We start from the raw sequence: 144,179 nt of genomic DNA, 5'->3' as shown, positions 1-144,179 counted from the left end.
AACGTGGAAATATCTACACCGCTATCTGTATAAAGATGGAAATATCTACACCGCTATCTGCATAAGGATGGAAATATCTACACCGCGATCTGCATAAACTTGGAAATATCTACACCGCTATCTGTAGAAACATGGAAATATCTACAGAGCTATCTCTGTAAACATAGAAATATCTACACCGCCATCTGTATAAACATGGAAATACCCACAAGTCTTCTGTATAAACATGGAAATATCTACACAACCATCTGTATAAACATGGAAATATCTACAATGCCATCTGTAGAAAGATGGAAATATGTACACTGCAATCTGTGTAAACATGGAAATACCTACACCAATATCTGTAAAAACATGGAAATATCTACACCGCTATCTGTATAAAGATGGAAATATCTACACCGCGATCTGCATAAGCATGGAAATATCTACACCACGATCTGCATAAACATGGAAATATCTACACCGCTATCTGCAGAAACATGGAAATATCTACACAGCTATCTCTATAAACATGGAAATATCTACACCGCCATCTGTATAAACATGGAAATACCTACAAGTCATCTGTATAAACATGGAAATATCTACACCGCGATCTGTATAAACATGGAAATAACTACATCGCTATCTGTAGAAACATGGAAATATCTACACAGCTATCTCTATAAACATGGAAATATCTACACCGCCATCTGTATAAACATGGAAATACCTACAAGTCATCTGTATAAACATGGAAATATCTACACAGCCATCTGTATAAACATGGAAATATCTACACAGCCATCTGTATATACATGGAAATATCTACACCGCTCTCTGTATAAACATGGAAATTACTACACCGCTATTTGTATAAACAAGGAAATATCTACACCGTGATCTGTATAAACATGGAAATATCTACACTGCTATTTGTATAAACAAGGAAATATCTACACCGCTATCTGTATAAACATGGAAATAACTACACCGCTATTTGCATAAACAAGTAAATATCTACACCGTGATCTGTATAAACATGGAAATATCTACAACGCCATCTCTATAAACATGGAAATATCTACACCACTCTCTGTATAAACATGGAAATATCCACACCGCTATCTCTATAAACATGGAAATAACTACACCGCGATCAGTATAAACGTGGAAATATCTACACCGCTATCTCTATAAACATGGAAATATCTCCACTGCTATCTCTATAAACATCGAAATATCTACACCGCCATCTGTATAAACATGGAAATACTTACAAAGTTATCTGTATAAACATGGAAATATCTACACCACCATCTGTATAAACATGGAAATATCTACACAGCCATGTGTACATACATGGAAATATCTACACCGCTCTCTATATAAACATAGAAATAACTACACCGCTATCTGTATATACATGGAAATATCTACACCGCCATCTACATATCCATAGAAATATCTGCGCCGCCATCTGTATAAACATGGAAATATCTACACGGTCATCTGTGTATAGATGGAAATATCAACACCGCCATCTGTACAAACATGGAAATATCTGCACCGCTATCTGTATAAACATGGAAATATCTACACCGTGGTCTGTATAAACATGGAAATATCTACACCACTATCTGTATAAACATAGAAATATATACACCGCTATCTCTATAAATATGGAAATATCTACACCGTGATCTGTATAAACATGGAAATACTGACACCGATATCTGTATAAACATGGAAATATCTACAACGCCATCTCTATAAACACGGAAATATCTACACCGCCATCTGTATAAACCTGGAAATATCAACACCGCTATCTGTATAAACCTGGAAATATCTACACCGCTATCTGTATAAATATGGTAATATCTACTCCACCATCTATATAAACATGGAAATATCTACACCGCCATCTGTATAAACATGGAAATATCTACAATGCCATCTGTAGAAAGATGGAAATATCTACACTGCAATCTGTGTAAACATGGAAATACCTACACCAATCTCTGTAAAAACGTGGAAATATCTACACCGCTATCTGTATAAAGATGGAAATATCTACACCGCTATCTGCATAAGGATGGAAATATCTACACCGCGATCTGCATAAACTTGGAAATATCTACACCGCTATCTGTAGAAACATGGAAATATCTACAGAGCTATCTCTGTAAACATAGAAATATCTACACCGCCATCTGTATAAACATGGAAATACCCACAAGTCTTCTGTATAAACATGGAAATATCTACACAACCATCTGTATAAACATGGAAATATCTACAATGCCATCTGTAGAAAGATGGAAATATGTACACTGCAATCTGTGTAAACATGGAAATACCTACACCAATATCTGTAAAAACATGGAAATATCTACACCGCTATCTGTATAAAGATGGAAATATCTACACCGCGATCTGCATAAGCATGGAAATATCTACACCACGATCTGCATAAACATGGAAATATCTACACCGCTATCTGCAGAAACATGGAAATATCTACACCGTGATCTGCATAAACATGGAAATATCTACACCGCGATCTGTATAAACATGGAAATAACTACATCGCTATCTGTAGAAACATGGAAATATCTACACAGCTATCTCTATAAACATGGAAATATCTACACCGCCATCTGTATAAACATGGAAATACCTACAAGTCATCTGTATAAACATGGAAATATCTACACAGCCATCTGTATAAACATGGAAATATCTACACAGCCATCTGTATATACATGGAAATATCTACACCGCTCTCTGTATAAACATGGAAATTACTACACCGCTATTTGTATAAACAAGGAAATATCTACACCGTGATCTGTATAAACATGGAAATATCTACACTGCTATTTGTATAAACAAGGAAATATCTACACCGCTATCTGTATAAACATGGAAATAACTACACCGCTATTTGCATAAACAAGTAAATATCTACACCGTGATCTGTATAAACATGGAAATATCTACAACGCCATCTCTATAAACATGGAAATATCTACACCACTCTCTGTATAAACATGGAAATATCCACACCGCTATCTCTATAAACATGGAAATAACTACACCGCGATCAGTATAAACGTGGAAATATCTACACCGCTATCTCTATAAACATGGAAATATCTCCACTGCTATCTCTATAAACATCGAAATATCTACACCGCCATCTGTATAAACATGGAAATACTTACAAAGTTATCTGTATAAACATGGAAATATCTACACCACCATCTGTATAAACATGGAAATATCTACACAGCCATGTGTACATACATGGAAATATCTACACCGCTCTCTATATAAACATAGAAATAACTACACCGCTATCTGTATATACATGGAAATATCTACACCGCCATCTACATATCCATAGAAATATCTGTGCCGCCATCTGTATAAACATGGAAATATCTACACGGTCATCTGTGTATAGATGGAAATATCAACACCGCCATCTGTACAAACATGGAAATATCTGCACCGCTATCTGTATAAACATGGAAATATCTACACCGTGGTCTGTATAAACATGGAAATATCTACACCACTATCTGTATAAACATAGAAATATATACACCGCTATCTCTATAAATATGGAAATATCTACACCGTGATCTGTATAAACATGGAAATACTGACACCGATATCTGTATAAACATGGAAATATCTACAACGCCATCTCTATAAACACGGAAATATCTACACCGCCATCTGTATAAACCTGGAAATATCAACACCGCTATCTGTATAAACCTGGAAATATCTACACCGCTATCTGTATAAATATGGTAATATCTACTCCACCATCTATATAAACATGGAAATATCTACACCGCCATCTGTATAAACATGGAAATATCTACAATGCCATCTGTAGAAAGATGGAAATATCTACACTGCAATCTGTGTAAACATGGAAATACCTACACCAATCTCTGTAAAAACGTGGAAATATCTACACCGCTATCTGTATAAAGATGGAAATATCTACACCGCTATCTGCATAAGGATGGAAATATCTACACCGCGATCTGCATAAACTTGGAAATATCTACACCGCTATCTGTAGAAACATGGAAATATCTACAGAGCTATCTCTGTAAACATAGAAATATCTACACCGCCATCTGTATAAACATGGAAATACCCACAAGTCTTCTGTATAAACATGGAAATATCTACACAACCATCTGTATAAACATGGAAATATCTACAATGCCATCTGTAGAAAGATGGAAATATGTACACTGCAATCTGTGTAAACATGGAAATACCTACACCAATATCTGTAAAAACATGGAAATATCTACACCGCTATCTGTATAAAGATGGAAATATCTACACCGCGATCTGCATAAGCATGGAAATATCTACACCACGATCTGCATAAACATGGAAATATCTACACCGCTATCTGCAGAAACATGGAAATATCTACACCGTGATCTGCATAAACATGGAAATATCTACACCGCGATCTGTATAAACATGGAAATAACTACATCGCTATCTGTAGAAACATGGAAATATCTACACAGCTATCTCTATAAACATGGAAATATCTACACCGCCATCTGTATAAACATGGAAATACCTACAAGTCATCTGTATAAACATGGAAATATCTACACAGCCATCTGTATAAACATGGAAATATCTACACAGCCATCTGTATATACATGGAAATATCTACACCGCTCTCTGTATAAACATGGAAATTACTACACCGCTATTTGTATAAACAAGGAAATATCTACACCGTGATCTGTATAAACATGGAAATATCTACACTGCTATTTGTATAAACAAGGAAATATCTACACCGCTATCTGTATAAACATGGAAATAACTACACCGCTATTTGCATAAACAAGTAAATATCTACACCGTGATCTGTATAAACATGGAAATATCTACAACGCCATCTCTATAAACATGGAAATATCTACACCACTCTCTGTATAAACATGGAAATATCCACACCGCTATCTCTATAAACATGGAAATAACTACACCGCGATCAGTATAAACGTGGAAATATCTACACCGCTATCTCTATAAACATGGAAATATCTCCACTGCTATCTCTATAAACATCGAAATATCTACACCGCCACCTGTATAAACATGGAAATACTTACAAAGTTATCTGTATAAACATGGAAATATCTACACCACCATCTGTATAAACATGGAAATATCTACACAGCCATGTGTACATACATGGAAATATCTACACCGCTCTCTATATAAACATAGAAATAACTACACCGCTATCTGTATATACATGGAAATATCTACACCGCCATCTACATATCCATAGAAATATCTGCGCCGCCATCTGTATAAACATGGAAATATCTACACGGTCATCTGTGTATAGATGGAAATATCAACACCGCCATCTGTACAAACATGGAAATATCTGCACCGCTATCTGTATAAACATGGAAATATCTACACCGTGGTCTGTATAAACATGGAAATATTTACACCGCTATCTGTATAAACATGGTAATATCTAGACCACCATCTAAATAAACATGGAAATATCTACACCGCCATCTGTATAAACATGGAAATATCTACAATGCCATCTGTAGAAAGATGGAAATATCTACACCGCAATCTGTGTAAACATGGAAATGCCTAAACCAATATCTGTAAAAACATGGAAATATCTACACCGCTATCTGTATAAAGATGGAAATATCTACACCGCGATCTGCATAAGCATGGAAATATCTACACCGCGATCTGCATAAACATGGAAATATCTACACCGCGATCTGTATAAACATGGAAATAACTACACCGCTATTTGCATAAACAAGGAAATATCTACAGCGTGATCTGTATTAACATGGAAATATCTACAACGCCATCTCTATAAACATGGAAATATCTACACCACTATCTGTATAAACATGGAAATATCCACACCGCTATCTCTATAAACATGGAAATAACTACACCGCGATCAGTATAAACGTGGAAATATCTACACCGCTATCTCTATAAACATGGAAATATCTCCACTGCTATCTCTATAAACATCGAGATATCTACACCGCCACCTGTATAAACATGGAAATACTTACAAAGTTATCTGTATAAACATGGAAATATCTACACCGCCATCTGTATAAACATGGAAATATCTACACAGCCATGTGTACATACATGGAAATATCTACACCGCTCTCTATATAAACATGGAAATAACTACACCGCCATCTGTATAAACATGGAAATATCTACACGGTCATCTGTGTATAGATGGAAATATCAACACCGCCATCTGTACAAATATGGAAATATCTGCACCGCTATCTGTATAAAGATGGAAATATCTACACGGTGGTCTGTATAAACATGGAAATATATACACCGCTATCTCTATAAACATGGAAATATCTACACCGTGATCTGTACAAACATGGAAATATTTACACCGATATCTGTATAAACATGGAAATAACTACACCGCCATCTCTAAAAACATGGAAATACCTACACCGCCATCTGTATAAACATGGAAATATCTACACCGCTATCTGTATAAACATGGTAATATCTACACCACCATCTAAATAAACATGGAAATATCTACACCGCTATCTGTAGAAACATGGAAATATCTACACAGCTATCTCTATAAACATGGAAATATCTACACCGCCATCTGTATAAACATGGAAATACCTACAAGTCATCTGTATAAACATGGAAATATCTACACAGCCATCTGTATAAACATGGAAATATCTACACAGCCATCTGTATATACATGGAAATATCTACACCGCTATCTGTATAAAAATGGAAATAACTACACCGCTATTTGTATAAACAAGGAAATATCTACACCGTGATCTGTATAAACATGGAAATATCTACACTGCTATTTGTATAAACAAGGAAATATCTACACCGCTATCTGTATAAACATGGAAATAACTACACCGCTATTTGCACAAACAAGGAAATATCTACACCGTGATCTGTATAAACATGGAAATATCTACAACGCCATCTCTATAAACATGGAAATATCTACACCACTATCTGTATAAACATGGAAATATCCACACCGCTTTCTCTATAAACATGGAAATAACTACACCGCGATCAGTATAAACGTGGAAATATCTACACCGCTATCTCTATAAACATGGAAATATCTCCACTGCTATCTCTATAAACATCGAAATATCTCCACCGCCATCTGTATAAACATGGAAATACTTACAAAGTTATCAGTATAAACATGGAAATATCTACACCGCCATCTGTATAAACATGGAAATATCTACAATGCCATCTGTAGAAAGATGGAAATATCTGCAACGCAATCTGTGTAAACATGGAAATATCTACACCAATGTCTGTAAAAACATGGAAATATCTACACCGCCATCTGTATAAACATGGAGATATCTACACCGCCATCTGTATAAACATGGAAATATCTACACCGCTATCTGTATAAACCTGGAAATATCTGCACCGCTATCAGTCTAAACACGGTAATATCTACACCACCGTCTATATAAACATGGAAATATCTACACCGCCATCTGTATAAACATGGAAATATCTACAGTGCCATCTGTAGAAAGATGGAAATATGTACACTGCAATCTGTGTAAACATGGAAATAACTACACCAATATCTGTAAAAACATGGAAATATCTACACCGCTATCTGTATAAAGATGGAAATATCTACACCGCGATCTGCATAAGCATGGAAATATCTACACCACGATCTGCATAAACATGGAAATATCTACACCGCTATCTGCAGAAACATGGAAATATCTACACCGTGATCTGCATAAACATGGAAATATCTACACCGCGATCTGTATAAACATGGAAATAACTACATCGCTATCTGTAGAAACATGGAAATATCTACACAGCTATCTCTATAAACATGGAAATATCTACACCGCCATCTGTATAAACATGGAAATACCTACAAGTCATCTGTATAAACATGGAAATATCTACACAGCCATCTGTATAAACATGGAAATATCTACACAGCCATCTGTATATACATGGAAATATCTACACCGCTCTCTGTATAAACATGGAAATTACTACACCGCTATTTGTATAAACAAGGAAATATCTACACCGTGATCTGTATAAACATGGAAATATCTACACTGCTATTTGTATAAACAAGGAAATATCTACACCGCTATCTGTATAAACATGGAAATAACTACACCGCTATTTGCATAAACAAGTAAATATCTACACCGTGATCTGTATAAACATGGAAATATCTACAACGCCATCTCTATAAACATGGAAATATCTACACCACTCTCTGTATAAACATGGAAATATCCACACCGCTATCTCTATAAACATGGAAATAACTACACCGCGATCAGTATAAACGTGGAAATATCTACACCGCTATCTCTATAAACATGGAAATATCTCCACTGCTATCTCTATAAACATCGAAATATCTACACCGCCACCTGTATAAACATGGAAATACTTACAAAGTTATCTGTATAAACATGGAAATATCTACACCACCATCTGTATAAACATGGAAATATCTACACACCCATGTGTACATACATGGAAATATCTACACCGCTCTCTATATAAACATAGAAATAACTACACCGCTATCTGTATATACATGGAAATATCTACACCGCCATCTACATATCCATAGAAATATCTGCGCCGCCATCTGTATAAACATGGAAATATCTACACGGTCATCTGTGTATAGATGGAAATATCAACACCGCCATCTGTACAAACATGGAAATATCTGCACCGCTATCTGTATAAACATGGAAATATCTACACCGTGGTCTGTATAAACATGGAAATATCTACACCACTATCTGTATAAACATAGAAATATATACACCGCTATCTCTATAAATATGGAAATATCTACACCGTGATCTGTATAAACATGGAAATACTGACACCGATATCTGTATAAACATGGAAATATCTACAACGCCATCTCTATAAACACGGAAATATCTACACCGCCATCTGTATAAACCTGGAAATATCAACACCGCTATCTGTATAAACCTGGAAATATCTACACCGCTATCTGTATAAATATGGTAATATCTACTCCACCATCTATATAAACATGGAAATATCTACACCGCCATCTGTATAAACATGGAAATATCTACAATGCCATCTGTAGAAAGATGGAAATATCTACACTGCAATCTGTGTAAACATGGAAATACCTACACCAATCTCTGTAAAAACGTGGAAATATCTACACCGCTATCTGTATAAAGATGGAAATATCTACACCGCTATCTGCATAAGGATGGAAATATCTACACCGCGATCTGCATAAACTTGGAAATATCTACACCGCTATCTGTAGAAACATGGAAATATCTACAGAGCTATCTCTGTAAACATAGAAATATCTACACCGCCATCTGTATAAACATGGAAATACCCACAAGTCTTCTGTATAAACATGGAAATATCTACACAACCATCTGTATAAACATGGAAATATCTACAATGCCATCTGTAGAAAGATGGAAATATGTACACTGCAATCTGTGTAAACATGGAAATACCTACACCAATATCTGTAAAAACATGGAAATATCTACACCGCTATCTGTATAAAGATGGAAATATCTACACCGCGATCTGCATAAGCATGGAAATATCTACACCACGATCTGCATAAACATGGAAATATCTACACCGCTATCTGCAGAAACATGGAAATATCTACACCGTGATCTGCATAAACATGGAAATATCTACACCGCGATCTGTATAAACATGGAAATAACTACATCGCTATCTGTAGAAACATGGAAATATCTACACAGCTATCTCTATAAACATGGAAATATCTACACCGCCATCTGTATAAACATGGAAATACCTACAAGTCATCTGTATAAACATGGAAATATCTACACAGCCATCTGTATAAACATGGAAATATCTACACAGCCATCTGTATATACATGGAAATATCTACACCGCTCTCTGTATAAACATGGAAATTACTACACCGCTATTTGTATAAACAAGGAAATATCTACACCGTGATCTGTATAAACATGGAAATATCTACACTGCTATTTGTATAAACAAGGAAATATCTACACCGCTATCTGTATAAACATGGAAATAACTACACCGCTATTTGCATAAACAAGTAAATATCTACACCGTGATCTGTATAAACATGGAAATATCTACAACGCCATCTCTATAAACATGGAAATATCTACACCACTCTCTGTATAAACATGGAAATATCCACACCGCTATCTCTATAAACATGGAAATAACTACACCGCGATCAGTATAAACGTGGAAATATCTACACCGCTATCTCTATAAACATGGAAATATCTCCACTGCTATCTCTATAAACATCGAAATATCTACACCGCCACCTGTATAAACATGGAAATACTTACAAAGTTATCTGTATAAACATGGAAATATCTACACCACCATCTGTATAAACATGGAAATATCTACACACCCATGTGTACATACATGGAAATATCTACACCGCTCTCTATATAAACATAGAAATAACTACACCGCTATCTGTATATACATGGAAATATCTACACCGCCATCTACATATCCATAGAAATATCTGCGCCGCCATCTGTATAAACATGGAAATATCTACACGGTCATCTGTGTATAGATGGAAATATCAACACCGCCATCTGTACAAACATGGAAATATCTGCACCGCTATCTGTATAAACATGGAAATATCTACACCGTGGTCTGTATAAACATGGAAATATCTACACCACTATCTGTATAAACATAGAAATATATACACCGCTATCTCTATAAATATGGAAATATCTACACCGTGATCTGTATAAACATGGAAATACTGACACCGATATCTGTATAAACATGGAAATATCTACAACGCCATCTCTATAAACACGGAAATATCTACACCGCCATCTGTATAAACCTGGAAATATCAACACCGCTATCTGTATAAACCTGGAAATATCTACACCGCTATCTGTATAAATATGGTAATATCTACTCCACCATCTATATAAACATGGAAATATCTACACCGCCATCTGTATAAACATGGAAATATCTACAATGCCATCTGTAGAAAGATGGAAATATCTACACTGCAATCTGTGTAAACATGGAAATACCTACACCAATCTCTGTAAAAACGTGGAAATATCTACACCGCTATCTGTATAAAGATGGAAATATCTACACCGCTATCTGCATAAGGATGGAAATATCTACACCGCGATCTGCATAAACTTGGAAATATCTACACCGCTATCTGTAGAAACATGGAAATATCTACAGAGCTATCTCTGTAAACATAGAAATATCTACACCGCCATCTGTATAAACATGGAAATACCCACAAGTCTTCTGTATAAACATGGAAATATCTACACAACCATCTGTATAAACATGGAAATATCTACAATGCCATCTGTAGAAAGATGGAAATATGTACACTGCAATCTGTGTAAACATGGAAATACCTACACCAATATCTGTAAAAACATGGAAATATCTACACCGCTATCTGTATAAAGATGGAAATATCTACACCGCGATCTGCATAAGCATGGAAATATCTACACCACGATCTGCATAAACATGGAAATATCTACACCGCTATCTGCAGAAACATGGAAATATCTACACCGTGATCTGCATAAACATGGAAATATCTACACCGCGATCTGTATAAACATGGAAATAACTACATCGCTATCTGTAGAAACATGGAAATATCTACACAGCTATCTCTATAAACATGGAAATATCTACACCGCCATCTGTATAAACATGGAAATACCTACAAGTCATCTGTATAAACATGGAAATATCTACACAGCCATCTGTATAAACATGGAAATATCTACACAGCCATCTGTATATACATGGAAATATCTACACCGCTCTCTGTATAAACATGGAAATTACTACACCGCTATTTGTATAAACAAGGAAATATCTACACCGTGATCTGTATAAACATGGAAATATCTACACTGCTATTTGTATAAACAAGGAAATATCTACACCGCTATCTGTATAAACATGGAAATAACTACACCGCTATTTGCATAAACAAGTAAATATCTACACCGTGATCTGTATAAACATGGAAATATCTACAACGCCATCTCTATAAACATGGAAATATCTACACCACTCTCTGTATAAACATGGAAATATCCACACCGCTATCTCTATAAACATGGAAATAACTACACCGCGATCAGTATAAACGTGGAAATATCTACACCGCTATCTCTATAAACATGGAAATATCTCCACTGCTATCTCTATAAACATCGAAATATCTACACCGCCACCTGTATAAACATGGAAATACTTACAAAGTTATCTGTATAAACATGGAAATATCTACACCACCATCTGTATAAACATGGAAATATCTACACAGCCATGTGTACATACATGGAAATATCTACACCGCTCTCTATATAAACATAGAAATAACTACACCGCTATCTGTATATACATGGAAATATCTACACCGCCATCTACATATCCATAGAAATATCTGCGCCGCCATCTGTATAAACATGGAAATATCTACACGGTCATCTGTGTATAGATGGAAATATCAACACCGCCATCTGTACAAACATGGAAATATCTGCACCGCTATCTGTATAAACATGGAAATATCTACACCGTGGTCTGTATAAACATGGAAATATCTACACCACTATCTGTATAAACATAGAAATATATACACCGCTATCTCTATAAATATGGAAATATCTACACCGTGATCTGTATAAACATGGAAATACTGACACCGATATCTGTATAAACATGGAAATATCTACAACGCCATCTCTATAAACACGGAAATATCTACACCGCCATCTGTATAAACCTGGAAATATCAACACCGCTATCTGTATAAACCTGGAAATATCTACACCGCTATCTGTATAAATATGGTAATATCTACTCCACCATCTATATAAACATGGAAATATCTACACCGCCATCTGTATAAACATGGAAATATCTACAATGCCATCTGTAGAAAGATGGAAATATCTACACTGCAATCTGTGTAAACATGGAAATACCTACACCAATCTCTGTAAAAACGTGGAAATATCTACACCGCTATCTGTATAAAGATGGAAATATCTACACCGCTATCTGCATAAGGATGGAAATATCTACACCGCGATCTGCATAAACTTGGAAATATCTACACCGCTATCTGTAGAAACATGGAAATATCTACAGAGCTATCTCTGTAAACATAGAAATATCTACACCGCCATCTGTATAAACATGGAAATACCCACAAGTCTTCTGTATAAACATGGAAATATCTACACAACCATCTGTATAAACATGGAAATATCTACAATGCCATCTGTAGAAAGATGGAAATATGTACACTGCAATCTGTGTAAACATGGAAATACCTACACCAATATCTGTAAAAACATGGAAATATCTACACCGCTATCTGTATAAAGATGGAAATATCTACACCGCGATCTGCATAAGCATGGAAATATCTACACCACGATCTGCATAAACATGGAAATATCTACACCGCTATCTGCAGAAACATGGAAATATCTACACCGTGATCTGCATAAACATGGAAATATCTACACCGCGATCTGTATAAACATGGAAATAACTACATCGCTATCTGTAGAAACATGGAAATATCTACACAGCTATCTCTATAAACATGGAAATATCTACACCGCCATCTGTATAAACATGGAAATACCTACAAGTCATCTGTATAAACATGGAAATATCTACACAGCCATCTGTATAAACATGGAAATATCTACACAGCCATCTGTATATACATGGAAATATCTACACCGCTCTCTGTATAAACATGGAAATTACTACACCGCTATTTGTATAAACAAGGAAATATCTACACCGTGATCTGTATAAACATGGAAATATCTACACTGCTATTTGTATAAACAAGGAAATGTCTACACCGCTATCTGTATAAACATGGAAATAACTACACCGCTATTTGCATAAACAAGTAAATATCTACACCGTGATCTGTATAAACATGGAAATATCTACAACGCCATCTCTATAAACATGGAAATATCTACACCACTCTCTGTATAAACATGGAAATATCCACACCGCTATCTCTATAAACATGGAAATAACTACACCGCGATCAGTATAAACGTGGAAATATCTACACCGCTATCTCTATAAACATGGAAATATCTCCACTGCTATCTCTATAAACATCGAAATATCTACACCGCCACCTGTATAAACATGGAAATACTTACAAAGTTATCTGTATAAACATGGAAATATCTACACCACCATCTGTATAAACATGGAAATATCTACACAGCCATGTGTACATACATGGAAATATCTACACCGTGGTCTGTATAAACATGGAAATATTTACACCGCTATCTGTATAAACATGGTAATATCTAGACCACCATCTAAATAAACATGGAAATATCTACACCGCCATCTGTATAAACATGGAAATATCTACAATGCCATCTGTAGAAAGATGGAAATATCTACACCGCAATCTGTGTAAACATGGAAATGCCTAAACCAATATCTGTAAAAACATGGAAATATCTACACCGCTATCTGTATAAAGATGGAAATATCTACACCGCGATCTGCATAAGCATGGAAATATCTACACCGCGATCTGCATAAACATGGAAATATCTACACCGCGATCTGTATAAACATGGAAATAACTACACCGCTATTTGCATAAACAAGGAAATATCTACAGCGTGATCTGTATTAACATGGAAATATCTACAACGCCATCTCTATAAACATGGAAATATCTACACCACTATCTGTATAAACATGGAAATATCCACACCGCTATCTCTATAAACATGGAAATAACTACACCGCGATCAGTATAAACGTGGAAATATCTACACCGCTATCTCTATAAACATGGAAATATCTCCACTGCTATCTCTATAAACATCGAGATATCTACACCGCCACCTGTATAAACATGGAAATACTTACAAAGTTATCTGTATAAACATGGAAATATCTACACCGCCATCTGTATAAACATGGAAATATCTACACAGCCATGTGTACATACATGGAAATATCTACACCGCTCTCTATATAAACATGGAAATAACTTCACCGCCATCTGTATAAACATGGAAATATCTACACGGTCATCTGTGTATAGATGGAAATATCAACACCGCCATCTGTATAAAGATGGAAATATCTACCCGGTGGTCTGTATAAACATGGAAATATATACACCGCTATCTCTATAAACATGGAAATATCTACACCGTGATCTGTACAAACATGGAAATATTTACACCGATATCTGTATAAACATGGAAATAACTACACCGCCATCTCTAAAAACATGGAAATACCTACACCGCCATCTGTATAAACATGGAAATATCTACACCGCTATCTGTATAAACATGGTAATATCTACACCACCATCTAAATAAACATGGAAATATCTACACCGCTATCTGTAGAAACATGGAAATATCTACACAGCTATCTCTATAAACATGGAAATATCTACACCGCCATCTGTATAAACATGGAAATACCTACAAGTCATCTGTATAAACATGGAAATATCTACACAGCCATCTGTATAAACATGGAAATATCTACACAGCCATCTGTATATACATGGAAATGTCTACACCGCTATCTGTATAAAAATGGAAATAACTACACCGCTATTTGTATAAACAAGGAAATATCTACACCGTGATCTGTATAAACATGGAAATATCTACACTGCTATTTGTATAAACAAGGAAATATCTACACCGCTATCTGTATAAACATGGAAATATCTACAATGCCATCTCTATAAACATGGAAATATCTACACCACTATCTGTATAAACATGGAAATATCCACACCGCTTTCTCTATAAACATGGAAATAACTACACCGCGATCAGTATAAACGTGGAAATATCTACACCGCTATCTCTATAAACATGGAAATATCTCCACTGCTATCTCTATAAACATCGAAATATCTCCACCGCCATCTGTATAAACATGGAAATACTTACAAAGTTATCAGTATAAACATGGAAATATCTACACCGCCATCTGTATAAACATGGAAATATCTACAATGCCATCTGTAGAAAGATGGAAATATCTACACCGCAATCTGTGTAAACATGGAAATATCTACACCAATGTCTGTAAAAACATGGAAATATCTACACCGCCATCTGTATAAACATGGAGATATCTACACCGCCATCTGTATAAACATGGAAATATCTACACCGCTATCTGTATAAACCTGGAAATATCTGCACCGCTATCAGTCTAAACACGGTAATATCTACACCACCGTCTATATAAACATGGAAATATCTACACCGCCATCTGTATAAACATGGAAATATCTACAGTGCCATCTGTAGAAAGATGGAAATATGTACACTGCAATCTGTGTAAACATGGAAATAACTACACCAATATCTGTAAAAACATGGAAATATCTACACCGCTATCTGTATAAAGATGGAAATATCTACACCGCCGTCTACATATCCATGGAAATATCTGCGCCGCCATCTGTATAAACATGGAAATATCTACACGGTCATCTGTGTATAGATGGAAATATCAACACCGCCATCTGTACAAACATGGAAATATCTGCACCGCTATCTGTATAAACATGGAAATACCTACAGCGTGGTCTGCATAAACATGGAAATATGTACACCGCTATCTGTATAAACATGGAAATATATACACCGCTATCTCTATAAACATGGAAATATCTACACCGTGATCTGTATAAACATGGAAATATTTACACCGATATCTGTATAAACATGGAAATATCTACACTGATATCTGTATAAACATGGAAATATCTACACCGATATCTGTATAAACATGGAAATATCTCCACCGCCATCTCTATAAACATGGAAATATCTACACCGCGACCTGTATAAACATGGAAATATCTACACCGCTATCTGTATAAACATGGAAATATCTTCAGAGCTATCTGTATAAACATGGTAATATCTACACCACCATCTATATAAACAAGGAAATATCTACACCGCCATCTGTATAAACATGGAAATATCTAGACAGTCATTTGTACATACATGGAAATATCTACACCGCTCTCTATATAAACATGGAAATATCTACACCGCTATCTGTATAAACATGGAAATAACTACACCACTATTTGTATAAACAAGGAAATATCTACACCGTGATCTGTATAAACATGGAAATATCTACACTGCTATTTGTATAAACAAGGAAATATCTACACCGCTATCTGTATAAACATGGAAATAACTACACCGCTATTTGCATAAAGAAGGAAATATCTACACCGTGATCTGTATAAACATGGAAATATCTACAACGCCATCTCTATAAACATGGAAATATCTACACCACTATCTGTATAAACATGGAAATATCCACACCGCTATCTCTATAAACATGGAAATAACTACACCGCGATCAGTATAAACGTGGAAATATCTACACCACTATCTCTATAAACATGGAAATATCTCCACTGCTATCTCTATAAACATCGAAATATCTACACCGCCATCTGTATAAACATGGAAATACTTACAAAGTTATCCGTATAAACATGGAAATATCTACACCGCCATCTGTATAAACATGGAAATATCTACACAGCCATGTGTACATATATGGAAATAACTACACCGCTCTCTATATAAACATGGAAATAAATACACCGCTATCTGTATATACATGGAAATATCTACACCGCCATCTACATATCCATGGAAATATCTGCGCCGCCATCTGTATAAACATGGAAATATCTACACGGTCATCTGTGTATAGATGGAAATATCAACACCGCCATCTGTACAAACATGGAAATATCTGCACCGCTATCTGTATAAACATGGAAATACCTACACCGTGGTCTGTATAAACACGGAAATATCTACACCGCTATCTGTATAAACATGGAAATATATACACCGCTATCTCTATAAACATGGAAATATCTACACCGTGATCTGTATAAACATGGAAATATTTACACCGATATCTGTATAAACATGGAAATATCTACACCGCCATCTCTATAAACATGGAAATATCTACACCGCCATCTGTGTAAACATGGAAATATCTACACCGCTATCTGTATAAACCTGGAAATATCTACACCGCTATCTGTATAAACATGGTAATATCTACACCACCATCTGAATAAACATGGAAATATTTACACCGCCATCTGTATAAACATGGAAATATCTACAATGCCATCTGTAGAAAGATGGAAATATCTACACCGCAATCTGTGTAAACATGGAAATATCTACACCAATGTCTGTAAAAACATGGAAATATCTACACCGCTATCTGTATAAACATGGAAATATCTACACCGCAATCTGCATAAACATGGAAATACCTACTCCGCGATCTGTATAAACATGGAAATATCTACACCGCTATCTGTAGAAACATGGAAATATCTACACCGCGATCTGCATAAACATGGAAACATCTACACCGCGATCTGTATAAACATGTAAATATCTACATCGCGATCTGTATAAACATGTAAATATCTACACCGCTATCTGTAGAAACATGGAAATATCTACACAGCTATCTCTATAAACATGGAAATATCTACACCGCCATCTCTATAAACATGGAAATACCTACAAGTCATCTGTATAAACATGGAAATATCTACACAGCCATCTGTATAAACATGGAAATATCTACACAGCCATCTGTATATACATGGAAATATCTACACCGCTACCTGTATAAACATGGAAATAACTACACCGCTATTTGTATAACCAAGGAAATATCTATACCGTGATCTGTATAAACATGGAAATATCTACACTGCTATTTGTATAAACAAGTAAATATCTACACCGCTATCTGTATAAACATGGAAATAACTACACTGCTATTTGCATAAACAAGGAAATATCTACACCGTGATCTGCATAAACATGGAAATATCTACAACGCCATCTCTATAAACATGGAAATATCTACACCACTATCTGTATAAACATGGAAATATCCACACCGCTATCTCTATAAACATGGAAATAACTACACCGCGATCAGTATAAACGTGGAAATATCTACACCGCTATCTCTATAAACATGGAAATATCTCCACTGCTATCTCTATAAACATCGAAATATCTACACCGCCATCTGTATAAACATGGAAATACTTACAAAGTTATCTATATAAACATGGAAATATCTACACCGCCATCTGTATAAACATGGAAATATCTACCCAGACGTGTGTACATATATGGAAATATCTACACCGCTCTCTATATAAACATGGAAATAACTACACCGCTATCTGTATATACATGGAAATATCTACACCGCCATCTACATATCCATGGAAATATCTGCGCCGCAATCTGTATAAACATGGAAATATCTACACGGTCATCTGTGTATAGATGGAAATATCAACACCGCCATCTGTACAAACATGGAAATATCTGCACCGCTATCTGTATAAACATGCAAATACCTACACCGTGGTCTGTATAAACATGGAAATATCTACACCGCTATCAGTATAAACATGGAAATATATACACCGCTATCTCTATAAACATGGAAATATCTACTCCGTGATCTGTATAAACATGGAAATATTTACACCGATATCTCTATAAACATGGAAATATCTACACCGCCATCTCTATAAACATGGAAATATCTACATCGCCATCTGTATAATCATGGAAATATCTACACCGCTATCTGTATAAACCTGGAAATATCTACACCGCTATCTGTATAAACATGGTAATATCTACACCACCATCTATATAAACATGGAAATATCTACACCGCTATCTGTATAAACATGGAAATATCTACAATGCCATCTGTAGAAAGATGGAAATATCTACAGCGCAATCTGCGTAAACATGGAAATATCTACACCAATATCTGTAAAAACATGGAAATATCTACACCGCTATCTGTATAAACATGGAAATATCTACACCGCGATCTGCATAAACATGGAAATATCTACACCGCCATCTGTATAAACATGGAAATATCTAGACAGCCATGTGTACATACATGGAAATATCTACACCGCTCTCTATATAAACATGGAAATAACTACACCGCTATCTGTATATACATGGAAATATCTACACCGCCATCTACATATCCATGGAAATATCTGCGCCGCCATCTGTATAAACATGGAAATATCTACACGGTCATCTGTGTATAGATGGAAATATCAACACCGCCATCTGTACAAACATGTAAATATCTGCACCGCTATCTGTATAAACATGGAAATACCTACTCCGTGGTCTGTATAAACACGGAAATATCTACACCGTGATCTGTATAAACATGGAAATATCTACACTGCTATTTGTATAAACAAGGAAATATCTACACCGCTATCTGTATAAACATGGAAATAACTACACCGCTATTTGCATAAACAAGGATATATCTACACCGTGATCTCTATAAACATGGAAATATCTACAATGCCATCTCTATAAACACGGAAATATCTAAACCCCTATCTGTATAAACATGGAAATATCCACACCGCTCTCTATAAACATGGAAATAACTACACCGCGATCAGCATAAACGTGGAAATATCTACACCGCTATCTCTATAAACATGGGAATATCTCCACTGCTATCTCTATAAACATCGACATATCTACACCGCCATCTGTATAAACATGGAAATACTGACAAAGTTATCTGTATAAACATGGAAATATCTACACCGCTATCTGTATAAACCTGGAAATATCTACACCGCTATCTGTCTCCCCATGATAATATCTACACCACCATCTATATAAACATGGAAATATCTACACCGCCGTCTGTATAAACATGGAAATATCTGCAATGCCATCTGTAGAAAAATGGAAATATCTACACCGCAATCTGTGTAAACATGGAAATATCTACACCAATGTCTGTAAAAACATGGAAATATCTACACCGCTATCTTTGTAAACATGGAAATATCTACACCGCAATCTGCATAAACATGGAAATATCTACTCCGCGATCTGCATAAACATGGAAATATCTACACCGCTATCTGTAGAAATATGGAAATATCTACACCGCGATCTGCATAAACATGGAAATATCTACACCGCGATCTGTATAAACATGTAAATATCTACACCTCGATCTGTATAAACATGTAAATATCTACACCGCCATCTATAGAAACATGGAAATATCTACACAGCTATCTCTATAAACATGGAAATATCTACACCGCCATCTGTATAAACATGGTAATACCTACAAGTCATCTGTATAAACATGGAAATATCTACACAGCCATTTGTATAAACCTGGAAATATCTACACAGCCATCTGCATATACATGGAAATATCTACACCGCTATCTGTATAAACATGGAAATAACTACACCGCTATTTGTATAAACAAGGAAATATCTACACCGTGATCTGTATAAACATGGAAATATCTACACCGCTATTTGCATAAACAAGGAAATATCTACACCGCTATCTGTATAAACATGGAAATAACTACACCGCTATTTGCATAAACAAGGAAATATCTACACCGTGATCTGCATAAACATGGAAATATCTACAACGCCATCTCTATAAACGTGGAAATATCTACACCCCTATCTGTATAAACATGGAAATATCCACACCGCTATCTCTATAAACATGGAAATAACTACACCGCGATCAGTATAAACATGGAAATATCTACACCGCTATCTCTATAAACATGGAAATATCTCCACTTCTATCTCTATAAACATTGAAATATCTACACCGCCATCTGTATAAACATGGAAATACTTACAAATTTATCTGTATAAACATGGAAATATCTACACCGCCATCTGTATAAACATGGAAATATCTACACAGCCATGTGTACATATATGGAAATATCTACACCGCTCTCTATATAAACATGGAAATAACTACACCACTATCTGTATATACATGGAAATATCTACACCGCCATCTACATATCCATGGAAATATCTGCGCCACCATCTGTATAAACATGGAAATATCTACACGGTCATCTGTGTATAGATGGAAATATCAACACCGCCATCTGTACAAACATGGAAATATCTGCACCACTATCTGTATAAACATGGAAATACCTACACCGTGGTCTGTATAAACATGGAAATATATACACCGCTATCTCTATAAACATGGAAATATCTACACCACGGTGATCTGTATAAACATGGAAATATTTACACCAATATCTGTATAAACATGGAAATATCTACACCGCCATCTCTATAAACATGGAAATATCTACACCGCCATCTGTATAAACATGGAAATATCTACACTGCTATCTGTATAAACCTGGAAATATCTACACCGCTATCTGTATAAACATGGTAATATCTACACCACCATCTATATAAACATGGAAATATCTACACCGCTATCTACATAAACATGGAAATATCTACAATGCCATCTGTAGAAAGATGGAAATATCTACAGCGCAATCTGCGTAAACATGGAAATATCTACACCAATATCTGTAAAAACATGGAAATATCTACACCGCTATCTGTATAAACATGGAAATATCTACACCGGGATCTGCATAAACATGGAAATATCTACACCGCGATCTGTATAAACATGGAAATATCTACACCGCTATCTGTAGAAACATGGAAATATCTACACCGCGATCTGCATAAACATGGAAATATCTACACCGCGATCTGTATAAACATGGAAATATCTACACCGCTATCTGTAGAAACATGGAAATATCTACACAGCTATCTCTATAAACATGGAAATATCTACACCGCCATCTCTACAAACATGGAAATATCTGGATGGCTATCTGTATAAACATGGAAATATCTACACCGTGGTCTGTATAAACATTTAAATATCTACACCGCTATCTGTATAAACATGGAAATATATACACCGCTGTCTCTATAAACATGGAAATATCTACACCGTGATCTGTATAAACATGGAAATATTTACACCGATATCTGTATAAACATGGAAATATCTACACCGCCATCTCTATAAATATGGAAATATCTACACCGCAATCAGCATAAACATGGAAATATCTACACCGCTATCTGTATAAACCTGGAAATATCTTCACCGCTATCTGTGTAAACATGGTAATATCTACACCACCATCTATATAAACATGGAAATATCTACACCGCCATCTGTATAAACATGGAAATATCTACAATGCCATCTGTAGAAAGATGGAAATATCTACACCGCAATCTGTGTAAACATGGAAATATCTACACCAATTTCTGTAAAAACATGGAAATATCTACACCTCTAACAGTATAAACATGGAAATATCTAAAACGCGATCTGCATAAACATGGAATTATCTAAACCACGATCTGTATAAACATGGAAATATCTACACCGCTATCTGTAGAAACATGGAAATATCTACACCGCGTTCTGCATATACATGGAAATATCTACACCGCGATCTGTATAAACATGGAAATATCTACACCGCTATCTATAGAAACATGGAAATATCTACACAGCTATCTCTATAAACATGGAAATATCTCCACCGCCATCTGTATAAACATGGAAATACCTACAAGTCATCTGTATAAACATGGAAATATCTACACAGCCATCTGTATAAACATGGAAATATCTACACAGCCATCTGTATATACATGGAAATATCTACACCGCTATCTGTATAAACATGGAAATAACTACACCGCTATTTGCATAAACAAGGAAATATCTACACCGTGATATGCATAAACATGGAAATATCTACAACGCCATCTCTATAAACATGGAAATATCTACACCCCTATCTGTATAAACATGGAAATATACACACCGCTATCTCTATAAACATGGAAATAACAACACCGCGATCAGTATAAACGTGGAAATATCTACACCGCTATCTGTATAAACATGGAAATAACTACACCGCTATTTGTATAAACAAGGAAATATCTACACCGTGATCTGTATAAACATGGAAATATCTACACTGCTATTTGTATAAACAAGGAAATGTCTACACCGCTATCTGTATAAACATGGAAATAACTACACCGCTATTTGCATAAACAAGGAAATATCTACACCGTGATCTGTATAAACATGGAAATCTCTACAACGCCATCTCTATAAACATGGAAATATCTACAACCCTATCTGTATAAACATGGAAATATCCACACCGCTCTCTATAAACATGGAAATAACTACACCGCGATCAGCATAAACGTGGAAATATCTACACCGCTATCTCTATAAACATGGAAATATCTCCACTGCTATCTCTATAAACATCGAAATATCTACACTGCCATCTGTATAAACATGGAAATACTGACAAAGTTATCTGTATAAACATGGAAATATCTACACCGCCATCTGTATAAACATGGAAATATCTAGACAGCCATGTGTACATATATGGAAATATCTACACAGCTCTCTATATAAACATGGAAACAACTACACCGCTATCTGTATATACATGGAAATATGTACACCGCCATCTACATATCCATAGAAATATCTGCGCCGCCATCTGTATAAACATGGAAATATCTACATGGTCATCAGTGTATAGATGGAAATATCAACACCGCCATCTGTACAAACATGGAAATATCTGCATGGCTATCTGTATAAACATGGAAATATCTACACTGTGGCCTGTATAAACATTTAAATATCTACACCGCTATCTGTATAAACATGGAAATATATACACCGCTATCTCTATAAACATGGAAATAACTACACCGTTATCTGTATAAACTTGGAAATATTTAAACAGATATCTGTATAAACATGGAAATATCTACACCGCCATCTCTATAAACATGGAAATATCTACACCGCCATCTGTATAAACATGGAAATATCTACACCGCTATCTGTATAAACCTGTAAATATCTACACCGCTATCTGTATAAACATGGTAATATCTACACCACCATCTATATAAACATGGAAATATCTACACCGCCATCTGTATAAACATGGAAATATCTACAATGCCATCTGTAGAAAGATGGAAATATCTACACCGCAATCTGTGTAAACATGGAAATATCTACACCAATATCTGTAAAAACATGGAAATATCTACACCTCTATATGTATAAACATGGAAATATCTACACAGCGATCTGCATAAACATGGAAATATCTACACCACGATCTCTATAAACATGGAAATATCTACACCGCTATCTGTAGAAACATGGAAATATCTACACCGCGATCTGCATAAACATGGAAATATCTACACCGCGATCTGTATAAACATGGAAATAACTACAACGCTATCTATAGAAACATGGAAATATCTACACAGCTATCTCTATAAACATGGAAATATCTACACCGCCATCTGTATAAACATGGAAATACCTACAAGTCATCTGTATAAACATGGAAATATCTACACAGCCATCTGTATAAACATGGAAATATATACACAGCCATCTGTATATACATGGAAATATCTACACCGCTATCTGTATAAACATGGAAATAACTACACCGCTATTTGTATAAACAAGGAAATATCTACACCGTGATCTGTATAAACATGGAAATATCTACACTGCTATTTGTATAAACAAGGAAATATCTACAACGCTATCTGTATAAACATGGAAATAACTACACCGCTATTTGCATAAACAAGGAAATATCTACACCGTGATCTGTATAAACATGGAAATATCTACAACGCCATCTCTATAAACATGGAAATATGTACACCCCTATCTGTATAAACATGGAAATATCCACACCGCTATCTCTATAAACATGGAAATATCTCCACTGCTATCTCTATAAACATCGAAATATCTACACTGCCATCTCTATAAACATGGAAATACTTACAAATTTATCTGTTTAAACATGGAAATATCCACACCGCCATCTGTATAAACATGGAAATATCTACACAGCCATGTGTACATATATGGAAATATCTACACCGCTCTCTATATAAACATGGAAACAACTACACCGCTATCTGTATATACATGGAAATACCTACACTGCCATCTACATATCCATAGAAATACCTGCGCCGCCATCTGTATAAACAAGGAAATATCTACACGATCATCTGTGTATACATGGAAATATCAACACCCCCATCTGTATAAACATGGAAATATCTGCACCGCTATCTCTATAAACATGGAAATAACTACACCACGATCAGAATAAACGTGGAAATATCTACACCGCTATCTCTATAAACATGGAAATATCTCCACTACTATCTCTATAAACATCGAAATATCTACACCGCCATCTGTATAAACATGGAAATACTGACAAAGTTATCTGTATAAACATGGAAATATCTACACCGCCATCTGTATAAACATGGAAATATCTACACAGCCATGTGTACATATATGGAAATATCTACACCTCTCTCTATATAAATATGGAAATAACTACACTGCAATCTGTATATACATGGAAATATCTACACCGCCATCTACATATCCGTAGAAATATCTGCACCGCCATCTGTATAAACATGGAAATATCTACACCGTGGTCTGTATAAACATGGAAATATCTACACCGCTATCTGTATAAACATGGAAATATCTACACCGCGATCTGCATTAACATGGAAATATCTACACCACGATCTGTATAAACATGGAAATATCTACACCGCTATCTGTGGAAACATGGAAATATCTACACTGCGATCTGCATAAACATGGTAATATCTACACCGCAATTTGTATAAACATGGAAATATCTACACTGCTATCTGTAGAAACATGGAAATATCTACATAGCTATGTATATAAACATGGAAATATCAACACCGCCATCTGTACAAACATTTAAATATCTGAACCGCTATCTGTATAAACATGGAAATATCTACACCGTGGTCTGTATAAACATGGAAATATCTACACCGCATTCTGTATAAACATGGATATATATACACCGCTATCTCTATAAACATGGAAATATCTACACCGTGTTCTGTATAAACATGGAAATATCTACACCGCCGTCTGTATAAACATGGAAATATCTACACCGCTATCTGTATAAACCTGGAAATATCTACACCGCTATCTGTATAAACATGGTAATATCTACACCACCATCTATATAAACATGGAAATATCTACACCGCCATCTGTATAAACATGGAAATATCTACAATGCCATCTGAAGAAAAATGGAAATATCCACACCGCAATCTGTGTAAACATGGAAATATCTACACCAATATCTGTAAAAACATGGAAATATCTTCACCGCTATCTGTATAAACATGGAAATATCTACACCGCGATCTGCATAAACATGGAAATATCTACACCGTGATCTGTATAAACATGGAAATATCTACACCGCTATCTGTAGAAACATGGAAATATCTGCACCGCGATCTGCATAAACATGGAAATATCTACACCGCGATCTGTATAAACATGGAAATATCTACACCGCTATCTGTAGAAACATGGAAATATCTACACAGCTATCTCTATAAACATGGACATATCTACACCGCCATCTGTATAAACATGGAAATAGCTACAAGTCATCTCTATAAACATGGACATATCTACACAGCCATCTGTGTAAACATGGAAATATCTACACAGCCATCTGTATATACATGGAAATATCTTCACCGCTATCAGTATAAACATGGAAACAACTAGACCGCTATTTGTAGAAACAAGGAAATATCTACACCGTGATCTGTATAAACATGGAAATATCTACACTGCTATGTGTATAAACAAGGAAATATCTACACCGCTATCTGTGTAAACATGGAAATAACTACACTGCTATTTGCATGAACAAGGAAATATCTACACCGCCATCTGTATAAACATGGAAATATCTACACTGCCATCTGTAGAAAGATGGAAATATCTACACCGCAATCTGTGTAAACATGGAAATATCTCCACCAATATCTGTAAAAACATGGAAATATCTACACCGCTATTTGTATAAACATGGAAATATCTACACCGCGATCTGCATAAACATGGAAATATCTACACCACGATCTGTATAAACATGGAAGTATCTACACTGCTATCTGTAGAAACATGGAAATATCTACACCGCGATCTGCATAAACATGGAAATATCTACACCGCGATCTGCATAAACATGGAAATATCTACACCGCTATCTGTAGAAAAATGGAAATATCTACACAGCTATCTCTATAAACATGGAAATATCTACACCGCCATCTGTATAAACATGGAAATACCTACAAGTCATCTGTATAAACATGGAAATATCTAAACAGCCATCTGTATAAACATGGAAATATCTACACAGCCATCTGTATATACATGGAAATACCTACACCGCTATCTGTATAAACATTGAAATAACTACACCGCTATTTGTATAAACAAGGAAATATCTACACCGTGATCTGTATAAACATGGAAATATCTACACTGCTATTTGTATAAACAAGGAAATATCTACACCGCTATCTGTATAAACATGGAAATAACTACACCGCTATTTGCATAAACAAGGAAATATCTACACCGTGATCTGTATAAACATGGAAATATCTACAACGACATCTCTATAAAAATGGAAATATCTAAACCCCTATCTGTATAAACATGGATATATCCACACCGCTCTCTATAAACATGGAAATAACTACACTGCGATCAGCATAAACGTGGAAATATCTACACCGCTATCTGCATAAACATGGAAATAACTACACCGCTATTTGCATAAACAAGGAAATATCTACACAGTGATCTGTATAAACATGGAAATAACTACAACGCCATCTCTATAAACATGGAAATATCTACACCCCTATCATTATAAACATGGAAATATCCACACCGCTATCTCTATAAACATGGAAATAACTACACCGCGATCAGTATAAACGTGGAAATATCTACACCGCTCTCTGTATAAACATGGAAATATCTACAAAGCGATCTGCATAAACATGGAAATATCTACAACGCGATCTGTATAAACATGGAAATATCTACACCGCTATCTGTAGAAACATGGAAATATCTACACAGCTATCTCTATAAACATGGACATATCTACACCGTCATCTGTATAAACATGGAAATACCTACAAGTCATCTGTATAAACATGGACATATCTACACAGCCATCTGTGAAAACATGGAAATATCTACACAGCCATCCGTATATACATGGAAATATCTTCACCACTATCAGTATAAACATGGAAACAACTAGACCGCTATTTGTAGAAACAAGGAAATATCTACACCGTGATCTGTATAAACATGGAAATATCTACACTGCTATGTGTATAAACAAGGATATATCTACACCGCTATCTGTGTAAACATGGAAATAACTACACTGCTATTTGCATGAACAAGGAAATATCTACACCGCCATCTGTATAAACATGGAAATATCTACACTGCCATCTGTAGAAAGATGGAAATATCTACACCGCAATCTGTGTAAACATGGAAATATCTCCACCAATATCTGTAAAAACATGGAAATATCTACACCGCTATTTGTATAAACATGGAAACATCTACACCGCGATCTGCATAAACATGGAAATATCTACACCACGATCTGTATAAACATGGAAGTATCTACACTGCTATCTGTAGAAACATGGAAATATCTACACCGCGATCTGCATAAACATGGAAATATCTACACCGCGATCTGCATAAACATGGAAATATCTACACCGCTATCTGTAGAAACATGGAAATATCTACACAGCTATCTCTATAAACATGGAAATATCTACACCGCCATCTGTATAAACATGGAAATACCTACAAGTCATCTGTATAAACATGGAAATATCTAAACAGCCATCTGTATAAACATGGAAATATCTACACAGCCATCTGTATATACATGGAAATACCTACACCGCTATCTGTATAAACATTGAAATAACTACACCGCTATTTGTATAAACAAGGAAATATCTACACCGTGATCTGTATAAACATGGAAATATCTACACTGCTATTTGTATAAACAAGGAAATATCTACACCGCTATCTGTATAAACATGGAAATAACTACACCGCTATTTGCATAAACAAGGAAATATCTACACCGTGATCTGTATAAACATGGAAATATCTACAACGACATCTCTATAAAAATGGAAATATCTAAACCCCTATCTGTATAAACATGGATATATCCACACCGCTCTCTATAAACATGGAAATAACTACACTGCGATCAGCATAAACGTGGAAATATCTACACCGCTATCTCTATAAACATGGAAATATCTCCACTGCTATCTCTATAAACATCGAAATAACTACACCGCCATCTGTATAAACATGGAAATACTGACAAAGTTATCTGCATAAACATGGAAATATCTACACCGCCATCTCTATAAACATGGAAATATTTACACAGCCATGTGTACATATATGGAAGTATCTACACAGCTCTCTATATAAACATGGAAATAACTACACCGCTACATGTATATACATGGAAATATCTACACCGCCATCTACATATCCATAGAAATATCTACGCAGCCATCTGTATAAACATGGAAATATCTACACGGTCATCTGTGTATAGATGGAAATATCAACACCGCCATCTGTACAAACATGGAAATATGTGCACCGCTATCTGTATAAACATGGAAATATCTACACCGTGGTCTGCATAAACATGGAAATATGTACACCGATATCTGTATAAACATGGAAATATCTACACCGCCGTCTCTATTAACACGGAAATATCTACACCGACATCTGTATAAACATGGAAATATCTACACCGCTATCTGTATAAACTTGGAAATATCTACACCGCTATCTGTAAAAACATGGTAATATCTACACCACCATCTATATAAACATGGAAATATCTACACCGCCATCGGTATAAACATGGAAATATCTACAATGCCATCTGTAGAAAGATGGAAATATCTACACCGCAATCTGTGTAAACATGGAAATATCTACACCAATATCTGTAAAAACATGGAAATATCTACACCGCTATCTGTATAAACATGGAAATATCTACACCGCTATCTGTAAAAACTTGGAAATATCTACACCGCTATCTGTATAAACATGGTAATATCTACACCACCATCTATATAAACATGGAAATATGTACACCGCCATCTGTATAAACATGGAAATATCTACAATGCCATCTGTAGAAAGATGGAAATATCTACACCGCAATCTGTGTAAACATGGAAATATCTACACCAATATCTTTAAAAACATGGAAATATCTACACCGCTATCTGTATAAACATGGAAATATCTACACCGCGATCTGCATAAACATGGAAATATCTACACCACGATCTGTATAAACATGGGAATATCTACACCGCTATCTGTAGAAACATGGAAATATCTACACCGCGATCTGCATAAACATGGAAATATCTACACCGCGATCTGTATAAACATGGAAATATCTACACCGCTATCTGAAGAAACATGGAAATATCTACACAGCTATCTCTATAAACATGGATATATCTACACCGCCATCTGTATAAACATGGAAATACCTACAAGTCATCTGTATAAACATGGAAATATCTACACAGCCATCTGTATAAACATGGAAATATCTACACAGCCATCTGTATAAACATGGAAATATCTACACTGCTATTTGTATAAACAAGGAAATGTCTACACCGCTATCTGTATAAACACGGAAATAACTACCACGCTATTTGCATAAACTAGGAAATATCTACACCGTGATCTGTATAAACATGGAAATATCTACGACGCCATCTCTATAAACATGGAAATATCTACACCCCTATCTGTATAAACATGGAAATATCCACACCGCTATCTCTATAAACATGGAAATATCTACACCGTGATCAGTATAAACGTGGAAATATCTACACCGCTATCTCTATAAACATGGAAATATCTCCACTGCTATCTCTATAGACATCGAAATATCTACACCGCCATCTGTATAAACATGGAAATACTTACAAAGTTATCTGTATACACATGGAAATATCTACACCGCCATCTATATAAACATGGAAATATCTACACAGCCATGTGTACATACATGGAAATATCTACACCGCTCTCTATATAAACATGGAAATAACTACACCGCTATCTGTATATACATGGAAATATCTACACCGCCATCTACATATCCATAGAAATATCTGCACCGCCATCTGTATAAACATGGAAATATCTACACGGTCATCTGTGTATAGTTGGAAATATCAACACCGCCATCTGTTCAAACACGGAAATATCTGCACCGCTATCTGTATAAACATGGAAATATCTATACCGTGGTCTGTATAAACATGGAAATATCTACACCGCTATCTGTATAAACATGGAAATATATACACCGCTATCTGTATAAACATGGAATTATCTACACCGTGATCTGTATAAACATGGTAATATTTACACCGATATCTGTATAAACATGGAAATATCTACACCGCCATCTCTATAAACATGAAATATCTACACCGCCATCTGTATAAACATGGAAATATCTACACCGCTATCTGTATAAACTTGGAAATATCTACACCGCTATCTGTATAAACATGGTAATATCTACACCACCATCTATATAAACATGGAAATATCTACACCGCCATCTGTATAAACATGGAAATATCTACAATGCCATCTGTAGAAAGATGGAAATATCTACACCGCAATCTGTGTAAACATGGAAATATCTACACCAATATATGTAAAAACAGGGAAATACCTACACCGCTATCTGTATAAACATGGAAATATCTTCACCGCGATCTGCATAAACATGGAAATACCTACACCGCGATCTGTATAAACATGGAAATATCTACACCGCTATCTGTAGAAACATGGAAATATCTACACGGCGATCTGCATAAACATGGAAATATCTACACCGCGATCTGTATAAACATGGAAATATCTACACCGCTATCTGTAGAAACATGGAAATATCTACACAGCTATCTCTATAAACATGGAAATATCTACACCGCCATCTCAATAAACATGGAAATACCTACAAGTCATCTGTACAAACATGGAAATATCTACAAAGCCATCAGTATAAACATGGAAATATCTACACAGCCATCTGTATATACATGGAAATATCTACACCGCCATCTGTATAAACATAGAAATAACTACACCGCCATTTGTATAAACAAGGAAATGTCTGCACTGTGATCTGTATAAACATGGAAATACCTACACTGCTATTTGTGTAAACAAGGAAATATCTACACCGCTATCTGTATAAACATGGAAATAACTACATCGCTATTTGCATAAACAAGGAAATATCTACCCCGTGATCTTTATAAACATGGAAATATTTACAACGCCATCTCTATAAACATGGAAATATCTAAACCCCTATCTGTATAAACATGGAAATATCCACAACGCTATCTCTATAAACATGGAAATAACTACACCGCGATAAGTATAAATGAGGAAATATCTACACCGCTATCTCTATAAACATGGAAATATCTCCACTACTATCTCTATAAACATCGAAATATCTACACCGCCATCTGTATAAACATGGAAATACTGACCAAGTTATCTGTATAAACTTGGAAATATCTACACAGCCATCTATATAAACATGGACATATCTACACAGCCATGTGAACATATATGGAAATATCTACAAAGCTCTCTATATAAACATGGAAATAACTACACCACTATCTGTATATACATGGAAATATCTACACCGCCATCTACATATCCATAGAAATATCTGCGCCGCCATCTGTATAAACATGGAAATATCTCCACGGTCATCAGTGTATACATGGAAATATCAACACCGCCATCTGTACAAACATGGAAATATCTGCACCGCTATCTGTATAAACATGGAAATATCTACACCGTGGTCTGTATAAACATGGAAATATCTACAACGCTAACTGTATAAACATGGAAATATATACACCGCTATCTCTATAAATATGGAAATATCTACACCGTGATCTGTATAAACATGCAAATATTTACACCGCTATCTGTATAAACATGGAAATATCTACACCGCTATCTGTAGAAACATGGAAATATCTACACAGCTATCTCTATAAACATGGAAATATCTACACCGCCATCTGTATAAACATGGAATTACCTACAAGTCATCTGTATAAACATAGAAATATCTACACAGCCATCTGTATATACATGGAAATATCTAGACCGCTATCTGTATAAAGATGGAAATAACTACACCGCTATTTGCATAAACAAGGAAATATCTACACCGTGATCTGTATAAACATGGAAATATCTACAACGCCATCTCTCTAAACATGGAAATATCTACTCCCCTATCTGTAGAAACATGGAAATATCCACACCGCTATCTCTAAAAACATGGAAATAACTACACCGTCATCAGTATAAACGTGGAAATATCTACACCGCTATCTCAATAAACATGGAAATATCTCCACTGCTATCTCTATAAACATAGAAATATCTACACCGCCATCTGTATAAACATGGAAATACTTACAAAGTTATCTGTATAAACATGGAAATATCTACACCGACATCTGTATAAACATGGAAATATCTACACAGCCATGTGTACATATACGGAAATATCTACACCGCTCTCTATATAAACATGGAAATAACTACACCGCTATCTGTATATACATGGAAATATCTACACCGCCATCTACATATCAATAGAAATATCTGCGCCGCCATCTGTATAAACATGGAAATATCTACACGGTCATCTGTGTATAGATGGAAATATTAACACTGCCATCTGTACAAACATGGAAATATCTGCACCGCTCTCTGTATAAACATGAAAATATCTACACCGTGGTCTGTAAAAACATGGAAATATCTACACCGCTATCTGTATAAACATGGAAATATATACATCGCTATCTGTATAAACATGGAAATACCTACACCATGATCTGTATAAACATGGAAATATTTACAATGATATCTGTATAAACATGGAAATATCTACACCGCCATCTCTATAAACATGTAAATATCTACACCGCTATCTGTAGAAACATGGAAATATCTACACAGCTATCTCTATAAACATGGAAATATCTACACCGCCATCTGTATAAACATGGAAATACCTACAAGTCATCTGTATAAACATGGAAATATCTGCACAGCCATCTGTATACACATGGAAATATCTACACAGCCATCTGTATATACATGGAAATATCTACACCGCTATCTGTATATACATGGAAATAACTTCACCGCTATTTGTATAAACAAGGAAATATCTACACCGTGATCTGTATAAACATGGAAATATCTACACTGATATTTGTATAAACAAGGAAATATCTACACCACTATCTGCATAAACATGGAAATATCTACACCGCTATTTGCATAAACAAGGAAATATCTACACCGTGATCTGTATAAACATGGAAATATCTACAACGCCATCTCTATAAACATGGAAATATCTACACCCCTATCTGTATAAACATGGAAATATCCACACCGCTATCTCTAAAAACATGGAAATAACTACACCGTGATCAGTATAAACGTGGAAATATCTACACCGCTATCTCTATAAACATCGAAATATCTACACCGCCATCTGTATAAACGTGGAAATACTTACAAAGTTATCTGTATAAACATGGAAATATCTACACCGCCATCTGTATAAACATGGAAATATCTACACAGCCATGTGTACATATATGGGAATATATACACCGCTCTCTATATAAACATGGAAATATCTACACCGCTCTCTGTATATACATGGAAATATCTACACTGCCATCTACATATCCATAGAAATATCTGCGCCGCCATCTGTATAAACATGGAAATATCTACACGGTCATCTGTGTATAGATGGAAATATCAACACCGCCATCTGTACAAACATGGATATATCTGCACCGCGATCTGTATAAACATGGAATTATCTACACCGTGGTCTGTAAAAACATGGAAATATCTACACCGCTATCTGTATAAATATGGAAATATATACATCGCTATCTGTATAAATATGGAAATATCTACAATGCGATGTGCATAAACATGGAAATAGCTACACCACTATCTGTAGAAACATGGAAATATCTACACAGCTATCTCTATAAACACGGAAATATCTACACCGCCATCTGTATAAACATGGAAATATCTACACCGCTATCTGTAGAAACATGGAAATATCTACACTGCGATGTGCATAAACATGGAAATACCTACACCGCTATCTGTAGAAACATGGAAATATCTACACAGCTATCTCTATAAACATGGAAATATCTACACCGTGATCTGTATAAACATGGAAATATTTACACCGATATCTGTATAAACATGGAAATATCTACACCGCCATCTCTATAAACATGGAAATATCTACACCGCCATCTGTATAAACATGGAAATATCTACACCGCTATCTGTATAAACCTGGAAATATCTACACCGCTATCTGTATAAACATGGTAATATCTACACCACCATCTATATAAACATGGAAATATCTACACTGCCATCTGTATAAACATGGAAATATCTACAATGCCATCTGTAGAAAGATGGAAATATCTACACCGCAATCTGTGTAAACATGGAAATATCTACACCAATATCTGTAAAAACATGGAAATATCTACACCGCTATCTGTATAAATATGGAAATATCTACACTGCGATCTGCATAAACATGGAAATATCTACAACGCGATCTGTATAAACATGGAAATATCTACACTGCTATCTGTAGAAACATGGAAATATCTACACAGCTATCTCTATAAACATGGAAATATGTACACCGCCATCTGTATAGTCATGGAAATACCTACAAGTCATCTGTATAAACATGGAAATATCTACACAGCCATCTGTATAAACATGGAAATATCTACACAGCCATCTGTATATACATGGAAATATCTACACCGCTATCTGTATAAACATGGAAATAACTACACCGCTATTTGTATAAACAAGTAAATATCTACACTGTGATCTGTATAAACATGGAAATATCTACACTGCTATTTGTATAAACAAGGAAATATCTACACCGCTATCTGTATAAACATGGAAATAACTACACCGCTATTTGCATAAACAAGGAAATATCTACACCGTGATCTGTATAAACATGGAAATATCTACAACGCCATCTCTATAAACATGGAAATATCTACACCCCTATCTGTATAAACATGGAAATATCCACACCGCTATCTCTATAAACATGGAAATTACTACACCGCGATCAGTATAAACGTGGAAATATCTACACTGCTATCTCTATAAACATGGAAATATCTCCACTACTATCTCTATAAACATCGAAATATCTACACCGCCATCTGTATAAACATGGAAATACTTACAAAGTTATCTGTATAAACATGGAAATATCTGCACCGTTATCTGTATAAACATGGAAATATCTACACAGCCATGTGTACATATATGGAAATATCTACACCGCTCTCTATATAAACATGGAAATAACTACACCGCTATCTGTATATACATGGAAATATCTACACCGCCATCTACATATCCATAGAAATATCTGCGCCGCCATCTGTACAAACATGGAATTATCTACACGGTCATCTGTGTATAGATGGAAATATCAACACCGCCATCTGTACAAACATGGAAATATCTGCACCGCTATCTGTATAAACATGGAAATATCTACACCGTGGTCTGTATAAACATGGAAATATCTACACCGCTATTTGTATAAACATGGAAATATATACACCGCCATCTCTATAAACATGGAAATATGTACACCGTGATCTGTATAAACATGGAACTATTTACACCGATATCTGTATAAACATGGAAATATCTACACCACCATCTCTATAAACATGGAAATATCTACATCGCCATCTGTATAAACATTGGAAATATCTCCACCGCTATCTCTATAAAAATCGAAATATCTACACCGCCATCTGTATAAACATGAAAATTCTTACAAAGTTATCTGTATAAACATGGAAATATCTACACCGTGGTCTGTATAAACAAGGAAATATCTACTCCGTGATTTGTATAAACATGGAAATATCTACACTGCTATTTGTATAAACAAGGAAATGTCTACACCGCTATCTGTATAAACATGGAAATAACTACACCGCTATTTGCATAAACAAGATAATATCTACACCGTGATCTGCATAAACATGGAAATATCTACAACGCCATCTCTATAAACATGGAAATAACTACACCGCTATTTGCATAAACAAGGAAATATCTACACCGTGATCTGTATAAACATGGAAATATCTACAACACCATCTCTATAAACATGGAAATATCTACACTCCTATGTGTATAAACATGGAAATATCCACAACGCTATCTCTATAAACATGGAAATAAGTACACCGCGATCAGTATAAACGTGGAAATATCTACACCGCTATCTCTATAAACATGGAAATATCTCCACTGCTATCTCTATAAACATCGAAATATCTACACCGCCATCTGTATAAACATGGAAATAATTACAAAGTTATCTGTATAAACATGGAAATATCTACACCGCCATCTGCATAAACATGGAAATATCTACACAGCCATGTGTACATACATGGAAATATCTACACCGCTCTATATATAAACATGGAAATAACTACATCGCTATCTGTATATACATGGAAATATCTACACCACCATCTACATATACATAGAAATATCTGTGCCGCCATCTGTATAAACATGGAAATATCTACACGGTCATCTGTGTATAGATGGAAATATAAACACCGCCATCTGTACATACATGGAAATATCTGCACCACTATCTGTATAAGCATGGAAATATCTACACCGTGGTCTGTATAAACATGCAAATATCTATACCGCTATCTGTATAAACATGGAAATATATACACCGCTATCTCTATAAACATGGAAATATCTACACCGTGATCTGTATAAACATGGAAATATCTACACCGCTATCTGTATAAACATGGAAATAACTACACCGCTATTTGCATAAACAAGGAAATATCTACACCGTGATCTGTATAAACATGGAAATATCTACAACGCCATCTCTATAAACATGGAAATATCTACACCCCTATCTGTATAAACATGGAAATATCCACACCGCTATCTCTATAAACATGGAAATAACTACACCGCGATCAGTATAAACGTGGAAATATCTACACCGCTATCTCTATAAACATGGAAATATCTCCACTGCTATCTCTATAAACATCAAAATATCTACACCGCCATCTGTATAAACATGAAAATTCTTACAAAGTTATCTGTATAAACATGGAAATATCTACACCGCCATCTTTATAAACATGGAAATATCTACACAGCTATCTCTATAAACATGGAAATATCTACACCGCCATCTGTATAAATATGGAAATACCTACAAGTCATCTGTATAAACATGGAAATATCTACACAGCCATCTGTATAAACATGTAAATATCTACACAGCCATCTGTATATACATGGAAATATCTACACAGCTATCTGTTTAAACATGGAAATAACTACACCGCTATTTGTATAAACAAGGAAATATCTACACCGTGATTTGTATAAACATGGAAATATCTACACTGCTATTTGTATAAACAAGGAAATATCTATTCTTCTATCTGTATAAACATGGAAATAACTACACCGCTATTTGCATAAACAAGCAAATATCTACACCGTGATCTGCATAAACATGGAAATATCTACAACGCCATCTCTATAAACATGGAAATAACTACACCGCTATTTGCATAAACAAGGAAATATCTACACCGTGATCTGAATAAACATGGAAATATCTACAACGCCATCTCTATAAACATGGAAATATCTACACCACTATCTGTATAAACATGGAAATATCCACACCGCTATCTCTATAAACATGGAAATAACTACACCGCGATCAGTATAAACGTGGAAATATCTACACCGCTATCTCTATAAACATGGAAATATCTCCACTGCTATCTCTATAAACATCGAAATATCTACACCGCCATCTGTATAAACGTGGAAATACTTACAAAGATATCTGTATAAACATGGAAATATCTACACCGCCATCTGTATAAACATGGAAATATCTACACAGCCATGTGTACATACATGGATATATCTACACCGCTATCTGTATGTACATGGAAATATCTACACCGCCATCTACATATCCATAGAAATATCTTCGCCGCCATCTGTATAAACATGGAAATATCTACACGGTCATCTGTGTATAGATGGAAATATCAACACCGCCATCTGTACAAACATGGAAATATCTGCACCGCTATCTCTATAAACATGGAAATATCTACACCGTGGTCTGTATAAACATGGAAATATCTACACCGCGATCTGTATAAACATGGAAATATATACACCGCTATCTCTATAAACATGGAAATATCTACACCGTGATCTGTATAAACATGGAAATATTTACACCGATATCTGTATAAACATGGAAATATCTACACCGCCATCTCTATAAACATGGAAATATCTACACCGCCATCTGTATAAACCCGGAAATATCAACACCGCTATCTGTATGAACCTGGAAATATCTACACCGCTATCTGTATAAACATGGTAATATCTACTCCACCATCTATATAAACATGGAAATAACTACACCGCCATCTGTATAAACATGGAAATATCTACAATGCCATCTGTAGAAAGATGGAAATATCTACACTGCGATCTGTGTAAACATGGAAATACCTACACCAATATCTGTAAAAACATGGAAATATCTACACCGCTATCAGTATAAAGATGGAAATATCTACACCGCGATTTGCATAAGCATGGAAATATCTACACCGCGATCTGCATAAACTTGGAAATATCTACACCGCTATCTGTAGAAACATGGAAATATCTACACAGCTATCTCTGTAAACATGGAAATATCTACACCGCCATCTGAATAAACATGGAAATACCTACAAGTCATCTGTATAAACATGGAAATATCTACACAGCCATCTGTATAAACATGGAAATATCTACACAGCCATCTGTATATACTTGGAAATATCTACACCGCTATCTGTATAAACATGGAAATAACTACACCGCTATTTGTATAAACAAGGAAATATCTACACCGTGATCTGTATAAACATGGAAATATCTACACTGCTATTTGTATAAACAAGGAAATATCTACACCGCTATCAGTATAAACATGGAAATAACCACACCGCTCTTTGCATAAACAAGGAAATATCTACACCGTGATCTGTATAAACATGGAAATATCTACAACGCCATCTCTATAAACATGGAAATATCTACACCCCTATCTGTATTAACATGGAAATATCCACACTGCCATCTCAATAAACATGGAAATATCTACACCGCGATCTGTATAAACATGGAAATAACTACACCGCTATCTGTAGAAACATGGAAATATCTACACAGCTATCTCTATAAACATGGAAATATCTACACGGCCATCTGTATAAACATGGAAATACCTACAAGTCATCTGTATAAACATGGAAATATCTACACAGCCATCTGTATAAACATGGAAATATCTACACAGACATCTGTATATACATGCAAATATCTACACCGCTATCTGTATAAACATGGAAATAACTACACCGCTATTTGTATAAACAAGGAAATATCTACACCGTGATCTGTATAAACATGGAAATATCTACACTGCTATTTGTATAAACAAGGAAATATCTACACCGCTATCTGTATAAACATGGAAATAACTACACAGCTATTTGCATAAACAAGGAAATATCTACATCGTGATCTGCATAAACATGGAAATATCTACAACGCCATCTCTATAAACATGGAAATATCTACACCCCTATCTGTATAAACATGGAAATATCCACACCGCTATCTCTATAAACATGGAAATAACTACACCGCGATCAGTATAAACGTGGAAATATCTACACCACTATCTCTATAAACTTGGAAATATCTCCACTGCTATCTCTATAAACATGGAAATATCTACACCGCCATCTGTATAAACATGGAAATACTTACAAAGTTATCTGTATAAACTTGGAAATATCTACACCGCCATCTGTATAAACATGGAAATATCTACACAGCCATGTGTACATACATGGAAATACCTACACTGCTCTCTATATAAACATGGAAATAATTACACCGCTATCTGTATATACATGGAAATATCTACACCGCCAATTACATATCCATAGAAATATCTGCGCCGCCATCTTTATAAACATGGTAATATCTACACGGTCATCTGTGTATAGATGGAAGTATCAACACAGCCATCTGTACAAACATGGAAATATCTGCACCGCTATCTGTATAAACGTGGAAATATCTACACCGTGGTCTGTATAAACATGGAAATATATACACTGCTATCTCTATAAACATGGAAATATCTACACCGCGATCTGTTTAAACATGGAAATATTTACACCGATATGTGTATAAACATGGAAATATCTACACCGCCATCTGTATAAACATGGAAATATCTACAATGCCATCTGTTGAAAGATGGAAATATCTACACCGCGATCTGCATAAACATGGAAATATCTACACCGCTGTCTGTATAAACCTGGAAATATCTACACCGCTATCTGTATAAACACGGTAATATCTACACCACCATCTATATAAACACGGAAATATCTACACCGCCTTCTGTATAAACATGGAAATATCTTCAATGCCATCTGTAATTAGATGGAAATATGTACACTGCAATCTGTGTAAACATGGAAATATCTACACCAATATCTGTAAAAACATGGAAATATCTACACCACTATCTGTATAAAGATGGAAATATCTACACCGCGATCTGCATAAGCATGGAAATATCTACACCGCGATCTGCATAAACATGGAAATATGTACACCGCTATCTGTAGAGACATGGAAATATCTACACTGCGTTCTGCATAAACATGGAAATATCTACACCGCGATCTGTATAAACATGGAGATAACTATACCGCTATCTGTAGAAACATGGAAATATCTACATAGCTATCTCTATAAACATGGAAATATCTACACCGCCATGTGTATAAACATGAAAATATCTACACAGCCATCTGTATATACATGGAAATATCTACACCGCTATCTGTATAAACATGGAAATAACTACACCGCTATTTGTATAAACAAGGAAATATCTACACCGTGATGTGTATAAACATGGAAATATCTACACTGCTATTTTTATAAACAAGGAAATATCTACACCGCTATCTGTATAAACATGGAAAGAACTACACCGCTATTTGCATAAACAAGGAAATATCTACACCGTGATCTGTATAAAAATGGAAATATCTACAACGCCATCTCTATAAACATGGAAATATCTATACCACTATCTGTATAAACATGGAAATATCCACACCGCGATCTGTATAAACATGGAAATAACTACACCGCTATCAGCAGAAACATGGAAATATCTACACAGCTATCTCTATAAACATGGAAATATCTACACCGCCATCTATATAAACATGGAAATACCTACAAGTCGTCTGTATAAACATGGAAATATCTACACAGCCATCTGTATAAACATGGAAATATCTACACAGCCATCTGTATATACATGGAAATATCTACACCGCTATCTGTATAAACATGGAAATAACTACACCAATATTTTTATAAACAAGGAAATATCTACACCGTGATCTGTATAAACATGGAAATATCTACACTGCTATTTGTATAAACAAGGAAATATCTACACCGCTATCTGTATAAACATGGAAATAACTACACCGCTATTTGCATAAACAAGGAAATATCTACACCGTGATCTGTATAAACATGGAAATATCTACACTGCTATTTTTATAAACAAGGAAATATCTACACCGCTATCTGTATAAACATGGAAAGAACTACACCGCTATTTGCATAAACAAGGAAATATCTACACCGTGATCTGTATAAAAATGGAAATATCTACAACGCCATCTCTATAAACATGGAAATATCTATACCACTATCTGTATAAACATGGAAATATCCACACCGCGATCTGTATAAACATGGAAATAACTACACCGCTATCAGCAGAAACATGGAAATATCTACACAGCTATCTCTATAAACATGGAAATATCTACACCGCCATCTGTATAAACATGGAAATACCTACAAGTCATCTGTATAAACATGGAAATATCTACACAGCCATCTGGATAAACATGGAAATATCTACACAGCCATCTGTATATACATGGAAATATCTACACCGCTATCTGTATAAACATGGAAATAACTACACCGCTATTTGTATAAACAAGGAAATATCTACACCGTGATCTGTATAAACATGGAAATATCTACACTGCTATTTGTATAAACAAGGAAATATCTACACCGCTATCTGTATAAACATGGAAATAACTACACCGCTATTTGCATAAACAAGGAAATATCCACACCGTGATCTGTATAAACATGGAAATATCTACAACGCCATCTCTATAAACATGGAAATATCTACACCACTATCTGTATAAACATGGAAATATCCACACCGCTATCTCTATAAACATGGAAATAACTACACCGCGATCAGTATAAACGTGGAAATATCTACACCGCTATCTCTATAAACATGGAAATATCTCCACTGCTATCTCTATAAACATCGAAATATCTACACCGCCATCTGTATAAACGTGGAAATACTTACAAAGATATCTGTATAAACATGGAAATATCTACACCGCCATCTGTATAAACATGGAAATATCTACACAGCCATGTGTACATACATGGATATATCTATACCGCTATCTGTATGTACATGGAAATATCTACACCGCGATCTACATATCCATAGAAATATCTGCGCCGCCATCTGTATAAACATGGAAATATCTACACGGTCATCTGTGTATAGATGGAAATATCAACACCGCCATCTGTACAAACATGGAAATATCTGCACCGCTATCTGTATAAACATGGAAATATCTACACCGTGGTCTGTATAAACATGGAAATATCTACACCGCGATCTGTATAAACATGGAAATATATACACCGCTATCTCTATAAACATGGAAATATCTACACCGTGATCTGTATAAACATGGAAATATTTACACCGATATCTGTATAAACATGGAAATATCTACACCGCCATCTCTATAAACATGGAAATATCTACACCGCCATCTGTATAAACCCGGAAATATCAACATCGCTATCTGTATGAACCTGGAAATATCTACACCGCTATCTGTATAAACATGGTAATATCTACTCCACCATCTATATAAACATGGAAATAACTACACCGCCATCTGTATAAACATGGAAATATCTACAATGTCATCTGTAGAAAGATGGAAATATCTACACTGCGATCTGTGTAAACATGGAAATACCTACACCAATATCTGTAAAAACATGAAAATATCTACACCGCTATCAGTATAAAGATGGAAATATCTACACCGCGATTTGCATAAGCATGGAAATATCTACACCGCGATCTGCATAAACTTGGAAATATCTACACCGCTATCTGTAGAAACATGGAAATATCTACACAGCTATCTCTGTAAACATGGAAATATCTACACCGCCATCTGAATAAACATGGAAATACCTACAAGTCATCTGTATAAACATGGAAATATCTACACAGCCATTTGTATAAACATGGAAATACATACACAGCCATCTGTATATACATGGAAATATCTACACCGCTATCTGTATAAACATGGAAATAACTACACCGCTATTTGTATAAACAAGGAAATATCTACACCGTGATCTGTATAAACATGGAAATATCTACACTGCTATTTGTATAAACAAGGAAATATCTACACCGCTATCAGTATAAACATGGAAATAACCACACCGCTCTTTGCATAAACAAGGAAATATCTACACCGTGATCTGTATAAACATGGAAATATCTACAACGCCATCTCTATAAACATGGAAATATCTACACCCCTATCTGTATTAACATGGAAATATCCACACCGCTATCTCAATAAACATGGAAATATCTACACCGCGATCTGTATAAACATGGAAATAACTACACCGCTATCTGTAGAAACATGGAAATATCTACACAGCTATCTCTATAAACATGGAAATATCTACACGGCCATCTGTATAAACATGGAAATACCTACAAGTCATCTGTATAAACATGGAAATATCTACACAGCCATCTGTATAAACATGGAAATATCTACACAGCCATCTGTATATACATGCAAATATCTACACCGCTATCTGTATAAACATGGAAATAACTACACCGCTATTTGTATAAACAAGGAAATATCTACACCGTGATCTGTATAAACATGGAAATATCTACACTGCTATTTGTATAAACAAGGAAATATCTACACCGCTATCTGTATAAACATGGAAATAACTACACAGCTATTTGCATAAACAAGGAAATATCTACATCGTGATCTGCATAAACATGGAAATATCTACAACGCCATCTCTATAAACATGGAAATATCTACACCCCTATCTGTATAAACATGGAAATATCCACACCGCTATCTCTATAAACATGGAAAAAACTACACCGCGATCAGTATAAACGTGGAAATATCTACACCGCTATCTCTATAAACTTGGAAATATCTCCACTGCTATCTCTATAAACATGGAAATATCTACACCGCCATCTGTATAAACATGGAAATACTTACAAAGTTATCTGTATAAACTTGGAAATATCTACACCGCCATCTGTATAAACATGGAAATATCTACACAGCCATGTGTACATACATGGAAATACCTACACTGCTCTCTATATAAACATGGAAATAATTACACCGCTATCTGTATATACATGGAAATATCTACACCGCCAACTACATATCCATAGAAATATCTGCGCCGCCATCTTTATAAACATGGTAATATCTACACGGTCATCTGTGTATAGATGGAAGTATCAACACCGCCATCTGTACAAACATGGAAATATCTGCACCGCTATCTGTATAAACGTGGAAATATCTACACCGTGGTCTGTATAAACATGGAAATATATACACTGCTATCTCTATAAACATGGAAATATCTACACCGCGATCTGTATAAACATGGAAATATTTACACCGATATGTGTATAAACATGGAAATATCTACACCGCCATCTCTATAAACATGGAGATATCCACACCGCCATCTGTATAAACCTGGAAATATCTACACCGCTATCTGTATTAACCTGGAAATATCTACACCGCTATCTGTATAAACATGGTAATATCTACCCCACCATCTATATAAACATGGAAATATCTACAACGCCGTCTGTATAAAAACGGAAATATCTACAATGCCATCTGTAGAAAGATGGAAATATCTACACTGCAATCTGTGTAAACATGGAAATACCTACACCAATCTCTGTTAAAACATGGAAATATTTACACTGCTATCTGTATAAAGATGGAAATATCTACACCGCGATCTGCATAAGCATGGAAATATCTACACCACGATCTTCATAAACATGGAAATAACTACACCGCTATCTGTAGAAACATGGAAATATCTACACCGCGATCTGCATAAACATGGAAATATCTACACCGCGATCTGTATAAACATGGAAATAACTACACCGCTATCTGTAGAAACATGGAAATATCTACACAGCTATCTCTATAAACATGGAAATATCTACACGGCCATCTGCATAAACATGGAAATAACTACAAGTCATCTGTATAAACATGGAAATATCGACACAGCCATCTGTATAAACATGGAAATATCTACACAGCCATCTGTATATACATGGAAATATCTTCACCGCTATCTGTGTAAACATGGAAATAACTACACCGCTATTTGTATAAACAAGGAAATATCTACACCGTGATCTGTATAAACAAGGAAATATCTACACCGCTATCTGTATAAACATGGAAATAACTACACCGCTGTTTGCATAAACAAGGAAATATCTACACCGTGATCTGCATAAACATGGAAATATCTACAACGCCATCTCTATAAACATGGAAATATCTACACCCCTATCTGTATAAACATGGAAATATCCACACCGCTATCTCTATAAACATGGAAATAACTACACCGCGATCAGTATAAACGTGGAAATATCTACACCGCTATCTCTATAAACATGGAAATATCTCCAATGCTATCTCTATAAACATCGAAATATCTACACCACCATCTGTATAAACATGGAAATACTTACAAAGTTATCTGTATAAACATGGAAATATCTACACCGCCATCTGTATAAACATGGAAATATCTACACTTCTATCTGTATAAACATGCTAATATCTACACCACCATCTATATAAACATGGAAATATCTACACCCCTATCTGTATTAACATGAAAATATCCACAACGCTATCTCAATAAACATGGAAATATCTACACCGCGATCTGTATAAACATGGAAATAACTACACCGCTATCTGTAGAAACATGGAAATATCTACACAGCTATCTCTATAAACATGGAAATATCTACACCGCCATCTGTATAAACATGGAAATACCTACAAATCATCTGTATAAACATGGAAATATCTACACAGCCATCTGTATAAACACGGAAATATCTACACAGCCATCTGTATATACATGCAAATATCTACACCGCTATCTGTATAAACATGGAAATAACTACACCGCTATTTGTATAAACAAGGAAATATCTACACCGTGATCTGTATAAACATGGAAATATCTACACTGCTATTTGTATATACAAGGAAATATCTACACCGCTATCTGTATAAACATGGAAATAACTACACCGCTATTTGCATAAACAAGGAAATATCTACATCGTGATCTGCATAAACATGGAAATATCTACAACGCCATCTCTATAAACATGGAAATATCTACACCTCTATATGTATAAACATGGAAATATCCACACCGCTATCTCTATAAACATGGAAATATCTCCTCTGCTATGTCTATAAACATCGAAATATCTACACCGCCATCTGTATAAACATGAAAATACTTACAAAGTTATCAGTATAAACATGGAAATATCTACACCGCCATCTGTATAAACATGGAAATAACTACACCGCTATTTGTATAAACAAGGAAATATCTACACCGTGATCTGTATAAACATGGAAATAACTACACCGCTATCTGTATAAACATGGAAATATCTACACCGCTATCTGTATAAACCTGGAAATATCTACACCGCTATCTGTATAAACATGGTAATATCTACACCACCATCTAAATAAACATGGAAATATCTACACCGCCATCTGTATAAACATGGAAATATCTACAATGCCATCTGTAGAAAGATGGAAATATCTACACCGCAATCTTTGTAAACATGGAAATATCTACACCAATGTCTGTAAAAACATGGAAATATCTACACCGCTATCTGTATAAACATGGAAATATCTACACCGCAATCTGCATAAACATGGAAATATCTAATCCGCGATCTGTATAAACATGGAAATATCTACACCGCTATCTGTAGAAACATGGAAATATCTACACCGCGATCTGCATAAACATGGAAATATCTACACCGCGATCTGTATAAACATGTAAATATCTACACCGCGATCTGTATAAACATGGAAATATCTACACCGCTATCTGTAGAAACATGGAAATATCTACACCGCGATCTGCATAAACATGGAAATATCTACACCGCGATCTGTATAAACATGTAAATATCTACACCGCGATCTGTATAAACATGCAAATATCTACACCGCTATCTGTAGAAACATGGAAATATCTACACAGCTATCTCTATAAACATGGAAATATCTACACCGCCATGTGTACATATATGGAAATATCTACACAGCTCTCTATATAAACATGGAAATAACTACACCGCCATCTGTATATACATGGAAATATCTACACAGCCATGTGTACATATATGGAAATATCTACACAGATCTCTATATAAACATGGAAATAACTACACCGCTATCTGTATATACATGGAAATATCTACACCGCCATCTACATATCCATAGAAATATCTGCGCCGCCATCTGTATAAACATGGAAATATCTACACGGTCATCTGTGTATAGATTGAAATAACAACACCGCCATCTGTACAAACATGGAAATATCTGCACGGCTATCTGTATAAACATGGATATATCTACACCGTGGTCTGTATAAACATGGAAATATCTACACCGCTATCTGTATAAACATAGAAATATATTCACCGCTATCTCTATAAACATGGAAATATCTACACCGTGATCTGTATAAACATGGAAATATTTACACCGATAACTGTGTAAACATGGAAATATCTACACTGCCACCTCTATAAACATGGAAATATCTACACCGCCATCTGTATAAACATGGAAATATCTACACCGCTATCTGTATAAAACTGTAAATATCTACACCGCTATCTGTATAAACATGGTAATATCTACAACACCATCTATATAAACATGGAAATATCTACACCGCCATCTGTATAAACATGGAAATATCTACACCGCCATCTGTACAAACATGGAAATATCTACACCGCTATCTGTATAAACCTGTAAATATCTATACCGCTATCTGTATAAATATGGTAATAACTACACCACCATCTATATAAACATGGAAATAACTACTCCGCCATCTGTATAAACATGGAAATATCTACAATGCCATCTGTAGAAAGATGGAAATATCTACACCGCAATCTGTGTAAACATGGAAATATCTACACCAATATCTGTAAAAACATGGAAATATCTACACCTCTATCTGTATAAACATGGATATATCTACAACGCGATCTGCATAAGCATGGAAATATCTACACCACGATCTCTATAAACATGGAAATATCTACACCGCTATCTGTAGAAACATGGAAATATCTACACCACTATCTGCATCAACATGGAAATATCTACACCGCGATCTGTATAAACATGGAAATATCTACACCGCTATCTATAGAAACATGGAAATATCTACACAGCTATCTCTATAAACATGGAAATATCTACACCGCCATCTGTATAAACATGGAAATACCTACAAGTCATCTGTATAAACATGGAAATATCTACACAGCCATCTGTATAAACATGGAAATATCTACACAGCCATCTGTATATACATGGAAATATCTACACCGCTATCTGTATAAACATGGAAATAACTACACCTCTATTTGTATAAACAAGGAAATATCTACACCGTGATCTGTATAAACATGGAAATATCTACACTGCTATTTGTATAAACAAGGAAATATATACACCGCTATCTGTATAAACATGGAAATAACTACACCGCTATTTGCATAAACAAGGAAATATCTACACCGTGATCTGCATAAACATGGAAATATCTACAACGCCATCTCTATAAACATGGAAATATCTACACCCCTATCTGTATAAACATGGAAATATACACACCGCTATCTCTATAAACATGGAAATAACTCCAACGCGATCAGTATAAACGTGGAAATATCTACACCGCTATCTCTATAAACATGGAAATATCTCCAATGCTATCTCTATAAACATCGAAATATCTACACCGCCATCTGAATAAACGTGGAAATACTTACAAAGTTATCTGTATAAACATGGAAATATCTACACCGCCATCTGTATAAACATGGAAATATCTACACAGCCATGTGTACATACATGGAAATATCTACACCGCTCTCTGTATAAACATGGAAATAACTACATCGCTATCTTTATATACATGGAAATATTTACACCGCCAACTACATATCCATAGAAATATCTGCGCCGCCATCTGTATAAACATGGAAATATCTACACGGTCATCTGTGTATAGATGGAAGTATCAACACCGCCATCTGTACAAACATGGAAATATCCGCACCGCTATCTTTATAAACATGGAAATATTTACACCGTGGTCTGTATAAACATGGAAATATCTACACCGCTATCTGTATTAACATGGAAATATATACACCGCTATCTCTATAAACATGGAAATATCTACACCGCGATCTGTATAAACACGGATATATTTACACCGATAAGTGTATAAACATGGAAATATCTACACCGCCATCTCTATAAACATGGAGATATCTACACCGCCATCTGTATAAACATGGAAATATCTACAACGCTATCTGTATAAACCTGGAAATATCTACACCGCTATCTGTATAAACACGGTAATATCTACACCACCATCTATATAAACATGGAAATATCTACACCGCCATCTGTATAAACATGGAAATATCTACAATGCAATCTGTAGAAAGATGGAAATATGTACACTGCAATCTGTGTAAACATGGAAATACCTACACCAATATCTGTAAAAACATGGAAATATCTACACCCCTATCTGTATAAAGATGGAAATATCTACACCGCGATCTGCATAAGCATGGAAATATCTACACCGCGATCTGCATAAACATGGAAATATCTACACCGCTATCTGTAGAAACATGGAAATATCTACACCGCGATCTGCATAAACATGGAAATATCTACACCGCGATCTGTATAAACATGGAAATAACTACACCGCTGTCTGTAGAAACATGGAAATATCTACACAGCTATCTCTATAAACATGGAAATATCTACACCGCCATCTGTATAAACGTGGAAATACCTACAAGTCATCTGTATAAACATGGAAATATCTACACAGCCATCTGTATAAACATGGAAATATCTACACAGCCATCTGTATATACATGGAAATATCTACACCGCTCTCTGTATAAACATGAAAATAACTACACCGCTATTTGTATAAACAAGGAAATATCTACACCGTGATCTGTATAAACATGGAAATATCTACACTGCTATTTGTATAAACAAGGAAATACCTACACCGCTATCTGTATAAACATGGAAATAACTACACCGCTATTTGCATAAACCAGGAAATATCTACACCGTGATCTGCATAAACATGGAAATATCTACAACGCCATCTCTATAAACATGGAAATATCTACACCCCTATCTGTATAAACATGGAAATATACACACCGCTATCTCTATAAACATGGAAATAGCTACACCGCGATCAGTATAAACGTGGAAATATCTACACCGCTATCTCTATAAACATGGAAATATCTCCACTGCTATCTCTATAAATATCGAAATATCTACACCGCCATCTGTATAAACATGGAAATACTTACAAAGTTATCTGTATAAACATGGAAATATCTACACCGCCATCTGTATAAACATGGAAATATCTACACAGCCATGTGTACATACATGGAAATATCTACACCGCTCTCTGTATAAACATGGAAATAACTACATCGCTATCTGTATATACATGGAAATATTTACACCGCCAACTACATATCCATAGAAATATCTGCGCCGCCATCTGTATAAACATGGAAATATCTACACGGTCATCTGTGTATAGATGGAAGTATCAACACCGCCATCTGTACAAACATGGAAATATCCGCACCGCTATCTTTATAAACATGGAAATATTTACACCGTGGTCTGTATAAACATGGAAATATCTACACCGCTATCTGTATAAACATGGAAATATCTACACCGCTATCTCTATAAACATGGAAATATCTACACCGCGATCTGTATAAACACGGATATATTTTCACCGATAAGTGTATAAACATGGAAATATCTACACCGCCATCTCTATAAACATGGAGATATCTACACCGCCATCTGTATAAACATGGAAATATCTACAACGCTATCTGTATAAACCTGGAAATATCTACACCGCTATCTGTATAAACACGGTAATATCTACACCACCATCTATATAAACATGGAAATATCTACACCGCCATCTGTATAAACATGGAAATATCTACAATGCAATCTGTAGAAAGATGGAAATATGTACACTGCAATCTGTGTAAACATGGAAATACCTACACCAATATCTGTAAAAACATGGAAATATCTACACCCCTATCTGTATAAAGATGGAAATATCTACACCGCGATCTGCATAAGCATGGAAATATCTACACCGCGATCTGCATAAACATGGAAATATCTACACCGCTATCTGTAGAAACATGGAAATATCTACACCGCGATCTGCATAAACATGGAAATATCTACACCGCGATCTGTATAAACATGGAAATAACTACACCGCTGTCTGTAGAAACATGGAAATATCTACACAGCTATCTCTATAAACATGGAAATATCTACACCGCCATCTGTATAAACGTGGAAATACCTACAAGTCATCTGTATAAACATGGAAATATCTACACAGCCATCTGTATAAACATGGAAATATCTACACAGCCATCTGTATATACATGGAAATATCTACACCGCTCTCTGTATAAACATGAAAATAACTACACCGCTATTTGTATAAACAAGGAAATATCTACACCGTGATCTGTATAAACATGGAAATATCTACACTGCTATTTGTATAAACAAGGAAATACCTACACCGCTATCTGTATAAACATGGAAATAACTACACCGCTATTTGCATAAACCAGGAAATATCTACACCGTGATCTGCATAAACATGGAAATATCTACAACGCCATCTCTATAAACATGGAAATATCTACACCCCTATCTGTATAAACATGGAAATATACACACCGCTATCTCTATAAACATGGAAATAGCTACACCGCGATCAGTATAAACGTGCAAATATCTACACCGCTATCTCTATAAACATGGAAATATCTCCACTGCTATCTCTATAAACATCGAAATATCTACACCGCCATCTGTATAAACATGGAAATACTTACAAAGTTATCTGTATAAACATGGAAATATCTACACCGCCATCTGTATAAACATGGAAATATCTACACAGCCATGTGTACATACATGGAAATATCTACACTGCTCTCTATATAAACATGGAAATAACTACACCGCTATCTGTATATACATGGAAATATCTACACCGCCAACCACATATCCATAGAAATATCTGCGCCGCCATCTGTATAAACATGGAAATATCTACATGGTCATCTGTGTATAGATGGAAGTATCAACACCGACATCTGTACAAACATGGAAATATCCGCACCGCTATCTGTATAAACATGGAAATACCTACACCGTGGACTGTATAAACATGGAAATATCTACAATGCTATCTGTATAAACATGGAAATATATACACCGCTATCTCTGTAAACATGGAAATATCTACACCGCGATCTGTATAAACATGGAAGTATTTACACCGATATCTGTATAAACATGGAAATATCTACACCGCCATCTCTATAAACATGGAGATATCTACACCGCCATCTGTATAAACATGGAAATATCTACAACGCTATCTGTATAAACCTGGAAATATCTACACCGCTATCTGTATAAACATGGTAATATCTACACCACCATCTATATAAACATGGAAATATCTACAACGCCATCTGTATAAACATGGAAATATCTACAATGCCATCTGTAGAAAGATGGAAATATGTACACTGCAATCTGTGTAAACATGGAAATACCTACACCAATCTCTGTAAAAACATGGAAGTATCTACACCGCTATCTGTATAAAGATGGAAATATCTACACCGCGATCTGCATAAGCATGGAAATAACTACACCGCGATCTGCATAAACATGGAAATATCTACACCGCCATCTGTAGAAACATGGAAATATCTACACCGCGATCTGCATAAACATGGAAATATCTACACCGCGATCTGTATAAACATGGAAATAACTACACCGCTATCTGTAGAAACATGGAAATATCTACACAGCTATCTCTATAAACATGGAAATATCTACACCGCCATCTGTATAAACATGGAAATACCTACAAGTCATCTGTATAAACATGGAAATATCTACACAGCCATCTGTATAAACATGGAAATATCTACACAGCCATCTGTATATACATGGAAATATCTTCACCGCTATCTGTATAAACATGGAAATAACTACACCGCTATTTGTATAAACAAGGAAATATCTACACCGTGATCTGTATAAACATGGAAATATCTACACTGCTATTCGTATAAACAAGGAAATATCTACACCGCTATCTGTATAAACATGGAAATAACTACACCGCTATTTGCATAAACCAGGAAATATCTACACCGTGATCTGCATAAACATGGAAATATCTACAACGCCATCTCTATAAACATGGAAATATCTACACCCCTATCTGTATAAACATGGAAATATACACACCGCTATCTCTATAAACATGGAAATAGCTACACCGCGATCAGTATAAACGTGGAAATATCTACACCGCTATCTCTATAAACATGGAAATATCTCCACTGCTATCTCTATAAACATCGAAATATCTACACCGCCATCTGTATAAACATGGAAATACTTACAAAGTTATCTCTATAAACATGGAAATATCTACACCGCCATCTGTATAAACATAGAAATATCTACACAGCCATGTGTACATACATGGAAATATCTACACTGCTCTCTATATAAACATGGAAATAACTACACCGCTATCTGTATATACATGGAAATATCTACACCGCCAACCACATATCCATAGAAATATCTGCGCCGCCATCTGTACAAACATGGAAATATCTACATGGTCATCTGTGTATAGATGGAAGTATCAACACCGCCATCTGTACAAACATGGAAATATCCGCACCGCTATCTGTATAAACATGGAAATATCTACACCGCCAACCACATATCCATAGAAATATCTGCGCCGCCATCTGTATACACATGGAAATACCTACACCGCAATCTGTGTATAGTTGGAAACAGCAACACCGCCATCTGTACAAACATGAAAATATCTACACTGCTATCTCTATAAACATGGAATTATCTACAATGCGGTCTGTATAAACATGGAAATATCTACACCGGTATCTGTATATACATGGAAATATCTACACCCCGATCTGTATAAACATGGAAATATCTGCACCGCTATCTCTATAAACATGGAAATATCTACAAAGCCATCTGTATAAAGATGGAAATACCTACACAGTCACGTGTAGGAACATGGAAATATCTACACTGCCATCTGTATAAACATAGAAATATGTACACAGCCCTCTGTATAAATATGGAAATATCTGCATAGGCATCTGTGTAAACATGGAAATATCTGCACCGCTATCTGTATAAACATGGAAATACCAACACCGCTGTCTCTATAAACATGGAAATATGTACACCGCTATGTGTATAAACATGGAAATATCTCCATTGCTCTCTGTATAAACATGGAAATATCTGCACGGTTATCTGTTTAAACACGGAAATATCTGCTGCACCATCTCTATAAACATTGAAATATCTACACTGCCATCTGTAAAAACATGGAAATATCTACACAGTCATCTGAATAAACATGGAAATATCTACACCACCATCTGTACATACATGGAAATACCTACAATACCATCTGTATACACATGGAAATATCTACACAGACATCAGTATAAATATGGAAATATCTACACGGCCATCTGTATAAACATGGAAATATCTGCACTGACATCTGTAGAAAGCTGTAAATATGTACACCGCTATCTCTATAAATATGGAAATATCTACACCGCCATCTCTATAAATATGAAAATATCTACACTGCCATCTCCATAAAGATGGAATTATCTACTCCGCCATGTGTATAAACGCGGAAATATCTACACCACCATCTGTGTAAACATGGAAATATCTACACCGCTATCTGTATAAACATGGAAATATCTACACCGCCATCTGCATGTCCATGGAAATATCTATGCCGCCATCTGTATAAACATGGAAATATCTTCACGGCCATCTGTGTATAGATGGAAATATCAACGCCGCCATCTGTACAAACATGGAAATATCTACATCGCTATCTCTATAAACATGGAAATATCTGCACTGCCATCTGTAAAAACATGGAAAAACCTATACAGTCATCTGTATAAACATGGAAATATCTACAATGCCATCTGTATAAACATGTCAATATCTACACTGCTATCTCTATAAACATGGAAATATCTACACCGCTAATTCTATAAACATGAAAATATCTACACTGCCATCTCCATAAACATGGAACTAACTACTTCCCCATCTGTATAAACATGGAAACATCTACACTGTGATCTGTATAAACATGGAAATATCTACACCGCCATCTGTATAGACATGGAAATACTTACAAAGTTATCTGTATAAACATGGAAATATCTACACCGCCATCTGTATAAACATGGAAATATCTACACAGCCATGTGTATATACATGGAAATATCTACACCGCTATCTATATAAACATGGAAATAACTACACCGCTTTCTGTATAAACATGGAAATATTTACACCACGGTCTGTATAAACATGGAAATATCTACATCGCTATCTGTATAAACATGGAAATATCTACACCGCTATCTCTATAAACATGGAAATATCTACACCGTGATCTCTATAAACATGGAAATATTTACACGGCTATCTGTATAAACATGTAAATATCTACACCGTTATCTGTGTAAATATGCAAATAACTACACTGCTATCTCTATAAACATGGAAATATCTACAATGCCAACTGTAAAAACATGGAAATACCTATACAGTCATCTGTATGAACATGGAAATATCTTCACCACCATCTGTATAAACTTGGAAATATCAACAATGCCATCTGTATACACATGGAAATACCTACACAGCAATCTGTGTATAGATGGAAACATCAACACCGCCATCTGTACAAATGTGGAAATATCTACACCGCTATCTGTATAAACATGGAAATATCTACACTGCGGTCTGTATAAACATGGAAATATCTACACCGGTATCTGTATAAACATGGAAATATCTACACCATGATCTGTATAAACATGGAAATATTAACACCACTATCTGTATAAACATGGAAATATCTGCACCGCTATCTCTATAAACATGGAAATATCTTCAAAGCCATCTGTATAAACATGGAAATACCTACACAGTCATGTGTAGGAACATGTAAATATCTACACTGCCATCTGTATAAACATAGAAATATCTACACAGACCTCTGTATAAATATGGAGTTATCTGCCTAGGCATCAGTATAAACATGGAAATATCTGCATCGCTATCTGTATAAACATGGAAATACCTACACCGCTGTCTCTATAAACATGGAAACATGTACACCGCTATGTGTATAAACATGAAAATATCTCCACCGCTGTCTGTATAAACATGGAAATATCTCCACCGTTATCTGTATAAACATGGAAATATCTACAGCGCCATCTCTATAAACATTGAAATATCTACACTGTCATCTGTAAAAACATGGAAATATCTAAACAGTCATCTGAATAAACATGGAAATATCTACAATGCCATCTGTAGAAAGATGGAAATACCTACACCGCAATCTGTGTAAACATGGAAATATCTACACCGATATCTGTAAAAACATGGAAATATCTACACCTCTATCTGTATAAACATGGAAATATCTACACCGCGATCTGTATAAACATGGAAATACCTACAGCGCCATCTCTATAAACATTGAAATATCTACACTGCCATCTGTAAAAACATGGAAATATCTACACAGTCATCTGAATAAACATGGAAATATCTACACCACCATCTGTATAAACATGGAAATACCTACAATACCATCTGTATACACATGGAAATATCTACACAGACATCTGGATAAATATGGAAATATCAACACCGCCATCTCTATAAACATGGAAATAACTACAGTGCCATCTGTAGAAAGATGGAAATATCTACACCGCTATCTCTATAAATATGGAAATATCTACACCGTCATCTCTATAAACATGAAAATATCTACACTGTCATCTCCATAAAGATGGAAGTATCTACTCCGCCATGTGTGTAAACACGGAAATAACTACACCACCATCTGTGTAAACATGGAAATATGTACACCGCTGTCTGTATAAACATGGAAATATCTACACCGCCATCTGCATGTCCATGGAAATATCTACGCCGCCATCTGTATAAACATGGAAATATCTACACGGCCATCTGTGTATAGATGGAAATATCAACACCGCCATCTGTACAAACATGGAAATATCTAAAACACTATCTCTATAAACATGGATATATCTGCACTGCCATCTGTAAAAACATGGAAATACCTATACAGTCATCTGTATAAACATGGAAATATCTACAATGCCATCTGTATACACATGGGAATATCTACAAAGCCATCTGTATAAATATGTAAATATCTATACTGCTATCTTTATAAACATGGAAATATCTACACCGCCATCTCTATAAACATGAAAATATCTACACTGATATCTCCATAAACATGGAACTAACTACTGCGCCATCTGTATAAACATGGAAACAACTACACCGGCATCTGTGTGAGTAAGGAAATATCTACAATGCCATCTGTATAAAGATATAAATATATGCACCGCGAGCTGTATAAACATGGAAATATTTACATCGCTATCTGTATAAACGTGGAAATACCAACACCGCTATTGGTATAAACATGGAAATATCTACAACGCCATCTATATAAACATGGAAATATCTAAACTGCTATGTCTATAAACATGGAAATAGCTACACCGCTATCTCTATAAACATGGAAATATCTACACCGCTATCTGTATAAACATGGAAATATCTACACCGCTATCTGTATAAACATGGAAATATTTACACCGCTATCTGTATAAGCATGGAAATATCTACACCGTGATCTGAATATGCATGGAAATATCTACACCACGATCTGTATAAACATGGAAATATCTTCACCACGATCTGTATATGCATGGAAATATCTACACCACGATCTGTATAAACATGGAAATATCTTCACCACGATCTGTATAAACATGGAAATATCTACACCGCTATCTGTATAAACCTGGTAATATCTACACCACCATCTATATAAACATGGAAATATCTACACCGCCATCTGTATAAACATGGAAATATCTACAATGCCATCTGTAGAAAGATGGAAATATCTACTCCGCAATCTGTGTAAACATGGAAATACCTACACCGATATCTGTAAAAACATGGAAATATCTACACCGCTATCTCTATAAACATGGAAATATCTACACCGCGATCTGTATAAACACGGATATATTTACACCGATAAGTGTATAAACATGGAAATATCTACACCGCCATCTCTATAAACATGGAGATATCTACAACGCCATCTGTATAAACATGGAAATATCTACAATGCTATCTGTATAAACCTGGAAATATCTACACCGCTATCTGTATAAACACGGTAATATCTACACCACCATCTATATAAACATGGAAATATCTACACCGCCATCTGTATAAACATGGAAATATCTACAATGCAATCTGTAGAAAGATGGAAATATGTACACTGCAATCTGTGTAAACATGGAAATACCTACACCAATATCTGTAAAAACATGGAAATATCTACACCCCTATCTGTATAAAGATGGAAATATCTACACCGCGATCTGCATAAGCATGGAAATACCTACAGCGCCATCTCTATAAACATTGAAATATCTACACTGCCATCTGTAAAAACATGGAAATATCTACACAGTCATCTGAATAAACATGGAAATATCTACACCACCATCTGTATAAACATGGAAATACCTACAATACCATCTGTATACACATGGAAATATCTACACAGACATCTGGATAAATATGGAAATATCAACACCGCCATCTCTATAAACATGGAAATAACTACAGTGCCATCTGTAGAAAGATGGAAATATCTACACCGCTATCTCTATAAATATGGAAATATCTACACCGTCATCTCTATAAACATGAAAATATCTACACTGTCATCTCCATAAAGATGGAAGTATCTACTCTTCCATGTGTGTAAACACGGAAATAACTACACCACCATCTGTGTAAACATGGAAATATGTACACCGCTGTCTGTATAAACATGGAAATATCTACACCGCCATCTGCATGTCCATGGAAATATCTACGCCGCCATCTGTATAAACATGGAAATATCTACACGGCCATCTGTGTATAGATGGAAATATCAACACCGCCATCTGTACAAACATGGAAATATCTAAAACACTATCTCTATAAACATGGATATATCTGCACTGCCATCTGTAAAAACATGGAAATACCTATACAGTCATCTGTATAAACATGGAAATATCTACAATGCCATCTGTATACACATGGGAATATCTACAAAGCCATCTGTATAAATATGTAAATATCTATACTGCTATCTTTATAAACATGGAAATATCTACACCGCCATCTCTATAAACATGAAAATATCTACACTGATATCTCCATAAACATGGAACTAACTACTGCGCCATCTGTATAAACATGGAAACATCTACACCGGCATCTGTGTGAGTAAGGAAATATCTACAATGCCATCTGTATAAAGATATAAATATATGCACCGCGAGCTGTATAAACATGGAAATATTTACATCGCTATCTGTATAAACGTGGAAATACCAACACCGCTATTGGTATAAACATGGAAATATCTACAACGCCATCTATATAAACATGGAAATATCTAAACTGCTATGTCTATAAACATGGAAATAGCTACACCGCTATCTCTATAAACATGGAAATATCTACACCGCTATCTGTATAAACATGGAAATATCTACACCGCTATCTGTATAAACATGGAAATATTTACACCGCTATCTGTATAAGCATGGAAATATCTACACCGTGATCTGAATATGCATGGAAATATCTACACCACGATCTGTATAAACATGGAAATATCTTCACCACGATCTGTATATGCATGGAAATATCTACACCACGATCTGTATAAACATGGAAATATCTTCACCACGATCTGTATGAACATGGAAATATCTACACCGCTATCTGTATAAACCTGGTAATATCTACACCACCATCTATATAAACATGGAAATATCTACACCGCCATCTGTATAAACATGGAAATATCTACAATGCCATCTGTAGAAAGATGGAAATATCTACTCCGCAATCTGTGTAAACATGGAAATACCTACACCGATATCTGTAAAAACATGGAAATATCTACACCGCTATCTGTATAAACATGTAATCATCTACACTGCTCTCTCTATAAACATGGAAATATCTACACCGCCATCTCTATAAACAGGAAAATATCTACACTGCCATCTCCATAAACATGGAACTAACTACTCCACCAACTGTATAAACCTGGAAACATCTACACCGCCATCAGTGTGAATAAGGAAATATCTACAATGCCATCTGTATAAAGATATAAATATCTGCACCGTGAGCTGTATAAACATAGAAATATCTACATCGCTATCTGTATAAACGTGGAAATGCCACCACCGCTATCGGTATAAACATGGAAATATCTACAACGCCATCTTTATAAACATGGAAATATCTACACCGCTATGTCTATAAACATGGAAATACCTACACCGCTATCTCTATAAACATAGAAATATGTACACCGCTATCTGTATAAACATGGAAATATCTACACCGCTATCTGTATAAACATGGAAATATCTACACCGCGATCTGTATAAACATGGAAATATCTACACCGCGATCTGCATAAACATGGAAATACTTTCACCACGATCTGCACAAACATGGAAATATCTACACGGCTATCTGTATGAACATGGTAATATCTACACCACCATCTATATAAACATGGAAATATCTACAACGCCATCTGTATAAACATGGAAATATCTACAATGCCATCAGCAGAAAGATGGAAATATCTTCACCGCAATCTGTGTAAAAATGGCAATATCTACACCGATATCTGTAAAAACATGGAAATATCTACACCGCTATCTGTATAAACATGGAAATATCTACACAGCGATCTGTATAAACATGGAAATATCAACACCGCGATCTGTATAAACATGGAAATATCTACACCGCTATCTGTATAAACATGGAATTATCTACACAGCTATCTCTATAAACATGGAAATATCTACACCGCTATCTGTATAAAGATGGAAATATCTACACCGCCATCTGCATGTCCATGGAAATACCTCCGCCGCCATCTGTATAAACATGGAAATATCTACAAGGCCATCTGTAGAAAGATGGAAATATCTACACCGCAATCTGTGTAAACATGGAAATATCTACACCGATATCTGTAAAAACATGGAAATATCTACACCGCCATCTGTATAAACATGGAAATATCTACACCGTGATCTGTATAAACATGGAAATATCTACAGCGCCATCTCTATAAACATTGAAATATCTACACTGCCATCTGTAAAAACATGGAAATATCTACACAGTCATCTGAATAAACATGGAAATAACTACACCACCATCTATATAAACATGGAAATATCTACACCGCCATCTGTATAAACATGGAAATAACTACAATGCCATCTGTAGAAAGATGGAAATATCTACACCGCAATCTGTGTAAAAATGGAAATATCTACACCGATATCTGTAAAAACATGGAAATATCTACACCGCTATCTGTATAAACATGGAAATATCTACACAGCGATCTGTATAAACATGGAAATATGTACACCGCGATCTGTATAAACATGGAAATATCTACACCGCTATCTGTATAAACATGGAAATACCTACACAGCTATATCTATAAACAGGGAAATATGTATACCGCCATCTGTATAAACATGGAAATACCTACAAAGTCATCTGTATAAACATGGAAATATCTATACAGCCGTCTGTATAAACTTGGAAATATCTACACAGCCATCTGTATATACATGGAAATATCTACAATGCTATCTGTACAAACATGGAAATATCTACACCGCTATCTCTATAAACATGGAAATATCTACACCGCCATCTCTATAAACATGAAAATATCTACACTGCCATCTCAATAAACATGGAACTAACTACTCCGCCATCTGTATAAACATGGATACATATACACCGCCATCTGTGTGAATAAGGAAATATCTACAATGCCATCTGTATAAAGATATAAATCTCTGCACCGCGAGCTGTACAAAGATGGAAATTTCTACATCGCTATCTGTATAAACTTGGAAATATCAACACCGCTTTCGGTATAAACATGGAAATATCTACAACGCCATCAATATAAACATAGAAATATCTACACCGCTATGTCTATAAACATGGAAATACCTACACCGCTATCTCTATAAACATGGAAATATCTACACCGCTATATGTATAAACATGGAAATATCTACACTGCTATCTGTATAAACATGGAAATATCTACACCGCGATCTGTATAAACATGGAAATATCTACAACGCGATCTGTATAAACATGGAAATATCTTCAACTCGATCTGTATAAACATGTAAATACCTTCACCGTGATCTGTATAAACATGGAAATATCTACACCGCTATCTGTAAAAACATGGTAATATCTACACCACCATCTATATAAACATGGTAATACCTACACTGCCATCTGTATAAACATGGAAATATCTACAATGCCATCGGTAGAAAGATGGAAATAACTACACCGCAATCTGTGTAAACATGGAAATATCTACACGGCCATCTGTGTATAGATGGAAATATCAACAGCGCCATCTGTACAAACATGGAAATATCTACACCGCTATCTGTATAAACATGGAAATATCTGCACCGTGATCTGTATAATCATGGAAATATCTACACCGCGATCTGTATAAACATGGAAATATCTACACAGATATCTGTAAAAACATGGAAATATCTGCTCTGCCATCTGTAAAAACATGGAAATACCTATACAGTCATCTGTATAAACATGGAAATATCTACAATGCCATCTGTATACACATGGAAATATCTACACAGCCATCTGTATAAACATGTAAATATCTACACTGCTATCTCTATAAACATGTAAATAACTACACCGCCATCTCTATAAACATGAAAATATCTACACTGCCATCCCCATAAACATGGAACTAACTAATCCGCCATCTGTATAAACATGGAAATATCTACACCGCCATCTGTGTGAATAAGGAAATATCTACAATGCCATCTGTATAAAGATATAAATATCTGCACCGCGAGCTGTATAAACATGGAAATATCTACATCGCTATCTGTATAAACGTGGAAATATCAACACCGCTATCGGTATAAACATGGAAATATCTACACCGCCATCTCTATCAACATGAAAATATCTACATTGCCATCTCAATAAACATGGAACTAACTTCTCCACCATCTGTATAAACATGGAAACATCTACACCGCCATCTGTGTGAATAAGGAAATATCTACAATGCCATCTGTATAAAGATATAAATATCTCCACCGTGAGTTGTATAAACATGGAAATATCTACATCGCTATCTGTATAAACGTGGAAATATCAACACCGCTATCGGTATAAACATGGAAATATCTACAACGCCATCTATATAAACATGGAAATATCTACACCGCTATGTCTATAAACATGGAAATACCTACAACGCTATCTCTATAAACCTGGAAATATCTACACCGCTATCTGTATAAACATGGAAATATCTACACCGCTATCTGTATAAACCTGGAAATATCTACACCACGATCTGTATAAACATGGAAATATCTTCACCTCGATCTGTAAACATGGAAATATCTTCACCACGATCTGCATAAACTTGGAAATATCTACACCGCTATCTGTATAAACATGGTAATATCTACACCACCATCTATATAAACGTAGAATTATCTACACTGACATCTGTATAAACATGGAAATATCTACAATGCCATCTGTAGAAAGATGGAAATATCTACACCGCTATCTCTACAAATATGGAAATATCTACACCGCCATCTCTATAAACATGAAATTATCTACACTGCCATCTCCATAAAGATGGAAGTATCTACACCGCCATGAGTATAAACACGGAAATATCTACACCACCATCTGTGTAAACATGGAAATATCTACACCGCTGTCTGTATAAACATGGAAATATCTACACCGCCATCTGCATGTCCATGGAAATAACTATGCCGCCATCTGTATAAACATGGAAATATCTACGCGGCCATCTGTGTATAGATGGAAATATCAACACCGCCATCTGCACAAACATGGAAATATCTACACCGATATCTGTAAAAACATGGAAATATCTACTTCGACATCTGTATAAACATGGAAATAACTACACCGCCATCTGTATAAACATGGAAATATCTACAATGCCATCTGTAGAAAGATGGAAATATCTACACCTCAATCTGTGTAAACATGGATATATCTACACCGATATCTGTAAAAACATGGAAATATCTACACCGCCATCTGTATAAACATGGAAATATCTACACCGCTATCTGTATAAACATGGAAATATATACACCGCTATCTCTATAAACATGGAATTATCTACACCGTGATCTGTATAAACATGGAACTATTTACACCGATATCTGTATAAACATGGAAATATCTACACAGCCACCTCTATAAACATCGAAATATCTACACCGCCATCTGTATAAACATGGATATATCTACACCGCTATCTGTATAAACCTGAAAATATCTACACCGCTATCTGTATAAACATGGTAATATCTACAACACCATCTATATAAACATGGAAATATCTTCACCGCCATCTGTATAAACATGGAAATATCTACAATGCAATCTGTAGAAAGATGGAAATATCTACACTGCAATCTGTGTAAACATGGAAATATCTACACCGCCATCTGTATAAACATGGAAATATCTACAATGCCATCTGTAGAAAGATGGAAATATCTACACCGCTATCTGTATAAACATGGAAATAACTACACCGCTATTTGCATAAACAAGGAAATATCTACTCCGTGATCTGTATAAACATGGAAATATCTACAACGCCATCTCTATAAACATGCCAATATCTACACCCCTATCTGTATAAACATGGAAATATCCACACCGCTATCTCTAAAAACATGGAAATAACTACACCGTGATCAGTATGAAAGTGGAAATATCTACACCGCTATCTCTATAAACATGGAAATATCTACACCACTATCTGTAAAACATGGAAATATCTACACCGCTGTCTGTATAAACATGGAAATATATATACGGCTATCTTTTTAAACATGGAAATATCTACACCACTCACTGTATAAACATGGAAATATCTACACCGCTATCTGTATAAACATGGAAATATCTACACCGCTGTCTCTATAAACATGGAAATATCTACACCGCTATCTGTAGAAACATGGAAATATCTACACCGCTGTCTCTATAAACCTGGAAATATCTACACCGTTATCTGTATTAACGTGGAAATACCTACACCGCTATCTGAATAGACGTGGAAATATCTACATCGCTATGTCTAGAAACGTGGAAATATCTACACCGCTATCGGCATAAACATGGAAATATATACACCGGTATGTGTATAAACGTGGAAATATCCGCACTGCTATGTGTATAAACTTGGAAATTTCTAAACCGCAATCAGTATAAAAGTGGAAATATCTTCACCGCTATCTGCATAAACGTCGAAATATCTACACCGCTATCTCTATAAACGGGGAAATATCTACACCGCAATCTGTATAAAGGTGGGAATATATACACCGCTATCCCTATAAACGTGTAAACATTTATACGGCTATCTGCATAAACATGGAAATATTTACACCGCTATCTCTAAAAACATGGAAATATCTACACCGTTGTGTCTATAAACATGAAAATATTTACACCGCTCTCTGTATAGTCATGGAAATATTTACACCGCTATGTCTATAAAAATGGAAATACCTACACCGCTATGTCCATAAACATGAAAATACCTACACTGTTGTTTGTATGAACATGAAAATATCTACACCGCTATCTCTATAAACATAGAAATATCTTCATTGCTGTCTGTATAAACATGGAAATATCTACACAGCTATCTGTATAAACATGGAAATAACAACACCGTTATCTGTATAAACATGGAAATATCTACACCGCTATCTCTATAAACATGAAAATACTTACACCACCATCTCTATAAACATGGAGATATTTACACCGCTATCTCTATAAACATAGAAATAACTACACCGCTATCTCTATAAACATGGATATATCTACACCGCCATCTGAATAAACATGGAAATATCTACACAGACATCAGTATAAACATGGAAATATCTACACAGCCATCTGTATAAACTTGGAAATATCTACACCGCTATCTGTATAAATATGAAATATCTAAACCGCTATCTCTATAAAAGTGGAAATATCTACACTGCTATCTGTATAAACATGGAAATACCCTCACTGGTATCTCTAAGAACATGGATATATCTACAACGCTATCTCTATAAATATGGAAATATCTACACCGCCATCTCTATAAACATGGAAACATCTACACCGCCATCTGTATAAACATGGAAATATCTACACCGCTATCTGAATAAACATGGAAATATCTACACCGCAATCTGTATAAACATGGAAATATCTACACCGCGATCTGTATAAACATGGAAATATCTAGACCGTTATCTGTGTAAACATGAAAATATCTACACAGCTATCTCTAGAAACATGGAAATAGCTACACCGCCATCTCTATAAACATGGAAATATCTAGACCGTTATCTGTGTAAACATGAAAATATCTACACAGCTATCTCTAGAAACATGGAAATACCTACACCGCCATCTCTATAAACATGGAAATACCTACAAAGTCATCTGTATAAACATGGAAATATCTACACAGCCATCTGTATAAACATGGAAATATCTACACAGCCATCTGTATATACATGGAAATATCTACTCCGCTATCTGTATACACATGGAAATATCTACACCGCTATTTTTATAAACAAGGAAATATGTACACCGCCATCTGTTTAGACATGGAAATATATACACAGACATCTGTTTATACATGGAAATATCTACACCGCTATCTGTATAAACATGCTAATAACTACACCGCTATCTGTATAAATGTGGAAATATTTGCACCGCTATCCCTATAAACATGGTAATATCATCACAGAGATCTGTATAAACATGGAAATATCTACACCATGATATGTACAAAAATGGAAATATCTATACCACGATCTGCATAAACATGGAAATATCTACACCGTGATCTGTATAAACATGGAAATATCTACACAGCCATCTCTATAAACATGGAAATATCTACACCCCTATCTGTATAAACATGGAAATATCCACAAAGCTATCTCTGTAAACATGTAAAAATCAACACCGCTATCTCTATGAACATGGAAATATCTACACCGCCATCTCTATAAACATGGAAATATCTACAACGCGATCAGTATAAACATGGAAATATCTACACCGCTATCTGTATAAACATGGAAATATCTACACCGCTATCTTTATAAACATGGAAATATCTGCAACTCTATCTGTATAAACATAGAAGTATCTACACGGCTATTTGTGTAAACAAGAAAATATCTGCACCGCTATCTGTATAAAGATGGAAATATCTACACCACTATCTGTAAAACGTGGAAATATCTACACCGCTCTCTGTATAAACGTGGAAATATCTACACCAATATCTGTATAAACAAGGAAATATCTACACTGCCATCTGTATAAACATGGAAATACCTACACCGCTGTCTGTATAAATATTGAAATATCCACACCTCTATCTCTATAAACATGGAAATACCTACACCGATTTCTCTATAAACATGGAAATATCTACACCACAATCTCTATAAACATGAAAATATCTACACCGCCATCTTCAGAAACATGGATGTATCTACACCACCATCTGTATAAACATGAAAATATCTACACCACTATCTGTATAAACATGGAAATACCTTCCCTGCCATTTGTATAAACATGGAAATTTCTACACCACCATCTGTATAAAGATGGAAATATCTACACCGCAATCTGTATAAATATGGAAATACCTACACCGCTACCTCTATAGACATGAAATATATACACCGCCATGTGTATAAACATGGAAATATCTACACTGCCATCTGTATAAAGATGGAAATATCTACACCGCGAGCTGTATAAACATGGAAATATCTACACCGCTATCTGTATAAACATGGAATAACAACACCATTATCTGTATAAACGTGGAAATATCTGCACCGCTATCTCTATAACCATGAAAATACTTACACCACCATCTCTATAAGCATGGAAATATTTACACCGCTATCTCTATAGACATAGAAATAACTACAACGCCATCCCTATAAACATGGAAATATCTACACCGCCATCTGCGTAAACATGGAAATATCTACACAGATATCTGTATAAACATGGAAATATCTACACTGCCATCTGTACAAACTTGGAAATATCTACACTGACACCTGTAGAAAGATGGAAATGTCTACAAAGCGATCTGTATAAAAATGGGAATTTCTACACCGCTACCTGTAAACATGGAAATATCTACACCGCTATCTGTATCAACATCGAAATAACTACACCGCAATCTGTATAAACATGGAAATATCTACAATGCTATCTCTGTAAACATGGAAATATCTACACAGCTATCTGTGTAAACTTGGAAATATCTACACTGCTATCTGTGTAAATTTGGCAATACTTACACCACAATCTGTGCAAAGATGGAAATAACTACACCGCTATCTCTGTAAACATGGAAATATCTACACCGATATCTGTATAAACATGGAAATATCTACAGAGCCGTCTGTATAAACATGGAAATATCTACAGCGCCATTTCTATAAACATGGATATATTTACACCTCTATCTGTATAAACATGGAAATATCTACATCGCTATCTGTATAAACAGGGAAATATCTCCACCGCTATCTGTATAAACATGGAAATATCTACACCGCTATCTGTATAAACATGGAAATATCTACACCTCTATTTGTATAAACATGGAAATATATATAATGCTATCTGTGTAAACATGGAAACATCTACACAGCTATCTGTGTAAACTTGGAAATATCTACCCAGCTATCTGTGTAAAAATGGAAATATCTACACAGCAATCTGTGCAAAAATGGAAATATCTACACCGCTATCTCCGTAAACATGGAAATATCAGCACCGCCATCTGTACAAACCTGGAAATATCTACACCGCTATCTGTATAAACATAGAAATACCTACACTGCAGTCTGTATAAACATGGAAATATCTACTCCGGTATCTGTATAAACATGGAAATATCTACACCACAATCTGTATAAACATGGAAATATTTACTCCACTATCTGTATAAACCTGGAAATATCTACAATGCTATCTCTATAAATATGGAAATATCTACACCGCCATCTGTATAAACATGGAAACAACTACACAGTCATGTGTAGGAACATGGAAATATCTACACCACCGATTGTATAAAGATGGAAATATCTACAACGTTATCTGTATAAACATGGAAATATCTACACAGTGATCTGTATAAACATGGAAATATGTACAGCACTCTCTGAATAAAGATGGAAATATCTACACCACTATCTGTAAAAACATGGAAATATCTACAACACTATCTGTATAAATATGGAAATATTTACAACGCTACCTCAGTAAACATGGAAATAGCTACACCGCTATCTCTATAAACATGGAAATATCTACACCGCCATCTGTATTAACATGGAAATATCTACAAAGTCATCTGTATAAACCTGGAAATATCTACACTGTCATCTATATAAACATGGAAATATCTACAGAGAACTCTTTATAAACATGGAAATATCTCCATTGCTATCTGTATAAACATGGACATACCTCCACCACAATCTGTATAAACATGAAAATATCTACACCGCTATCTCTATAAACATGGAAATATCGACACTGCCATCTGTACAAACATGGTAATATCTACACGGTCATCTGTAGAAATATGGAAATATCTACATCGCTATCTCTATAAACATGGAAATAACTACACCGCTATCTCTATAAGTATGGAAATATCTACACCGCTATCTCCATCATCATGGAAATATATACACCGCCATCTCTTTAAACATGGAGTTATCTACAACGCCATCTACATAAACAAGAAAATATCTACATTGCCATCTATATAAACATGGAAATATCTACACCGCCATCTCCATAAACATGAAAATATCTACACTGCCATTCGTGGAAAGATGGAAATATCTACACCGCAATCTGTACAAACGTGGAAATATCTACACCGCTATGTGTATAAACATGGAAATACCTACACCGCAATCTGTATAAACATGGAAATATCTACACCGCTATCTGTATAGATATGAAATATCAAAACCGCTATCTCAATAAAAATGGAAATAGCTACACTGCTATCTGTATAAACATGGAAATATCCTCACTGCTAACTCTATGAACATGGATATATCTACACCGCTATCTCTATGAACATGGAAATATCTACACAGCCATCTCTATAGACATGGAAATATCTACACCGCCATCTGTATAAACATGGAAATATCTACACCGCTATCTGTATAAACATGGAAATATCTACACCGCTATCTGTATAAACATGGAAATATCTACACTGCGATCTGTATAAACATGGAAATGTCTACACCGCGATCTGTAGAAACATGGAAATAACTTCCCCACAAGCTGTATAAACATGGAAATATCTACACCGCTACCTGTATAAACATGGTAATATCTACACCACCATCTATATAAACATGGAAATATCTACACCGCCATCTGTATAAACATGGAAATATCTACAATTCCATCTGCAGAAAGATGGAAATATCTACACCGCAATCAGTGTAAACATGCAAATATCTACACCAATATCTGTAAAAACATGGAAATATCTACCCCGCTATCTGTATAAACATGGAAATATCTACACCGCCATTTGCATAAACATGGAAATATCTACACCGCGATCTGTATAAACATGGAAATATCTACACAGCTATCTCTTTAAACATGGAAATATCTACACCGCCATCTGTATAAACATGGAAATACCTACAAAGTCATCTGTATAAACATGGAAATATCTACACAGCCATCTGTATAAACATGGAAATATCTACACAGCCATCTGTATAAACATGGAAATATCTACACAGCCATCTGTATATACATGGTAATATCTACACCGCTGTCTGTATAAACATGGAAATAACTACACCGCTATTTGTATAAACAAGGAAATATCTACACCGTGATCTGTATAAACATGGAAATAACTACACCGCTACTTGTATAAACAAGGAAATATCTACATCGCCATCTGTTTAAACATGAAAATATATACACAGACATCTGTTTATACTTGGAAATATCTACACCGCTATCTGTATAAACATGCTAATAACTACACCGCTATCTGCATAAATGTGGAAATATTTGAACCGCTATCCCTATAAACATGGTAATATCAACACCGCAATCTGTATAAACACGGAAATATCTACACCATGATGTGTATAAACTTGGAAATATCTACACCGCGATCTGTATAAACATGGAAATATCTACACCGTGATCTGTATAAACATGGAAATATCTACACCGCCATCTCTATAAACATGGAAATATCTACACCCCTATCTGTATAAACATGGAAATATCCACACCGCTATCTCTATTATCATGGAAAAATCAACACCGCTATCTCTATGAACATGGAAATATCTACACCGCCATCTCTATAAACATGGAAATATCTACACCGCGATCAGTATAAACGTGGAAATATCTACTGCGATATCTCTATAAACATGGAAATATCTCCACTGCTATCTCTATAAACATCAAAATATCTACACCGCCATTTGCATAAACATGGAAATATCTACACCGCTATCTATATAAACATGGAAATAACTACACCACTATCTGAATAAACATGGAAATATCTACACCGCCATCTACATATCCATGGAAATATCTGCGCCACCGTCTGCATAAACATGGAAATATCTACACGGTCATCTGTGTACGGATGGAAATATCAACACCGCCATCTGTACAAACATGGAAATATCTACACCGCTATCTGTATAAACATGGAAATATCTACACCGCGGTGTGTGTAAACATGGAAATATCTAAACTGCTATCTGTATAAACATGGAAATATCTACACCGCTATCTCTATAAACATGGAAATATCTACACCGTGATCTGTATAAACATGGAAATATTTACACTGATATCTGTATAAACATGGAAATATCTACAGCGTTATCTCTATAAATATGGAAATACCTACACGGCTATCTCTATAAACATGGAAATATCTACACCGCCATCTGTATAAACCTGGAAATATCTACACTGCTATCTCTATCAACATGGAAATGTCTACAATGCCATCTGTAAAAACATGGAAACACCTATACAGTCATCTGTATAAACATGGAAATATCTACACTACCATCTGTAAAAACATGGAAATATCTACAATGCCATCTGTATACACATGGAAATATCTACACTGCTTTCTGTATAAACATAGAAATACCTACATCGCTATCTGTATAAACAGGGAAATATCTCCACCGCTATCTGTATAAACATGGAAATATCTACACCGCTATCTCTATAAACATGGAAATATCTACACCGTGATCTGTATAAACATGAAAATATTTACACTGCTATCTGTATAAACATGGAAATATCTACACCGTTATCTGTATAAATATGGAAATACCTACACCGCTATCTCTATAAACATGGAAATATCTACACCGACATCTGTATAAACCTGGAAATATCTACACTGCTATCTCTATCAACATGGAAATATCTTCAATGCCATCTGTAACAACATGGAAACACCTATACAGTCATCTGTATAAATATGGAAATATTTACACTACCATCTGTAAAATCATGGAAATATCTACAATGCCATCTGTATACACATGGAAATATCTACACCGCTTTCTGTATAAACATGGAAATATCTACATCGCTATCAGGTATAAACAGGGAAATATCTCCACCGCTATCTGTATAAACATGGAAATATCTACACCGCTATCTGTATAAACATGGAAATATCTACACCGCTATCTCTATAAACATGGAAATATCTACACCGCTATCTGTGTAAACATGGAAATATCTGCACAGCTATCTGTGCAAACTTGGAAATATCTACACAGGTATCTGTGCAAAAATGGAAATATCTACACGGCAATCTGTGCAAAGATGGAAATATCTACACTGCTATCTCTGAAAACATGGAAATATCTACACCGCTATCTCTATAAACATGGAAATATCTACACAGCTATCTGTATAAACAAGGAAATATCTACACCGCCATCTGTAGAAACACGGAAATATCTACACCGCCATCCGTATAAAAATGGAAATACCAACAACGCTATCTGTAGAAATATAGGAATATCTACACCGCTATCTCTATAAACATGGAAATACCAACACCGCTTTCTCTATAAAGATGGAAATATCTACATCGCAATCTCTATAAACATGGAAGTATCTACACCGCCATCTCTATAAACATGAAAATATCTACACCGCCATCTTCAGAAACATGGCTGTATCTACACCGCCATCTGTATAAACATGCAAATATCTACACCACTATCTGTATAAACATGGAAAAAATTTTCTCTGCCTTCTGTATAAAGATGGAAATATCTGCACTGCGATTTGTATAAACATGGAAATATCTACACCGCTATCTCTATAAACAAGGAAATATCTACACTGCTATCTGTATAAACATGGAAATATCTACACCGCTATCTGTATAATCCAGGTAAGATCTACACCGCTATCTGTATAAATATGGAAATATCTACAACGCTATCTCTCTAAACCTGGAAATGTCTTCACCGCTATCTGTATAAACATGGAAATATCTACATCGTTATCTCTATAAACATGAAAACATCTACACTGACATATGTATAAACATGGAAATAACTTCACAGTCATCTGTATAAACATGGAAATATCTACACCACCATCTGTATAAACATGGAAATATCTACATGGAAAGCTGTATAAACATGGAAATATCTAGAGAGTCATCTCTATAAACATTGAAATATCTATACCGCTATCTGTATAAACATGGAAATACCCACACCGCTATCTGTATAAACATGGAAATAACCACACCGCTATCTGTATGAATATGGAAATATCTGCACTGCTACCTTTATAAACATGGAAATATCTTCAACTCTATCTGTGTAAACATAGAAATATCTACAAGTCTATTTGTGTAAACATGGAAATATCTGCACCGCTATCTGTATAAAGATGGAAATATCTACACCAGTATCTGTAAAACGTGGAAATATCTACACCGCTCTCTGTATAAACATGGAAATAACTACACTGCCATCTGTGGAAAGATGGAAATATCTACACCACGATCTGTATAAATTTGAAAATATCTACACCGCTATCTGTGTAAAGATGGAAATATCTACACCGCAATCTGTGCAAAGATGGAAATATCTACACCGTTATCTTTATAAACATGGAAATATCTACATCGCTATCTCTATAAACATAGAGATAACTACACCGCCATCTCTATAAACATGGAAATATCTACACCACCATCTGCATAAACTTGGAAACACCTACACAGACATCTGTATAAACATGGACATATCTACACCGCCATCTCTATAAACATGAAAACATCTACACCGCCATCTTCAGAAACATGGATGTATCTACACCGCCATCTGTAAAAACATGGAAATATCTACAATGCTATCTCTGTAAACATGGAAGTATCTACACAGGTATCAGTGTAAACTTGGAAATATCTACACCGCTATCTGTGTAAATTTGGCAATACCTACAGCGCAATCTGTGCAAAGACGGAAATATCTACAACGCTACCTCTGTAAACATGGAAATATCTACAACGCTATCTGTATAAACATGGAAATATCTACACTGCCATCTGTATAAACATGGAAATATCTACTCCGCCATCTGTATATACATGGAAATATCTACACAGTCATCTGTATAAACATGGAAATACCTACACCACCATCTCTGTAATCGTGAAAATATTTACATCGCCAGCTCCATAAACATGGAACAATCTACACCGCTATCTGTATAAACATAGATATAACAACACTGTTATGTGTATAAACATGGAAATATCTAAACCGATATCTGTATAAACATGGAAATATCTACACCGCCATCTGTATAAACATGGAAATAACTTAACCGCTATCTGTATAAACATGGAAATATCTACAGTACCATCTCTATAAAGATGGAAATATCCACACCACGAGCTGTATAAACGGAAATATCTACAACACTAGTTGTATAAACATGGAAATACCAACACCGCTATCTGTATAAACATGGAAATATCTACACTGCTATCTGTATAAACATGGAAATATCTACACAAATATCTCTATAAACATGGAAATACCTACACCGCCATCTCTATACACATAGAAATATCTACTCCGCTATCTCTATAAACATAGAAATATCTACACCGCCATCTCTATAAACATGGAAATATCTACACCGCCATCTGCATGAACATGGAAATATCTACACCACTATCTGTATAAACATGGAAATATCTACACTGTCATCTGTATAATCATTGAAATAACTACACTTCCATCTGTGGAAAGATGGAAATATCTACACCAAGATCTGTATAAATATGAAAATATCTACACCGCTATCTTTGCAAAGATGGAAATATCAACACCGTTATCTCTGTAAACATGGAAATATCTACACCACTATCTGTATAAACATGGAAATATCTACACCGCTATCTGTATAAATATGGAAATATCTACACCGCAATTTGTGTAAACACAGAAATCTCTACACAGTCATCTGTATAGACATGGAAATACCTACACAGCCATCTGTATAAACATGGATGTACCTACACAGCTATCTCTATAAACAAGGAAATACCTTCACCGCTATCTCTATAAACATGGAAATATCTACACCGCAATCTCTACAAACATGGAAATATCTACACGGCCATTTATATAAACATGAAAATATCTACACCGCCATCTCCATAAACATGGAACTATCTACACCACCACCTGTATAAACTTGGAAATATCTACACCGCTATCTTTATAAAGATAGAAATATCTACACTGCTATCTCTTTAAACATGGAAATATCTACACCACTATCTGTATAAAGTTGAAAATATCTACAAAGCTATCTGTATAAAGTTGAAAATATCTACAAAGCTATCTGTATAAAGTTGAAAATATCTACAACGCTATCTGTATAAACATGGAAATATCTTCATCGCCATCTGTATAAACATGGAAATAACTACAAAGTCATCTGTATAAACATGTAAATATCTATACCGCCATCTCTATGAACATGAAAACATCTACACCGCCATCTTCAGAAACATGGATGTATCTACACCGCCATCTGTAAAAACATGGAAATATCTACACCACTATCTGTATAAACATGGAAATACCTTCACTGCTATCTGTATACATATGGAAATATCTACACCGCCATCTGTATACAGATGCAAATATCCACACCGCAATCTGTATAAATATGGAAATACCTTCACCACTATCTCTATAGACATGGAAATATCTACACCGCTATCTGTATAAACATGGAAATATCTACACTGCCATCTGCATAAAGATGGAAATATCTACACCGCGAGCTGTATAAACATGGAAATATCTACACCACTATCTGTATAAACATGGAAATACCAACACCGCTATCTGTATAAACATGGGAATATGTACACCGCTATCTCTATAAACATGAAAATACTTACACCACCATCTCTATAAACATGGAAATATCTACAACGCTATCTCTATAAACATGGAAATATCTACACCACCATCTGCATAAACTTGGCAACATCTACACAGACATCTGTATAAACATGGACATATCTACACCGCCACCTCTATAAACATGAAAACATCTACACCGCCATCTTCAGAAACATGGATGTATCTACACCGCCATCTGTAAAAACATGGAAATATCTACACCACTATCTGTATAAACATGGAAATACCTTCACTGCTATCTGTATAAATATGGAAATATCTACACTGCCATCTGTATACAGATGGAATTATCCACACTGGAATCTGTATAAATATGGAAATAGCGTCACTGCTATCTCTATAGACATGGAAATATCTACACCGCTATCTGTATAAACATGGAAATATCTACACTGCCATCTGTATAAAGATGGAAATATCTACACCGCGAGCTGTATAAACATGGAAATATCTACACCGCCATCTCTATAAACATGAAAATATCTACACAGCCATCTCCATAAACATGGAACAATCTACACTGCCTTCTGTGGAAACATGGAAATTTGTACATCGCTATCTGTATAAACATGGAAATACCAACACCACTATCTGTATAAACATGGAAATATCTACAGCTCTATTTGTATAAACATGGAAATATCTACACCACTATCTCTATAAACATGGAAATACCTACACCGCCATCTCCATAAACATGGAATTACCTACAACGCTATCTCTACAAACCTTGAAATATCTACACCACCATCTCTATGAACATTTAAATATCTACACCGCCATCTGCATAAACATGGAAATAATTTCACCGCCTTCTGTATAAACATGGAATTATCAACACTGCCATCTCTATAAACATTGAAATATCTACACTGCCATCTGTAGAAAGATGGAAATATCTACACCGACATCTGCACAAACATGGAAATATCTACACCTCTATCTGTAAAAACATGGAAATATCTACACAGCTATCTGTATAAATATGGAAATATCTACACCGCTATCTCTATGAACACGGAAATGTCTACACCGCTATCTTTATAAACATGGAAATATCTAAACCGCCATCTGTATAAACATGGAAATACCTACACAGTCATTTGTATGAACATGGAAATATCTAAACCACTATATGTCTAAACATGGAAATATTTACACTGCCATCTGTATAAACATGGAAATATCTACAAAGCCATCTCTATAGACATGGAAATATCTACACTGCTATCTGTATAAACATGCAAATATCGACACCACGATTTGTATAAACATGGAAATATCTACAACGCTATCTGTGTAAACATGGAAATATCTACACTACCATCTGTGTAAACTTGGAAATATCTACACCGTTATCTGTATAAACATGGAAATATCTCCACCGCTACCTGTATAAACATGGAAATGTATACACCGCTGTCTGTATAAATATGGAAATATATACACTGCTATCTCTATAAACTTGGAAATGTCTACACCGCAATCTGTATAAACATAGAAATATCTATATGGCTATCTCTACAAACATGGAAATATCTACACCACCATTTGTATAAACATGGAAATACCTACACAGCCATCTGTATAAACATGGAAATATCTACAACACTATCCGTATAAACATGGAAATATATACACTGACATCTGTATATACATGCAAATATCTACACAGCAATATCTATAAACATGGAAGTATCTACCCCACCATCTGTAAAAACATGGAAATATCTACACCTCCATCTGTATAGACATGGAAATATCTACACCGCCATCTGTATAAACATGGAATTATCTACACCGCTATCTCTATAAACATGGAAACACCTATACCGCTATCGGTATAAACATGGAAATATCTACACCGCTATCTGTATAAACATGGAAATATCTCCACAGCTATCTGTATAAACGTGGAAATATCTCCACCGCTATCTGCATACTCATGGAAATATGTACACCGCTATCTGTATAAACATGGAAATAACTACCGCACTATCTGTATAAACATGGAAATATCTACACCGCTATCTTTATAAACCTGGAAATATCTGCATCGCTATCTGTATAAACATGGAAATGTCTACACCGCTATCTCTATAAACATGGAAATATCTACACCGCTATCTGTATAAATATGGAAATATCTGCACCGCAATCTTTATAAACATGGAAATATCTATACCGCAATCTGTATAAACATGGAAATATCTACAAAACTATCTCTGTTAACATGGAAATGTCTACACCGCTATCTGTGGAAACATGGAAATATGTACACTTCTATCTGTGTAAAGATGGAAATATCTACACCGCTATCTGTGAAAATATGGAAATATATACACCACTATCTCTATAAACATGGAAATATCTACACCGTTATCTGTATAAATATGGAAATATCTACACCACGATCTCTATAAACATGGAAATAGCCACATCGCTATCTGCATAAACATGGAAATTACACCGCTACCAGTATAAAAATGGAAGTATCTACACCGCCATCTGAATAAACAAGGAAATATTTTACACTGCTATCTGTATAAACATGGAAATATCTACACCATTATCTGCACAAACATGGAAACACCAACCCTGCCATCTGTATAAACATGGAAATATCTACACCGCCATATGTAAAAACATGGAAATAACTACACTGTCATCTGTATAAACATGGAAATACCTACACATCCATCTGTATAAAAATGGAAATATCTACACTGCCATCTATATACACAAGGAAATATGTACACTGCCATCTGTATGAACACGGAAATATCTACACCGCTATCTCTATAAATATTGAAATACCTACACCGCCATCTGTATAAACATGGAAATATCTACACCGCTATCTGTATAAAGATGGAAACATCTACACCGCTATCTATATAAACATAGAAATATTTGCACTACTATCTCTATAAACATGGAAATATCTACACCGCCATCTGTAAAAACATGAAGATATCTACACAGTCATCTGTATAAACTTGGAAATATCTACACCGCCTTGTGTATAAACATGGATATATACCCAACGCTATCTGTAAACATGGAAATATCTCCAATGCTATCTCTATAAACATGGAAATACCTACACCGCTATCTCTATAAACATGGAAATATCTCCACCGCTATCTGTATAAACATGGAAATATCTACACCGCTATGTGTATAAACATGGGAATATCTACATCGCTAACTGAATAAACATGGAAATATCCCCAGCGCTATCTCTATAAACATGGAAATACCTACACCGCTATCTTTGTAAACATGGAAATATCTACCCCGCTACCTGTATAAACATGGAAATATCTACAACACTATCGGTGTAAACATGGGAATATCTTCACAGTTATCTGTGTAAACATGGAAATATGTACACCGCTATCTGTGCAAAGATGGAAATATCTTCACCGCAATATGCGCAAATATGGAAATATCTACACGGCTATCTCTGTAAACATGGAAATATCTACACTGCTATCTGTATAAACATGGAAATATCTACACTGCTCTCTGTATAAACATGGAAATACCTACACCGCTATATGCATAAACATGGAATTATCTACATCGCTATCTCTATAAACATAGAAATAACTTAAACGCCATCTCTGTAAACATGGAAATATCTACACCGCCATCAGCATATACATGGAAATATCTACACTGCCATCTGTATAAACATGGAAATATCTACAACAATATCTGTGTAAACATGGAAATATCTATACAGCTCTCAGTGTAAACATGCAAATATGTATACCGCTTTCTGTGAAATATGAAAACATGTACACCGCAATCTGTGCAAATATCAAAATATCTACACCGCTATCTCTCTAAACATGGAAATACCTACCCCGTTATGTGTGTAAACATGGAAATATCTTCACCGCTATCTGTATAAACATGGAAATATCTACACCACGATCTGTAAAAACATGGAAATGTCTACACCGCTATCTGTATGTACATGGAAATATATACACCGCAATCTGTATAAACTTGGAAATATCTACTCTGCTATCTCTATAAATATTGTAATACCTACAACGCTATCTCTATAAACATGGAAATGTCTACACCGCTATCTTCATAAACATGGAAATATCTACATGGCTATCTCTATAAACATGGAAATATCTACACTGCTATCTGTATAGACATGGAAATAGCCACACCACTATCTGTATAAACATGGAAATACCAACACCGATATCTGTATAAATATGGAAATATCTACACCGCTATCTGTATAAATATGGAAATATCTACACTGCTGTCTGTATAATTAAGGAAATATCTACTCCACCATCTGTATAAACATGGAAATATCTACAACGCCATCTGTATAAACATGGAAATATCTACACCGCTATTGTGTAAATATGGAAATAACTACATGGCCATCTGTATAAACACGGAAATATCTACACTGCCATCTGTAGAAAGATGGAAATATGTACACCGCTATCTCTATAAATATGGAAATATCAACACCGCCATCTCTATAAACATAAAATTATCTACACTGCCATCTCCATAAAGATGGAAGTATCTACTCCGCCATGTGTATAAACACGGAAATATCTACACCACCATCTGTGTAAACATGGAAATAACTACACCGCTCTCTGTATAAACATGGAAATACCTACACCGCTATCTTTATAAACATGGAAATATCTACACTGATATCTCTATAAACATGGAAGTATCTACACCACCATCTGTATAAACATGCAAATATCTACACAGTCATCTGTATAAACATGGAAATATCTGCACCACCATCACTATAAACTTGGAAACATCTACACTGCCAACGGTATACACATGGAAATATCTACACAGCCATCTGTTTAAACATTGGAATATCTACACTGCTATCTCCATAAACATGGAAATAACTACACCTCTATCTCTATAAACATGGAAATATCTTCACTGCAGTCTCTATAAACATGGAAATATCTACACCGCAATCTCTATAAACATGAAAATATCTACACCGCCATCTCCAGAAACATGGAATTATGTACACCGCCATCTGTGTAAACATGGAAATATCAACACCACTATCTGTATAAACATGGAAATATCCACACTGCCATCTGTATAAAGATGGAAGTATCTACACCGCAAGCTGTATAAACATGGAGATATCTACACCGCTATATGTATAAACATGGAAACAACAACAGCACTATCTGTATGAACATGGAAATATCTACACCGCTATCTGTATAAACATGTAAATGTCTACACTTTTATCTCTATAAACATGGAAATATCTACACCGCCATCTGTGTAAACATGCAAATATCTAAACACTCATCAGTGTAAACATGGAAATATCTACACCACCATCTCTATTCACATGGAAATATCTACACTTCCATCTGCATACACATGGAAATATCTACACAGCCATCTGTATAAACATGGAAATATCTACACCGTTATCTCTGTAAACACGGAAATATCTGCACCACTATCTGCATAAACATGGAAATATCTACACCGCCATCTGTATAAAGATGGAAATAACTACACCGCGAGCTGTATAAACTTGGAAATATCTACACCGCTATCTGTATAAACATGGAAATATCAACACCGCTATCTGTATAAACATGGAAATATCTACAATGCTGTCTGTGTAAACATGGAAATACCTACACAGGTATCCGTGTAAACTTGGAAATATCTACACAGCTATCTGTGTAAAGATGGAAATATCCACACCGAAATCTGTGCAAGGAAGGAAATATCTACACCGCTACATGTGTAAACATGGAAATATCTACACCGCTATCTGCATAAACATATAAATATCTACACCGCTGTCTGTATAACGTGGAAATATCTACATCGATATCAGTATAAATGTGGAAATATCTCCACCGCTATCTGTATAAAGATGCACATATCTACACTGTTATCTGTATGAACATGGAAATATCTACAACGCTATCTGCATAAACATGGAAATATCTACACTGTTATCTCTATAAACATGGAAATATCTACACCGCCATCTGTATAAACATACAAACATCTACACAGTCATCTGTATAAACATGGAAATATCTACACCATCATATCTATAAACATGGAAATATCTAAATTGCCATCTGTATACACATGGAAATATCTACAAAGCCATCTGTAGAAACGTGGAAGTATCTACACCGCTATCTCTATAAACATGGAAATACCTACACCGCCATCCCTATAAACATGGAAATATACCCACTGCTATCTGTATAAACATGGAAATATCTCCAATGCTATCTCTGTAAACATTGAAATATGTACACCGCTATCTGTATAAACATGGAAATATCTCCACCGCTATCTGTATAAACATGGAAATATCTACACCGCTATCTGTATAAACATTGGAATATCTACATCGCTATGTGAATATATATGGAAATATCCCCAGCGGTATCTCCATAAACATGGAAATATCTACACCGCCATCTGTATAAACATGGAAATAAATACACAGTCATCTGTATAAACATGGAAAAATCTACACCACTATCTGTATACACATGGAAACATCTACAACGCCATCGGTATAAACATGGAAATATCTACACAGCCATCTGTATAAACATGGAAATATCTATTCAGCCATCTCTATAAACATGGAAATATCTACACAGCTATCTGTATAAACATGGAAACATCTACACCTGCATCTGGAAAAACGTGGAAATATCTACACAGTCATCTGTATAAACATGGAAATATCTACATCTCCATGTGAATAAACATGGAAATATCTACACTGCCATCTGTATACCCATGGAAATATCTACACAACCATCTGTATAAACATGGAAATGTCTACACCGCTATCTCCATAAACATGGAAATACGTACACCGCAATCTGTGTAAACATGGAAATATCTACACCGCTAGCTGTATAAACATGGAAATATCTACATGGATATCTCTAAAAACATGGAAATATCCACACTGCTATCTGTATAAACATGGAAATACCTACACTGCTATGTGTATAAACATGGAATAATCTACACCGCTATCTCTATAAACATAGAAATATGTAAAACGCCATCTCTATAACATGGACATATCTGCACCGCCATCAGCATAAACATGCAAATAACTACACCGCCATCAGTATAAACATGAAAATATCTTCATCATCAACTCTATAAACATGGAAACATCTACACTGCCATCTGTAGAAAGATGGAAATATCTACACAGAGATCTGCGTAAACATGGAAATATGTACACCTCTACCTGTATAAACTTGGAAATATCTACACCACTATCTCTATAAACATGGAAATATCTACACTGCCGTGTGTATAAACATGGAAATATCTACAAAGCTGTCTCCATAAACATGGAAATATTTACACTGCTATCTGTATAAACATGGAAATATCTGCACTACCATCTGTATAAACATGGAAATATCTACACTGCCATCTGTATACACATGGAAATACCTACACAGCTATCTGTATAAGCATGGAAATATCTACACCGTTGTCTCTATAAACATGGAATTAGCTACACCACAATCTGCATAAACATGGAAATATCTACACCTTTCTCTGTATAAACATGGAAATATCTACACCGCTATCTGTATAAACATGGAAATATCTACACCGCTATCTTGATAAACATGGAAATATCTTCACCGCTATATGTACAAACATGGAAATATCTACAACAATATTTGTGTAAACATGGAAATATCTACACACCTATCTGTGTAGACATGGAAATATGTACAACGCTATCTGTGTAAAGATGAAAATATGTAAACCCCAATCTGTGCAAATATCAAAATATCTACACCGCTATCTCTGTAAACATGGAAATATCTACCCCATTATCTGTATAAATATGGAAATATCTACACCGCTATCAGTATAAACATGGAAATATCTACACCACGATCTGTATAAACATGGAAATGTCTACACTGCTATCTGTATAAACATGGAAATATCTACACCTCTATCAGCATAAACATGGAAATATCTACACTGCTATCTCTATAAATATTGAAATACCTACAACGCTATCTCTATAAACATGGAAATGTCTACACCGCTATCTTTATAAACATGGAAATATCTACATGGCTAACTCCATAAACATCGTAATATCTACACCACCACCTGTATAACCATGGAAATACCTACACAGTCATCTGTATAAACATGGAAACTTCTACACCGCTATCTGTATAAACATGGAAATATCTACACTGCCATCTGTATAAACAAGGAAATATCTACACCGCTATCTGTACAAACTTGGGAAAATCTACACAGTTATCTCTATAAACATGGAAATATCTACACTGCTGTCTGTATAAACATAGAAATAACGACACCGTATTTGTATAAACATGGAAATATCAACACCGCCATGTGTAAAAACATGAAAATATCTACACAGTCATCTGTATAAACCTGGAAATATCTACACTGCCATCTGTATACACATGGAAATATCTACACAGCCATCTGTATAAACATGGAAATGTCTACACCGCTATCTCTATAAACATGGAAATACCTGCACCGCAATCTGTATAAACATGGAAATATCTACACCGCTATCTGTATAAACATGGAAATACCTACACTGCCGTCTGTATAAAGATTGAAATAACTACACCGCGAGCTGTATAAACATGGAAATACCAACACCGATATCTGTATAAACATGGAAATATCTACACCGCTATCTGTATAAACATGGAAATATCTACACTGCTATGTGTAAAATCAAGGAAATCACTACTCCACCATCTGTATAAACATGGAAATATCTACAACGCCATCTGAATAAACATGGAAATATCTACACCGCTATCTGTATAAATATGGAAATATCTACACCGCTATCTCTATAAACATGGAAATATCTACACCACCGTCTGTATAAACATGCAAATATCTACACATTCATCTGTATAAACATGGAAATATCTACACAACCATCACTATAAACATGGAAGTATCTACACTACCATTGGTATACACATGGAAATATGTACACAGCCATCTATATAAACATGGAAATATCTACACCGCTACTTCCATAAACATGGAAATACCTACACCGCTATCTCTATAAACATGGAAATATCTACACCCCAATCTCTATAAACATGGAAATATCTACACCGCAATCTCTATAAACCTGAAAATATCTACACCGCCATCTCCAGAAACATGGAACTATCTACACCGCCATCTGAATAAACATGGAAATATCTACACTGCCATCTGTAAAAACATGGAAATATCTATACCGCAGTCTCTATAAACATGGAAATATCTCCACCGCTATCTGTATAAACCTGAAAATATCTACACCGCTATCTGTATAATCATGGACATATCTATACCGCAATCTGTATAAACATGGAAATATCTATCACGCTATGTGTGTAAACATGGAAATATCTACACCACGGTCTGTATAAACATGTTAATATCTACACCACTATCTGTATAAACATGTAACTATCTACACCACGATCTGTATAAACATGGAAATATCTACACCGCTATCTGTATAAACATGGAAAAACCTTCACCGCTATCTGTGCAAACATGAAAATATCTACAACGCCGCCTATATAAACATGGAAATATCTACAATGCCATCTCTATAAAGATGGAAATATCTACACCGCGAGCTGTATAAACATGGAAATATCTACAACGCTAGTTGTATAAACATGGAAATACCAACACCGCTATCTGAATAAACATGGAAATACCTACACCGCCATCTCTATACACATAGAAATATCTACACCGCTATCTCTATAAACATAGAAATATCTACACCGCCATCTCTATAAACATGGAACTAACTACTCCGCTATCTGTATAAACATGGAAATATCTACACCGCTATCTGTATAAACATGGAAATATCTACACCGCTATCTGTATAAACATGGAAATATCTACACCTCTATCTGCATAAACATGGAAATATCTACAATGCTATCTGTGTAAACATGGAAATATCTACACAGCTATCTGTGTAAACTTGGAAATATCTACACAGGTATCTGTGTAAAGATGGAAATATCTACACGGCAATCTGTGCAAAGAGGGAAATATCTACACCGCTATCTCTGAAAACATGGAAATATCTACACCGCTGTCTGTATAAACGTGGAAATAGCTACACCGCTATCTGTAGAAATATGGAAATATCTACACTGCTATCTCTATAAACATGGAAATACCAACACCTCTTTCTCTATAAACATGGAAATATCTACATCGCAATCTCTATAAACAAGGAATTATCTACACCGCCATCTCTATAATCATGAAAATACCTACACCGCCATCTTCAGAAACATGGCTGTATCTACACCACCATCTGTTTAAACATGGAAATATCTACACCACTATCTGTATAAACATGGAAAAACCTTCAATGCCATCTGTATAAAGATGGAAATATCTGCTCTGTGAGTTGTATAATCATGGAAATATCTACACCGCTATCTCTATAAACATGGAAATACCTACAACGCCATCTCTATAAACATGGAAGTATCTACACCGCTATCTCTATAAACATGGAAATAAATTCACCGCTGTCTGTATAAACCTGGAAAGATCTACACAGCTATCTGTATAAATATGGAAATATCTACAACGCTGTCTCTCTAAACATGGAAAAATCTACACCGCTATCTGTATAAACATGGAAATATCTACATCCTTATCTCTATAAACATGTAAATATCTACACTGACATCTGTATAAACATGGAAATAACTTCACAGTCATCTTTATAAACATGGAAATATCTACACCACCATCTGTATAAACATGGAAAAATCTACACGGAAAGCTGTATAAACATGGAAATATCTAGACAGTCATCTCTATAAACATGGAAATACCTATACCGCTATCTGTATAAACATGGAAATACCCACACCGTTCTCTGTATAAACATGGAAATAGCCACACCGCTATCTGTATAAACATGGAAATGTCTGCACCGCTATCTTTATAAACATGGAAATATCTGCAACTCTAACTGTGTAAACATAGAAATATCTACACGGCTATTTGGTAAACATGGAAATATCTGCACCGCTATCTGTATAAAGATGGAAATATCTACACCACTATCTGTAAAACGTGGAAATATATACACCGCTCTCTGTATAAACCTGGAAATATCTACACCGATGTCTGTATAAACAAGGAAATATCTACACCACCATCTGTATAAACAAGGAAATATCTTCACCACCATCTGTATAAACATGGAAATATCTACACCGCTATCTGTATAAATATAGAAATATCCACACCGCTATCTCTATAAAGATGGAAATACCTACACCGATTTCTCCATAAACATGGAAATATCTACACTGCAATCTCTATATACATGGAAATATCTACACCGCCATCTCTATAAACATGAAAATATCTACACCGTCATCTTCAGAAACATGGATGTATCTACACCGCCATCTATATAAACATGGAAATATCTACACCACTATCTGTGTAAACATGGAAATATCTTCACTGCCATCAGTATAAACATGGAAATAACTACACTGCCATCTGTATAAAGATGGAAATATCTACACCGCAATCTGTATAAATATGGAAATACCTACAACGCTACCTCTATAGACATGTAAATATCTAGACCGCTATCTGTATAAATATGGAAATATCTACACTGCCATCTTTATAAAGATGGAAATATCTACATCGCGAGCTGTATAAACATGGAAATATCTACACCACTATCTGTATAAACATGGAAATACCAACACCGTTATCTGTATAAACATGGAAATATCTACAACGTTATCTCTATAAACATGAAAATACTTACACCACCATCTCTATAAGCATGGAAATATTTACACCGCTATCTCTATAATCATAGAAATAACTACACCGCCATCCCTATAAACATGGAAATATCTACACCGCCATCTGCATAAACATGGAAATATCTACACAGACATCTGTATAAACTTGGAAATATCTTCACTGCCATCTGTATAAACTTGGAAATATCTACACTGACATCTGTAGAAAGATGGAAATGTCTACAAAGCGATCTGTATAAACATGGGAATTTCTACACCGCTACCTGTATAAACATGGAAATATCTACACCACTGTCTGTATCAACATGGAAATAACTACACCGCAATCTGTATAAACATGGAAATATCTACAATGCTATCTCTGTAAACATGGAAATACCTACACAGCTATCTGTGTAAACTTGGAAATATCTACACCGCTATCTTTGTAAATTTGTCAATAATTACACCGCAATCTCTGCAAAGATGGAAATATCTACACCTCTATCTCTGTAAACATGGAAATATCTACACTGCTATCTATATAAACATGGAAATATCTACACTGCCATCTGTATAAACATGGAAATATCGACAGCACCATCTGTATAAACATGGAAATATCTACACTGCCATCAGTACACACATGGAAATATCCACACAGCCATCTTTATAAACATGGAAATATCTACACCGCTATCTCTATAAACATGGAAATATCTACACCGCTATCTGTATAAACATGGAAATATCTACATCGCTATCTGTATAAACAGGGAAATATCTCCACCGCTATCTGTATAAACATGGAAATATCTACACCGCTATCTGTATAAACATGGAAATATCTATACCGCTATCAGAATAAACATGGAAATATAAACAATGCTATCATTGTAAACATGGAAATATCTACACAGCTATCTGTGTAAACATGGAAATATCTACCCAGCTATCTGTGTAAAAATGGAAATATCTACACAGCAATCTGTGCAAAGATGGAAATATCTACACCGCTATCTCCGTAAACATGGAAATAGCTACACCGCTATCTGTAAAAACATGGTAATATCTATACCGCAGTCTCTATAAACATGGATATATCTCCACCGCTATCTGTATAAACATGAAAATATCTAAACCGCTATCTGTATAATCATGGACATATCTACACCGCAATCTGTATAAACATGGAAATATCTATCAAGCTATGTGTGTAAACATGGAAATATCTACACCACGGTCTGTATAAACATGTTAATATCTACACCACTATCTGTATAAACATGTAACTATCTACACCACGATCTGTATAAACATGGAAATATCTACACCGCTATCTGTATAAACATGGAAAAATCTTCACCGCTATGTGTGCAAACATGAAAATATCTATACCGCCGTCTATATAAACATGGAAATATCTACACTGCCATCTCTATAAAGATGGAAGTATCTACACCGCGAGCTGTATAAACATGGAAATATCTACAATGGTAGTTGTATAAACATGGAAATACCAACACCGCTATCTGTATAAACATGGAAATACCTACACCGCCATCTGTATTAACATTGAAATATCTACACAACTATCTCTATAAACATGGAAATACCTACACCGCCATCTCTATACACATAGAAATATCTACACCGCTATCTCTATAAACATAGAAATATCTACAACGCCATCTCTACAAACATGGAAATATCAACACCGCCATCTGCAAGAACATGGAAATATATACACCGCTATCTGTATAAACATGGAAATATCTACACTGTCATCTGTATAAACATGGAAATATCTAAACTGCCATCTGTGGAAAGATGGAAATAACTACACCACTATCTGTATAAATATGAAAATATCTACACTGCTATCTGTGTAAAGATGGAAATATCTACACCGCAATCTGTGCAAAGATGGAAATATCTACACCGCTATCTCTGTAAACATGGAAATATCTACACCACTATCTGTATAAACATGGAAATATCTACATCGCTATCTGTATAAACTTGGATATATCTACACCGTTATCTGTATAAACATGGAAATATCCACACCGCTATCTGTATAAATATGGAAATATCTACACCGTCATTTGTGTAAACATACAAATATCTACAGAGTCATCTGTATACACATGGAAATACCTACACAGCCATCTGTATAAACATGGACGTATCTACACAACTATCTGTATAAACAAGGAAATACCTACAGCGCTATCTCTATAAACATGGAAATATCAACATCACAATCTCTACAAACATGGAAATATCTACACCGCCATCTATATAAACATGAATATATCTACACCGCCATATCCATAAACATGGAACTATCTACACCGCCGTCTGTATAAACATGGAAATATCTACACCACTATCTGTATAAATATGGAAATATCTACACCGCTATCTCTCTAAACATGGAAATGTCTTCACCGTAATCTGTTTAAACATGGAAATATCTACATCGTTATCTCTATAAACATGAAAATATCTACAATGACATCTGTATAAACATGGAAATAACTTCACCGTCATATGTATAAACATGGAAATATCTACACCACCATCTGTATAAACATGGAAATATCTACACCGATATCTGTAAAAACATGGAAATATCTACACCGCGATCTGTATAAACATGGAAATATCTACAACGCGATCTGTATAAACATGGAAATAACCACACCGCTATCTGTATAAACATGGATATAGCCACACCGCTATCTATATAAACATGGAAATATCTGCAACTCTATCTTTATAAACATGGAAATATCTGCAACTCTATCTGTGTAAACATAGAAATATCTACACGGCTATTTGTGTAAACATGGAAATATCTGCACCGCTATCTGTATAAAGATGGAAATATCTACACCAGTATCTGTAAAACGTGGAAATACCTACACCGCTCTCTGTATAAACCTGGAAATATCTACACCGATATCTGTATAAACAAGGAAATATCTACACCTCCATCTGTATAAACATGGAAATTCCTCCAGCGCTGTCTGTGTAAACATGGAAACATCTACACCACTATCTCTGTAAACACCTAAATATCTACACCGCTATGTGTATAAAAATGGAAATATCTACAACACTATCTGTATAAACATGGAAATATCTACACCGCCATCTGTATAAACATGGAAATATCTACACCGGGATATTTATAAACATGGAAATATCTAAACTGCTATCTCTGTAAATATGTTAATATCTACACCGCTATCTCCGAAAACATGGAAATATCTACACCGCTGTCTGTATAAACATGGAAATTCCTCACCGTTATTTCTATAAACATGGAAATATCTACACAGCCATCTGTATAAACATACAAATATCTACACAGTCATGTGTATAAACATGGAAATATCTACACCACCATCTCTATAAACATGGAAATATCTACACTGCCATGTGTATAAACATGGAAATATCTACACATCCATCTGTATAAACATGGAAATATCTACACCGCTATCTCTACAAATATGGAAATACCTGCACCGCAATCTCTATAAACCTGGAAATATATACCTGCCAATCTCTATAAACACGGAAATATCTACACTGCCATCTCTATAAACATGAAAATATTTACACCGCCATCTCAATAAATATGGAAATACCTACACCACTATCTCTATAAACATGGAAATATCTACATGGCAATCTCTATAAACATTGAAATGTCTACACCGCCATCTCTATAAGCATGAAAATATTTACACCGCCATCTCCACAAACATGGAACTATCTACACCGCTATCTGTATAAACATGGATATATCTACACTGCCGTCTGAATAAAGATGGAAATATCCATACCGGGAGCTGCATAAAGATAGAAATATCTACACCACTATCTGTATAAACATGGAAATACCAACACCGCTATCTGTATAAACATGGAAATACCTACACCACTATCTCTACAAACATGGAAATATCTACACCACTATATCTACAAACATGGAAATACCTACACCGCCATGTCTGTAGACATGGAAATATCTACACCGCTATCTACATAAACATGGAAATATCTTCACCGCTATCTGTATAAACATGGAATTATCTATACAGCTATCTGTATAAACATGGAAATATCTACACCGCTATCTCTATAAATATGGAAATATCTACACCGCTACCTCTATAAACATGGAAATATCTACAACACTATCTGTGTAAACATGGAAATATCTACACAGCTATTTGTGTAAACTTGGAAATATCTACACCGCTATCTCTGTAAAGATGGAAATAACAGCACCGCAATCTGTGCAAAAATGGAAATATCTACAACACTGTCTCTGTAAACATTTAAATATCTACACCGCTATCTGTATAAACATGGAAATATCTACACGGCTATCTGTATAAACATGGAAATATCTAAACCGCCATCTGTATAAACATGGAAATATCTACACCGGGATCTTTATAAACATGGAAATATCTACACCGCTATCTGTGTAAATATGGAAATATATACACCGCTATCTCCGAAAATATGGAACTATCTTCACCGCTATCTGTATAAACATGGAAATTCCTCACCGTTTTCTCTATAAACATGGAAATATCTACACCGCCATCTGTATGAATATGGAAATATCTACACCTCTATCTATATAAACATGAAAATATGTACACCGACATCTGTATAAACATAGAAATACCGACACCGTCATCTGTATAAACATGGAAATATCTACACCACCATCTGTATAAACATGGAAATATCTATACTGCCATCTGTATAAACATGGAAATACCTAAACCGCTATCTGTATAAATATGGAAACATCTACAAAGCTATCCCTATAAACATGGAAATATCAACAACGCTATCCACATAAACATGGAAATATCTACACCGCTATCTATCACTATAAACATGGAAATACCTACACCACTATCTCTATAAACATGGAAATACCTACACCGCCATCTCTATAAACATGGAAACATCTATACCACCATGTCTATAAACTTGGAAACATCTACACCGCCATCTGCATAACCATGGAAATATCTACTCCGCCGTCTGCATAAACATGGAAAAATCTACACCGCCAGCTGTATAAACATGAAAATATCTGCAACGCTATCTGTGTAAACATGGAAATATCTGCACCGCTATATGTGTAAACATGGAAATATCTACATCGCTATCTGTATAAACATGGAAATATCTACACAGTTATCCCTATAAACATGGAAATATCTACACCGCTATCTCTATAAACATGGAAATATCTACAACGCTATCTGTATAAACATGGAAATATCTACACCGCTATCTCTATGAAGATGGAAATATCTACACCGCCATCTGTATAAACATGCAAATATCTACACAGTCATCTGTATAAACATGGAAATATCTACACCACCATCTCTATAAACATGGAAATATCAAGACTGCCATCTCTATACACATGGAAATATCTACACAGCCATCTGTATAAACATGGAAATATCTACACCGTTATCTCTATAAACATGGAAATATCTACACCGCTATCTGTATAAACATGGAAATATCTACACCGCTATCTGTATAAACATGGAAATATCTCCAGCGCTATCCCTATAAATATGGAAATATCTACACCGCTATCTGTTTAAACATGGAAATATCTACACCGCTATCTGTATAAACATGGAAATACCTACACCGCTATCTGTATAAACATGGAAATATCTACAATGCTATCTGTGTAAACCTGCAAATATCTACAACGGCATCTGTGTAAACATGGAAATATCTACACAGCTATCTTTGTAAACTCGGAAATATCTACACCACTATCTGTGTAAAGATGGAAATGCCTACACCACAATCTGTGCAAAGATGGAAATATCTACACCGCTATCTCTGTAAACATGGAAATATCTACACCGCTATCTGTATAAACATGGAAATACCTACACTGCCATCTGTATAAACATGGAAATATCTTCAGCGCCATCTGTATAAACATGGAAATATCTACACTGCCGTCTGTACACACATGGAAATATCTACACAGTCTTCTGAATAAACATGGAAATATCTACACCACCATCTGTATAAACATGGAAATACCTAAAGAGTCATCTCTATAAACATGAAAATATATACACCGCTATCTGTATAAACATGGTAATACCTACACTGCCATCTGTATAAACATGGAAATATCTATACCGCAGTCTCTATAATCATGGAAATATCTCCACCGCTATCTGTATAAACATGAAAATATATACACCGCTTTCTGTATAATCATGGACATATCTACACCGCAATCTGTATAAATATGGAAATATCTACCATGGTATGTGTTTAAACATGGAAATAACTACACAGCTATCTGTGTAAACTTGGAAATATCTTCACAGCTATCTGCATAAAAATGGAAATATCTACACGGCAATCTGTGCAAAGATGGAAATAACTACACCGCAATCTGTATAAACATGGAAATATCTACAATGCTATCTCAGTAAACATGGAAATATCTACACAGCTCTCTGTGTAAACTTGGAAATATCTACACCGCTATCTGTGTAAATTTGGCAATACCTACACCGCAATCTGTGCAAAGATGAAATTACCTACACCGCTATCTCTGTAAACATGGAAATATCTACATCGATATCTGTATAAATATGGAAATATCTACACTGCCATCTGTATAAACATGGAAATACCTACACCGCTTTCTCTATAAACATGAAAATATCTACACGGCCATCTTCAGAAACATGGGATGTATCTACACCGCCATCTGTATAAACATGGAAATATCTACACCACTATCTCTATAAACATGGAAATATCTTCACTGCCATCTATATAAACTTGGAAATATCTACACCGCCATCTGTATAAAGATGGAAATATCTACACCGCAATCTGTATAAATATGGAAATAACTACACCGATATCTCTATACACATGGAAATAACTACACCGCTATCTGTATAAACATGGAAATATCTTCACTGCCATCTGTATAAAGATGGAAATATCTACACCGCGAGCTGTATAAACATGGAAATATCTACACCGCCATCTGTATAAACATGGAAATACCAACACCGCAATCTGTATAAACATGGAAATATCTACACCGCTATCTCTATAAACATGAAAATACTTACACCACCATCTCTATAAACATGGAAATATTTACACCGCTATCTCTATAAACTTAGAAATAACTAGACCGCAATCTCTATAAACATGGAAATATCTACACCGCTATCTCTATAAACATGAAAATACTTACACCACTATCTCTATAAACATGGAGATATTTACACCGCTATCTCTATAAACATAGAAATAATTACACCGCCATCTCTATAAACATGGAAATATCTACACTGCAATCTGAATAAACATGGAAATATCTACACAGACATCTGTATAAACATGGAAATATCTACACTGCCATCTGTATAAACTTGGAAATATCTACACTGACATCTGTAGAAAAATGGAAATGTCTACAAAGCGATCTGTATAAACATGGGAATTTCTACACCGCTACCTGTATAAACATGGAAATATCTACACCGCTATCTGTATCAACATGGAAATAACTACACCGCAATCTGTATAAACACGGAAATATCTACAATGCTATCTCTGTAAACATGGAAATATCTACAGAGCTATCTGTGTAAACTTGGAAATATCTACACTGCTATCTCTGTAAATTTGGCAATAACTACACCTCAATCTGTGCAAAGATGGAAATAGCTACACCGCTATCTCTGTAAACATGGAAATACCTACACCGATATCTGTATAAACATGGAAATATCTACAATGCCATCTGTATAAACAAGGAAATATCTACAGCGCCATCTGTATAAACATGGAAATATCTACACCGCCATCTGTACACACATGGAAATATCTACATAGCCATCTTTATAAACATGGAAATATCTACACTGCTATCTCTATAAACATGGAAATATCTACACCGCTATCTGTACAAACAACAAATATCTACATCGCTATCTGTGTAAACAGGGATATATCTCCACCGCTATCTGTATAAACATGGAAATATCTACACCGCTATCTGTATAAACATGGAAATATCTACACCGCTATCTGTATAAATATGCAAATATCTACAACGCTATCTGTGTAAACATGGAAATATCTACACAGCTATCTGTGTAAACTTGGAAATATCTACACAGCTATCTGTGTAAAAATGGAAATATCTACACAGCAATCTGTGCAAAGATGGAAATTTCTACACCGCTATCTCTGTAAACATGGAAATATCTACACCGCTACCTGTATAAACATGGAAATATCTGCACCGATGTCTGTATAAACAAGGAAATATCTACACCGCCATCTGTAGAAACATGGAAATATCTACACCGCAATCTGTATAAACATGGAAATAACTACACCGCTATCAGTATACATATGGAAATATCTACACCGCTATCTCTATAAACATGGAAATACCAACACCGCTTTCTCTATAAACATGGAATGTCTACACTGCAATCTCTATATTCATGGAAATATCTACACCGCCATCTCTATAAACATGAAAATATCTACACTGCCATCTTCAAAAACATGGATGTATCTACACCGCCATCTGTATAAACTTGGAAATATGTACACCACTATCTGTATAAACATGGAAATATCTTCACTTCTATCTGTATAAACATGGAAATATCTACACCGCCATCTGTATAAAGATGGAAATATCTACACCGGCATCTCTATTAACATAGAAACATCTACACTCCCATCTGTAGAAAGATGGAAATATCTGCACCGAGATCTTCATAAACATCGAAATATCTACACCTCTACCTCTATAAACATGGAAATATCTACACCACTATCTGTATAAACATGAAAATATCTCCACTGCCATCTCTATAAACATGGAAATATCTACACTGCCATCTCTAAACACATGGAAATACCTACACCACTATCTGTATAAGCATGGAAATATCTGCACCGCTATCTTTATAAACATGGAAATATCTACACCGTAATCTGTATAAACATGGAAATATCTACCACAATATCTGTGTAAACATGGAAATATCTACACAGGTCTCTGTGTAAACATGGAAATATGCATACCGCTTTCTGTGAAAGATGAAAACATGTACACCGCAATCTGTGCAAATATCAAAATATCTACACCGCTATCTCTGTAAACATGGAAATATCTACCCCGGTATGTGTATAAACATGGAAATATCTACACCGTTATCTGTATAAACATGGAAATATCTACACCACGATCTGTAAAAACATGGAAATGTCTACACCGCTATCTGTATATACATGGAAATATCTACATCGCTATCTGCATAAACTTGGAAATATCTACTCTGCTATCTCTATAAATATTGGAATACCTACAAAGCTATATCAATAAACATGGAAATGCCTACACCGCTATCTTTATAAACATGGAAATATCTACATGGCTATCTCTATAAACATGGAAATATCTACACCGCCATCTGTGTAAACATGGAAATACCTACCCAGTCATCTGTATAAACATGGAAACATCTTAACCACTATCTGTATAAACATGGAAATATCTACACTGCCATCTGTATAAACATATAAATATCTACACCTCTATCTGTATAAACATGGAAATATCTACACAGCTATCTCTATAAACATGGAAATAGCTACACTGCTATCTGTATAAACATAGAAAAAGCGAGACCGCTATCTGTATAAACATGGAAATATCTACACCGCCATCTATAAAAACATGAAGATATCTACACAGTCATCTGTATAAACTTGGAAATATCTACACCTCCATCTTTATAAACATGGAAATATCTACACTGCCATCTGTATACACATGGAAATATCTACACAGCCATCTGTACAAACATGGAAATATGTACACCGCTATCTGTAATCATGGAAATATCTACACCACTATCTTTATAAACTTGGAAATATCAACACCGCCTTGTGTATAAACATGGAAATATACCCACCGCTATCTGTATAAACATGGAAATATCTCCAACGCTATCTTATAAACATTGAAATTTCTACACCGCTATCTGTATAAACATGGAAATGTCTCCACCGCTATCTGTATAAACATGGGAATATCTACACCGCTCTCTGTATAAACATGGGAATATCTACATCGCTATCTGGATAAACATGGAAATATCCCCAGCGCTATCTCTATAAACATGGAAATATCTACACCGCTATCTTTGTAAACATGGAAATATCTACACCGCTACCTGTATAAACATGGAAATATCTACAACACTATCTGTGTAAACATGGGAAAATCTTCACATTTATCTGTGTAAACATGGAAATATGTATACCGCTATCTTTGTAAAGATGGAAATATCTTCACCGCAATATGCGCAAATATGGAAATATCTACACCGCTATCTCTGTAAACATGGAAATATCTATATCGCTATCTGTATAAACATGGAAATATCTACACTGCTCCCTGTATAAACATGGAAATTCCTACACCGCTATATGCATACACATGGAATTATCTACATCGCTATCTCTATAAACATAGAAATATCTTAAACGCCATCTCTATAAACATGGAAATATCTACACCGCCATAAGCATAAACATGGAAATAACTACACCGCCATCTGTATAAACATGGAAATATCTACACCGCCACCTCTATAAACATAGAAACATCTACACTCTCATCTGTAGAAAGATGGAAATATCTGCACCGAGATCTTCATAAACATGGAAATATGTACACCTCTACCTGTATAAACATGGAAATATCTACACCACTATCTGTATAAACATGGAAATACCTACACTGCCATCTGTATAAACATGGAAATATCTACAGTGCCATCTCTAAACACATGGAAATACCTACACCGCTATCTGTATAAGCATGGAATTATCTACACCACTATCTTTAGAAACATGGAAATATCTACACCGCTATCTGTATAAACATGGAAATATCTACAACAATATCTGTGTAAATATGGAAATATCTACACAGCTCTCTGTGTTAACATGGAAATATGTATACCGCTTTCTGTGAAAGATGAAATCATGTACACCGCAATCTGTGCAAATATCAAAATATCTACACCTCTATCTCTGTAAACATGGAAATACCTACCCCGTTATGTGTATAAACATGGAAATATCTACACCGCTATCAGTATAAACATGAAAATATCTACAACACGATCTGTAAAAACATGGAAATGTCTACACCGCTATCTGTATATACATGGAAATATCTACACCGCTATCTGTATAAACATGGAAATATCTACACCGCTATCTCTATAAATATTGAAATACCTACAACGCTATCTCTATAAACATGGAAATACCTGCACCGCAATCTGTATAAACATGGAAATACCTTCACCGCTACCTGTATAAACATGGAAATATCTAAACTGCCGCCTGTATAAAGATTGAAATATCTACACTGCGAGCTGTGTAAACATGGAAATACCAACACCGATATCTGTATAAACATGGAAATATCTACACCGCTATCTGTATAAACATGGAAATATCTACACTGCTATCTGTATAATCAAGGAAATAACTACTCCACCATCTGTATCAACATGGAAATATCTGCAACGCCATCTGTATAAACATGGAAATACCTACACCGCTATCTGTATAAATATGGAAATATCTACACCGCTATCTGTATAAACATGGAAATACCTACACCGCTATCTTTATAAACATGGAAATATTTACACTGTTATCTCTATAAACATGGAAGTATCTACACCACCATCTGTAAAAACATGTAAATATCTACACAGTCATCTGTATAAACATGGAAATATCTACACCACCATCACTATAAACATGGAAATATCTACATTGCCATCAGTATACACATGGAAATATCTACACAGCCATCTGTATAAACATGGAAATATCTGCACCGCCATCTCCAGAACCATGGAACTATCTACACCGCCACATGTAGAAACATGGAAATATCAACACCACTATCTGTATAAACATGGAAATATCTACACTGCCATCTGTATAAAGATGGAAGTATCTACACAGCGAGCTGTATAAACATGGAAATCTCTACACCGCTATCTGTGTAAACATGGAAATAACAACACCGCTATCTGTATGAACATGGAAATATCTACACCGCTATCTGTATAAACATGGAAATAACTACTCTGTTATCTCTACAAACATGGATATATCTACACAGCCATCTGTATAAACATGCAAATATCTACACAGTCCTCTGTGTAAACATGGAAATATCTACACCACCATCTCTATACACATGGAAATATCTACACTTCATCTGCATACACATGGAAATATCTACACAGCCATCTGTATAAACATGGAAATATCTACATCGCTATCTCTATAAACATGGAAATACCTATACCGCTATCTCTATAAACATGGAAGTATCTGCACCACAGTCTCTATAAACACGGAAATATCTACACCGCCATGTCTATAAACATGAAAATATCTACACCGCCATGTCCAGAAACATGGAATTATCTACACCGCCATCTGCATAAACATGGAAATATTGACACCACTATCTGCATAAACATGGAAATGTCTACACTGCCATGTGTATAAAGATGGAAATATCTACAACGTGAGCTGTATAAACATGGAAATATCTACACCGCTATCTGTATAAACATGGAAATACCAACACCGTTATCTGTTTAAACATTGAAATATCTACACCGCTATCTGTATAAAGATGGAAATATCTACAACGCTATCTCTGTAAACATGGAAATATCTACACAGCTATCTGTGTAAACTTCGAAATATCTACACAACTATCTGTGCAAAGATGGAAATATTTACACCGCTATCTCTGTAAACATGGAAATATCTACACCGCTATCTGTATAAACATGGAAATATCTACACCGCCATCTGTGTAAATACGGAAATATCTTCACCACTATCTCTATAAACATGGAAATACCAACACCGCCATCTTTATACACATGGAAATATCTACACCGCTCTCTCTATAAACATAGAACTATCTACACGGCCATCTCTGTAAACATGGAAATATCTACACCGCCATCTGCATGAACATGGAAATATCTACACCGCTATCTGTATAAACATGGAAATATCTACAACGCTATCTGTATAAACATGGAAATATCTACACAGCTATCTGTGTAAACCTGGAAATATCTACATAGCAATCTGTGTAAAGAGGGAAATATCTACACCACAATCTGTGGAAAGATGCAAATATCTACACCGCTATCTCTGTAAACATGGAAATATCTGCACCACTATCTGCATAAGCATGGAAATATCTACACCGCCATCTCTATAAAGATGGAAATATCTACACCGCAAGCTGTATAAACTTGGAAATATCTACACCGCTATCTGTATAAACATGGAAATATCAACACCGCTATCTGTATAAACATGGAAATATCTACAATGCTATCTGTGTAAACATGGAAATACCTACACAGTTATCCGTGTAAACTTGGAAATATCTAAACAGCTATCTGTGTAAAGATGGAAATATCCACACCGCAATCTGTGCAAAGATGGAAATATCTACACCGCTATCTGTGTAAACATGGAAATATCTGCACCGCTATCTGCATAAACATATAAATATCTTCAGAGCTATCTGTATAACGTGGAAATATCTACAACGCAATCTCTATAATGGTGGAAGTATCTACACCGCTATCTGCATAAACGTGGAAATATCTACAATGCTATCTGCATAATCGTGGAAATATCTACATCGATATCCGTATAAACGTGGAAATATCTCCACCACTATCTGTATAAACATGGACATATGTACACTGATATCTGTATGAACATGCAAATATCTAGAACGCTATCTGTATAAACATGGAAATATCTACACTGTTATCTCTATAAACATGGAAATATCTACACCGCCATCTGTATAAACATGCAACCATCTACACAGTGATATGTATAAACATGGAAATATCTACACCACCATATGTATAAACATGGAAATATCTAAATTGCCATCTGTATACACATGGAAATATCTAAAAAGCCATCTGTAGAAACGTGGAAGTATCTACACCGCAATCTCTATAAACCTGGAAATATCTGCACCACCATCTGTATAACCATGGAAATATGTACACGGCCATCTCTATAAACATGGAAATACCTACACCGCCATCCCTATAAACATGGAAATATCTACACCGCAATCTCTATAAACCTGGAAATATCTGCACCACCATCTGTATAACCATGGAAATATGTACACGGCCATCTCTATAAACATGGAAATACCTACACCGCCATCTGCATGAACATGGAAATATCTACACCGCTATCTGTATAAACATGGAAATATCTACAACGCTATCTGTATAAACATGGAATTATCTACCCAACTATCTGTGTTAACTTGGAAATATCTACATACCTATATGTGTAAAGATGGAAATATCTACACCACAATCTGTGGAAAGATGCAAATATCTACACCGCTATCTCTGTAAAAATGGAAATATCTGCACCCCCATCTGCATAAACATGGAAATGTCTACACCGCCATCTGTATAAAGATAGAAATATCTACACCGCGAGCTGTATAAACTTGGAAATATCTACACCGCTCTCTGTAAAAACATGGAAATACCAACACCGCTATCTGTATAAACATGGAAATATCTACACCGTTCTCTGTATAAACATGGAAATATCTACACCGCTATCTGCATAAACATGTAAATATCTACACCGCTATCTGTAAAACGTGGAAATATCTACACCACTATCTATATAAACATGGAAAACTCTACACTGCCGTCTGTAAATACATGGAAATATCTACACAGCTATCTCCATAAACATGGAAATATCTGCACTGCTATCTCTATAAACATGGAAATATCTGCACTTCCATCAGTATAAACATGGAAATATCTACACTGCCATCGGTATACACATGGAAATATCTACACCGCAATCTGTATAAACATGGAAATATTTACACCGCTATCTCTATAAACATGGAAATATCCACACCAAAATCTGTATAAACATGGAAATACTTACACCACAATCTGTATAAACATGGAAATATCTACACCACCATCTGTATAAACATGGAAATGTGTACCCGCTATCTGTATAAATATGGAAATATCTACACCGCTATCTCTATAAACCTGGAAATGTCTACAACGCTGTCTGTATAAACATGAAAATATCTACACCACCGTCTGAATAAACATACAAATATCTAAATGGCTATCTGTATAAATATGGAAATATCTACATCGATATCTCTGTAAACATGGAAATATCTACACCGCTACCTGTATAAACATGGACATATCTACACCGCTATCTCTATAAATATGGAAATATCTACTCCGCTACCTGCATAAACTTGGAAATATCTACACCACCATCCCTAGAAACATGGAAATATCTCCACCGCTATCTGTATAAACATGGAAATATCTCCTCCACACTCTGTATAAACATGGAAATACCTACAACACTATCTGTGTAAACAAGGAAATATCTACAAAGCTGTCTGTGTAAACATGGAAATATGTACACCGCAATCTGTGTGAGGATGGAAATATCTACACCGCAATCTGTGCAAATATGGAAATTTCTACATCTCTATCTCTGTAAACATGGAAATATCTACACCACAATCTGTATAAACAGGGAAATATCTACACAACTATCTGTATAAACATGGAAATATCTTCTCCGCTATCTGTATAAATATGGAAATATCTACACCGCTATCTCTATAAACATGGAAATGTGTACACCGCCTTCTGTATAAACATGAAAATATCTACACTGCCATCTGAATAAACACGGAAATAACTACACCGTTATCTCTATAAACATGGAAATATCTACACTGCCATCTGTATAAACATGGAAATAGCTACACAGTCATCTGTATAAACATGGAAACATCGACACCACTAACTGTATAAACGTGGAAATATCTACACTGCCATTTGTATAAACATGGAAATATCTACACAGCCATCTCTTTAAACATGGAAATATCTACAACGCTACCTCTATAAACATGGAAATAGCCACACCGCTATCTGCATAAACATGGAAATATCTACACTGCCATCTGTATACACATGGAAATATCTAAACAGTCATCTCTATAAAGATGGAAATACCTACACAGTTATCTGTATAAACATGGAAATATCTACACCGCTATCTGTATTACGGTGGAAATATCTACACTGCAATCTGTGGAACTATGGAAATATCTACACATCTATCTCTGTAAATATGGAAATAACTACTCCGCTATCTATATAAACATGGAAATATCTACACCGAAATCTGTACAAACATGGAAATATCTACACTGCTATCTGTATACACATGGAAGTACCTACACCGCTATCTGTATACACATGGAAATATCTACACCGCTATCTGTACAAACATGGAAATATCTACACTGCCATCTGAATAAACATGGAAATAGCCACACCGCTATCTGTATAAATATGGAAATATATACACCGCCATCTGAATAAACATGGAAATATCTACATGGCTATCTGTATAAATATGGAAATCTCTACACCGCTACCTCTATAAACATGGAAATATCTACACAGCTATCTGTATAAACATGGATATCTCTACACCGCTATCTCTATAAACATGGAAATATCTACACCGCCATCTGTGTAAACATGGAAATATGTACACAGTAATCTGTATAAACATGGAAATAACTACACCGCTATCTGTATAAACATGGAAATACCTACACCGCTATCCGTATAAACATGGAAATATCTACACCGCTATCTGTATAAATATGGAAATATCCACACCACTATCCCTGTAAACATGGAAAAGTCTACACCGCTATCTGTATAAACATGGAAATTTCTACATGGCTATCTCTATAAACATGGAAATATCAACACCGCTATCTGCATAAACACGGAAATATCTACAGCGCTATCTGCATAAACATGGAAATATCTACATCGTTATCTGTACAAACATGGAAATATCTCCATCGCTATCTCTATGAACATGGATATATATCCACCGCTATCTCTATAAACTTGGAAATATCTTCATTGCTATCTTTATACCCATGGAAATATCTACTCCACTATCTGTATAAACACGGATATATCTACACTGCCATCTGTATAAACATGGTAATAGCCACACCGCTATCTGTATAAACATGGAAATATCTACACCAACATCTGAATAAACACACAAATATCTAAACCGCTATCTGTATAAATATGGAAATATTTACACCGCTATCTCTATAAACATGGAAATATCTACACCGCTACCTGTATAAACATGGACATCTCTACACCGCTATCTCTATAAACATGGAAATATCTACACCGCTACCTTAATAAACTTGGAAATATCTACACAACCATCTCTAAAACATGGAAATATCTCCACGGCTATCTGTATAAACATGGAAATATCTGCACCGCAATCTGTATAACGGTGGAAATATCTACACTGCAATCTGTGGAAATATGGAAATATCTACACATCTATCTCTGTAAATATGGAAATATCTACTCCGCTATCTATATAAACATGGAAATATCTACACTGCTGTCTTTATAAACATGGAAATATCTACACCACAATCTGTATAAACAGGGAAATATGTACACAACTATCTGTATAAACATGGAAATATCTACTCCGCTATCTGTATAAATATGGAAATATCTACACCGCTATCTCTATAAACATGGAAATGTGTACACCGCCTTCTGTATAAACATGAAAATATCTACACTGCCATCTGAATAAACACCGAAATAACTACAACGCTATCTCTATAAACATGGAAATATCTACACTGCCATCTGTATAAACATGGAAATAGCTACACAGTCATCTGTATAAACATGGAAACATCGACACCACTAACTGTATAAACGTGGAAATATCTACACTGCCATCTGTATAAACATGGAAATATCTACACAGCCATCTCTATAAACATGGAAATAACTACACCGCTATCTGTATAAACATGGAAATACCTACACCGCTATTCGTATAAACATGGAAATATCTACACCGCTATCTGTATAAATATGGAAATATCCACACCGCTATCCCTATAAACATGGAAATACCTACACCGCTATCTGTATAAACATGGAAATATCTAGACCGCTATCTGTATAAATATTCAAATATCTACATTGCTATCTGTATAAATATGGAAATATCTCCAACGCTATCTCTATAAACATGGAAATATCTACACCGCTATCTGTATAAACATGGAAATATCTACACCGCCATCTATATAAACGTGCAAATATCTACACAGTCATCTGTGTAAACATGGAAATATCTACACCACTATCTCTATACACATGGAAATATCTTCACTTCCGTCTGCATACACATGGAAGTATCTACACAGCTATCTGTATAAACATGGAAATATCTACACAGTTATCTCCATAAACATGGAAATACCAACACCGCTATCTCTATAAACATGGAAATATCTGCACTGCTATCTCTATATACATGGAAATACCAACCCCGCTATCTCTATAAACATGGAAAGATCTGCACCACAATCTGTATAAACATGGAAATATCTACACCGACATGTCTATAAACATGAAAATATCTACACCGCCATCTCCAGAAACATCGAAATATCTACACAGCCATCTGTATAAACATGAAAATATTGACAGCACTATCTGTATAAACATGGAAATATCTACACTGCCATGTGTATAAAGATGGAAATATCTACAACGCGAGCTGTATAAACATGGAAATATCTACACTGCTATCTGTATAAACATGGAAATACCAACACCGTTATCTGTATAAACATTAAAATATCTACACCGCTACCTGTATAAAGATGGAAATATCTACAACGCTATCTGTGTTAACATGGAAATATCTTCACAGATATCTGTGTAAATTTGGAAATATCTACACAGCTATCTGTGCAAAGATGGAAATATCTACACCGCTATCTCTGTAAACATGGAAATATCTACACCGCTATCTGTATAAACATGGAAATACCTACACCGTCATCTCTATACACATGGAAACATTTACACCGCTATTTCTATAAACATAGAAATATATACACGGACATCTCTATAAACATGGAAATATCTACACTGCCATCTGCATGAACATGGAAATATCTACACCGCTATCTGTATAAACATGGAAATATCTACAACGCTATCTGTATAAACATGGAAATATCTACACAACTATCTGTGTTAACTTGGAAATATCTACATACCTATCTGTGGAAAGATGCAAATATCTACACCGCTATCTCTGTAAATATGGAAAATCTGCACCACTATCTGCATAAACATGGAAATATCTACACCGCCATCTGTATAAACATGGAAAAACTTACAAAGTTATCTGTTTAAACATGGAAATATCTACACCGCCATCTTTATTAACATGGAAATATCTACAAAGCCATGTGTATGTACATGGGAATATCTACACCGCAATCTATATAAACATGGAAATACCTACCCCGCTATCTGTATAAACATGGAAATATCTACACCGCCATCTACATATCCATGGAAGTATCTGCGCCGCCATCTGTATAAACATGGAAATATCTACACGGTCATCTGTGTAGAGATGGAAATATCAACACCGCCATCTGTACAAACATGGAAATATCTGCACCGCTATCTGTATAAACATGGAAATACCTAAAACGCTATCTCTATAAACAAGGAAATATCTACATCGCCATCTATATAAACATGGATATATCTACACCACGATGTGTATAAACATGGAAATATCAACACCGCCATCTGTAGAAAGATGGAAATATCTACACCGCGATCTGCATAAGCATGGAAATTTCTACACTGCTATCTGTATAAACATGGAAATATCTACACCGCAATCTGTATAAACATGGAAATATCTACACTGCTATCTGTATAAATATGAAATATCTAAACCGCTATCTCTATAAAATTGGAAGTATCTACACTGCTATCTGTATAAACATGGAAATATCCTCCCTGCTATCTCAATGAACATGGATATATCTACACCGCTATCTCTATAAACATGGAAATATCTACACCGCCATCTGTATAAACAAGGAAATATCTACACCACCATCTGTATAAACATGGAAATACCTACACCGCTATCTGTATAAACATGGAAATATCTACACCACGATCTGTATAAACATGGAAATATCTACACCGCGATCTGTATAAACAAGGAAATATTTAGACCGCTATCTGTATAAACATGGAAATATCTACACAGATATCTCTATAAACATGGAAATATCTACACCGCAATCTGTATAAACATGGCAATACTTATAAAATTCTCTGTATAAACATGAAAATATCTATACTGCCATCTGTATAAAGATGGAAATATCTACACAGACATGTGTATATACATGGAAATATCTACACCGCTATCTATACAAACATGGAAATAACTACACGGCTATCTGTATAAACATGGAAATATCTACACCGCCATCTACATATCCATAGAAATATCTGTGCCGGCATCTCTATAAACATGGAAATATCTACACGGTCATCTGTGTATAGATGGAAATATCAACACCGCCATCTATACAAACATGGAAATACCTGCACCGCTATCTGTATAAACATGGAAATATCTACACCGCGGTCTGTATAAACATGGAAATATCTGCACCGCTATCTGTATAAACATGGAAATATCTACACCGCTATCTCTATAAACATGGAAATATCTACACAGCCATCTGTATAAACATGGAAATATCTACACAGCCCTCTGTATAAATATGGAAATATCTGCATAGGCATCTGTATAAATATGGAAATATCTGCACCGCTATCTGTATAAACTTGGAAATACATACACCGCTGTCTCTATAAACATGGAAATATGTACACCGCTATGTGTATAAACATGGAAATATCTCCACTGCTGTCTGTATAAACATGGAAATATCTACACCGCGATCTGTATTAACATGGAAATATCTACACCGCTATCTGTATAAACATGGAAATATCTACACAGCTATCTCTATAAACATGGAAATACCTACACCGCCATCTGTATAAACATGGAAATACCTACAAAGTCATCTGTATAAACAAGGAAATATCTACACCGTCATCTGTTTAAACATGGAAATATATACACAGACATTTGTTTATACATGTAATATCTACACCGCAATCTGTATAAACATGCTAATAACTACACTGCTATCTGTATAAATGTGGAAATATGTGCACCGCTCTGCCTATAAACATGGTAATATCAACACCGTGATCTCTATAATCATTTAAATATCTACACCATGATCTGTATAAACATGGAAATATCTACACCGCGATCTGTGTAAACATGGAAATATCTACACCGCCATCTGTATAAACATGGAAATATCTACAATGCCATCTGAAGAAAGATGGAAATATCTACACCGCAATCTGTGTAAACATGGAAATATCGACACCGATATCTGTAAAAACATGGAAATATCTACACCCCTATCTGTATAAACATGGAAATATCCACACCGCTATCTCTATGAACATGGAATAATCAACACCGCTATCTCTATGAACATGGAAATATCTACACCGCCATCTCTATAAACATGGAAATATCTACACCACGATCAGTATAAACATGGAAATATCTACATCGCTATCTGTAAACATGGAAATATCTCCACTGCTATCTCTATAAACATCGAAATATCTACACCGCCATCTGTTTAAACATGGAAATACTTACAAAGTTATCTGTATAAACATGGAAATATCTACACCGCCATCTGTACAAACATGGAAATATCTACACAGCCATGTGTATATACATGGAAATATCTACACCACTATCTATATAAACATGGAAGGAACTACACCGCTATCTGTATAAACATGGAAATATCTCCGCTGCTATCTCTATAAGCATCGAAATATCTACAACGCCATCTGTATAAACATGGAAATACTTACAAAGTTATCTGTATAACCATGGAAATATCTACACCGAAATCTGTATAAACATGGAAATATCTACACAGCCATGTGTACATCCATGGAAATATCTACACCACTATCTATATAAACATGGAAAGAACTACACCGCTATCTGTATAAACATGGAAATATCTCCACTGCTATCTCTATAAGCATCGAAATATCTACACCGCCATCTGTATAAACATGGAAATACGTACAAAGTTATCTGTATAACCATGGAAATATCTACACCGCCATCTGTATAAACATGGAAATATCTACACAGCCATGTGTACATACATGGAAATATCTACACCGCTCTCTATATAAACATGGAAATAAGCACAGCACTATCTGTATATACATGGAAATATCTACACCACCATCTACATACACATTGAAATATCTGCGCCGCCATCTGTATAAACATGGAAATATATACACGGTCATCTGTGTATAGATGGAAATACCAACACCGCCATCTGTACAAACATGGAAATATCTGCACCGCTATCTGTATAAACATGGAAATATCTACACCACGGTCTGTATAAACATGGAAACATCTACACCGCTATCTCTATAAACATGGAAATATCTACACCGTCATCTGTATAAACATGGAAATATTTACACCGCTATCTCTATAAACATGGAAACTTCTACACCGTTATCTGTATAATTATGGAAATATCTACACCGCTATCTCTATAAACATGGAAATATCTACACCGCATACTCTATAAACATGGTAATACCTATACAGTCATCTGTGTAAACATGGAAATAACTACACCACCATCTGTATAAACATGGAAATATCTACAATGCCATCTGTATACACATGGAAATAACTACATGGCAATCTGTGTATAGATGGAAACTTGAACACCGCCATCTGTGCAAACATGGAAATATCTACACTGCTATCTCTACAAACATGGAAATATCTACACTGTGGTCTGTATAAAAATGGAAATATCTACCCCGGTATCTGTATAAACATGGAAATATCTACACCACGACCTGTATAAACATGGAAATATATACACCGCTATCTGTATAAACATGGAAATATCTGCACCGCTATCTCTATAAACATGGAAATACCTACAAAGCCATCTGTATAAACATGGAAATATCTACACAGTCATGTGTAGGAACATGGAAATATCTACACTGCCATCTGTATAAACATAGAAATATCTACACAGCCCTCTGTATAAATATGGAAATGTCTTCATAGGCATCTGTGTAAACATGAAAATTTCTGCACCACTGTCTGTATAAACATGGAAATACCTACACCGCTGTCTCTATAAACATGGAAATATGTATACCGCTATGTGTATAAACATGGAAATATCTCCACTGCTGTCTGTATAAAAATGGAAATATCTCCACCGTTATCTGTTTAAACAAGGAAATATCTACAGCGCCATCTCCATAAACATTGCAATATCTACACTGCCATCTGTAAAAACATGGAAATATCTACACAGTCATCTGAATAAACATGGAAATTTCTACACCACCATCTGTATAAACATGGAAATACCTACAATACCATCTGTATACACATGGAAATATCTACACAGACATCTGTATAAATATGGAAATATCTACACGGCCATCTGTATAAACATAGAAATATCTACCCAGCCCTCTGAAGAAATATGGAAATATCTGCATAGGCATCTGTATAAACATGGAAATATCTGCACCGCTATCTCTATAAACATGGAAATATCTATAAAGGCATCTGTATAAACGTGGAAATACCTACACAGTCATGTGTAGGAACTTTTAAATATCAACACTGCCATCTGTATAAATATAGAAATATCTACACAGCCCTCTGTATAAATATGGAAATATCTGCATAGGCATCTGTATAAACATGGAAATATCTGCACCGCTATCTGTATAAACATGGAAATACCTACACCGCTCTCTCTATCAACATGGAAATATGTACACCGCTATGTGTATAAACATGGAAATATCTCCACTGCTCTCTGTATAAACATGGAAATATCTCCACCGTTATCTCTATAAACATGGAAATATCTACAGCGCCATCTCTATAAACATTGAAATATCTACACTGACATCTGTAAAAGCATGGAAATATCTCCACAGTCATCTGAATAAACATGGAAACATCTACTACACCATTGGTATAAACATGGAAATACCTACAATACCATCTGTATACACATGGAAATATCTACACAGACATCTGTATAAATATGGAAATATATACACCGCCATCTGTATAAACATGGAAATATCTACACTGCCATCTGTAGAAAGATGGAAATATCTACACCCCTACCTCTATAAATATGGAAATATCTACACCGCCATCTCTATAAACATGAAAATATCTACACTGCCATCTCCATAAAGATGGAAGTATCTACTCCGCCATGTGTATAAACATGGAAATATCTACACCACCATCTGTGTAATCATGGAAATAACTACAACGCTATCTGTATAAACATGGAAATATCTATGCCGCCATCTGTATAAACATGGAAATATCTACACGGCCATCTGTGTATAGATGGAAATATCAGCACCGCCATCTGTACAAACATGGAAATATCTACACCGCTATCTCTATAAACATGGAAATATCTGCACTGCTATGTGTAAAAACATGGAAATACCTATACAGACATCTGTATAAACATGGAAATATCTTCAATGCCATCTGTATACACATGGAAATATCTACACAGCCATCTGTATAAATATGTAAATATCTACACTGCTATCTCTATAAACATGGAAATATCTACACCGCCATCTCTATAAACATGAAAATATCTACACTGCCATCTCCATAAACATGGAAGTAACTACTCCGCCATCCTTATAAACATGGAAACAACTACACCACCATCTGTGTGAATAGGGAAATATATACAATGCCATCTGTATAAAGATATAAATATCTGCACCGCGAGCTGTATAAACATGGAAATATCTACATCGCTATCTGTATAAACGTGGAAATACCAACACCGCTATCGGCATAAACATGGAAATATCTACAACGCCATCTATATAAACATGGAAATATCTACACCGCTATGTGTATAAACATGGAAATACCTACACCGCTATCTCTATAAACATGGAAATATCTACACCGCTATCTGTATAAACATGGAAATACCTACACCGCTATATGTATAAACATGGAAATATCTACACCGCGATCTGTATAAACATGGAAATATCTACACCGCGATCTGTATAAACATGGAAATATCTTCAACACCATCTGTAAACATGGAAATATCTACACCGCTATCTGTATAAACATGGTAATATCTACACCACCATCTATATAAACATGGAAATATCTACACCGCCATCTGTATAAACAAGGAAATATCTACAATGCATTCTGAAGAAAGATGGAAATATCTACACGGCAATCTGTGTAAACATGGAAATATCGACACCGATATCTGTAAAAACATGGAAATATCTACACCCCTATCGGTATAAACATGGAAATATCCACACCGCTATCTCTATAAACATGGAATAATCAACACCGCTATCTCTATGAACAAGGAAATATCTACACCGAAATCTCTATAAACATGGAAATATCTACACCACGATCAGTATAAACATGGAAATATCTACACCGCTATCGGTATAAACATGGAAATATCTCCACTGCTATCTCTATAAACATCGAAATATCTACACCGCCATCTGTATAAACATGGAATTACTTACAAAGTTATCTGTATGAACATGGAAATATCTACACCGCCATCTGTATAAACATGGAAATATCTACACAGCCATGTGTATATACATGGAAATATATACACCGCTATCTATATAAACATGGAAATAACTACACCGCTATCTGTATAAACATGGAAATACCTACACCGCCATCTACATATCCATGGAAATATCTGCGCCACCATCAGTTTAAACATGGAAATATCTACACGGTCATCTGTGTATACATGGAAATATCAACACCGCCATCTGTACAAACATGGAAATATCTGCATCGTTATCTGAATAAACATGGAAATATCTACCCCGCTATCTCTATAAACATGGAAATATCTACACCGCCATCTGTATAAACATGGAAATACCTATACAGTCATCTGTGTAAACATGGACATATCTACACCACCATTTGTATAAACATGGAAATATCTACAATGCCATCTGTATACACATGGAAATACCTACACGGCAATCTGTGTGTAGATGGAAACATCAACACCGCCATATGTACAAACATGGAAATATCTACACCGCTATCTCTATAAACATGGAAATATCTACACTGCGGTCGGTATAAACATGGAAATATCTACACCGGTATCTGTATAAAGATGGAAATATCTACACCACGATCTGTATAAACATGGAAATATATACACCGCTATCTGTATAAACATGGAAATATCTGCACCGCTATCTCTATAAACATGGAAATATCTATAAAGGCATCTGTATAAACGTGGAAATACCTACACAGTCATGTGTAGGAACATTTAAATATCAACACTGCCATCTGTATAAATATAGAAATATCTACACAGCCCTCTGTATAAATATGGAAATATATTCATAGGCATCTGTATAAACATGGAAATATCTGCACCGCTATCTGTATAAACATGGAAATAACTACACCGCTCTCTCTATCAACATGGAAATATGTACACCGCTATGTGTATAAACATGGAAATATCTCCACTACTCTCTGTATAAACATGGAAATATCTCCACCGTTATCTCTATAAACATGTAAATATCTACAGCGCCATCTCTATAAACATTGAAATATCTACACTGACATCTGTAAAAGCATGGAAATATCTCCACAGTCATCTGAATAAACATGGAAACATCTACTACACCATCTGTATAAACATGGAAATACCTACAATAACATCTGTATACACATGGAAATATCTATACAGACATCTGTATAAATATGGAAATATATACACCGCCATCTGTATAAACATGGAAATATCTACACTGCCATCTGTAGAAAGATGGAAATATCTACACCGCTACCTCTATAAATATGGAAATATCTACACCGCCATCTCTATAAACATGAAAATATCTACACTGACATCTCCATAAAGATGGAAGTATCTACTCCGCCATGTGTATAAACATGGAAATATCTACACCACCATCTGTGTAAACATGGAAATAACTACACCGCTATCTGTATAAACATGGAAATATCTACGCCGCCATCTGTATAAACATGGAAATATCTACACGGCCATCTGTGTATAGATGGAAATATCAGCACCGCCATCTGTACAAACATGGAAATATCTACACCGCTATCTCTATAAACATGGAAATATCTGCACTGCTATGTGTAAAAACATGGAAATACCTATACAGACATCTGTATAAACATGGAAATATCTTCAATGCCATCTGTATACACATGGATATATCTACACAGCCATCTGTATAAACACGTAAATATCTACAGTGCTATCTCTATAAACATGGAAATATCTACACCGCCATCTCTATAAACATGGAAATATCTACACTGCCATCTCCATAAACATGGAACTAACTACTCTGCCATCCGTATAAACATGGAAACATCTACACCACCATCTGTGTGAATAGGGAAATATATACAATGCCATCTGTATAAAGATATAAATATCTGCACCGCGAGCTGTATAAACATGGAAATATCTACATCGCTATCTGTATAAACGTGGAAATACCAACACCGCTATCGGTATAAACATGGAAATATCTACAACGCCATCTATATAAACATGGAAATATCTACACCGCTATGTGTATAAACATGGAAAAACCTACACCGCTATCCCTATAAACATGGAAATATCTACACCGCTATCTGTATAAACATGGAAATACCTACACCGCTATCTGTATAAACATGGAAATATCTACACCGCGATCTGTATAAACATGGAAATATCTACACCGCGATCTGTATAAACATGGAAATATCTTCAGCACGATCTGTAATCATGGAAATATCTACACGGCTATCTGTATAAACATGGTAATATCTACACCACCATCTATATAAACATGGAAATATCTACACCGCCATCTGTATAAACATGGAAATATCAACAATGCCATCTGAAGAAAGATGGAAATATCTACATGGCAATCTGTGTAAACATGGAAATATCGACACCGATATCTGTAAAAACATGGAAATATCTACACCCCTATCTGTATAAACATGGAAATATCCACACCGCTATCTCTATAAACATGGAATAATCAACACCGCTATCTCTATGAACATGGAAATATCTACACCGCCATCTCTATAAACATGGAAATATCTACACCACGATCAGTATAAACATGGAAATATCTACACCGCTATCGGTATAAACATGGAAATATCTCCACTGCTATCTGTATAAACATCGAAATATCTACACCGCCATCTGTATAAACATGGAATTACTTACAAAGTTATCTGTATAAACATGGAAATATCTACACCGCCATCTGTATAAACATGGAAATATCTCCACGGCCATGTGTATATACATGGAAATATATACACCGCTATCTATATAAACATGGAAATAACTACACTGCTATCTGTATAAACATGGAAATATCTACAGCGCCATCTACATATCCATGGAAATATCTGCGCCACCATCAGTTTAAACATGGAAATATCTACACGGTAATCTGTGTATACATGGAAATATCAACACCGCCATCTGTACAAACATGGGAATATCTGCATCGCTATCTCTATAAACATGGAAATATCTACCCCGCTATCTCTATAAACATGGAAATATCTACACCGCCATCTGTATAAACATGGAAATACCCATACAATCATCTGTGTAAACATGGACATATCTACACCACCATTTGTATTAACATGGAAATATCTACAATGCCATCAGTATACACATGGAAATACCTACACGGCAATATGTGAGTAGATGGAAACATCAACACCGCCATATGTACAAACACGGAAATATCTACACCGCTATCTCTATAAACATGGAAATATCTACACTGCGGTCGGTATAAACATGGAAATATCTACACCGGTATCTGTATAAAGATGGAAATATCTACACCATGATCTGTATAAACATGGAAATATATACACCGCTATCTCTATAAACATGGAAATATCTGCACCGCTATCTCTATAAACATGGAAATATCTATAAAGGCATCTGTATAAACGTGGAAATACCTACACAGTCATGTGTAGGAACATTTAAATATCAACACTGCCATCTGTATAAATATAGAAATATCTACACAGCCCTCTGTATAAATATGGAAATATCTGGATAGGCATCTGTATAAACATGGAAATATCTGCACCGCTATCTGTATAAACATGGAAATACCTACACCGCTCTCTCTATCAACATGGAAATATGTACACCGCTATGTGTATAAACATGGAAATATCTCCACTGCTCTCTGTATAAACATGGAAATATCTACACCGTTATCTCTATAAACATGGAAATATCTACAGCGCCATCTCTATAAACATTGAAATATCTACACCGCTATGTGTATAAACATGGAAATACCTACACCGATATCTCTATAAACATGGAAATATCTACACCTCTATCTGTATAAACATGGAAATACCTACACCGCTATCTGTATAAACATGGAAATATCTACACCGCGATCTGTATAAACATGGAAATATCTACACCGCGATCTGTATAAACATGGAAATATCTTCAGCACGATCTGTAAACATGGAAATATCTACACCGCTATCTGTATAAACATGGTAATATCTACACCACCATCTATATAAACATGGAAATATCTACACCGCCATCTGTATAAACATGGAAATATCTACAATGCCATCTGAAGAAAGATGGAAATATCTACACGGCAATCTGTGTAAACATGGAAATATCGACACCGATATCTGTAAAAACATGGAAATATCTACACCCCTATCTGTATAAACATGGAAATATCCACACCGCTATCTCTATAAACATGGAATAATCAACACCGCTATCTCTATGAACATGGAAATATCTACACCGCCATCTCTATAAACATGGAAATATCTACACCACGATCAGTATAAACGTGGAAATATCTACACCGCTATCTCTATAAACATGGAAATATCTCCACTGCTATCTCTATAAACATCGAAATATCTACACCGCCATCTGTATAAACATGGAATTACTTACAAAGTTATCTGTATAAACATGGAAATATCTACACCGCCATCTGTATAAACATGGAAATATCTACACAGCCATGTGTATATACATGGAAATATATACACCGCTATCTATATAAACATGGAAATGACTACACCGCGACCTGTATAAACATGGAAATATCTACAACGCTATCTGTATAAACATGGAAATATCTACACAGCTATCTTTATAAACATGGAAATATCTACACCGCCATCTGTATAAACATGGAAATACCTCCAAAGTCATCTGTAAAAACATAGAAATATCTACACAGCCATCTGTATATACATGGAAATATCTACACCGCTATCTGTATAAACATGGAAATATCTACACCGCTATTTGTATAAACAAGGAAATATCTGCACCGCCATCTGTACAAACATGGAAATATCTGCACCGCTATCTGTATAAACATGGAAATATCTATACCGTGGTCTGTATAAACATGGAAATATCTACACCGCTATCTGTATAAACATGGAAATATCTACACCGCTATCTCTATAAACATGGAAATATCTACACTGTGATCTGTATAAACATGGAAATATTTTCACCGCTATCTGTATAAAAATGGAAATTTCTACACCGTTATCTGTATAAATATGGAAATATCTACACAACTATCTCTATAAACATGGAAATATCTACACCGCCATCTGTATAAACATGAAAATACCTATACAGTCATCTGTATAAACATGGAAATATCTACACCACCATCTGTATAAACATGGAAATTTCTACAATGCCACCTGTATACACATGGAAATACCTACACGGCAATCTGTGTATAGATGGAAACATCAACACCGCCCTCTGTACAAACTTGGAAATATCTACACTGCTATCTCTATAAACATGGAAATATCTACACCGCCATCTGCATAAACATGGAAATACCTACAAAGGCATCTGTATAAACATGGAAATATCTACACAGTCATCTGTATAAACATGGAAATATCTACACAGCCATCTGTATATACATGGAAATATCTACACAGCCATCTGTATATACATGGAAATATCTACACCGCTATCTGTATAAACATGGAAATAACTACACCGCTATTTGTATAAACAAGGAAATATCTACACCGCTGTCTGTATAAACATGGAAATATCTACACCGCCATCTCTATAAACATGGAAATATCTACACCGCAATCCGTGTTTAAAATGGAAATATCTACACCGCGATCAGTATAAACATGGAAATATCTACACAGCCATGTGTACATACGTGGAAATATCTACACCGCTATCTATATAAACATGGAAATAACTACACCGCTATCTGTATAAACATGGAAATACCTACACCACCATCTACATATCCATGGAAATATCTGCGCCGCCATCTGTATAAACATGGAAATATCTACACGGTCATCTGTGTATAGATGGAAATATCAACACCGTCATCTGTACAAACATGGAAATATCTGTACCGCTATCTATATAAACATGGAAATATCTACACCGCTATCTGTATAAACATGGAAATACCTACACCGTGATCTCTATAAATATGCAAATATCTACACCGCTATCTCTATAAACTTTGAAATATCTACAACGCCATCTGTACAAACATGGAAATATCTACACTGTTATCTCTATAAACATGGAAATATCTACACTGTGGTCTGTATAAACATGGAAATATCTACACCGGTATCTGTATAAACATCGAAATATCTACACCACGATCTGTATAAACATGGAAATATATACACCGCTATCAGTATAAACATGGAAATATCTGCACCACTATCTTTATAAACATGGAAATATCTACAAAGCCATCTGTATAAACATGGAAATATCTACACAGTCATGTGTAGGAACATGGAAATATCTACACTGCCATCTGTATAAACATAGAAATATCTACACAGCCCTCTCTATAAATATGGAAATATCTGCATAGGCATCAGTATAAACATGGAAATATCTGCACCGCTATCTGTATAAACATGGAAATAGCTATACCGCTGTCTCTATAAACATGGAAATATGTACACCGCTATGTGTATAAACATGGAAATATCTCCACTGCTCTCTGTATAAACATGGAAATATCTCCACAGTTATCTGTATAAACATGGAAATATATACAGCGCAATCTCTATAAACATTGAAATATCTACACTGCCATCTCTAAAAACATGGAAATATCTACACAGTCATCTGAAAAAAGATGGAAATATCTACACCACCATCTGTATAAACATGGAAATACCTACAATACCATCTGTATACACATGGAAATATCTACACAGAAATCTATGTAAATATGGAAATATCTACACCGCCAGCTGTATAAACATGGAAATATCTACACTGCCATCTGTAGAAAGATGGAAATATCTACACCGATATCTCTATAAATATGGAAATATCTACACCACCATCTCTATAAACATTAAAATATCTACACTGCCATCTTCATAAAGATGGAAGTATCTACTCCGCCATGTGTATAAACACGGAAATATCTACACCACCATCTGTGTAAACATGGAAATATCTACACCGCTATCTGTATAAACATGGAAATATCTACACGGTCATCTGTGTATAGATGGAAATATCAACACCGCCATCTGTACAAACATGGAAATATCTACATCGCTATCCCTATAATCATGGAAATATCTGCACTGCCATTTGTAAAAACATGGAAATACCTATACAGTCATCTGTATAAACATGGAAATATCTACAATGCCATCTGTATACACATGGAAATATCTACACAGCCATCTGTATTAACATGTAAATATCTACACTGCTATCTCTATAAACATGGAAATATCTACACCGCCATCTCTATAAACATGAAAATATCTACACTGCCATCTCCATAAACATAGAACTAACTACTCCGCCATCTGTATAAACATGGAAACATCTACACCGCCATCTGTGTGAATAAGGAAATATCTACAATGCATTCTGTATAAAGATATAAATATCTGCACCGCGAGCTGTATAACCATGGAAATATCTACATCGCTATCTGTATAAACGTGGAAATACCAACACCGCTATCGGTATAAACATGGAAATATGTAAAACGCCATCTATGTAAACATGGAAATATCTATACTGCTATGTCTATAAACATGGAAATACCTACACCGCTATCTCTATAAACATGGAAATATCTGCACCGCTATCTGTATAAACATGGAAATATCTACACCACGATCTGTATAAACATGAAAATATCTCCACCGCGATCTGTATAAACATGGAAATATCTACAACGCGATCTGTATAAACATGGAAATATCTCCACCGCGATCTGTATAAACATGGAAATATCTACACCGCTATCTGTATAAACATGGAAATACCAACAACGTTATCTGTATAAACATGGAAATATCTACACCGCTATCTCTATAAACATGAAAATACTTACACCACCATCTCTATAAACATGGAGATATTTACACCACTATCTTTATAAACATAGAAATAACTACACCGCCATCTCTATAAACATGGAAATATCTACACTGCCATCTGAATAAACATGGAAATATCTACACAGACATCTGTATAAACATGGAAATATCTACACCGCGATCTCTATGAATATGGAAATATCTATACCGCGACCTGTATAAACATGGAAATATCTACACCGCGACCTGTATAAACATGGAAATATCTACAACGCTATCTGTATAAACATGGAAATATCTACACAGCTATCTTTATAAACATGGAAATATCTACACCGCCATCTGTATAAACATGGAAATACCTCCAAAGTCATCTGTATAAACATAGAAATATCTACACAGCCATCTGTATATACATGGAAATATCTACACCGCTATCTGTATAAACATGGAAATATCTACACCGCTATTTGTATAAACAAGGAAATATCTACACCGCCATCTGTACAAACATGGAAATATCTGCACCGCTATCTGTATAAACATGGAAATATCTATACCGTGATCTGTATAAACATGGAAATATCTACACCGCTATCTGTATAAACATGGAAATATCTACACCGCTATCTCTATAAACATGGAAATATCTACACTGTGATCTGTATAAACATGGAAATATTTACACCGCTATCTGTATAAAAATGGAAATTTCTACACCGTTATCTGTATAAATATGGAAATATCTACAATGCTATCTCTATAAACATGGAAATATCTACACCGCCATCAGTATAAACATGAAAATACCTATGCAGTCATCTGTATAAACATGGAAATATCTACACCACCATCTGTATAAACATGGAAATTTCTACAACGCCATCTGTATACACATGGAAATACCTACACGGCAATCTGTGTATAGATGGAAACATCAACACCACCCTCTGTACAAACTTGGAAATATCTACACTGCTATCTCTATAAACATGGAAATATCTACACTGCGGTCTGTATAAACATGGAAATATCTACACCGGTATCTGTAAAAACATGGAAATATCTACACCGCTATCTGTATAAACATGGAAATATCTACACCGCGATCTGTATAAACATGGAAATATCTACACCGCGATCTGTAAAAACGTGGAAATATCTACACAGTCATCTGAATAAACATGGAAATATCTACACCACCATCTGTAAAACATGTATATAGCTACAATAACATCTGTAAACACATGGAAATATCTACACAGACATCTGTATAAATATGGAAATATCTGCACGGCCATCTGTATAAACATGGAAATATCTACACTGCCATCTGAATATACATGGAAATATCTACACCGCTATCTGTATAAACATGGAAATAACTACACCGCTGTTTGTGTAAACAAGGAAATATCTACACCGTGAACTGTATAAACATGGAAATATCTACACCGCCATCTCTATAAACATGGAAATATCTACACCGCCATCTCTATAAACATGGAAATATCAACACCCCTATCTGTATAAACATGGAAATATCCACACAGCTATCTTTATAAACATGGAAATATCTACACCGCCATCTCTATAACATGGAAATATCTACACCACGATCAGTATAAACATGGAAATATCTACAACGCTATCTGTAGAAACATGGAAATATCTCCACTGTTATCTCTATAAACATCGAAATATCTACACCGCCATCTGTATAAACATGGAAATACTTACAAAGTTATCTGTATAAACATGGAAATATCTACACAGCCATTTGTATACACATGGAAATTTCTACACCGCTATCTATATAAACATAGAAATAACTACACCGCTATCTGTATAAACATGGAAATATCTACACCGCCATCTACATATCAATGGAAATATCTGCACCACCATCTGTATAAACATGGAAATATCTACACGGTCATCTGTGTATAGTTGGAAATATCAACACCGCCATCTGAACAAAGAAGGAAATATCTGCACCGCTATCTGTATAAACATGGAAATATCTACACCGCGGTCTGTATTAACGTGGAAATATCTACACCGCTATCTCTATAAACATGGAAATATCTACACCGTGATCTGTGTAAACATGGAAATATTTACACCGCTATCTGTATAAACATGGAAACTTCTACACCGTTATCTGTATAAATATGGAAATATCTACACCGCTATCTCTATAAACTTGGAAATGTATACACCGCCATCTGTATAAACATGGAAATACCTATACAGTCATCTGTGTAAACATGGAAATATCTGCACCACCATCTGTATAAACATGGAAATATCTACAATGCCATCTGTATACACATAGAAATACCTACACGGCAATCTGTGCACAGATGGAAACATCAACACCGACATCTGTACAAACATGGAAATATCTACACTGCTGTCTCTATAAACATGGAAATATCTACACTGCGGTCTGTATAAACATTAAAATATCTACACCGGTATCTGTATAAACATGGAAAAATCTACACCACGATCTGAATAAACATGGAAATATATACACCGCTATCTGTATAAACATGGAAATATCTGCACCGCTATCTCTATAAACATGGAAATATCTACAAAGATATCTGTATAACCCTGGACATACCTACAAAGTCATGTGTAGGAAGATGGAAATATCTACACTGCCATCTGTATAAACACAGAAATATCTACACAGCCCTCTGTATAAATATGGAAATATCTGCATAGGCATCTGTATAAACATTTAAATATCTGCACCGCTATCTGTATAAACATGGAAACACCTACACCGCTGTATCTATAAACATGGAAATATGTACACCGCTGTGTGTATAAACATGGAAATATCTCCACTGCTGTCTGTATAAACATGGAAATATCTCCACCGTTATCTGTATAAACGCGGAAATATCTAAAGTGACATCTCTATAAACATAGAAATATCTACACTGCCATCTGTGAAAACATGGAAATATCTACACAGTCATCTGAATAAACTTGGAAATATCTACACCGCAATCTGTATAAACATGGAAATATCTACACCGCTATCTGTATAAATATGAAATATCTAAACCGCTATCTCTATAAAAATGGAAATATCTACACTGCTATCTGTATAAACATGGAAATATCCTCACTGCTATCTCTATGAACATGGATATATCTACACCGCTATCTCTATAAACATGGAAATATCTACAAAGCCATCTCTATAAACATGGAAATATCTACACCGCCGTCTGTATAAACAGGGAAATATCTACAGCGCTATCTGTATAAACATGGAAATATCTACACCGCTATCTGTATAAACATGGAAATATCTACACTGTGCTCTGTATAAACATGGAAATATCTACACCGCTATCTGTATAAACATGGAAATATCTACACAGCTATCTCTATAAACATGGAAATATCTACACCGCCATCTGTATAAACCTGGAAATACCTACGAAGTCATCTGTATAAACATAGAAATATCTACACAGCCATCTGTATAAACATGGAAATATCTACACAGCCGTCTGTATATACATGGAAATATCTACACCGCCATCTGTATAAACATGGAAATAACTACACCGCTATTTCTATAAACAAGGAAAAATCTACACCGCCATCTGTTTAAATATGGAAATATATATACAGACATCTGTTTATACATGGAAATATCTACACCACTATCTGTATAAACATGATAATAACTACACCGCTATCTGTATAAATGTGGAAATATTTGCACCGCTAGCCCTATAAACATGGTAATATCAACACCGCGATCTGTATAAACATGGAAATATCTACACCATGATCGGTATAAACATGGAAATACCTACACCGTGATATATATAAACACGGAAATATCTACACCGCCATCTCTATAAACATAGAAATATCTACAACCCTATCTGTATAAACATGCAAATATCCGCAGCTCTATCTCCATAAACATGGAAAAATCAGCACCGCTATCTCTATAAACATGGAAATATCTACACCCCTATCTGTATAAACATGGATATATCCACACCGCTATCTCTATAAACATGGAAAAATCAACACCGCTATCTCTATGAACATGGAAATATCTACACCGCCATCTCTATAAACACCGAAATATCTACACCGCGATCAGTATAAACATGGAAATATCAACACCGCTATGTGTATAAACATGGAAATATCTCCACTGCTATCTCTATAAACATCGAAATATCTCCACCGCGATCAGTATAAACATGGAAATATCAACACCGCTATGTGTATAAACATGGAAATATCTCCACTGCTATCTCTATAAACATCGAAATATCTACACCGCCATCTGTATAAACATGGAAATACTTACAAAGTTATCTGTATAAACATGGAAATATCTACACCGCTATCTGTATAAACATGGAAATATCTGCACCGCTATCTCTATAAACGTGGAAATATCTACAAAGACTTCTGTATAAACATGGAAATACCTACACAGTCATGTGTAGGAACATGGAAATATCTACACTGCCATCTGTATAAACATGGAAATATCTACACAGCCCTCTGTATAAATATAGAAATAACTCCATAGGCATATGTATATACATGGAAATATCTGCACCGCTGTCTCTATTAACATGCAAATATGTACACGGCTATGTGTATAAACATGGAAATATCTCCAATGCTCTCTGTGTAAACATGGAAATATCTCCACCTTTATCTGTATAAACATGGAAATATCTACAGCGCCATCTCTATAAACATTGAAATATCTACACTGCCATCTGTAAAAACATGGAAATATCTACACAGTCATCTGAATAAACATGGAAATATCTACACCACCATCTGTATAAACATGGAAATAGCTACAAAACAATCTGTATACAGATGGAAATATCTACACAGACATCTGTATAAATATGGAAATATCTACACCGCCATCTGTATAGACATGGAAATATCTACACTACCATGTGTAGAAAGATGGAAATATGAACACCGCTATCTCTATAAATATAGAAATATCTACACCACCATCTCTATAAACATGAAAATATCTACACTGCCATCTCCATAAAGATGGAAGTATCTACTCCGCCATGTGTATAAACACGGAAATATCTACACCACCATCTGTGTAAACATGGAAATAACTACACCGCTATCTGTATAAACATGGAAATATCTACACGGCCATCTGTGTATAGATGGAAATATCAACACCGCGATCTGTACAAACATGGAAATATCTACACCGCTGTCTCTATAAACATGGAAATATCTGCACTGCCATCTGTGAAAACATGGAAATAGCTATACAGTCATCTGTATAAACATGGAAATAACTACAATGCCATCTGTAAAAACATGGAAATACCTATACAGTCATCTGTATAAACATGGAAATATCTACAATGCCATCTGTATACACATGGAAATATCTACACAGCCATCTGTATAAACATGTAAATATCTACACTGCTATCTCTATAAACATGGAAATATCTACACCGCCATCTCTATAAACCTGAAAATATCTACACTGCCTTCTCCATAAACATAGAACTAACTAGTCTGCCATCTGTATAAACATGGATACATCTACACTGCCATCTGTCTGAATAAAGAAATATCTACAATGCCATCTGTATAAAGGTATAAATATCTGCACCGCGAGCTGTATAAACATGGAAATATCTACATCGCTATGTGTATAAATGGGGAAATATCAACACCGCTATCGGTATAAACATGGAAATATCTACAACGCCATCTATATAAACATGGAAATATCTACACCGCTATGTCTATAAACATGGAAATACCTACACCGCTATCTCTATAAACATGGAAATATCTACACCGCCATCTGTATAAACATGGAAATATGTACACCGCGATCTGTATAAACATGGAAATATCTACACCGCGATCTGTATAAACATGGAAATATCTACACCGCGATCTGTATAAACATGGAAATAGATTCACCGCGATCTGCATGAACATGGAAATATCTACACCACCATCTGTATAAACATGGAAATATCTACACCGCTATCTGTACAAATATGGAAATAACTACACGGCTATTTCTATAACCATGGAAATGTCTACACCGCCATCTGTATCAACATGGAAATACCTACACAGTCATCTGCAAAAACATGGATATATCTACACCACTATCTGTAAACATGGAAATACGTACGCTGCCATCTGTATAAACCTGGAAATATCTACACAGTCATCTCTATAAACATGGAAATATCTACAACGGTGTCTGTATATACATGGAAATATCTACACCGCCATCTGTAAAACATGGAAATATCTACACTGCCATCTGTATACATATGGAAATACCTACACAGCCATCTCTATAAACATGGAAATATCTACACCGCTATCTCTATAAACATGGAAATACCTGCACCGCCATCTGTATAAACATCGAAATATCTACACTGCTATCTCTATAAACATGGAAATATCTACACCGCTATCTCTGCAAATACTGAAATATCTACACCTCTATCTCTGTAAACAAGGCGATATCTAAACCGCTATCTGTACAAACATGGAAATACCTACACCGTTATCTGTATAAACATGGAAATACCTACACCGCTATCTGTATAAACATGGAAATACCTACACTGCCATCTGTAAAAACATGGATATACCTACACAGTCATCTGTATAAACATGGAAATACCTACACCGCTATCTGTATAAACATGGAAATATCTACACCGCCATCTGTAAAAACATGGATATACCTACACAGTCATCTGTATAAACATGGAAATATCTACACTGCTATCTGTATAAACATGGAAATATCTACATCGCCATCTGTAGAAACATGGAAATATCTACACTTCCATCTTTACAAAGATGTAAACATCTACACCGCAAACTGTATAAACAAGGAAGTATCTACAGCGCTATCTGTGTAAACATGGAAATATCTGCACCGCTATCTCTATAAACAGGGAATTACCTGCACCGCTATCTCTATAAACATGGAAATATCAGTACCGCTATCTCTACAAACATGGAAATTTATACTCTGCCATCTCCATAAACATGGAAATACCTACACAGCCATCTACATAAACAAGGAAATATCTACACGGCCATCTATATTAACATGGAAATATCTACACCGCTATCTCTATAAACTTGGAAATATCTACACCGCCATCTGTATAAACATGGAAATATCTCCACCGCCATTTGTAAAAAGATGGAAATATCTACACACCCACCTGTATAAACTTGGAAATACCTACACCGCTTTCTGTGTAAATATGGAAATATCTACACTTCTGTCTCTATAAACATGGAAATATCTACACCACCATCTGTATAAACATCTAAATATCTATATCGCCGTCTGTATAAACATGGAAATATCTACACCGCCATCTGTATAAACATGTAAATATCAACACTGCCATCTGTATAATCATGGAAATATCCACACGGCCATTCGTATAAACATGGAAATATCTAAACCGCCATCTGTAAGAACCTGAAATATCTACTCAGTCATCTCTATAAATATGGAAATATCTACACTGCCATCTGTACACACATGGAAATATCTACACGGACATCAGTATAAACATGGAGATATCTACACCTATATCTCTATAAACATGGAAATTACTACAACGCTATCTGTGTAAACATGGAAATATCTACACCGATATATTTATAAACATGGAAATACCTACACCACTATATCGTTAAATATGGAAATATCTTCACTGCTATTTCTATAAACATGGAAATGTGTACAAGGCTATCTGTATAAATTTGGAAATATCTAAACCGATATCTCTATAAATTTAGTAATAACTACAACGCTATCTGTGTAAACATGGAAATACATAAACCGCTGTCTCTATAAACATCGAAATATCTACAACGTTATCTATGGAAACATGGAAATATCTACACCAATATCTGTATAAACTTGGAAATACCTACTCCGCTATCTGTGTGAACATGGAAATAACTACACAACCATCTGTATAAACATGGAAATTTCTATACCGCTATCACTGTAAACATGTAAATACCTACACCGCTATCTCTATAAACATGGAAATATCTACAATGCCATCTCTTTAATCTTGAAAATATATACACTGCCATCTCCATAATCAGGCTACTATCTACACCGCTATCTTTATATACATGGAAATATCTACACGGACATCAGTATAAACATGGAAATATCTACACCACAATCTCTATAAACATGGAAATTACTACACTGCTATCTGTATAAACATGGAAATATCTACACCGATATCTGTATAAACATGGAAATACCTACACCACTATATCGTTAAATATGGAAATATCTACACTGCTATCTTTATAAACATGGAAATATCTACAACGTTATCCGTGGAAATATGGAAATATCTACACCGCTATCTGTATAAACATGGAAACACCTACTCCGCTATCTGTATGAACATGGAAATATCAACACAACCATCTGTATAAACATGGAAATTTCTATACCGCTATCTCTGTAAAAATGGAAATACCTACACCGCTATCTCTATAAACATGGAAATATCTACACTGCCGTCTCTATAAACAAGGAAATATCTACACCGTTATCTCTAAGAACATGGAAATAAATACACCACTATCTCTATAAACATGGAAATATCTACACCGCTATCTGTATAAACATGTAAATATCTACACCGCCATCTCTATAAACATGAAAATATCTACACTGCCATCTCCATAATCATGGAACTATCTACACCGCCATCTGTATAAATATGGAAATATCTACAGCACCATCTGAATAAACATGGAAATATCTACAATGCCATCTGTGTAAAGCTGTAAATATCTACTCCGCGAGGTAAATAAACATGGAAATATCTACACCGCTATCTGTATAAACATGGAAACATCAACACCGCCATCTGCATAATCATGGAAAAATCCACACCACCATCGGTATAAACATGGAAATATCTACACCGCAATTTGTAAAAACATGGAAATATCTACACAGTCATCTGTATAAACTTGGAAATATCTACACCTCCGTGAGTATAAACATGGAAATATCTACATTGCCATCTGTATACACATGGAAATATCTACACAGCTATCAGTATAAACATGGAAACATCTACACCGCTATCTCTATAAACATGGAAATACCTACACCGCTTTCTGTATAAACATGGAAATGTCTACACCGATATCTGTATAAACATGGAAATACCGACACCACTATCTGTATAAACTTGGAAATATCTACACTGCTATCTGTATAAACATGGAAATATCTACACCGCCATCTGTATAAACATGGAAATATCTCCACCGCTATATGCATAAAAATGGAAATATCTACTCCGCTATCTGTATAAACATGAAAATATCAACACCGCTATCTGTATAAACACGCAAACATCCTCACCGCTATCTGTATAAACATGGAAATATCTACACCGCTATCTCTATAAACATGGAAATATCTACACCGCAATCTGCATAAACCTGGAAATATCTACAAAGTCATCTGTATAAACATGGAAATATCTACACCACCATCTCTATAAACATGGAAATATCTACACTGTCATCGGTATACAAATGGAAATACCTACATAGCCATCAGTACAAACATGGAAACATCTACAACGCTATCTCTATAAACATGGAAATACCTACACCGCTATCTCTATAAACATGGAAATATCTACAGCGCAATCACTATAAACATGGAAATATCTACACCGCCATCTCTATAAACATGGATATTTCTACACTGCCATCTGTACACCCATGGAAATATGTATACAGCTATCTGTATAAACATGGAAATATCTACACCGCTACCTGTATAAACATGGAAATATATACACCGCCATCTGAATACACATGGAAATACCTACACCGCTATCTCTATAAACATGGAAATATCTACACCGCCATCTCTGTAAACATGAAAATATCTAAACCGTCATTTCCATCAACATGGAAATATCTACATCGCCATCTGTATAAACATGGAAATATCTACACCGCTATTTGAATAAACATGGAAATATCTACAATGTCATCTGTATAAAGATGGAAATATCTACACCGCGAGCTGTATAAACATGGAAATATCTACACCGCTATCTGTATAAACATGGACATACCAACACCGGTATCTGTAAACAAGGAAATATCTACACCGCTATGTGTATAAACATGGAAATATCCACACCGCTATCTCTATAAACATGGAAATACTTACACCGCCATCTGCATAAAAATGGAAATATCTACACTGCCATCTGTATAAACATGGAAATATCTACACCGCCATCTGAGTAAACTTGGAGATATCTACTCCGCTATCTCTATATACATGGAAATATCTAAACCGCCATCTGTAAAAAAATGGAAATATCTTCACAGTCATCTGTATAAACATGGTCATATCTACACCACCATCTGTATAAACATGGAAATACCTATACTGCCATCTGTATAAACGTGGAAACATCTACACAGCCATCTACATAAACATGGAAATATCTACACCGCTATCTGTATAAACATGGAAATAGCCACACCACTATCTGTATAAACATGGAAACATATTCACTGCTATCTGTATAAACATGGAAATATCTACACTGCTATCTATATAAACATGGCAATGTTTACAGCGCTATCCATATAAACATGGAAATATCTACATGGCTATCTCTATATACATGGAAATATCTGTACCGCCATCTTTATAAACATGGAAATACCTACACAGTCATCTGTATAAATATGGAAATATCTACACCACTATCTGTATAAACATGGCAATATCTACACTGCATCTGCATAAGCATGGAAATACCTACACAGCCACCTCCATAAACATGGAAATATTTACACCGCTATCTGTATAAACATGGAAATAGCCACACCGCTACCTGTATAAACATGGAAATATCTACACCGCCATCTGAATAAACATGGAAATACCTACACCGCTATCTCTATAAACATGGAAATATCTACACCGCCATCTCTGTAAAAATGAAAATATCTACACCGTCATTTCCATAAACATGGAACTATCTACATCGCCATGTGTATAAACATGGAATTATCTACACCGCTATCTGAATAATCATGGAAATATCCACAATGTCATATGTATAAAGATGGAAACATCTACACCGCGAACTGTATAAACATGGAAATATCTACACCGCTATCTGTATAAACATGGAAATACCAACACCGCTATATGTAAACATGGAAATATCTACACCGCTATCTCTAAAAACATGGAAATAATTACACGGCCATCTCTATAAACATGGAAATATCTACACCACCATATACATAAACATGGAAATATCTGCACCGCCATCTGTATAAAATTGTAAATATCTTCACCGCCATCTGTAATAATAGGGAAATATCTACACAGCCATCCGTATAAACATGGAAATACCTCCACTGCTATGTGTATAAAAATTGAAATATCTACACCGCTACCTGTACAAACATGGAAATACCTTCATCGCTATCTGTATAAACATGGAAATATCTACACCGCTATCTGCATAAACATGGAAATATCTACACCGCTGTCTGTATAAACATGGAAATATTTGCATCGCTGTCTGTATAAACATGGAAATATCTCCATCGCTATCTCTATAAACATGGAAATGTTTACACTGCTTTCTGTAGAAACATGGAAATATCTACAACACTATCTGTGTAAACACGGAAATATCTACAAAGCTATCTGTGTAAACATGGAAATATTTACAGCGCTCCATGTGAAAAGATGGAAATATCTACACCACAATCTGTGCAAATATGGAAAAATCTACACCGCTATCTCTGTAAACATGGAAATATCTACACCGCTTTATGTATAAACGTGGAAATATCTACACCGCTATCTGTAGAAACATGGAAATATCTACACCGCTATCTGCATAAACACCTAAATATCTACACCGCTATCTGTATAAACATGGAAATAACTACACCGCTATCTGTATAAACATGGAAATATCTACACCCCTATCTCTATAAACATGGAAATGTTTACACCGCTATCTGTATAAACATGGAAATACCTACACAGTCATCTGTGTAAACTTGGAAATATCTACACCGCTGTCTGTGTAAAGATGGAAATATCTACACTGAAATCGGTGCAAAGATGGAAATATCTACACCGCTATCTCTGTAAACATGGAAATATCTACACCGCTATCTGTATAAACATGGAAATATCTACACCGCTATCTCTACAACCATGGAAATATCTACACCACCATCTGTATAAACATGGAAATATCTACAACGGGATCTGTATAAACATGGAAATATCTAAACAGTTATTTGTATAAATATGGAAAATCCTACAACACTATCTCTATAAACATGAAAATATCTACACCACCATCTCTAAAAACATGTAAATATATACACTGCCATCTGTATACCTATGGAAATATCTACACAGCCATCTCTATAAACATGGAAATATCTACACTGCTATCTCTATAAACATGGAAATACCTACATAGCTATCTCTATAAACATGGAAATATCTACACCACCATCTATATAAACAAGAAAATATCTACACCGCCATCTCCATAATCATGGAAATAACTACACCACCATCTGAATAAACGTGGAAATATCTACACAGCTTTCTGTATAAACATGGAAACATCTACACTGCCATCTGTATAAAGATGGAAATATCTATACCGCGAGCTGTAAAAACATGGAAATATCTAAAACGCTATCTGTATAAACATAGAAATACCAACTCCGATATCTGTATAAACGTGGCAATATCTACACTGCTGTCTGTATAAACAAAGTAATATCTACACCACTATCTCTATAAACATGGAAATACCTAAAGCGCCATCTCTATAAACATGGAAATATCTACACCGCTATCTTTATAAACATGGAAATAATTACACCGCTATCTGTATAAATATGGAAATATCTACACCGCTATCTTTATAAACATGGAAATGTCTACACTGCCATCTGTATAAACATGGAAATATCTAAACCGATATCTCTACAAACATGAAAATATCTACAGCAACATCTTTATAAACATGGAAATATCTACACCGACTTCTGCATAAACATGGAAATAACTACACTGCCATCTGTATAAACATGGAAATAAGTACACAGCCATCTCTATGAACAAGGAAATATCTACACCGCTAAGTGTATAAAAATGGAAATACCTACACCGCTATGTGTATAAACATGGAAACATTTACACCACTATCTCTATAAACATGGAAATATAAACACAGCTATCCGTATAAATATGAAAATATCTACACCGCTACCTGTATAAACATGGAAATATCTACACCGCTATCACTATAAACATGGAAATACCTACACCACTATCTCTATAACATGTAAAAATCTACACCGCCATCTGTATAAACATGGAAATACCTAAACCGCTATCTGTATAAAAACGGAAATATCTACAACCCTATCTGTGTAAACATGGAAATAACTACACTGCTATCTCTATAAAGATGGAAATATCTACACCACTGTCTGTATAATCCTGGAAATATCTACACCGCTATCTGTATAAACGTGGAAATATCTACACCGCTATTGGTATAAACGTGGAAATATCTACAGCGCTATCTGTATAAACATGGAAATATTTGCAACGCTATCTGTGTAAACGTGGAAGTATCTACACAGCTATCAGTGAAAACTTGGAAATATCTACACCGCTATCTGTGTAAAGATGGAAATATCTACACCGCAATCCGTGCAAAGATGGAAATATCTACACCGCTATCTGTACAAACATGGAAATATCTACACCGTTATCTGTATAAATATGGAAATGTCTACACCGATATCTCTATAAACATGGAAATGTCTACACCGCTATCTCTGTAAATGTGTAAACATTTACAACGCTATCTGTATAAATATGGAACTATTTACACCGCCGTCTCTATAAACATGGAAATATCTACACCGCTATCTCTATAAACATGGAAATATCTACACCGCTATCTCTATAAACATGGAAATACCTACACCGCTATCTGTATAAACATGGAAATATCTACACTGCTGTCTCTATAAACATGGAAATATCTACACCTCTATCTGTATAAACATGGAAATATCTACACTGCGGTCTGTATAAACTTGGAAATATCTACACCGCTATCTGTATAAACATGGAAATATCTACACCGCGATCTGTATAAACATGGAAATACCTACACCGCTATCTCTATGAACATGGAATTATCTACACCGCTGTCTCTAGAAACACGGAAATATCTACACCACTATCTCTATAAACGTGGAAATATATACACAGCTATCTCTAAAAACATGGAAATATCTACACCGCTATCTCTATAAACGTGGGAACATCTACACCGCTAACTCTATAAGCCTGGAAATGTCTACACCGCTATAAGTATAAATGTGGAAATATCTACACCGCTATCTGTATAAACATGGAAATATCTACACCGCAATCTCTATAAACATGGAAATACTTACACCGCTATCTGTATAAACATGGAAATATTTACAAAGCTATTCCTATAAACATGTAATTATCTACACTGCTATCTCTATAATCATGGAAATATCTACACCACTATCTGTAAAACATGGAAATATCAACACCGCTGTCTGTATAAACATGGAAATATATACACGGCTATCTGTTTAAACATGGAAATATCTATACCACTGACTGTATAAACATGGAAATATCTACACCGCTATCTGTATGAACATGGAAATATCTACACCGCTGTCTCTATAAACATGGAAATATCTACAACGCTATCTGTAGAAACATGGAAATATCTACACCGCTGTCTCCAGAAACCTGGAAATACCTACACCGTTATCTGTATTAACGTGGAAATACCTACACCGCTATCTGTATAGACGTGGAAATATCTACATCGCTATCTCTACAAACGTGGAAATATCTACACCGCTATCTGTATAAACATGGAAATATCTACAGCGGTATGTTTTAAAACGTGGAAATATCTCCACCGCTATGTGTATAAACTTGGAAATTTCTACACCGCAATCTGTATAAAAGTGGAAATATCTTCACCGCTATCTGTATTAACGTGGAAATATATATAGCGCTATCTGTATAAACGGGGAAATATCTACACCGCTATCTGTATAAACATGGAAATATCTACATTGCTGTCTGTATAAACGTGGAAATATCTACACAGCTATCTGTATAAACATGGAAATATCTACACGGAAAGCTGTATAAACATGGAAATATCTAGACAGTCATCTCTATAAACATGGAAATATATATACCGCAATCTGTGTAAACATGGAAATACCCACATCGCTATCTGTATAAAGATGTATATACCCACACCGCTATCTGTATAAAGATGGAAATATCTGCACCGCTATCTTTATAAACATGGAAATATCTGCAACTCTATCTGTGTAAACACAGAAATATCTACACGGCTATTTGTGTAAACATGGAAATATCTGCACCGCTATCTGCATAAAGATGGAAATATCTACACCACTATCTGTAAAATGTGGAAATATCTACACCGCTCTCTGTATAAACCTGGAAATATCTACACCGATATCTGTATAAAGATGGAAATATCTACACCGCTATCTGTATAAACAAGGAAATATCTACACCGCCATCTGTATAAACGGGGAAATATCTACACCGCTATCTGTATAAACATGGAAATATCTACACCGCCATCTGTATAAACATGGAAATATCAACACCGCTATCTGTGTAAATATGAAATATCTAAACCGCTATCTCTATAAAAGTGGAAATATCTACACTGCTATCTGTATAAACATGGGAATATCCTCACTGCTATCTCTATGAACATGGATATATCCACACCGCTATCTCTATAAACATGGAAATATGTACACCGCCATCTCTATAAACGTGGAAATATCTACACCGCCATCTGTATAAACATGCAAATATCTACACCGCTATCTCTATAAACATGGAAATATCTACACCGCGATCTGTATAAACATGGAAATATCTACACCGCGATCTGTATAAACATGGAAATATCTAGATCGCTATCTGTATAAACATGGAAATATCTACACAGCTATCTGTATAAACATGGAAATATCTACACCGCCATCTGTATAAACATGGAAATACCTACAAAGTCATCTGTATAAACATGGAAATATCTACACAGCCATCTGTATAAACATGGAAATATCTACAGAGCCATCTGTACATACGTGGAAATATCTACATCGCTATCTGGATAAACATGTAAATATCTACACCGCTATTTGTATAAACAAGGAAATATTTACACCGCCATCTGTTTAAACATGGAAATATATACACAGACATCTGTTTACACATGGAAATATCTACACCGCTATCTCTATAAACATCGAAATATCTACACCGCTATCTGTATAAACGTGGAAATATTTACACCGTTATCTGTAAAAACGTGGAAATATCTAAACCGCTATCTCTATAAACATGGAAATATCTGCTACTCTATCTGTGTAAACATGGAAATATCTATACAGCTATCTTTTTAAACTTGGAAATATCTACATCGCTCTCTGTGTAAACATGGAAATATCTACACCGCAATCTGTGCAAAGATGGAAATACCTACACCGCTATCTCTGTAAACATGGAAATATCTACACCGCTATCCTTATAAACATGGAAACATCTCCACCGCTATCTGAATAAACATGGAAATATCTACACCGCTATCGGTATAAACATGAAAATATCTACAACGCAATCTGTGCAAAGATGGAAAAATCTACACCGATATCTGTGTAAACATGGAAATATCTACACCTCAATCTGTGCAAAGATGGAAAAACCTACACCGCTATCTCTGTAAGCATGGAAATATCTACACCGATATCTGTATAAACATGGAAATAACTACAACGCTATCTCTGTAAACATGGAAATATCTTCACCGCTATCTCTTTAAACATGGAAATATCTACACCACAATCTGCATAAACATGGAACTATCTACACCACCATCTTTATAAACATGGAAATATTTACACTGCCATCTGTATACACATGGAGATATCTACACAGACATCTGTACAAACATGGAAATATCTACACCGCTATCTGTATAATCATGGAAATATCTACACCAATATCTGTATAAACATTGAAATATCTACAACGCTATCTGTGTAAACATGGAAATATCTACACCTCTATCTCTATAACCATGGAAATATCTACACTGCCATCTGCGTAAAGATGGAAATATCTACACCGCGATCTGTATAAAGATGGAAATATCTACACCGCTATCTGTATAACCATGCAAATACCTACCCCGCTATCTCTATAAACTTGGCAATACCTACACTGCTATCTCTGTAAACATGGAAATATCTATACCGCAATCTCTATAAACATGGAAATATCTACACTGCCATCTCTATAAACATGAAAATATCTACACCGCCATCTCCAGAAACATGGAACTGTATACACCGCCATCTGTATTATCATGGAAATATCTACACCACTATCTGAATAAACATGGAAATATCTACAATGCCATCTGTATAAAGATGGAAATATCTACACCAGAAGCTGTGTCAACATGGAAATATCTACACCGCTATGTGTGTAAACATGGAAATATCTACACCACTATCTCTATAATAATGGAAATACCTTCACTGCCATCTATATAAACATGGAAATATCTCCACCAATATTTGTATAAACATGGAAATATCTACACCGCTATCTC

Source organism: Pan troglodytes, chromosome 23 (assembly GCF_028858775.2).
Source record: "Pan troglodytes isolate AG18354 chromosome 23, NHGRI_mPanTro3-v2.0_pri, whole genome shotgun sequence".
Taxonomy (NCBI): domain Eukaryota; kingdom Metazoa; phylum Chordata; class Mammalia; order Primates; family Hominidae; genus Pan; species Pan troglodytes.
The sequence above is the reverse complement of the archived record's forward strand: the minus strand, read 5'-3'. Positions refer to the sequence as shown.